General features: G+C 41.8%; 6 protein-coding genes and 1 non-coding gene across 9 annotated transcripts; 3 read left to right on the top strand and 4 right to left on the bottom strand.

Annotated features, from left to right (window-relative positions):
- Window positions 1–10,410: 10,410 nt before the first annotated feature.
- On the bottom strand, window positions 10,411–19,601 carry WDR77 (WD repeat domain 77). Of its 2 annotated transcripts, XM_077997786.1 has the most exons (11): window positions 19,400–19,601; window positions 18,963–19,148; window positions 17,895–18,036; window positions 17,555–17,604; window positions 14,497–14,567; window positions 14,314–14,368; window positions 13,769–13,840; window positions 13,099–13,207; window positions 12,165–12,233; window positions 11,458–11,533; window positions 10,411–11,402 (listed from the first exon to the last, which is right to left on the bottom strand). In XM_077997786.1, the coding sequence occupies exons 1-11, from the start codon at window positions 19,512–19,514 to the stop codon at window positions 11,340–11,342; spliced, it is 1,008 nt and encodes a 335-aa protein (XP_077853912.1). In that variant the 5' UTR covers window positions 19,515–19,601; the 3' UTR covers window positions 10,411–11,339. The 2 variants fall into 2 exon arrangements, with proteins under 2 accessions (XP_077853912.1, NP_001182372.1); NM_001195443.1 differs by having other exon boundaries at window positions 11,164–11,533; window positions 19,400–19,534.
- Window positions 19,602–19,737: 136 nt separating this feature from the next.
- ATP5PB (ATP synthase peripheral stalk-membrane subunit b) lies at window positions 19,738–31,877 on the top strand. The gene is made up of 7 exons (NM_001260679.2): window positions 19,738–19,929; window positions 20,185–20,221; window positions 24,469–24,614; window positions 26,340–26,503; window positions 26,878–27,003; window positions 29,621–29,800; window positions 31,413–31,877. The coding sequence occupies exons 1-7, from the start codon at window positions 19,890–19,892 to the stop codon at window positions 31,488–31,490; spliced, it is 771 nt and encodes a 256-aa protein (NP_001247608.1). The 5' UTR covers window positions 19,738–19,889; the 3' UTR covers window positions 31,491–31,877.
- Window positions 31,878–45,404: 13,527 nt separating this feature from the next.
- On the top strand, window positions 45,405–49,959 carry C1H1orf162 (chromosome 1 C1orf162 homolog). Its single transcript, XM_015148206.3, has 6 exons — window positions 45,405–45,448; window positions 47,447–47,494; window positions 48,246–48,315; window positions 48,781–48,875; window positions 49,172–49,221; window positions 49,430–49,959. Exons 2-6 carry the CDS (start codon window positions 47,458–47,460, stop codon window positions 49,568–49,570), a joined length of 393 nt encoding a protein of 130 aa, XP_015003692.1. The 5' UTR covers window positions 45,405–45,448; window positions 47,447–47,457; the 3' UTR covers window positions 49,571–49,959.
- Window positions 49,960–55,068: 5,109 nt separating this feature from the next.
- On the bottom strand, window positions 55,069–142,882 carry TMIGD3 (transmembrane and immunoglobulin domain containing 3). Of its 2 annotated transcripts, none has more exon segments than NM_001302781.1 (6): window positions 55,069–55,482; window positions 57,491–57,591; window positions 58,321–58,387; window positions 60,436–60,783; window positions 62,433–62,539; window positions 142,776–142,882. In NM_001302781.1, coding segments are annotated over 6 exon segments (801 nt in total). In that variant the 3' UTR covers window positions 55,069–55,411.
- Window positions 62,089–62,195, bottom strand: LOC114674872 (U6 spliceosomal RNA). Its single transcript, XR_003725956.1, has one exon. It is a non-coding gene; the product is annotated as a U6 spliceosomal RNA (small nuclear RNA).
- On the top strand, window positions 64,332–65,725 carry LOC704623 (interferon-induced transmembrane protein 3). The gene has a single exon (XM_001106166.5). It carries the CDS (start codon window positions 64,416–64,418, stop codon window positions 64,815–64,817), a length of 402 nt encoding a protein of 133 aa, XP_001106166.1. The 5' UTR covers window positions 64,332–64,415; the 3' UTR covers window positions 64,818–65,725.
- Window positions 78,367–82,229, bottom strand: ADORA3 (adenosine A3 receptor). The gene is given in 2 exon segments (NM_001302782.1): window positions 78,367–79,496; window positions 81,516–82,229. Coding segments are annotated over 2 exon segments (957 nt in total). The 5' UTR covers window positions 81,866–82,229; the 3' UTR covers window positions 78,367–78,889.
- Window positions 142,883–144,179: the final 1,297 nt, after the last annotated feature.

Here is a 144,179-nt window from a genome sequence, read left to right as displayed (position 1 = left end):
GCCTAGGTGTGCTGACTCTGTCTTGCTAGGTTTCTCATACCCCATAGCCTCAGGGCCTCCTGTCTTTGAAGACCTTTTTGATGTGGAATGCCTACCTTTCTCTACTTCTGAGCCTCCTCCCACAGCATCCCCTGCCCCTCAAGATTTCACATCACTGAGATTTCCCACTGGGCTGTGGCCTTCCACTGAAACTCCTAATAGGGGCACTAGCTGCTAATGCTGTACCTAACACAGAAGCCAAATTTGCCTGCCAATTTGAACTTCACTCATCTGCACCTGAGTCATCCTCTGGATTCCTATTCTGCTGCATTAAGCATGGCTAGATCTCAGACCTGACCCCTCTGTACCTTGCAAAAATGACTAATGATGCTGAGAATGCCAAGATATAACAATGGATGCCCAGGAATGACCTCTGCATAATGCAGGGATGACCGTGCCAAAGAGCTGGCAACTATGCCTCTATATGTTCAGCAGATGATGAATAGTAAAATGCTGAATGGGGGTTATGTTGAAAATCAGTGTGCCGTGTCGCTCTGTGTGTTCTCAATCCTTTTCCTTCAGTTCTTGCTGTCAAAAAAAAATACAACCATTTCTTTTTATTTTTACACACCCACCCGGATACTTAGAAAATATCCCTCCCTAGTGCTTAGCCTGTTCTCATGAAGTTAGAAAAGACATTTGCAAATGTCTTTTTTACTGAATAAATCCCTGCAGCAGTGTGACACCTCTCACATTTTACAACAATTATCAAGATGAAGGCAAGATCAAAGACGTGAAGTGCTTTGGTTTGAACAGAGCATTTGGCCAAATATTTCATGATACCCATGTGAATGAATTAGAGAAGTATGACTTAAACAAAATCAGTTGGCTGAATAACAAAAAGAAATCCAAAGAGTATTGACTACAGATCACTGTAAACTTGAAGGGAAGACTCTTCTCTAGTCAGTTACCACGTCTTTAAAGTGAAGGGAGTGTTCCAATATTTGGTGTAAAAGATTATTTTTGGTTGTGCATGAGGGATTTTTAAAAAATATTTAATGTGTTTATTTTAATGTATAGTGGGAAAATGAATATTATCGTATAAACCCATGCTTTCATGGATCTTATTAAAGTTTAAAAATTGAGGAAATTCAAAAAAGAATATTTGTAATAAAATAGTAAAGGTAGTGCTATTTGTTTAATGTCTTTACAGGTCACATAGGCAATATCGCAATCCTAAATATAAAATCTTATAACCTAGCAATTTCACTTTTAGAAATGTATCATGCCCAAGTACACAAAGAAACAATGTTCATTGCAGCTTTATTTGTAACAGCAAAATACTAAAAACAAAACAAAAATCCTAACTGATTAAATGACGTCATTAGGAAATGGCTAAAGGTGTTATTGCACATCCATGCAATGGCCGTTTTCCTTTTAAGCCAGTGATTCTCAACTGCGCGCAATTTTGCCCAATCTAGCAATGTCTGGAGATACTTTGGTTGTCACAACGGTGGAAGAAGGAAGGTATGCCACAGTACCTAAGGGGTAGAAGCCAGGGATGCTGCTAACCCTCCTTTGATGCATAAGACAGCCCTCCACAATGAAGAATATTCAGTTCAGAGGCTCCTTGACTTATAATGGGATTCCATCTCGATAAACCCATTGAAGTGGAAAATATTAATGTTTATGAGAACACATGGACACAGGGAGGGGAACATCACAAACCGGGGCTATCAGCAAGTCAGGGGCAAGGGAAGGGAGAGCATTAGGACAAATACCTAATGCATGCGGGGCTTAAAACCTAGATGACAGGTTGAAAGGTGCAGCAAACCACCATGGCACATGTATATCTATGCATCATACCTGCAGGTTCTGTACATGTATCCCAGAACTTAAAGTAAAATAAAAAATATTAATGTTTTCAACTAACCACTATTTTATCAGGATGTAACTCCATCATAAGTCGATGAACAAACTGACAACACATTTTGTTTGTTTGTTTGTTTTTTGCACCGTTGTAGAGCCGAAAAATCATAGGTTGAACCATCAGAAGTCAGGGACCACCTGTACTGATAATTTAATAGTGCCAAAGGGGAGAGACCCTGGTTTAAGCAGAACTGCTTTTTTGTGGTCATCAGTTCTTACTCTTTTCATTCCAAAAGAAGTTTGACCGTGTGCTACTAGTTAAACCCTTATTACACTAGATTTAAAAAGTAAACTGTTTCATCTATTACAAAGCAAGCTCTTTTGGTGAAGGATTCATGACTGATTCACCTTTGTTACCCCAGATCCAATGGTTAAATGGTCTGTCTTTGGAATGAATGAGCTGAGAAAAAGCATAGCCAAAGAAGTGGGCACACCCTGGCTTAGAAACAGGCAGATTTGGGTCACTAATAGAGAAACTCTGGACAATATATTTGAAAAATAGCAATAATGACACTTTTCTTGAAAGGTTTAAAAAAACAGAGATTATAAATGTAAACTGTCTGACTCATGGTAGGCACTCATAGAGGCAACGGTTTTTATTGCTGCTAATGGTTATTATTATTGGCAGTGAGATCAGCACCTAACAACATTGAACTAACTGCTCAACAGGTTTAACTAATAGATCCTTAAAGTCCTTTCCTACTCATTCTGTGGCACAGTCCTGAAAGCAATTCATTCATTCATTCATTTTTCTAACTTATTCAACAAATACTTATTTTCTACTCTAATGGAGTAAGCAAAAACTAAAATCACAAAAATTTAAAATACAAGCATGCAACTTAGATGTTAGAGACTCCCTGCCCCTCAGTGGTCTGATTACACTCTGCCTAAATCCCAGCCCCACAACCTGTGTCAGCCCAGTGTCCCCGATAATCCAGCAAAGTCTCAAGAATTCCTCCTTATGTTTTTCTCTACTCCTGTGCTCCTTCATCCTTGGGTGTAGACTGTTTTTCTGCATAGCTGCCTGGTGCATGACTTAACCCTTTTACTGGCCTCCATAAGAAATCCTTACACATCTAGTTCTTGGTAGTTTTTACTAAAAACAGGGGTGAGGGGTGCCTGTGAAGGGTCACATCCCCTAATGCAAAGACTTCACCAACTCCTGGCCCCTCTCCGCGATCCCGGTGTTCTCTCTCTCCCATTCCAGAGTCCCTGAAAAACTCCTCCCTTGCTTGCTACAGTTTAGTTCTAACCAGATCCATAATGCTTGGGCTTTCACTGTCTATATCCAAGGCAGATAGTAGGGTACTTTCTCAGATAAATCCAAAGAGGAATTCCAATAGCAACCGTTACTATAGTCACCTTTCCCTATTTACTTATATTTTGTATAAGTATGATTAAGAAAACATGCAGGATGTACTGTTTGGGAAGAAGATGGTTTAGAAACTTCTTTACCATGGAAGGTATCTGAGCAGGAAAGGGAAACAATCAAAAGGATATTCTAGGAAGACGCTTAGAGACAAGTAAAAGAAGGAATGGGGCAGAGACCCACTGGATGGCAGGAAAGGGGCAGGGTGCTAAACCATCTTGAGTTGATCTTTTCCCACCTTCCCAGTGCTGTGCCTTTGCTCATGGTGACTGATTCCCAATTCAGAAAGGTGCAGCTCTATGGTGGCTGTCCTCTGTATGCTGGAGATAACGGTGAGAATAGATACAAGGGAATCAGTTCCCTGATCAATCAGATACAAGCTAGGCAGTGACCACAATAAACCATAAGAAAGAAATGATAGTCATGGGCCAGACACAGGGCTCACACCTGTAATTTCAGCAATTTGGGAGGACGAGGTGGAAGGACCACTTGAGTCCAGGAGTTTAAGACCAGCCTGAACAACATAGAGAGACCCCCGTCTCTACAAAGAGTTTTTAAAAAAATTAGCTGGGCATGTTGGCACATGTCTGTGGTCCCAACTACTTGGGAGGCTGAGGTGGGAGGATCGCTTGAGCCCAGGAGTTCAAGGCTGCAGTGAGCTGTGACCGTGCCACTGCATTCCAGCCTGGGTGACAGAGCAAGATTCTGTCTCAAATAAATAAATTAAACTAAAGATATGATAATCATGGTGTTTTGACCTATAAGAATTTGTAGTGATGACTAATTGATGGTGAGGTCCCAAGAAATGAAATAAATGAGCAGCCTACTAAGGTGCAGCTAGATATACATAGATGAAAAATTTCTAGGTCTACAAGACAGAAACCTAACCCAGATTCACAGCTTTTTACCCAGTTCCCAGGTCTAAGCTAGTTCACAGTCCTGGAGCCACTTAACTATGAGGAAGCTGGGTCCTTCTGAGAAAGGATCCTGCAATGTAGCCACACGTATGCGTTCTGAATTTTCACCCAAGCTTTCCCCAGAGATAGTGTGGGCTGCATGACTTCACATTGGGGAAAAGAAATGCCTAGACTATGCAGAGACATTAGATACTGTCTCTAAATTTACACTGATTCTCAGAGACTGGAAACACCAATGCACCTAACGTGTCACTGGGGGCTTATAAAGTTCAAAAGGTAAATGAAGTCTTGGCCTGAGTCCATCTAAGCAGCGTAACCATGGACTTATTATGTGATTCTTCCCAAGTCCCAGAATGTATACTGAGAATAGATATCAGAAACAAGCAGAGTCCTTACATTATTTCCCTGGCCTCTGGTAGGAGAACTGTTATGGTAGGATCAGGCAGAAACCTCTGGAGTTGCATATATGTATGCGTGGTGTGTGTGTGTGTGTGTGTGTGTGTGTGTGAACTTTATAGTTTAAAAAAATAGTAAAACCAAACCAAACAAAACAAAAAAACCACTACGACATCCCTAGAGAAATGGCAGAAATAATGCTACCATCAAAAACTTGAGAAATGCAGAGTGATAATTCTTACAATATCATCCCTTTATTCACCTAATTGGAAACCAGACAAATTCTGAAGAATGACAGTTGATAATCAGGTTGTGCTGCCAATCACAACTGCAATTCCAGATGTGCTGTTCTTTAATGGAGCAAAACGACATAGCCCCTTGCACTTGACGTACAGCTACTGACCTGCTTTATTTTCCATTCCAATCATTATGGAATTTGGGGAAACTGCACTTGTACGGTAGGGACAAGAGTATACTTTTATTAATACCATCTTGCCCCAGGACTGTCAACTCTTCCACTTTTTGTTACAATGTAGTCCAAAGTGAACTTAATTTTCTTAGTAGCCCACAAAACATTATATTGGTCCACTGTATTAATGCCATTATGCCTTAAATCAGGGAGAATATATAGTGTCCTCTCTCCCAAGGCCAAAATGCATAGCTGCAATTAAGAACCAAGGGGTAGAAATAGGAGTTGCCTTTTTTACTATTGCATCCAATAATTCACTTGAAGAGTTTCTGCTTCTTATTCAGTAGTCCCGGCTAAGCAGGCTTGAAGATTCTAGCATTAAATGAGCAATGTTTCACCCAGTAGTTATGGTCTCAATGAATTAGAAGCTAAGGCTACCTCTTGGCCATCTGGGGCTCCTTAGGCCACTGGAAAAAAAAAAAGTGAAGAAAGAAGCCATTGTACCGGTTGGGGTAACTGATCCCAGTTGCCAGGGGGGAATTGAGTTGCTGCTGCACAACTAGAGAAAGGACTGTGTTTACAACTCTGGGGACTCAGGGACATCTTCAGTACTCCCTTGCCCAGTAATGCCCACGACAGAAAGCAGCAGAAACCCTATAAAGAGCAAATCACTAAGAACTCAGACCCCGCACACAGGTTCGGTCATCTCACCAAGGTTCTCAGAGGGTGAGGGGAACCTCAACGAGGAGTTCTCAGAGGGTGAGGGGAACCCAACGTGGAATGGATGGTGGGAAAAGATGGCCATGATACTTAGGCTGTATGACCATTTATGAGTAGGAACTCTAACAGCTATATTCCATTACTTGTTTTTCTCTTTTCACTTTTCTACTGCTGCTTTATATGAGGATACTAATGATACCTAATCCTTTAGGTTTAAGACGGAAGTATGAACAAATGGTTATCACCCCATAATGATAAAATAGTTGTTGGGACTCTGGGCATCTCTTGTGTTGAGGACATGAAATTTCACCTATATTAAGGACAAGAGAGGATAAGGGGCAAAAAGTAGACTAAACATATTTTCCAACTGCCCTTCTATTAATATTTCCCATCTTTCTCCACCTTGCTTGCTGCCCCTGAAAGTCTGTCTGTTTGGACTACATCAAATGGGCTTTGTCAGGTTCAGCCTGACAGAAGAGTAGAGGAAGGGAGAGAAATTGGGGTATTCACCCCATGACATGGCATCAAGGGAACTCTTATCTCTTGATAAAGGTCACCGCTGCTCTCAAAGCAGATGCTCTCCAAAACTATCTTTTCTTCCAGTTTCAGGTAACTTCTCCCTTCCCTTGCCCTTGGGCACTAGCTCTTTGATTCTCCTACACCATTTCCAAACCTTTGTAATTAGTCCCCTTATAAATAAACCTTCCAAAACCATCTTGAGTGTACCATTTGCTTGTTGTGATAATTCATTGCACGTCTATCAAATCATCACATTGTATACCTTGAATATACACAATATTTGTCAATTAACTTTTTCTTTTCAGACTATGCTTCACTCCCATCGCCCAGGCTGGAGTGCAGTGACCCAATCTCGGCTCACTGCAACCTGCGCCTCCCAGGCTCAAGTGATTTTCCTGCCTCAGCCTCCCGAGTAGCTGGAACTACAGGCGCACACCACCGTGCCCGGCTTTTGTATTTTTTATAGAGACAGGGTTTCACCATATTGCCCAGGGTGGTCATGAATTCCTGAGCTTAAGTGATCTGCCCACCTCGGCCTCCAAAAGTGCTGGGATTACAGGCATCAGCCGCCACACCTGGCCTAATTATTTTAATTTAAATGTTAAGCAGGGAAAATGTATCACTTTGATGACTGGGATATGAACCCTTGTTTTCCAGTAATCTTTACTTTTGGCTAGCACCTAAACACTTAATTCCATCCTGTCTCTCTCTAGACTAAGTTGCTGAATGCAGGACAACCATGTCTGCCTTGCTCACTATCAAACCACAAAATGCCCAACAACTTCTGATACACCATAGCTGCTCACTGCCGAGTATTTCTGCCTGGTTTCTGACCCATTTGGAATTCTCAAAAGGCAATCTAAGGCAGTGCTTCCCAAACTTTAATACGCATGAGTCACATAGGAAGCTTTTGAAAATGTCAATTCTGACTCAGTAGATCTGGACATTCTGTATTTCTAGCAAGTTCCAGGTTATACAGATGCTCCCAGTTTATGGAACACATTTTGAGGAACAAGTTAATGCCTTATAAAATTAAGCCAGAACCCCCGTCCAAAAAAAAAACCAATATTGTATGCTCCCACTTACACAAATGTCTAGAATAGTCAAATTTGTAGAAACGAAGACGGTGATTGCCAGGGTCTTGAGGAAGGGGAGTTACTGTTTAATGAGTACAGTTTCAGTTTGGGGTGATGAAAAAGTTTTGGAGATGGAAGTGGTGAAAGCTGCACAAAAATGCAAATGAACTTAATGCCACTGGACTGTACACTTACAAAGTTAAAATGACAAATTTTACATTAAAAAAAAAAAACTTTAAAAACTCAAACAAGGCCCAAGTTGATCTTGCTTCAAGGAGTCTGCCACAACAGGTCCAGGGCCGGTGGTGCACGCAGAGCCTGTCTTACCTGCCTCCAGATGCCTAGATCAAAGGTTGCATTAATGCTAACTCTGCCAAGCAAACTGCAGTTGGATAATGGTCTTAAAGGGTCTCATACATCAATTCTACTCAGAGGATTTCTGAGACAAGTTGCAGAAACTGCAGAACATGAAGCTAATTTAGGCTGTACATAAAAAGTGCAGTTTCTAATCTAAACAATTTTCATGACTTAGAGCTCAGACTCCAGATAAAAGTTACTGCCAGAACGGAAAATTAGTTTGCAACTGAAATTCCTAATGCTTACAACATGGTGCCTCTCAAAGTGAAACGCTTGACTGGAATCTGGTATCTCATGATCACAGGGACATGTGAAATATAGCTATATCCACTGAAGGCACTTTGAACCAGTGACACTGGTTGGGCTTTCACCAGAATGTTAAAGGTGAAATTGTTGTTTGGGAATCAAATTCTTTATTATATTTTGAACTTTGATGGCCTATCCATTACATATTGAAGCTGCAGAACATCATTTATGAGACAAGGAGTTTCCACAGTAAGTAGAATGCTACTGTATTAAATGTTGTACCAGATGATAAAAGATTATGGGATCACTAATTGTGTCACAACTTAAAACGAGAGTTAACCTTTCTCTCAGATGCTCACAGCTCCCTCAGTTCCCTGGATTGCAGTAGTCCTGTGATCACTCAGTGAGACCAAAACTCCAGAAATGCCTATTTTTGATGGAGAACTAAAAAAGAAAATGTGTCTGGGGTCCAAGAGTTGTCTGCTTACCTTGTTTACTCTTCCAAAACTGTATCCTGTGAGCTGTTGATGAAGTTCTTGAGAAACTTTAACTCAAAATTGAGACTACAGCTTGCCTATCCTTTTTTGAAACAAAATCAATTACACAACTGATTCTAATGTGTTCAGTGTGACCATTACTCGCGCTGTCCAAATGCAACAAGAATCTGCCTCTTAATAATCAGAGCCCTTTACTTTCAGGTCTAGATGTGGCAAGAAGTTTTGGAGCCCTCTGAAGTCCAGTCTGATTTTAAAAATCTCCTAACATGCTATCTGGAGGAAACATGGCTGGAGGCCCAGAGCAGTTATCGAGCTTGGGTGTTTTTGCTGCTGTAATGTGATTGTGAACCAGTAAGTAATGTCCATATAGCTATTTATTAAAGAAACAGACTCCAACTGTCCTGTTGGGCAGGAGAGATACCCTGGAAATTAGCCCAATGTCTGATGCCACCTGAAATCGTAGGCAAGCCTTCTTCAGTATTCCTTGTGGTTCTGAGCACCATGCAAGGGGTGAGTCTCACAGCCCTTGGTGGACCAGAGAACAGCCGTGGAAGAGTAGGTTTGATTAGTGGACTTCAGAGTAAGGATGTAGATAGAGAAATGGGTTTACTCTAGTGTTTAGACATTTTAACCAATGAAATTAAATGCAAAATATTTGTATATTTTTAAACAATAGATTGATCTCATTTCTACCTGTCATCAGCTCTGTACTCATTCTACTAGAACTATTCTCAAGTGAAGGACCTAGCAAATCACCCCACATGTGATAGCACCATTTCTAATTATTCTGTGGTCATCTTTTATTTTAAACTATCTTCTTTGCTCACTGCAACATATACATTCACCCAAAATTGTGCTAGTTGTTCTTCCTACTGTATTTGATAAGGTTTATAAATATCTTGGTGGTGGTCACTGATAGATGTGAATTACTCTCATCAGTACAGATCTATCTGAACTAAAACATTTTTTTACAATAAAACATGGTCCTTCAAAAACCATGCTTTCTGGTCAGGCACAGTGGCTCATGCCTGTAATCTCAGCACTTTGGAGGCAAAGGTAGGCAGATCACCTGAGGTCAGGAGTTTGAGACGAGCCTGGCTAACATGGTGAAACCCGTCTCTACTAAAAATACAAAAGTTAGCTGGGCATGGTGGTGGGCGTCTGTAATCCCAGCTACTCATGAGGCTGAGACAGGAGAATCGCTTGAACCCAGAAAGTGAAGGTTGCAGTGAGCCAAGATCATGCCACTGTACTCTAGCCTGGGCAGCAAGAGTGAAACTCCATCTCAAAAAAAGAAAAAAAAAAAAAAACCTATGTTTTCCTTCCTTATTGTAACCACCTTAACACATACACACATTTCCTTTCTTATCTCTCTCACTGAGTTTTTTCTCCATCATTCTTAAGTCCATGAAGAAAAGGGCTATGCAAATTCCTACTCACCTCAAGCTCCCCCACCCCTTACTTTCTCTAAGTGTCCACAAAATTAAAGTTTTCTCTTTGAGAGGCAGAACTTAAATGATTGTACCTACCCATTCTATTTCCTCCCACATTATAAAAACGATGGAAGACTTTATTCCTACTCCTCATCAACCCCAGATCATCACATGACTACAAATTCCCATGTTTTACTCAAGGGTAATCAGTCATGTCAAGGGTGAAGCAAGGAAGCTTTACTGAGAAGTATTTGCCCATATTCCTTCAGACTTCCCCAGTTTCATAATGTGATTTTTACCTAAATTGAACCTGCAAAGCTCAAAAGCACATAATTGATTATATTTAGTTTCAATATAATCAGTAACTGATCCATGACTTCTAACTGGCAATACCCACTCCACCAACCCAAGAATTAATGTTTACCTGAAGTTCTAACTAGCTTCTTTGGGAAGCTGCGGAAGCACAGGAAAAATAATGGGCTACAAGACTGACACCATGATGACTCACATAAGTGAAATATATCTAACTACACATGACACACACGCTTCAAAAAAGACAGGCCAACAATGCCTAAACTCTTTATTTCACCAACCAGTATTTCTGATATTCCTCCTGATACTGGATGTTAAAACCTTAGAAATCTATAAATACTGCATTCAGACTTTCCACATCAAGAGAAGGGGGCCCAGGGCAGAAGATGTCAGGACCCAGGCTGTTTGGGGTGGGAAAAGTAGCAAAGATTTCTCAACAGTCTGTGTCAGTTTTCTAACTTAACTGAAATGCCTTTAAGCTCTCCTTCATCCCCAAACTTTCCCCTATGGCATCTATGATAGAAAAACACTCCTCTCTCATATATGCCCCATCACTGGGGAGCCGGGGAGAAGGGAGTGGGCATTATAAAGGCAAGCCAAACTTTTTATTCAGCCAGAAAATGGATTTCTGATTCAGTTTAAAGGCAAAGAGTTATGTAAATCCGTACCAAGTCCTGCTTCTTCCTCAAAGTGAGCTGGGCTGCATTTTTGTGACTGGAAGCATTTCTCGTAATGGTGAATTAAGCACTTTAAAAAAATAAAATCAATCCCATCTCTATAAGTAGCATAAGAGCTGCTTCCAAGAACCCAGGGATGCCCACATCCCATAACCCACCCAGACACAGCCAATTCCTCATAGACAGCTACATGGGAAGAATAAAACCCTCTCATCAACTTGTTTTGGGGGGTGAGGGAGAGGCAGTGCTTAGGGAATATGTAGGATGGATTGTTTTATTCCTGCCACTACCAAAAACTATAAATCTACACACACAGTCACACGCACATACATGTCCATTTTTAAGAAAGCTTTTCCTCCCTGTGACTACAGGAACCCAGAATTCAGCCTCCCTCAGGCTGAGGGATGATGCCTTTTAATGGCACAGATCTAGCATATCAACATACTACAGAAGGCTCCTGTGTTGTCTCACAAGCTGAGAGGGTAGGGCAAAGAAGTGGACGCTCATGGGGGACTTGCTTTGTGTCTTAAATCCAATCTACTCAGTAACACTCGCAGGTCCAGGGGCTGGGAGAGGTTCTGTGGGCACGATGTGGTGGACGACCTGATGGTCCCAGCCCACTGTGGTAAGCAGGGAGTGATTGAGCGGGGACCAAGTTGCATCTCTCACAAAGTCTCTGTGGGCTCGGCTTCTAAACCTAGAAGAAAAAAAGTCAGGGCATAGTAGAGACAAGAAAAGCAGACCTGGAGAAAAAAGAGAACCCAACACATCTGGGGCATATTTTTTGGGTGTGTTACACACATTTCACCAACTGTATGGCCTCGTCGCCAGGATAGCAGTGTAGCTATCCACAGTGGATGTCATCAATCATCCAATCCAGTCCTCTATTTTCATAGATGAAGAAATGCTGGATAGAACAAGACAGTGATGTGGGGCAGTAACAGGCAGCAAATCATGGCAAGGAGGGAAGTACAATTCAGGTCTTCCAAGTGCTGCCTTTTACCCTGTAGCAGACTGCATTTCATATGCAGTTCTCTATGTGAAAGGATATACTGCCGCCCCCTTGTGGGAGAGGGCTGGAGTGCTAGACTTAAAAATTCCACCTACCACCCCGCTCTACCAAGGACACAGCTTTGTCCTTGGGGTTGTGAATGTGCCCCATGAACGGAGAGGGTCAACAGCCAGCCTGCTTCCATTACCAAGTCCCTTCAGATACAGACGGAGAATCTGTTCTCCAAAAGCACAATACACTTTTCTGAAGAGGAAAACGACTCACCCACCCACTGCTCCCCTTCCCTGATTCCCAAAGGATTCCACTTCACACTTACACCTCAGAAAGGCTTGAGTCCAGCACAGCAAGTGAGCAGTCTTCACTGAGAGAGGCCAGGAAGGGAACACTATCAGAGGGAGGAGAGGGTTGTGAAAGGCAAAGCCTGGATCCCAAGACAAAACCTTTTTTTTTTTTTTTTTTTTTTGAGACGGAGTCTCGCTCTGTCGCCCAGGCTGGAGTGCAGTGGCGCGATCTCGGCTCACTGCAAGCTCCGCCTCCCGGGTTCACGCCATTCTCCTGCCTCAGCCTCCCGAGTAGCTGGGACTACAGGCGCCCACAACTGCGCCCGGCTAATTTTTTGTATTTTTAGTAGAGACGGGGTTTCACCGTGGTCTCGATCTCCTGACCTTGTGATCCGCCCGCCTCGGCCTCCCAAAGTGCTGGGATTACAGGCGTGAGCCACCGCGCCCGGCCCCAAGACAAAACCTTAACTGAGCTGGCGCCACCGCTACTGTAAAGTGACCCAGAAAAGGCAGCCTGATTCCCACTTTTGGCTAAGGTCTGGCTACTCTAAGTTGACACTAAAAGTTTCAAGTAAAGATGAAGGAAATGAAGCAAAGTTAGGGTTGACAACCATCCTGGTAACTAACCGCCCCATCTGGTCCCTCTCTATAGCTTCAGCAATAACCCAGAAACACAGGCTTTTCCAACCTCACAGTCCCAGAAACCCACAATATGAACCATGTTGGGTGTTGAGCAGGAATGAGACCACATTTTAGCCATTTCAGACAGAAACCGTATAATCTGAAAAATCCTTTGATTCCCAAAGGATTCCACTTCCCACTTAAGAGATCTCTGATGTTCCAAAACCTCAGTTAGAACACTGTCTGCTTTAAGGAACTACTTAATGAGCTAATGCTTTGAAAACATACACACACCCCCCCACTGTTCCCATTTATACCCATCAGGCCCCTGATGACAAAGAACAGTACCTGTGTGGGGAGAACACCAGCCCAGTGACACACTGGGAATGTACAGCTGAGCTCAGGACACAGCTTGTACTCTTGGTATCCACAAGGGAGACTGTCCCATTCTCATCACCTGTAGAAGAGAAGGGACATGTCATGGTAATTAAGAGCATGGACTTTGGTGCCAAAGATTTGAATCCTAGTTCCTTAAGCTTGGAAAAGTTAACCATTCTGAGCATCAGTTATCTCTTTTGCAAAGCAGGGATAAGTCGTCACTGGATGATTGTGAAAATTAAGTTAATGAATGAAGCAGTTATTATTTTAACCACAAACTACGTCACCATACACACAGCCTCATGACCACGATAGCTCTACACCTACCCACAGTAGAAAAGAATTCGCTGTATAGCAATCCACTTGCTTTGTGGCTCACTGACTTATAGCCATGCCCAGAATATAGGAGCTAGATCCATCAATCAAAAATCAAATCCACTGGGAAAATAATCATGTTCTCCAAAGCTACACTAAAACTACCTTGGCATCACCCCACCTCCCCACCCTCAATTCATAATTCATCTAGTGTCCATGAGGGCTAAGACTGAGCAGCAAGGGCCTTGTGCATTGTGGAGTCAGCTCTTTCTCTTTCCTCCTCCCCTTTCCCAGAGTCAATATGAAGTCTGACATGCTGCCTTACCAAAGACAAAGACTTCACTTTGCTGAGGATGCCAAGCCAGTGAGGTAGGAAGGTAGCCAGGCGCACTGCAGCCTGCAAAGAAGAGAAAAGGGTCTGGACAAAAACTCAAAAGAGTCCAGAAGAAGCGGTTTCTCAAATGACATCACTCTAAATCCTGGGAGCACCTTTATTTGATTTCCCAAACCCTGCTAAGGCAGCAGTGTCCTCATCCTTGAGCCTCATAACCATTTATCCACCAGCTTCCTGCCCTTTCTGGACATGAGTCACAGGCAAGTTTCAGGCACAAATCATGAAGATAACAATTCTGGCCCCTTTGTCCTCCCGTCTAATAAAGTAAATCAGCCACCCAGGAACTGGCCCTTCCTCTTGGTATGCATTGCAAGAATGGGGTTAGCAGAGTCTCAGTGGAAAAGAAGGAGATTATGTCACTCATGTCACAGTAACTACACTGGGCATCTGGCAACTATGCTTTGACACTGGCCAAAGAAATTCTCTTCTATCAGGGTTCCAAGTACTACTCTCCCACCAATGAATCTCAGACTCACCAATCTGTGATGCTGGCTTGGGACAGCGGGTATCCCAGAGTAAAATTCTGTTGTCCTAGAGGAAGGCGGAACAGAAAAAGGATCTCACAGTCCAAAGCGCTGCAGGCCAGAAAGTCTCCACACTAGAGACTTTGGCCTATGGAGGGCTGGAGTGTGTTTAGGGAAGAAGGAGCTATCTCTTACCTCGCTGCATGAAAGAAACACAGAGTCCTTGTGAGGAGAGGCAGCAACACAAGTGACCTGTGCAGCATGAGCTATAAAGGAGAGAGAAAGAGAAACATGATAGAAAACAAGCTGAAGCATTACAAGAGGGCCAGCCCAGGAGTAATCAAGGTGCAGGAGGGAGGGAGGGCTGGTCTCATGATGCAATTTAACAAATTTTGTGGGAGATTATGGATCAGACAAAAGCTAAGAGGAGAAGTTTATACACTTATAAAACCTAAAAAGCCTTGTAAAAAAAAATGTATTAGTGAAAACAATGAATGAGAAATTAGGAGCTTACTAAGAATAACAAAGGAATTTCCAGTTAAGGCATCTTAGACGTGAGATCTAAATAATTCTAGAATAGCAGTCTTCATACTGGAGCACACATACCTCCAAGTAGTATACAAAAACTTTCGAGGGAGTTCTGGGCGCTAATAGTATTAAGAGAGCCAATTTCTCTAATGTTCTCTTTCTTAAAATTGAACTGCCTCTATTTTCACAATCACCCTTCTTCCACTTTAAAGAAAGAACACATACCTGTCATTCATCCCAGATCTTTCCATGGTACAATGCTCAGGGGTATAAAAACATAAGGGTTCTAAACTAAGGCACAAAAGCGGCTTTTCCCTAAGAACCGAAGAGCAAAAAGAAAGAGCATCTAGGTAAAATTCAATGAAGGGGGCGCTGATCTTGTTTCAGTCACACCACAAACACAAGTATGGTTCTGTAACTTCACTCTGTTTCTGTCTAATAACGAGAACTAAAACATATGACAGATCGTTGTGATACGGACATATTCAACAACTTTATCTGAATTTAAAAACAAAGTCAGACTTTTTCTGACAGAAAATTTAGTCTAACTTGGTCCACTGGCTTTACAATGCAGATTGGCTTTTGCCAGTTAGGCTATTTGGTAGACATCTGTACAAACTAAATAGGATTAACCTGCAAACCTAAAATTTGGACAAATATACGCTTGAAATAAGTATATAATAAATTATATGCCAGAAATTACCTTCTCTGCAACTACTTAAAAAATTTCTTTAGGTATCAATTTTAAAATGTATGAGGGGGCACAGATTTTCAAAATTGTTTTAGGAGGTCTACATGTAAAAAACTTTAAAGTCACTGCTACATGTTAATTGGAAACTGTGGAAACCTTTTCTACAGTCATTTTACCAGACTTTCCCAGGTAGTCTGAATGTGGCCCTTCCCTGAGGCAGAAGGATGGAACTAAACCAGCTTCCATAGTTCTTTCCTAGCCCTAGAATTCACAGAAAGTCAACAGAATAAGAAGTAAGAAAAGGAATTTATTGCTCACTTGAAAAAAGCAAAGCTCTGGGACAAGCATCATGGTGGTAAGGAAAGATGAAGAATACATGGTTCCTCTACCCTCAAAGGTTTTGGGGCAGGATGCAATGGCTCATGCCTGTAATCTCTCAGCACTCTGGGAGGCCAAAGCGGGAGATCCCTTGAGCCCAGGAATTTGAGACCAGCCTGGGCAACATAGCAAGACTCTGTCTCTACAAAAAATTAAAAAATAATAAAGGATTTGGAATTCAGCAGGGGGAATAAGACACAAACACAAAGAATAACAGAAAGGCTGCATGGCAGAAATGCTGAAAAAGAGTTAGCATTAACCAGGAAAGCACATATGTCTACGCAATAAAAGGCAAATATAATAGACATAGGGCATTGACTTTTTTTTTTCTCTCCTGAAACAGCTTCACTCTGTTGCCCAGGCTGGAGTGCAGTGACGTGATCTCGATTCACTGCAACCTCCGCCTCCTGGGTTCAAGCGATTCTCGGGCTTCAGCCTCCCAAGTAGTTGGGATTACAGATGTGCACCACTATGCCTGGCTAATTTTTGTACTTTTTAGTAAAGACGGGGTTTCGGCATGTTGGCCAGACTAGTCTCTAACTCCTAGGCTTCATATGATCTGCCTACCTCAGCCTCCCAAAGTGCTGGGATTTCAGGTGTGAGCCACTGTGCACAGCTGGGCATTCAACATTATTGTAAAACTATTTGCAAGTGACCCTGAAGGTCCAGGATACTGGACCTTGGATATGAGTCTGTGATTTCTCTGGTCTATAACTTAATCATGTACTTTGAAGTTAGAAATGGCAGGGAAAGGCACTTAGCCATTGAGAGAACCACAGTGATCAATCACCCAGCATCTAAATCTTGGAACATGCACACATTAAGGCTCTAGACATTATCTTCACAAAGAATGGCTCCCAAGATAAAGTCAACCACTAGTGCTGTTAATGAAAGTGAGCAGAAAGAGGGGCATTAAAAAAGCAATGGTTCTCAAAAGAAAACAGACATTTTATGAAGGTAAATACTCAAAAGTTCAAGATTTGAAAGTCTCAAGATTTATCCCTTGAGAATGTCAAGGATCTAATAAGCTTGAAGAGAGGAAATGCAGTAAAAGGGTTTCAATGCCATTACAAGAAAATGGGATTTTAATCCACTGGCCACAAGAAACTAATAAAAGACCAAAAGAGCTAGATTGCTAGTGGAGACATGAGTGCTACTACCTGTGTAAGGTAAAGCCTGAAAGCGAATAGGGGCATAGAAATGGATAGGAAGGTGACTGACCAGTGGAAAAGACTAAAAAGAACTTAGTGGTCAACTGATGGTGGGGAAACAGAAGGGGTGGAAAAGGACCGAGAGTTTGAGCCCTGTGTTGCCAAGGTGGTGAGGCCATCAATAGAAACAGGGAAACTGGCTGGTCTGAAGGTAGCGAGTTATCTCAATTGATTGTTCACAGTCAGTTACAGACTAAACTCCTTGTCTATTCTTCCCCTCTTTTCACTACTGTACTTGACTAGTCGAATTAAAAAAAAATAAAAAAGAAAGAAAAAAGAAACAAGGAAATTGAGAAAAGGACAAGGGGTAGATACTGGAGCCTGACTACTGTTTTATAAGAAAACTATCAGAACATGGAATTGCTGTTCCTAACATCAAAGCAAACTTCAGAAAGTCCAAAAACACAATAGCTAAGACCAGGGCTAAAAATGAAAGAATACTCACCTCGGTATGAATTCAGTACCACCTGCTGAGCAAGGTCCCAAACCTTGATGCTAAGAGGCAAAAGAAAACAGACATTTAATCTTGACCTACACTAGCAACATAAAAACGTGTTCAAACATGAACTTCCTGTAATCAACATTCCCCAAGTCTTTGCCTCCTGGACTGCTGCTATGGTCTACTTACAATGGACTGCAAAATCCCTAAGGAAACCTTATAGACATGCTAAAGTTAGTCACTGAATTCTTAGAATAAGCCCAAAATGTTACCTAATGAGGTTAACAGGATAGGAAAGGCGCCCAAAGGAGGCTCAGAGACAGAAGCAATGAGAACAGGGACCCACCAGAAGTCTTTGCTACCACTGACAGCTTGTGTGCCAGAGCTCAGGACACAGACTGTAGACACAATGTCATCATGCTCATACTTGCAGAACTTGCTGACAATAAGTGTTTCATTCTCATCTAGTTCCCACAATTCAACAGCACCTGTTGGGGGTAGGGTAAGGAAAACATGAGCTTGAATTATACCACGGTAGTAATTCACTTCTAGGATTCAAAGAGCCACTGTCACTAAATTAACAAAGTAAGTTAGTTATTCCTATAAAAGCAAAGTCCACATCACTGAAGAGTTTAGCTAATTTCTGAGCCTTTGACTTTATTCTGTGTTACTGTTTTCCTAATGACAGCCCAGACAAGGAGGTGGAGAAAGCCAGTGATGTTAACACTTCCCAATTATTTGGACACTAATAAGTATTTGCTGAACTAGTTGAATAAATGTCTTGCAGAGTCTTTAAAAATATGTTGAATAATTGAACGTTTTGCACAGTGACTGGCTCAGTATAGAGAATCCGCCAAAAGTTTTCTTGATTATGTACTGTTCAAGCTCAATTGTCAGAGAGGTTAAATCTATAAGTGGGTCTTTTAAACTTCCATGCAATGCCAGCCAACTTCCAAATTCTGATTAAAAAAAAAAAAAAAATCCAAAGCCTGCATCGCTGAGCCTACAGTCAACACAAAGAAAGCAGAATGAAGACAAGAAAGCAGTAAGAAATGGAAAGAGACATGTAGCATAGATTGGCTTCAGTGTCATCTTAAAATCAAGATTATGCTTGGTCTGGGCTGCGGGGGTTAAGCAGCAGGTTACACAGAAGAAAAATGGTTCCAATCCGTTGCTTAATTTTGTTACGGATTTTTCTAGGAAATCTCAACAGACAATTTAGAATTTTAGAAAATATATTTCCCACCTACACAAGAGTTTGCATTCAGGGCCAACACTCTCAGGCTCCTCCAAGCACTGAACATAGGACATTAGATATTGAGCTCAGCCCTACCCGTACCCCAAGCCTCCATTCTACCACTCCACCCGGGGCTGGGGGTGGGGGTGAGGGGTGGATGAGGGGAAAGTGACTCACCTGAATCAGAGGCCACCAGAATACCTCTCTCTCCAACCCAAGTGAGGTCAGCCACTCCAGCCTCCGTTTGGACTCCAGCGGAGCAGAAGCCTTCGTTGGGGGCGGCACAAGGGTCCTTAAAAAGCCAGAGGGAGCCGGCCCAGCAGCGGCCACTCAGGCTGGAGGCCCCGAGGAGAAGCGCCCCATCTACGGGGGGTACAAGCTGTCAGCACGTGAAGGGTGGAAGGGCTCGCCTCCATGAAGACCGCACAGAACAGCTTTCGGGCCGGGTCTGGATCTGAGCTCAGGAACGCGGGGCAGGGCTGGGGACAGCTCGGCGGCGCGACCCACGGGTCAGGATAACATGCAGGGCGGGGATGGGCTGGGAGGGTCAGTCTCTGGGGAGGGGCGCCCTGGGCCGGGGTAAGGGAGCTCCCAGGCCCGGGATCTCGGCTCACCGGACCGGTACCGCGCAGCCTCCAACTGTCGTTCCATGCAGGCGGGCGCATTAGGGGGAAGATTCCACTCCCGGGCCGCCGGGGGCACTAGGGGGGGCGGGGTTTCCTTCCGCATCTCCACGGTTCCAACTCCAACCTAGACTCAAATTGGACGCCGGCCGGAGACTCAGCTCCGATAGCAAACCCCACGTGGTGTGCCTCTGAGCCTCCGCCCCTCTCCCGAGGCTACGGCAAGTCTACTTCTCGCGAGAATTGCTTCTGCGGCTCCATCCTGCTTTCCGGCTGTCGCCCTCCTGCGATAGGTTCTCAGCATTACTTGCCTCGTCTCGCGATAATTTAAAAAAAAAAAAATCTCCCGAGGAAAGTTGAAGGAAGACTACAAAATTTTCATCTCGCGAGACTTGTGAGCGGCCATCTTGCTCCTGCCCTGACAGATTCTCCTGTCGGGGTCACAGGGACTCTAAGATTGCTACCTGCACCTTCGCTGACCATGCTGTCCCGGGTGGTACTTTCCGCCGCCGCCACAGCGGGTGAGGGGTGTAGACGCTGCTCTGGGCTATCAGAGTGATTGGAAAGAAGCGAATCTAGGGGTCACAAGGAGGGGAGAAGGGCGCAGCGACACGGGCCTGAGCGGCGAGTGATCAGCGCCGCTCAGAGAGGAGCGTGGGGACTTAAGGGACAGGAAAGAGGGGTACATAGCCTCAGTGATCTAGCCTGGCAGGGATGAGGAAGGGACAAACTAGAGTTCATTTGACTTTGCTGACCTTCGTCTTGTCTGTCTGCAGCCCCGTCTCTGAAGAATGCAGCCTTCCTGGGTCCAGGGTAAGTGTGAGGATAATGGTCCCTTTCGTCTTTGTTTTTACTATCTTTTATTTCTCGATTCCTGCCCCCACCCCCTTAGCTTTAGGCCAGAAATCTCTTTCCGATAATTTTGGGACACTTAAACCCTCTTTCAAACACTTGTTCCTGTAACTGCCAGGAACGCTGTCATATGAACTGATGACCAAGACTTTAACAGGATATGTAACGTATTCTAACTAAACTAGAAATTGGTTTTGCTGTCTTCTATGCCCGCCCCTCTCCTTTGTGACCTTCCCTTGGGACCTTATGACATGTAGCCTCCACAGCCTGAATCAGAGTAGATTACATACCCAAGAACAAATTTTGTTCAATAAAACAGTGAAGCATGTTGTTTATAGTCTGTTTCCCAGATACCTAGTTTTTGCTGCCATATAATAACAATCAGAGAAATCATTCATTGATTCAGTAAATATTTATGTTGCCTAAACACATAACCAAGGATACAAGAATGAGTATGGCAAATTACCTGCCCTCATGGAGCTCACAGTCTAGGAATGGGAGGCACCTTTAGAGTATTGGTTTAGAGTGAGGGCTCCAAAGCCAGTACAGGGTCCCTGGCCCCTCCACTTACTAGCTGTGTGACCTCAATTTCCTCATCTACAAAATGGCGCATGATAGTGCATTGTGGCTTTTGAGAATTAAGAGGCAATTTCTGTGAAATTCAAAAACAGTTCTTGGTACATGGTGTGTGTTTAGTAAATTTAGCAGCTGTTTGCGTTAAAATTGTTTCATAAGACATGTTCATTTTCCTAGAGATTTCTTTTTACTTCCAAATTTAGTTCTAAAGCTTGCAAATTATGTTAACTATCAAATTGAAAAAACTGGACTTGAAAAAGTGGTCTTGTCTGTAATTGAGTCTCATGTGTGCAATGAAGTGAGGCTATAATTGACTGCTTCCAACTTAGAAGAAAAAGGACCCCATACAGACTTGTAAACAAATAATTGTAATACCAGGTAATAAATAACTTATATTTACAAGATACAAGGAATATCCTTGGTTTTTTTTCACACTTCATGTCCAGTACCTCAGCAAGGCTCTTCCTCTAGAAATTTGGACTCTGACTGCTGCTTCCACTACCACTAAAGTATGAACCACCGCAAACTTTCACCTAGGTATTTTAGTAGTCTCTTCATTAGTCTTGCATCTCTATTCTTGTGCTATTACAGCCCATTCTCATAATAGCCAGGAGGATTATGTCAATCTCCCACCAAAGCCTTCCAGAGCTCCCCATCCCACTTGAATAAAATCCAAACTTAGCATAACCCAGAAGGTCCAACATGAATTGATCCCATCCTATCTCTTGACACCATCCCCTTCTGTTCTTTTTTTAGCTCATTCTTCAACCATACTGCCCTTGGTGTTCCTCTGAAAACTACCAAGCGCATTCGTGCCTCAATATCTTTCTACTTGCTCTTCTCTCTTTTCCTCAGATCATTGGGTCAAATGTCATCTGGCTCCCTACCAAAAAAACTTCCCCATTCTGTTGCTCCCTATCCCCTTACCTTGCTCAGTTTTTCTTCACAGCACTTAGAGCCGCCTGAAATTTTGTATGGAGATACACACTCACCCTTCCCATACCCCCACTAGAATGTTGAAGGCTGGAGCTTTGTTCATTGCCATGTTACTGGTACCTAGCATTAGTAGAAAGTCAGTAAATGTTTTATTGATTAAAAGAATGAATGTTAGCCCAAAATGGGGGAGGGCTTTACACATCTGGAGGCTGATTGGTCTTGGTAGTCATTGCTATGAAGTCATGGTATGAAGGGCATACAAGACAGAAGGAGCAGCATTGGGCAATTTTTTTGTGGTGGTTCTTCGTTTGTTTTTGAGAGCTGTTAAGTAATTCCAGGAGAGTAAGAGAATGAAGGAAGATGAGGTTATAAAATTTGACAGGACCAGGCACAGTGGTGGCTCATGCCTATAATCCTGAGGCCAAGGCAGGAGGATCACTGGAGCCCAGGAGTTCGAGACTAGCCTGGGCAACATAGACAAAAACAAAACAACAAAATTTTTTTAAAATTCTAAAAATTAGCTGGGCATTGTGGTGTACGCCTGTACTCCCAGCTATTGGGAAGGTTGAGGTGGGAGGATGGCTTCAGCCCAGGAGATGGAGGCTGCGAGTGAGCAGTGATGGCACCACTGCACTCCAGCCTGGGTGACAGAGTGAGACCTTGTCTCAAAAAAAAAAAAAAAATGATAGGTACTAGATTATATATGTTATATTAAGTAGTTTTCAGTAGGCAGGAGAGAGCCTGTTGAGTTTTCAAGTCAAATTTTCATTTTAGAAACATTGGCAGTAATGTGAGAGGGCTAGGTTTAAGTTGGGGTATTTAATAAGAAGCAGAGGCCAGGTATAGTGTCTCACACCTGTAATTTCAGCACTTTGGGAGGCCGAGACGGCAGATCACTTGAGGCCAGTAGTTTGAGACCAGCTTAGCCAACATGGCAAAACCCCATCTGTCCCAAAAATAAAAAAATTAGCTGGGCGTGGTGGCACACGCCTGTAATCTCAGCTACTCGGAAGACTGAGGCACAAGAATCGCTTGAGCCTGGGAGGTGGAGGTTGCAGTGAGCAGAGATCACGCCACTGTGCTCCAGCCTGGGTGATAGAGCGAGATTCTGTCTCAAAAAAAAAATAAAATAAGCAGAGAGATCAGGTTTTGGATTGTTAAACTAAGCAAGAGGTGATAAGGGCTTGAACTAAGATAGCTAGTTAGGGAGACTTATCAGCTTAAGCATACCCTTTAGTACTATGATTTAAATCAGGGGTTCTTAGCCTGGGGTGCTTTGCCTGCAGGTGACATTTAGCAATGTCTGGAGATATTTTTCAGTGTTACCATTGGGTGGGTCGGGGAGGAAGGAGGCTACTGGTATCTGTTGTGTAAAGGCCACAAAGATACTGCCAGACGTTCTACAATGCACAGAACAACCTCTTACAACAAAGAAGTATCCAGTCCAAACATCAGTAGTTTAGTTGAGAAACCTTGATGTAAATGAAGGAATCTCGAGCGTGATTCTCAGATTTCAAAACCTGGTGGGGTAGCTAATATATTTGGAGGCAGAAATAATATTCAAAAGATAAGCATTGTACCAAAATAAATGAAATAATGTAAATTCTTACATTACAAGGAGATAGAGGTTGACAGAGTAGAGGAATGGGAGGTGGGAAGTGGGACAAAAATATACTGAAAACTTGAAGGAGACTAAACTTGACAGCAGACATAAAGGGACTAAATTTTATTTCATCAGAAGCCTAAGGAGACATCAGTATGCTGTAACTGTTAAACGTGTAGTCTTAAGCTGCTTTAATACAAGAATAGTTTCCAAACTGGCAATAGCAAGTTCTCAATAAGTATTTGTAGAATGAATGAATTGGCCAGACTATAGAGTATTGTATACAGTTCTGTTATACCTCATTAAAAAAAAAGACAAAACCAGAGAAGTCTTTATGGGCAATCAGGATTGTGAGGGAACAGATGTTTCACCCAGGTACATGTGTGTTATCTTACATAGCAAAATTAGAACTAAGAATGGATTGAGGTTCCAAGAATGTATGCAGCATCTCAATTCAAAGATGAATATAATTAGAGCTGCCCAGTACTGAAAAAGTCTGTTACATGTAGTGATACTCCCATCAAAGAGAGTATTCAGAAAGGTTGAGGAGCCAACATACCAGGCATATAATAGCTAACCACTTACATAGCACTTTTCCATGTGCCAGGCATCATTCTATGCACTTTACACATATTAACTCAGTTAATCCTGTCAACAACCATAGAAGGTATTATCTTTTATTTCCATTTTACTGAGAGAAATCTGAGATTACAAAAGCTTTAAATTCTTTACTCAAAGTCAAGGGGCAGGTCTAGGATTTGAACTCAAGGAGTCTATCTGGCTGCCACATCCACATTCTTACATATTTCAGTGCTAATAATAGATATACACAGTGCTAGACAGATGATCTGCAAGGCTTATAGAAAGGATTCCAGTATTGGGTAGAAGGTTAAGTGTCTGTAATTAATTCTTTGCTCTTGTCACAGCTGATTACTGGACCCTAACCTTCCTATTCCCAGTCCATTCTCTTTCCATTATGAGAGTTAGAAAACTGCCTCAATCCTCAACCCCATTTATTGTTTCTGCTAATTATTCATACATTGTATTCTCCTTAAAGAAATAGGCTTTACATTTGTACAATAATTACCTGTAGAGTATTGCAGGCAACAAGGACCTTCCATACAGGGCAGCCACACCTTGCCCCTATACCGCCTCTTCCTGAATATGGAGGAAAAGTTCGTTATGGACTGATCCCTGAGGAATTCTTCCAGTTTCTTTATCCTAAAACTGGTGTAACAGGTGAGCATTTTTGCCTGGTCTTTGATAATATGGTTTGATGGCATCACTAAAATCAAATTAGGTGGGTTTTCTTGTTTGGTTGTTTTTTTGTTTGTTTGTTTGTTTGTTTTTTTGAGACAAGGTATTACTCTATCATCCAGGATGGAGTGCAGTGGCACAATCACAGCTCACTGCAGCCTCTACCTCCCCAGGCTCAGGTCATCCTCCCACCTCAGCCTCCCGAGTAGGTGGGACTATAGGCATACATCCGGCTCATTTTTAATTTTTTTGTAGAGATAGGGTTTCACCATGTAGCCCAAGCTGGTCTCCAACTCCTGGGCTCGTGGGATCAACCCACCTTGGCCTCCCAAAGTGCTGGGATTACAGGCTTGAGCCACCCGCCTGCAGCCGCAAGTCAGCTGTTTTCAAAAGGAAATTGTAACAGTTGATTTGATTGCTCCAACTTGTTTTTGGTATAAATGTATTTGGGATTTTAAACTTAATTTTACAGAATTATCTCTGTTAGTAGATCAAATTTTTTGATGCCTGCTCTATGCCAGGCACTGTTGAAGGCGTATGGTGTTAAACAGTGTTAAGTGCCTGCTGTCATGGAACATACATTCTGTTGTAGGATGACAATAAAGAAATGAGTAACTGTGTAATATACTGTTAGATAATGAAAAGGGTATGAATAAAAATGAAGCCAGGTAAAGCAGGAGTCCCCTGATTAAGTTTATGATTCTCTCTACTACATGTACTGCCTTTCTTGGCCCATACCCAAGTATTGCTATGACTGTGGAATATTGGAAGCCAAAGACACTTTTTTTAGCCCTAGAGTCACCTAAAGTAGCATTTTCCTAACTGAAATTGCTAGAAACATTAGTCTCCTCAGACTTCAATGGGTGATAAAAATGTTACATATGATAGATGTTTCTTGCAAATTCATATTTTAAATTTGTATATTAAAGACAATTAAAAAAAATGTTGGAACTTTGTATGGGAAACCGGGTAAAATGTATTTGAGTTTGTAACCCTGTTATTGTCATGATACATCCTGCCATCCTATGACTCTCAGAAATACTGTAAAATGCTTTCCTAAAAGCCTGCTGTGGGCCTCTCTTACATCCTGCGAAGCATGGGGGAAAGACTAAAGAAATGTAAATCATGGTTTGCATCCTTTCAGAATACATGGCCTGGTTAAAGAAAAAACCATATTTGAAGCGTTGTAATTAGGTGCTACAGGAGTTGGGAATCCTAATATTTATTCATTATTTTATATACATACCACTTTGTAGTTGTTTTTGCTTGTTTCGTGTGTAAATTTTAACCTGTCTAGTGTTCCCATTCAATAAATAGTATATTTTGCTGGACAAGTTACTTCAGAAAGTTATCTGGTATCTTTGTAGAATAGTATAATTTACTGTGCTGTGTATTGTGCTTAACATTATTTCTCAAATTTATCAGACTGAAGAAGGTATTGTCCCCATTTTACAAATAAGGAACTAAATTCAGAGATTATTTAGATTGCTCAGTTTCTTTAAAATTGCAGAGTCAGTATACAGATTTCCCTGAGTCCATATCTTTGTTCTTTCAGCTCTACCATACTGCTTCCCAATCCAGTGTTTTGTCTTTGAATCTAATTAAGTCATTACTTTGCTTTCTGCTAATCAAATATAGAAGTGCCTTTCTATCTTCCCTCTTTTAGGCATAGCATATCCATTCATAAAATAACTCTTCTTCTTGTAGGACCCTATGTGCTCGGAACTGGGCTTATCTTGTATGCTTTATCCAAAGAAATATATGTGATTACCGCAGAGACCTTCACTGCCATGTCATTAATAGGGATAATGGTCTATGGAATTAAAAAATATGGTCCGACTGTTGCAGCATATGCTGATAAAATCAATGAGGTAAGAACCATAAACCTTATTTCCTATTTTAGACTAGCAGAAACATGAAGGTCATTTAGTGATATTTTTGATATGATTGTTAGGGGAGCAACACATAGAAATGAATCTAATGCTTCAAATAAGTGTTAATGTTAGTTACTAATTTGAGATAATTTTTTTATATCTACTAAACCCTTCAGCTTTTCTACAATCATTCAAAAGGTATTGTATAGTTATTATGGGAAATTATTTTTAAGGATTTGTGCATTTCTTTCTATTTTCTTTGTGGGTGTTTTTACAAATGAGAGATGCAACTTTGAAGAAGCATGAAATGAATCTCCTTTTTTTACCCTTTGTGCTTTCACTGATCTTTGTTGTTGCTATCGCAATTGTAGCAAAAACTTGCCCAACTAGAAGAGGCGAAGCAGTCTTCCATCCAGCAAATGCAGAATGCAATTGATACGGAGAAGTCACAGCAGGCACTGACTCAGAAGCGCCATTACCTTTTTGATGTGCAAAGGGTAGGTTTCAGAAGTTTCTAGAAAGAATAAAGTTACTTGTGTGCATTTTTTTAAATTCAGAATTTTTTATGAAGAATGATTAAATAGATTGAACATATTTTATTTAGAAAAGAGAACATTTATGTAGCAGTTGGCATTCACGGCTATTCAAACATTTAAGAACTGTCGGCCGGGCGCGGTGGCTCAAGCCTGTAATCCCAGCACTTTGGGAGGCCGAGACGGGTGGATCACGAGGTCAGGAGATCGAGACCAACCTGGTGAACATGGTGAAACCCCGTCTCTACTAAAAAATACAAAAAACTAGCCGGGCGAGGTGGCGGCGCCTGTAGTCCCAGCTACTCGGGAGGCTGAGGCAGGAGAATGGCATGAACACGGGAGGCGGAGCTTGCAGTGAGCTGAGATCCGGCCACTGCACTCCAGCCTGGGCGACAGAGCGAGACTCCGTCTCAAAAAAAAAAAAAGAACTGTCAAGTGGAAAAATAGTTCAAATTATTATAAAATTAGAAACCGTAGAAGCTATTAAAAAAACATTTCGGATCCACACAAAAAGAAATAGTCATTAAGTTAAAGCTGATTTAAAAATGACATGCACTGTATAAGGAAGACTATAGGTAAAATACATCCTGTGTATTTCATACACACTTGCTACAAGAACATCTTAACATCTTTGCTGTAAGGAAATCTGATATTCTAAATCCACAAAGCAGGCTGGGCACAGTGGCTCACATCTGTAATCCTAGGACTTGAGGAGGGTGAGGCAGGAGGACTGCTTGCACCCAGGAAGTCAAGACTGGAGTTAGAGTAAGCATCTGAAATGTTTAGGATCTTGGCCAATGTGGTCTTGGTACCACATGCATTAGAGTTATCTTTGGTGTTAATTTTTTTTGCCTCTTTCCAAGACTTGTGGAATCAGAACCTTTCTTAAGGGCTACCCAAGAATCTGTATTCTTTTAAACAAGATCCCTAAGGACTCGTAAGCACATGGATATTTGAAAAATCCCAGAAAAATGTTAATTCCGTGTATATTTAGGTTACAAAGGGAGAATGCTTCCTGCTTCTTGCGTAGTATATACACATATGTGAATGCATGCATACATATATTTTGGCTTTTTTAAAAAACCATACTGGAAAATGTAGCTTTTTCCTAAGAGTGAAATGATAGTAATTTAGGTTTTTATTTATTTATATTTACTTGATGGCTATTTATTGAGTTCTTCCTATGTAGATATTCTGACCAAGGCAGAGTGCTGAAAATATAGTGGAGAACAAACAGCTTCTGCCTTCATGGAGTCTTATTTTCTAGCCAGTCTTTGGGAGAAGCACAGAAAATAAATAATTGAACAGATGCAAATGTCAACAGGTAGTAAATGCTAGATAGAAAAATAAACTAGTATTAAAAAGATTGCAGGCCAGGTGCATTGGCTCATGCCTATAATCCCCGCACTTTGGGAGGTCAAGGCGGGAGGATCACTTGAGCCCAGGAGTTTGAGACCAGCCTGGGCATAGACCCTTTCTACAAAATTGCAGGAAGAAGGAGTTACTGTTTTCATAAGGGCATTCAGGAAATGTCTCTAATATGATATTTGAGCAGAGACGTGAAAGAACTAATAGTGCAAAGTATGTGGGTTTTTGGGGAAATAAGTGCCAGGCTGAGGGAAGAACAGTTGCAAATGCCCTAAACCTGGAAGTTTGCTTGATATAGTCAAGGAAAAGTAAGAAGGTTCATACAGCTGAAGTAGAATTGGTGGGGGGAGAATAAAAGGAGATAGAGGGTGGCCTGGGACTATGATACATAAAGACCTTAGGCTCCTATACGAACTTTGACTTGGACTCTGAATGAGAGAAAGTCATTGAAGGATCACTCTGATTGCCTTGTTGCCAATAACCTTCAGTTTGGTGTGCATTGGTTTGTGATGCCTATGGGTTAGCTAAGTAGAAATATATAAGAGCTTGACCTTGTAGCCTTATTGCCTGTATGCTGATCTTGGCTTCATAGTTTATTAGCTCTGTAACCTTGGTCAAGTTTCCTAACTTCTGCCTCAGTTTCCTCACTGCAAAATGGATATAATTATAATAACTATGCCATGGTTTCATTATAAGGTTTAATTGAATCCAAACACAAAAGTGTAGTCAGTACTCTACAAATGTTAACTATTATTTGATCCAGCAAGTTTATGACATAAACACAAAGACAAATATACAATGTATGCACCATTATTTGTAGAACCAAAAAATTAATTATGGAGTACCAGTATAGTGGAATCCAATGTAGCTTAAAATTGAGGTAGGTTTTTCTGTCATAATTAATAAACGTGATGTGTATATGCCTATATTTTGATGTGTATACCTATATTTTTATTAAATATTTCTGAGAGGGAATACAAGAAATACAGGAAGTTAGTGGCCATGGGGGGACTGAAGGAGACTTATTTCTTACAGCATACACTTTTAAGTATGTTTTTGCCATATGCTGTTATAATTTCTAGGTATATATTTATTAAATAAAAGAATTCCACATAAAATACAAAAGAAGTGGGGCATTCTCACTGGCAGAATCTTCAGAGTAGAAGTATTCCTTCAAGTATACAATGTTTATCATTTCTTCATTTTGCCCCAGAATAACATTGCTATGGCTTTGGAGGTTACTTACCGGGAACGACTATATAGAGTATATAAGGAAGTAAAGAGTCGCCTGGACTATCATATAGCTGTGCAGAACATGACGCGTCGAAAGGAACAAGAGCACATGATAAATTGGGTGGAAAAGCACGTGGTGCAAAGCATCTCCGCAGAGCAGGTACACAACATTTTTACAGGTTCTGACATTGTACTGGTATCTCTTAACAAGTATCTGCTGATGTTTCATTAAGGTGGGAATAGCTGGCAAGGAGTCTTTAGCCTAGAAGTAGCAGTGTAACCCCGGTTTGTTTTTCTGGATAGTGATAAGCAGGAAGATGCTACCTATCTGTCAGGCTGGCTTTTCTCTTTCCTCAAATTTGGGTAGCATTAACTGATATATTTAATTTCTCTATAAAACAGACTGGGCTGGGCATGGTGGCTCATGCCTGTAATCCCAACATTTTGGAAGGGCGAGGCAGGAAGATCACTTGAGACCAGGAGTTCGAGACCAACCTGGGCAACATAGCGAGATCCTGTCTCTGCAAAATATTTAAAAAGTAGCTTGGGTGCGATGACAAACGCCTGTACTTAGGGCTACTGAGGAGGCTGAGGTGAGAGGATCTCTTGAGCCCAGGAAGCATAGGCTGTAGTGAGCTCTGATCGCACTATTGCACTCCAGCCTGGGTGACAGAGCAAGACCTTGCCTCAAAAAATAAAATAAATAAAAGACTGAACAAGGCTATTTCTAAGCCCCTTCCATTTTCTAATTCCATGACATTCCATTTCTTCTTTTCACCTGCATAATTTGTCTGTTTTGAACGGAAATGTTTTCTGTTTGCTTAAACTGAATCGATTTTTTTTTCATTTATATTTTTGCTTTAATATGACTTGATTTTTTTTCTTTCTCGGGTTTATAACATTTAAGTATTTCTGGTCATTTTCAGCATAATGTATGTAGGATTAGAAAAACAGGGTCTAGGCTGGGCACGGTGGCTCAAGCCTGTAATCCCAGCACTTTGGGAGGCCGAGATGGGCGGATCACAAGGTCAGGAGATTGAGACCATCCTGGTTAACACGGTGAAACCCTGTCTCTACTAAAACAAACAAACAAAAAAAAAAAACAAAAAAAAAACTAGCCGGGGAGATGGTGGGTCCCTGTAGTCCCAGCTACTTGGGAGGCTGAGGCAGGAGAATGGCGTAAACCCGGGAGGCGGAGCTTGCAGTGAGCTGAGATCCGGCCACTGCACTCCAGCCTGGGCGACAGAGTGAGACTCCGTTTCAGAAAAAAAAAGAAAAACAGGGTCCTATCAAAAGTTTTTTTGTTTTTCTAGTAAACTGTCTTTTACATAAATGTAATATACATGCTTAAGAAACTTAGAAAATACAAAAGAAGTCTAGAAAAGAGACTAAAAATTATTTTCATTCTTAACATTTGTATATTACTAATATTTGTTGAGTTGGTCTTTTTCAAGCAGCTGTTAGTTGTACAAGCCAACATCAGTGGCAGATGGTTACAGGAATATCTGGTCTCAGATTCTATACAGGTTTCACTCATAAAAGCTGTGAGCCAGGGATTTTTAACTAACCCCCTGGATTTGCTTAAAATAAATTGTATCTCCTCTGTGTTAATTAGTTTTACTTCTAAACCTGTCTAGTAGCTGTATAATGTTAAGCCAGTAATCTTGAGGTTCTGGTCTGGTAGGAGGTGTCTTTTAGAATAATGGTGTTTATACTCTATACTTTTCTATGTTTTGGAAAGGTCTAACCAGATTTCTCTTTCCTTATCACAGGAAAAGGAGACAGTTGCCAAGTGCATTGCGGACCTAAAGCTGCTGGCAAAGAAGGCTCAAGCACCCCTGGTTATGTAAATGAATCTATCCCAATTGAGACAGCTAGAAACAGTTGACAGACTAAATGGAAACTAGTCTATTTGACGAAATCTTTCTGTATTGATGTCTACTGAAGTTATAATTTACCCTTCCTAAAAATGAAAAGTTTGTTTCATATAGTAAGAGAACAAAATCTCTATCGGCCAGTCAAATGTTTCTCATCCTTCTTACTCTGCCTTTGAGTTGTTCCATGATCACTTCTGAATAAGCAGTTTGTCTTTATAAAAACTTGGAGCCTGACTAAAGATTACCAGATTATAGTTTAAATTTGCAATTAATTCTACCATCTTGCAATAAAGTGACAATTGAATGAAACAAGGTTTTTCAAGTTGTATAATTCTCTGAAATACTCAGCTTTTGTCATCGGGTAAAAATTAAAGATGTTGTTGAACTACTGTCTTGTTTATGAGACCATTCAGTGATGAACTATTTCTGACTGATAGGTTATGAGATGTGTAAAGCTATTCTAGTACTCTTAAAATAACTAAATGGAATATTATATATATTAATTCATATAGTTGACATTACTATTTTAGTAGTATGCCTGTAGAAAATATTATGGACTCAGTGTGTCATAAAGTCACTCTTCAGAACCCAGTAGGCCAGGTGCAGTGGCTCACACCTGTAATCCCTGCACTTTGGGAGGTCGAGACAGGTGGATCACTTGAGGTCAGGAGTTTGAAACCAGCCTGGCCAACACAGTGAAACCCTATCTCTACTAAAAATACAAAAGATTAGCCAGGCATGGTGGCAGGCGCCTGTAATCCCAGCTACTCAGGAGGCTGAGGCAGAAGAATTGTTTGAACCCAGGAGGCAAAGGTTGTAGTCAGCCGAGATCACACCACTGCACTCCAGCCTGGACAACAGAGCGAGACTCCATCTAGAAAAAAAAAAAAAAAAAAAATCCAGCAGACACCTAACAGGAACATAGAAAATAACAAGTGTTGGCAAGGATATGGAGAAGTTGGAACGCTTGTGCACTGTTTGTAGAAATATGAAATGGTACGTGTAGCCACTATGGAAAAGTGTGGTGATTCCTCATAAAATTAAAATGGAAATACCATGACCCAGCAATCCCACATCTACATATATACTCAAAAAAATTAAAAGCAGGGTCTTGAAGAGATACTTGTACACCATGGTGATAGCAGCGTTATTCACAATAGCTAAAACATGGAAGCCGCCCAAGTGTCCATCAGTAGATGAATGGATAAGCAAGATGTGGTATATCCATGCAATGGAGTATTACTCCACTTCAAGGAAGAAAATTCTGACACTGGCTGCAGCATGAATGAACCTTGAGGACATCACGCAGTTTTACAAGATGAGTTATGGTGCTGGATAGTGGTGATGGTGGCACATTAAGGATGTATTTAGCCGGGCGCGGTGGCTCAAGCCTGTAATCCCAGCACTTTGGGAGGCCGAGGCGGGTGGATCACGAGGTCAGGAGATCGAGACTATCCTGGCTAACATGGTGAAACCCCGTCTCTACTAAAAATACAAAAAACTATCCGGGCGTGGTGGCGGGCGCCTGTAGTCCCAGCTACTTGGGAGGCTGAGGCGGGAGAATGGCGTGAACCCGGGAGGCGGAGCTTGCAGTGAGCCGAGATCACGCCACTGCACTCCAGCCTGGGAGACACAGCGAGACTCCGTCTCAAAAAAAAAAAAAAAAAAAAGGATGTATTTAATACTGTTCTTAAACGGTACACTTAAAAATGATTAAGATGGTAAATTTTAAGTGTATTTTACAATTTCTTTTTTAATTGAAGAAAAATCCAGTAGATAAATTAGAAAATTCTTCCCTTCATAGGTTTATCTGCATTCGATTCTCCCATACTTGTACAAGATTTATTTGTATTCAAATGGACAAATTACATAATAGGAAATATTTGAAAATATTTATCACGGGTAATTGGTATTTTCATTGACTTCCTAAGATTTTATGTAATAATCATTTGAGCCAATATTGATAGCTAATGTACTAATCTAATATTGAAATCAGATTGATATCTTTGTTACTTAAAGATAATTTGATTGGATCAACAGGTATTTCAAACTGATTAAACAAAAAATTATAAAACACCTAGTTTGTGCTAAGCAACATAATGCAGTGATCATACAGAGATAAAAGTCCTCACCTCGGAGTTAAATATCTACTAGGAAGATAGTAAGAATATGTGATGATACAAACTTGAGCACAGAGCGCTCTGAGAGTGTGGCAAGCATCATTTTAGGTAGTCTCACCAGCCTCATGTTTCCCTCATATACATCATCCAGGTCAAGGTTCAGTCAGAGAAGCAGAATATATATTTATATATAAGGAATTTGACTACCCTGTTGTGGGAGCTAAACAATCTGTAAAGCTGTTAGTGTTCTTTCTGATGCTGGAGCTTGAAGTCCACACGACAGTCGGTTAAGGGAAGATGGATGTAAAATGGGAGGCAGTGAGAACAAGTGGAAATAACAAGCACAGACAAACCCACGTCAGTTTGTATCATCTCTGGCCTTGATAATGTGGTTGTTCTGTATAACCCCATATCCAACACAAACACGTGGTGTAGAGAAACCTGGTTAGAGAAACGAGTGATCCAGGGAAAGGATGGGAAGTTGTTCAGCTAGCTATAAAACAGCTGCTGCTTCACATTTCACCCTCCAAATTTTGCTCAAGACTTGTGGCTTACAGAACATTGAAGGAAGATAATTCTGGAAAATGTAGTTCTGCCTGACCAAGCTGACATTACAAACCACCACACTAACTATCCTATCAATAATTGTTAACCTGAATGAATAACGCTTAAAAATTTCAGCCTCAGGAGATCAAGTAAAACATGGAGAGAGAGGAAAGGTGACAGGTCGGAAAACAAATGGTGTCTGAGCTGTCATTTGGAAGTTAGCCGAGAGGGTGTCTCAAGGATTAGATAGAGTCCAGGAAGATGGAACAGCATTTGTGATTGTAAAGATGTAGCAGAGTGTGACATTTTAAAAACTCTCAAGTTTGAGTGAAATACAATCACAAATGCTGTTCCATCTTCCTGGACTCTATCTAATCCTTGAGACACCCTCTCGGCTAACTTCCAAATGACAGCTCAGACACCATTTGTTTTCCGACCTGTCACCTTTCCTCTCTCTCCATGTTTTACTTGATCTCCTGAGGCTGAAATTTTTGGCCGGGCGCGGTGGCTCAAGCCTGTAATCCCAGCACTTTGGGAGGCCGAGGCGGGCGGATCACAAGGTCAGGAGATCGAGACCACAGTGAAACCCCGTCTCTACTAAAAATACAAAAAAAAAATTAGCCGGGCGCGGTGGCGGGCGCCTGTAGTCCCAGCTACTCAGGAGGCTGAGGCAGGAGAATGGCGGGAACCCGGGAGGCGGAGCTTGCAGTGAGCCGAGATTGCGCCACTGCACTCCAGCCTGGGCGACAGAGCGAGACTCCGTCTCAAAAAAAAAAAAAAAAAAATATTTAATTTATATTAATGGGTTTTGGGGGTTTTTATGTTTTCATTTTTGTTTTTGTTTTGAGACAGTCTGGCCCTGTCACCCAGGCCAGAGTGTGCAGTGGTGCAATCTCAGCTCACTGCAGTCTCCGCCTCCTGGGCTCAAGTGATCCTCCCACCTTAGCCTCCTGAGTAGCTGGGACTACAGGCATGCACTACCACGCCCATCTAATTTTTGTCGCATTTTTGGTAGAGACAGGGTCTCACCATGTTGCGCAGGCTTGTCTCAAACTCCTAGGCCCAAGCAGTCTGCCGGCTTCGGCCTCCCAAAGTGCGGGAATTACAGGCATGAGCCACAGCACCTGACCTATATTAGTGTTCTTAAATGCTGTGCTTAGAAGTTGGATTTTATTATGACAGAGGGCAGCCCCCCAAAAGTTTCAGGCAATAGGAATGATAACTAGATTTTTGTTTCAGAAAAATCACTAGCAACAGAGGATGGTTTGGAGAGGCAAGACTAGTTAGGCTGTTGAATCATTCTGGCTAACTGATATTGAAGGCCTTAACCAAAGGCCTTGGCAGTACAGATGGAAAGAATTGATGAGAAATATTAAAGGTAACATTTGTAGGACCTGACTGTAGAGACTACGGAAGAAAGAAAGAATCAGGTTGACTCAGGATTCTTGCTTGAGACAGTAGAAAAGGGAGGCACTATTCACTGATTTGTATTACAGGGGAAACTGTGCTTCAGGAAAGGAAAGAATAGGGCTAAGTATACAGCCATGAAAGCACATCAATGTTTGAGGCATGGCAGATAAAAAAGAATTCTGCAAAAGTGGAAATGGCAGTCATTGGACGAAAACCAGGGGGGAGTAATGTCATAAAATTGAGAGAGTGGAAGTTTTCATCTATAGAAGAGTCAATAGTAACCAACTTTTTAGGGAGAAAGATTAAGAGAAGGACTGAAAGTGCCAATTAGAGCTAAGAGCTTAGAGGTCTTTGATGCCCTTACAGTAGTTTGGCTGAATGGTAGGGACAGAAAAAGATTACATGGGGTTAAAAGGATTGAATGGCAATGAAGAAATTGACGTAAATGGAATAATTTCCAGAACATGTCTCACCCCAGTAACTAGAGGGAACCAAAGATTGGCTCAGGGGAATGTTGTTTTAAGACAAGAGGCTTGAATGAAGAAAAAGTCAATGGAAGAAGAGGATGAAAAGAAAATGGTGAAGGAAGATAAACATAGTAAAATCCCTAAGTGGAAGAATAATATTCAGATGACAGGAATTAACAGAAGGTAAACATCTTCCATTGAAACTAGAAAGGTAGGCTGGGCGCGGTGGCTCACGCCTGTAATCCCAGCACTTTGGGAGGCCGAGGCGGGCGGATCACAAGGTCAGGAGATCGAGACCACAGTGAAACCCCGTCTCTACTAAAAATACAAAAAATTAGCCGGGCACGGTTGTGGGCGCCTGTAGTCCCAGCTACTCGGGAGGCTGAGGCAGGAGAATGGCGTGAACCCGGGAGGCGGAGCTTGCAGTGAGCCGAGATCGCGCCACTGCACTCCAGCCTGGGCGACAGAGCGAGACTCCGTCTCAAAAAAAAAAAAAAAGAAACTAGAAAGGTAAAGATGGGCCTTGAAAGAATGACGTTTTTCAGTGGAGGAACAGGAAGCTCATTCAACAACCATTTATTTAAAAAAATACCATGTATCATGCTTACTGCTAGAAATCAAGGTAAGACAATATGTCATCTCCACAGACCTTACAGTCTAGCAATCTAGACATTGAATAGTATAAGGGTTACAATTGTTAAAACTGTAGGGTGATGGGGCATATGTGAGTAAACTTAATCTAGCGTAGGAGATTATGAAAGGCCTTCTGGAGCAAGTAATATTTAAATTGGCATCTGTAGAAAAGAGAGATCATCAAACAGAGGGAATATTAATACCTTGTGCAAAGCCCCTGAAATAGAAAAGAACATGGCACCTTGAAAAACAACCCTAGAAATGAATGACTGGAGCACAGAGAGGGAAAGGGAGGGTGCAGGAGATAATGCTGGAGAAGTAGATCATCCAGATTATGCACGTTTATGGCCTTTTTGACCATATTAGAGAATTCTATGTTTTTTTAAAAGAATGGAAAGGCAGTTCTTTTTTTAAGAGACTTTATGCAAGGTCAGTATAGATAATGTATTAAAAGAGTTACCAGCAAACTTTTCTTCTTTAGGGCCAGATTGTAATAGTTCAGACTCTGAGGGCCACATACAGTCTGTGCTACATAATCATCTTTATGTTTTGTTGTGTTTTCTTTTTACAATGGTTTGACCCCTGTAAGACTGTAGAAAACAGTAAGAGTAGGTGGTGGGAGCATCTAGGAAGCTATCAAAGTAGTCTAAGGAGTCTAGAACATAGCTACTCTCATTCATTTACATATTGTCTGTGGCTTCTTCGCTACCATGTTGGCAGAGCTGAGTACTAGCAACAGAGACCACATGCTCCACAAAGCCCAAAATATTTACTATTTGCCCTTCACAGAGAAAGTTTACCTACCCCTGGCTTCCAATGTGTTCAATTTTTAATGTGTAGGTGTTCTTGAAAAAAGTCTGTACTCTCCAGATAACATATGCAGGGTTTTATATATGTTTATTAGATTAATCTTACTGACTGTATTACACAAATTTATATATTTACAACATTTTGTCTGCTTAATCTACCAAATACCGAGAAATGTAAACTAAATTTTCTAATTTGGCAGTGGATCTGTTAAGTTCGTTTTTTTTGTTTGTTTTGGGGCTTTTTTAATAGTTCTGTCGATTTTACTTTATAAATTTGTAGTTTAGGTAACTAGATGCAAATAAGCTTAGAATTGTTATCTCTTCTCACTGAGTTAAGCTTTTATCAGTATGTAATGATGATCTCTTTTTTTAACTAATAGTGTCTACATTAAGCCATATTTTGCCTGATATGAATATACCAGCTATCTTGTTAACATTTTTCCTGGTGTAACTTTTCATCCTTCTTCTTTCAACTTTTATGGCTCTTTAAGTCCTAGATACATCTTTTCAAATAGCATATAGCAGATTTTTTATTCAATCTGGTAGTCTTTGACTTTTAACTAAAAAGTATAGTTCATTTTCATTTATTGTAATTAGCAATTACTGTTCTATTCTGATTCATTCCCACTAATATATTTTATATTTTCTGTTTTGTGGCCTATTCTGGTTTTTGCTATTCATTGTTTTGGATTGACTAATTCCAATTGTTTTTTCTCTAACAGTTTGAGTTACTCTATTTCTATTATAATGATCACTCTAGAAATTTTAATATTTTAATCTCTCTTTTATGTTTTATCTTGTTGTCTCTCTGTGTTATATTTCTAGTCCACTATTTTTTTCTTCAAATGTTTTAAACTTGTTATTTGTCCCCAGTATTGAATTTCTGTCTTAGTCCATTTGTGCTTCTATGACAGAATACCTGAGACTGGATAATTTATAAAGAAAATACAATTAATTTTTCACAATTCTGGGGGCTGGAAAGTCCAAGATCAAGGTGGCAGCCAGATTGGTGTCTGGTGAGGACTGCTCTCTGCTTCTGAGATGCTACCTTGCTTCTATACCTTCTGGTGGGAAGGCATACTGTGTCCTCACATTGCAGTAGGGACAGAAGGGCAAGAGAGGGCTCTTTTCAACCTTGAGCCCTTTTGTAAGGATGCTAAATCCATGCAGAGGGCATGGTCCTCATGACTTAATCATCTACCAAAAGGCTTCCCCCCTCAATACCATCATAATGCTGATTAAGTTTCAACATGAATTTTGAAGGGGACACATCCAAACACAGCAATTTCTAATTTCAATGATAGGTTTAACATCTTCACATTCTACTTATTTGTTTTCAAATTTGCCTGATTATTTTAGTACTTTTTTGTTCCTTCATTACACTTTCAATATCCACTTTATTTACTTAAAAATATTGAGCATACTTGTATTTTAGATCTGATCATTCTTATACCTACAGCCTTTGCAGGTCTCTGTCTCTAACCTTTGTGGTTTGTTATTTCTTTTGTCTCTTTCATGATGGCTTGATTACTTTTCGTGTTTTTGTGATTTGTCTTGTTGTTAGCTCATATTTATTGGAAATGTGTCTGTGGAAGTCTTTGACACCTGGTCGAAGAGGCATTCTTCTACAGATAACTTGCATTTTCTTCTCCCAGGGTCCAACTTAAACAACCAATTTAAACTTGGAATTTTGAGGTCCACAGAGAGTACAAAGTCTGGCCTAAAACCTCCTAAAGTTAGGTTTGTGGTTAGGAATGTCCAAGAAAAAGGTATTTTGTTTTGTTTTTCTTTTTGTCCCCTTCTATCCAGAGCGAAGCTTGTGATAAACATGTGTGACAGGCAGAATTCTACAATGCCCCATGATCTCTGCTCCCTTGTGTTACCCCAAGTATAATCCTCCCTCCCCTGAATGTGGGTTGAATCTGTGACTTGCATCCAATCAATAGAACATGGCGAAGGTGACAGGCTGTCACTCCCATTATGACATTATGTTATATACAACTTTGTCTTAACAGGCTGGAGAGACTCTTCCGTGGCATTCAAACTGCCATCTTGTGAACTGCCTGTGGAGAGAACCACAAAGCAGGGAACTGTAAACAGCCTCTAGGACCTGCAAACAGACTCCAGCTGACAACCAGTAAGAAGCCAGGGCCCTCCGTCATATAAGTCACAAGGAAATGAGTTCAACCAACAACCAGACGGAATTTGGAAGTATATCTTCTCCTAGTGAAGCCTCTGATAAGAACACAACCCCAGCCAATACCTGGATTACAGCCTGGTGAGACCCTGAAGCAGAGAACCTTGATAAAACATGTCCAGGCTTTTAACCCATAGAAACTATAAGATAGCTGGGCGCGGTGGCTCACGCCTGTAATCCTAGCACTTTGGGAGGCTGAGGCGGATGGATCACGAGGTCAGGAGATTGAGACCATCCTGGCTAACATGGTGAAACCCCGTCTGTACTCAAACTACAAAAAATTAGCCGGGCGTGGTGGCAGGCGCCTGTAGTCCCAGCTACTTGGGAGGCTGAGGCAGGAGAATGGCGTGAACCCGGGAGGCGGGGTTGCAGTGAGCCGAGATCGCGCCGCTGCACTCCAGCCTGGGCGACAGAGCAAGACTCCATCTCAAAAAAAAAAAAAAAAAAAAAAAAGATAAAGATAAAGAAAGAAACTAAAAGATAAATGTGTATTGTTTTAAGCCTCTAAATGTGTGATAATATGTTAGGCAGCAATAGAAAACTAATGCAGCAAAGAGCTCTACCATCTCCATCTTTGGCGTGGATTTTTTTTTTTCCTGGTCACCCACCAGGGGTCCCTTTTCAGAGAGTATAATCCAAATCGCCACCTTTGTGCAGGTTCTAGACTTGGTTTCCTAACCTTGCATAGATGGCCTTTAAACCCAACCTTCAGATCACCAAAAACTGGTAGCCAAACCCAGAGCAAACACCCATTTCAGGTCTCAATCAACTTTCTTATTTCTTTGAGGATTTCCCACATCTACTTTAGCCATGCGCTTTTAAATTATGGTGTTTAAAATATTTTATCCAACAAGTGTTATGTTTTTTAACAAGAGGATTTCTTTACATACCTAATCTGCTATATGCCTGGGAATTTCCATTCCTGATCAGCCCCATTGAAGGTAAATTTCCTACTACTACCACACCCCAAGCTACTTAAGCAAAAGAGATTATGATCTCTTAATTGCCAAATCCAGTCAACTCTTTCCAGTCCTCATGTTACTTCGCCTCTCTTTCAGCTGCATTTGGCACAGTTGGCCACAGCTTTTCCTTCCTTTCTTTCCTCCTCTGGCTCCTAATCACATACGTTTATGCCATTTCTGCTGTCACTGTTTCTTCTCAATTTCCTTAACTGACTCTACTTTTTCTGCCTCCCTTTTAAATCTTGGTGCTCCTCAGAGTTCTATCCTAGGAATTTTATTCTCATTCTATAATACATATTGTATGTGGATTACCTTATCCATTCCCATGGCTTCTACTATCATATACATGCTGGTGACTTCCTAGTCTATATCTCAAATTATATTTGGAAAAATAGATTAGGTTAAGTGAGATGAGATAATAGCTGGGATCATAGGTGTGTGACATTGCACGTGTCAGATGCAATGATCCCAGCTATTAGGGAGGCTGAAGTGAGAGGATAGCTTGAGCTTGGGAGTTCAAGACCAGCTTGGGCAACATAGTAAGACCTGCCTTAAAAAAAAAAAAGAAAGAAAGAAAGAAAAGGTCGACCCAAAATCTCAGTAGATTAATATGGAAAAGTTTACTTTTTGCTCATATAGAATCTATTGAAGGTCCAAGTGACTCCCCAAAGAAACTGTCCTCCATATGCTGACTCAAGGATCCAGGGTTAGAACTCTCACCTTCACCTTCCCATCATAAAATCTCCATTGTTGTGGGAGAGGGTCAGAGGAGGTCTTGCATCAGCAATTAAATGTTTTGACTAAATGGGACGTGCATCACTTCATTCACTGCCCATTGGCCAGAACTTGTCGCATGACAAGGGAGGTTCCACACAAGAAAGAGAGGAGAACTGGTTGTTGGTGAGAACTAGTACTGTCTACCACACAATTCTAGATCTCTTTTGTGAGCCCCAGATCTGTGCATCCAACTGCTCTCTCAACATCTTTACCTGAATGTTCCACTGGCACCCCAAATCCAATGTGTCCAAAATTAAACTCATTATTTTTTCTCAATCCTATAACCCCTTCTTTTATATTCTCAAAGTTAGTTGATGGATACAACGCAGGAAACGTAGTTATTACCACCTCCCCTCTCTCTCTTACTTTCCTCTCACACCTAATAAATGACTAGACTCATCACCTATCTACTCTACCTCTTCCCCATGGCCATTGCCTCTATTCAGATCATCCTAATTTCTCACTTGGAACTCTACAACACCAAAGGATTCTTCACCCACTGTTTGGCACCTCACTGGTCCCCTCTACACTCTGTTGCCTTAACCCAAATGTGCTTGTGTTACTCCTCTTCAGCAGTCGTTCCATTGCCTATAAGGGTAAAGTATGTTTAGGGCCTGCCATTACCTGGTTTTATCTATCCTCTCCAGCCTTTCCCCTTCCATCCCCCACCCTTATCCTATCCTCATTCCCCATAGCACCACCTATGCTGAGATACTTGCATTTCCCCAAACTCAAGCATTGTGCCAAAGCATGCTCTTGTTTACCCTGTCCCTCTACCTGGAATACACTTCCTTCCTCAGTCTGCCTAGAAAATTATTCATCTTTCAAGGTGCAACTCAAACATTATCTCCTCTATGAGGCTTTTCTTGACACCTATCCTCCCTCCTTATCGTGTAGCCTGACCCCTTTGTTCATTGCATCTCACTCTATCCTGTACAGATGTCTCACATCTACAATATTTCATTATGCTTATTTTTGTGACTGGCCAGTCTGGAGCATGCTTTTGTAGATGAATGAACATATCTCTCTCTCTACAAGAGACAGATCCCGCAAGTCAAGAACTATGTCTTACTCATTATTGAACCTCCAGAGCTCGGCAGGGTGTTTGGGTAGGTGCTAAGTAAATGTCTGATTAATTAGTTAATCCTCCCTCTAAGTCTTGAACTACAGCTGTTTCCTTCTCTGGCTCCTCTTCCTCCTTCTTGCCCTTTGGTGGTATCTTTGATCATTATCTGATCTTTTATCCCCCATTGTTTTTGCTGCCACTTTCCTAAATATCTCTCAAATCCATATATATCTCTTCATCTCTCTACTGCTACCATCCTAGTCCACGTTACTATTACCCTCCTCAACTGGATCACTGCAGTAATCTCTCAACCGGTCTATTTGTATCTATTCTGGCTAACTTCCAATCTGTTTGTTCCAGTTTTAGTGATTGTTCCATAATGCAAGCCTGATCGTGTCACCCTTGTTTAAATATGTTTAGTACAGATAAACCCACTTCTCTTAAAGACAAAAGTTGTGAGGGACTGGCCCCTTCCTGCCTATTTAACCTCATCCTCATCATGCTCCACCCCCTGCCCACACCCCAGTGCCACTTCACATACTTCCTCTTTCAGTTTTTGTCAAACTAGTCTTTTTTTTTTTTTTTTTTTCCCCCTTCAACTTCCTACCCTCCTTCTGGCACAGGGTTTTTAAATGTTCTATTCCCTCCAAACTTTCCCTTCCTCTTGGTCTAGTGGAACTCCAACTCACATTTCTGATTTCAGTTTAAATGTTGGGTCGTTTTATTTTTTGGCTCTAGGAAGGCTTCCCTGGTCCTCTTCCCCTCTGTTGTAGGCATCCATGGCACAGGGTCCTGATCCTTCACAGCACACTTAACAATCACAATTTGCCATTTCTTTGTGTGGTAAGGGCCTCCTTTACTAGTGTGAAAGTTCCATGAAGGCAGGCCCTCATGCTCGTCATAATATCCTCAAAGCTTAGAATGGGACATAGCACATAGTAAATGTTCAATAAATGTTTTGGAGTAAGTGAAAGAAGAAATGAATTATCTCAGCAACTGGGGTTCGAAAACTTGAAGTAATCATTGACTCATCCTACTGTTTTATTCCCCATATCCAGGTCCCAAGTTATATGTCCTCCAATTTTATGATCCCTGTGGTTCAGCCCACACCCTCACTACACAATACCCAGAATATCCCCATACCCTCTAGTTTCTTTGTCTCTACCCAAAATTTATCTTATATGATATGGTACAATCTGTCATAAAGGTTATGTTTACCATGTTATATCTCAATCAAAAAGATTTAGTGTTTATTTTAAAAAATATTTTAAATATATCTTGCTTGGATTTAAAGCTCCCCACCATCTGGCTAAAATCCATCTATGTCAACTATTTTTCATCTCCCACCCTCTCCAAATGCCCCTCCCTATTTATTTATTTATTTATTTAAGCACCCTGTTACCCAGGCTGAAGTGCAACGGCATGATCGTGACTCACTGCAGCCTCAAACTCCTGGGCGCAAAGGATCCCCCTGCCTCAGCCTCCCAAAGTGCTGGATTACAGGCGTCAACCACCACACCCAGTCAAAATGTTCCACTCTTGAACTGTGCTAATATCCTAGAAATACATCACTTGAATTTCAGCAACCAACCCTGGGCCTAGGACACCTCTCCCACAGCCCTTTCTTCCTCCATCCATCCAAAGCCTATCTGTGCTCCAGGTTTACCTGCACACATCCTTGCCTGATTTTTCCAGCTCTGCCAGCTGTGAGTTACTCTTCTCTCCACCTGAAAACCTCTTCCTCAGACTCTGTGCCTGGCTAGCTCCTGCTCATCCTCAAGTTCTCTAAGTGGAAATGTCCACTCCTTAGAGAAGCCTTCCCCAGTCCTCCATCTTCTCTAAAGATGTTCTCCCAGTGTATTCTCTCTAGCTAGCACTCTGTTTCTTTCCCTCATGGCCCTAATACAATGTGTCATTGACTTATCATTTCCTTGTTTTTCATTTCTCTTCTCAATTAGGTGGTAGAGTCCATGAGGCAAGGAACTTTTCTGCCTTGCTCTCCAAAAAACCTATAATAACCTGGTCAGTTATTAAACCCATATAACCTGCTCAGGCACGGTGGCTCACATCTGTTATCCCAGCACTTTGGGAGACTGAGGCAGGCAGATCACCTGAGGTCAGGAGTTCAAGACCAGCCTGACCAACATGGTGAAACCCATCTCTACTAAAAATGCAAAATTAGCCGGGCATGGTGGCGCATGCCTGTAATCTTGGGAGGCTGAGGCAGGAGAATTGCTTGAGCCCAGGAGGTGGAGGTTGCAGTGAGCTGAGGTTGCACCACTGCACTCCAGCCTGGGCAACACGCATGAAATTCCATCTCAAAAAGAAAAAAAGAAAAAAAAAAAAAACCTATAACACCAGCTCACTGTATGGCCTACAGCATTTACTTAATTAGTATATTTATTAATATTATTTTACAGAAAAATTTATAAAGAAATGATTCGCCTTCCCTTTGAAGGGATCTCATACTCTTAACACATTTGAAGTCTGCACAGCTAGTACTTAACTCTTAACACTGTTTGCTCTTCGTTTTTCGTTATCAGCCTCATCTCCCTGGTTAGAATAGATGAGATTATAAGGTTTTTGATGGCAATAATAATGTCATAGTGATGCGATCTCCACAGTAAATCTGACACAGTGGTTAAAGTAAATACTTAGTAAATATTTAATTAGCAAGAAACCTGTCTTACCTCCTTACATTCTGGCATTCATGTGTCAGACACAAAGTTACAAAAGAAAGATGAAAAAATCATAATGTTGACCTCAAAGAGGAAGCCTACCCTTGAGTTTAGACAGGATCTTTGCGACATACAATGTGATGCTGGAAGTGGCAGGGGCAGTAATCTTTATTTCGTCATTTCTGAAACATAGGAGAGGTAACGGAAGCAAGTGAAATGCTCAATCTTAGACGATTGCGTCGTATGACCGGACTTTTTCTTGAAAGGTAAATGCATTTACCACATGCTCTTAATCTAGATTAAATAATCACTTACCAAAAGAAAGTGTCGTCTAATTGTTAGTGGCTTCTGTCACTTGTTTTATTTGGTGCGGGAAGGGTTGTATTTGAATGGTTCTATTTAGTTGATGGATTTTACAGCAGTCAGTAAGATTCTCCAATGCTGGATGAAACGTGAAAAAGTATATATAGCACCGCTTCTCTTTTAATTTATGCTTCTGCCAAATGTTTAGGTTGTGCTTAAAGGGAAATGTATTTCCTGCTTTTCTTGGCCTGGATTTGTGAGTAACTATTTCCCTGTGTGTGATGATTTTGTCCATTTATGTGAAAGTTCGGGTGGAGTGGCCTAACGTTTTCACAATGGCTATGGTAACATTTTTGTAAATTCAGAACTGCTGCAGTGAATTTCAGGATTTTACAGAAACCTATGATCCTATCTTCTTCCACCTCTCCAGTGGCGAAGCCTAGTGTAAGCTCATATTCTGTTTAGCACCAACGTATATTTCAATATTTTAAAAATATTATGTCAATATTTAAAGAATATTATGTCAATATATTATGATGGTCTGCGAAGAGCACCATTGATGTACAAGTTAGAAAAGGAGCAAAATGTGTCAGAATAATTACCACTGCCGATTCTGCTGAAGACTGTGAGCTTCCTGTTCTCATGGCTCAGACTCCTCACCATATTTTCCCGTTGGCCCCTTTCTTATCTGACATTGCATGATCTAAAAATGTTTGGTGAATTGTAAGGTACTTGGTAATGTTGCTGTTGCTGCTATTGTAACAGGTACAGGGAGATGAGGTGTCCTCCCAACCCTCCCACAGGTCCAAGGACTTGGAAGTTAACTTATGAGAACTGAACAATACAACAATAAATAATTGATGACATTTGTTTAAAGAAATGACCTTAAATATAGAAGAAATAACAAAGCCAAAACATTTTCCCATGAGTTTGCCTAAATATGAAGTAACATTTTGGCCCCCTAAAAAAAAAAAAATCAGGGAGGCATACAATGTTTTATGCATAAAAATATCTGTTTCATTGTAATTGATTCAAATAAAAATGGAAACAATTCTATCAAGTGGAGAATTTGTTAAGCAAGTTATAGTACATAGCTAGAGCAGAAAGACCCATCACCACTAAAAATGTTATAAAAAGTTTTTAGTAACATAGAAGAATGTGTATGGCAAAATGCTAAATATAAAAGGAAGATATAACCTCTTATAAAAAGAAATATCTCAACTAGCTTTTTAAAAAATGCATGGAAGTCTGACTAAAAGGAAAGACACTAAAAATATTAATGAGTAGTAGGAGTTTGGGTGATTTCACTTTTCTGCCTTTAGATGCTTTATACATTTTGATATAAAGCCTGAACAAGACTATTGGCAGACTTGAGAAGATAATATGTGAGCAGATTAGAAGTGTCTAATGAGGTCTAGAGTAAGGGTCTCCAAGAGCAAGTTTGTCAAAGTTTATGTAGCAATGCCAGGGAGGAGTAAGACTGATACATCAGACCCAGTTGGCAGTCAGTATAAAAATCATCCATTCATCTTCTCTCATACTTACTTCAGTTCAGTGCTTATCAAGCGAAATTATGATTTTCGTTGGCATTCTTATATATTCCCCTGATAGGCAAAATTCGCTGATTGCACCAACATGTACCTTATGTTATTTCAGTTTATACATCAGTCTCCTGTGAGTTGGTTGGTGGGAATCAGTTCTGGAGAAATCAGTCAATTCTTGGTGCCCTGATAAGATCAAATTTCTGAACCTGCAAACCTGAAGGCTGGCTGCTGAGCTGCAGAAACAACACCAGAGTTGTTGACCTCTGATGAGTGGTCTGTGACCACTGATGGCAGTAGAACACCCACAGATTGCCTCTCATTGTTACTACTCTTATATGACAATCACAGTCTCAGAGCTGGCCCTTCAGCTCGCTCTCCTCTCCAAGCTTTCTAAGAGATACCTTGTTTTATTTTCAGGGGATGACAGCATGGGAGGAATTAGCTCCACATCTAAACCCTACACTGGTGAGTTTATGACAGGAATAATTACCTGCCTCACTTCTGAGTTAAAATAACTAGAAATTGTGCTGAAGGGCTGTAATGGAAAGGCACTAGCTAGTGCATTTCTGAAGTTAGAAGAATCCAATTTTACCAGGATACAGAATCTAATGCCAGGAGGGGTAAAAGGGGAAATCACAGAGACCTGCCTGGCCCTTCAAATCTGAGTAGAGTGTCTCTGCTTAATATCAAACTAGGTGGGTCATTCTCCCCTATTTGTGGTGTAGGCATTGAGAAAACCACTGTGGCTGTTTTTGGCTATGCACTGTTAATAGCTGCTCTGCAAAAAGAGCAAACAAAAAAGGGCAACGGTTTCAAGGTCAAATTCCCCAAGGACTTTGGCAAGCATTTGTTGTTTCTCCCTAGCTGGGAGATGCTTTCCTTAGGTCAGAAGGAGCACATCTCTTCAGGAGTTCCTATTAAACTCTTTGAGGAGGGCAACACATGAGATTTTTTTTTTTTTTTTTTAATCAAAGGGACACTAGGCTTGTATTTCATTTATGTAGCTGATTTTTAAGTTCCAGTTCTAATTTTCATTTAAAAGTACTTGGAATCTAAAAAACAACATTCTCACATTTTTGCAAGAGTTGCAGGCCCATCCTTAATTTCCACTGGCTGATTGGGTAGAATGGGGCACGTGGGGACATTTAAGCTGGAAGAATATCATGAAAAGTGACAGATACACTAATATACTAATTCCTTTTATGTTTTCTTGTAGAAAAACACGGCCCTTTCTCCACAGCAGCCCCAACAACTAGCCCTGCACCGTGTCTCTCTAACCACCACAAGTAAATGAGCATTCTCCCGTCTGTTTCATCTTGTACCACATAGGATTTGATGTTATGTTGACATCCTTGGCTTAGGGACTTGGGCAGGGAGACTGGGGAGAAAGGACTAGAAACAGTAAAAGAAAAAATCAGTTTGTGATCTCAGGAGTATGGCTCTTAATTTGGCATCCCCTAAGCTTCAAGAGATCGATGGATCCCCTAAGCTTATAGGTAAAATTTGCTGGGTGGGGAATTATGAACATTGTGTGGGTTGAGGGAGGGGGAGAAGAAGAGGCCACAGCTTTCTCTGAGGCCTCAAATGGATGTGAAACTCAAAAGCAAAAGCTGAAAACCACTGGGTGAAAATTCATTAGTCAGTGTGAAAACAATTTCAGGAGTCCATCCATAGGCAGGAAAGGTTTCACTCTTTAGGAAAGACCTTCAAAATCCCAACAGTTCATCCTCTGCCTTTCTCTGCCAAAACAGCAAAAACCATTTAATCCTTGCCTTTTTTGCTGGGGTTCTACTGACACTGCTGCTGATAGCCTTTATCTTCCTCATCATAAAGAGCTACAGAAAATGTAAGTGGTCTCCAAGGGATAGGACAGCCCTTCTCTGTCTGCCATTGATACTAGAATTAGCTATGAGTGAGTAACGGGAGGAGGTAGGGGAGGGTGCAGTGTGATAAAACCTGCTTAGCCCACCCTGTCTGCAGACTGAAGACTCAAATCCCTTCATTTTTCTTCTGCCCTGCCCCCACCCACCTGCCAACATCCCCTCCCCACCCCACCCTTCACCCAAGATCGGAGGGAGAGGTTTCCCATTTCCCCAGGCCCATTGCTGAGATGGGTCCCTCTTCTTTCTGGCACCATGGCAGGTCACTCCAAGCCCCGGGTCCCGGATCCTCACTCAGATCCTCCGGCCAAGGTAAGATGACCACACTGTTTTGGCGACACTGAAGGGCTACCATCATTGGAATTCCCCTCTATACTCTGAATTATCTACTAGAATGGTGAGATTGATTTCCAGACACTGGGCAAGTGATTCTTTGACCAAAGTGCTCAGGTTGCTTCTAAAGAGCAACCTTTTTGCTCTAAACTGAACTCACTCCTTCCTCCTTTTTCTCCCTCTGCAGCTTTCATCCATCCCAGGAGAATCACTTACCCATGCCAGCATGACTTTCAAACTCTCAGAAGATAAGAGCAATCACTTGGCCGAGAACCGTTCTGCAGACTTTGACCCCATTGTCTATGCTCAAATTAAAGTGACAAACTAACCTGGCTTTTCCAACGAGGCTTGAATCCATTTCCTCTCATCTCGGCCCCATCTTCACATATCACTTTCCCTTTTTTACAAATTTTGGATCACCACCTGTGTGAAACTGCAGTCAGAGTTGTTTAGGTGTGATCTGGCAATGCTATCCAGCAGCTTTGGAGACCAATGGTCAGTCTTTTCCTGGCCAGAGCAAAGATTGAAGGCCCTCCCACTTGAACTGACAGCCTGTGAGCCCCTTGGGGGCATAGACTGCCTTCCTTGGACCCTTCCAAAGTGTGTGGTACGGAGGTCAGTGCACAGAATATTCACCCAGCATCATGAATCAACTTGGGAGGAGTCAACCAAATGAACAGTCTACCAAGAATTTCAAATAAAGTCAAAACCCCCACAGTGCTGCCTCTGTCTTTATTATTTATTTGTCTGTTCCTGCCACCTTCTCCAGAGGTCAAGACTAAAAGTGCAGAGCTCATTCACAGCCAAAAACACCACCAAAAGTGATGGCACTTGGAAACAAGCTCAGATTTGACTGGGGTGCAGGTACCAAACTATGCCACCAACTAGTGGCATTCATTTAGGCAAACTTGTTAAACTTTTCAAGGCTCAAGTCTTTCATCTTGAAAACAGAGATAACACTTACCACTAATGTTTAGTATGAGGATTAAATGAAATATCTTATACATAAGCATTCTACACATGCCAGAGCTCTACACAAACACAAGGTCCCTACTGTATAAAGCACTATGCAAATGGAGATTTCTACCTCCATCCTATAGCATAAGAGATATGCATAACAATATTATATGAGAACCAAAGATAAAGATTAATCTGAACATTAATTCCCCCAAAAACCCAATGAATAATCACATATAAAAATCCCATTAAAAATATCATCAGGTGAATCCCAAAGGTGAACAACAACAAAACATCAATAAGATTATTTTTCAATGGGCAGGCTTACTCTGAATTTCCTACGTAAACCATAAACAAGACAGCAAATCCAGAAAAATGTATAAAAATAAATAATAAAAGTTATATGGGAAGGCTAGCCCTTGCAGCTAACTAAAAGTACCTGTTTTATTAAGCATCACTAATTAAAGCAATATGTTAATGGTACATGAATAAATAAATCAGTTGAATAGAATGTAAAGACCAGAAATACATCAAAATACATAAGGAAATTTAGAGTATGATGAAGATGGCATATAAAATCATTTGGGAGAAATTGGTTTATTCTATAAGTGGTATTAAGATAACTAGACAACCAAGTAAATGAAAATAAAGTAGGATCCATAGTTCACTTCTCATATGAAAATAAATCCCAGACATGTCAAAAAATTTAACTGTAAAAAAATCATAAAAGCACTAGAAGAAAATATGGGAGAATTTTTAAAAATATTTTTGTAGAGCATGCCCTTTGAATGTATGTCACAAAGCTCAGAAACCAGAAAAGATTAACTTGACTTCTAAAGTACAATTAAAAAGTCCAAAGTACCATTAAAATGTGAAAAGGCAAATGACAAGCTTAGAAAACACTTTCAAAGCATCTTATAGACATAGAAAGATCATTTGTAAATCAACAGGGGAAAAAAATGTACAACTCAATAGAAAGGACAAGGGATAGGGGTGGGCAATTTGTAGGAGAGAATATATAAATGGCTCAAATATATGAAAAGATACTTGACTTCCCTCATAATAGGGTAAATAATGATTACAACTACAATTAGATAATTTTTTTTCCATCAGTAAGACTGGCAAAATTCAAAAAGTTTGCTAATAGACTGGGCAAGACTAGGGGGAACCAAGACACACATACACTACTGGTGGGAGAGCACATTGGCACAGCTACCACAGAAGATCATTTGGCAAAAGCCAACAACATTCTAAATTATTTTCTAAGAATTTATAAATAATCCTATTTCTAAGGATTTATCCTACCCAAATACATGGAAAATTGCCTACATAACTTGAATTGCAACAGTAATCAAATTGGCTAGAACTCACTGAGGCTTATTACACTTTTAGTACAAATCTAAGTGAGTGGCATGTATTCATGGAATCCTCACAGAACACTGTGAGGTTACAATTATTACAAATTGTAGATAAAGAAATGGAGGCACAGAGAGGTTCAGTAACTTGCCCAAGTTCACATTGCTGCTAAGTAGTGGCTCTGGAACTCAACCCTGGGTAGGCTGGCTCCAGAGTTTGCACGTTTATCCATCATGCTCGATTCTCTGAAACAGCAAAAGATTGAGAAAATCTTCACTGTACACGGAGAGGGGACTGGTTCATTCAGTGCAATGTAGCCATTAAAAAGAATGAGGCAGCTCTGTATGTTCTAATAAAAACAGATACCTACAGTATACTGCAAACTGTTGAACAGAATTATGAATATGCTCTACTCACGTGTAGTACAGTATATGTGTATCTATATATTTAGTATATCTCTGGAAGAAAACACAATGGACCGTCTTGGTGACGGCCTCTGGGGAGAGGAAATTGCTACCTGTGGGACTGAGGGTCTCTAAATATATAGATATAAATAAGAGGACTCAGCAGACAGAAACCAAAGTATCGTCTTTATTATGAACATGGTCAACATTGGAGAATAGAGCTTATACTACAGCTGCAAAGGAGTTCAGAACACTGAACCCCACAACTGAGTTATAAGCTGCACCAGAGCAAGCCCACCCCTCCCAACAAGCAATGCAGTTGTTCAGCCTGCCCCTAAGGAGCTGCAGAAGAGATCACATGCTCTTTCAAAGCTGTACCCAAAAGAGTAAAAGAGGAAGAGGAAGAGAGAAAGTATGTATGCCCAGTTCCTATTCCCAGTCTCACATGTCAGACAGCCCCCTCTACCTCCCATAGGTGGTCACCGAGGAGTGTTTCCTTAATGGAACTCAGTCTACACCAAAGGAAGCAGGAGTGGGAGAGAAGCACCCACCACAGAACTTTCAAAAATACATTAAATAATATTTTGTGGTCCAGGTGTGGTGGCTCTTGCCTGTAATTCTAGCCTTTTGGGAGGCCAAGGCAGAAAGATTGCTTGAGCCCCAAAATTTGAGACTAGTCTGGGCAATATAGGGAGACCCCATCTTTACAAAAAATAAAATAATCAGCCAGGCATGGTGGTGCACGCCTGTGGTGGGAGGATTACTTGAGCCCAGGAGGTTGAGGCTACAGTGAGCCAAGATTACACCACTGTACTCCAGCCTGGGTGGCAGAATGAGACTCTGTCTTAATAATAATAATAATAATAATAATAATAATAATAATAATAATAACTTGCAAAATCAAGTTAAGAAAATTGAAGTCCAAGGAGATGAAATAATTTATTCAATGACACCTGGCTAAAAATAAATGGCAGGACAAAAATTTAAATCAAGTCCTCTGGCTTCAAATTCTTTGCATCTGGCCTCCACACCAAGCTGCCCCACAGCACTTGCGGTGGCAAAGGAGACGAGAAAGGCAAAGAGTCAAGTGATGTGATCCAGAGAGCATGTTCTTTCTGAGAGAGAGCGGCTGCTGCTGGAAGCTGGATTTTGAGGGAGAAGCCAGTGGAAGAGAGTTTAATTTAAAAAAGAAGTAGTCTGTCTGTGGGAATGAACAGGTCTAGAAGACAGACGGGTTTAAGGGCGATAGTTCAGTGAGGCGGCCACAGCACCACTAGGGCAGCCAGCCCCACGAGGGCAGCAGAGACCCAGGAACGGTCTTCTCCCGTTCGCTGATCTTAGGAAGTGCACACAGGGAGGCCTCTTGAGCTTTCAACTGTTTCCAAACTCGGGGCTGACATGAAACAATCCTGCCATCCCTGAAGCTAGAGGCCATATTAGCTTTCCAGTTCAGGGCCAGCACCTTTTAAACATAATGGCAAGAGTAGAGTAAGCACTATCACATGGCATCTACTTGTATAAGAAATATCAAATTAATTGCCCTTTCCTGTTTTCTTGAAGCTGCCCATTTTTTTTAAACGGTATAGCCCTAAACAGAGTCTTGTTTTTTTGTCTTCACACTATGCAGCCAGCCTTGATGGAGGATAAAATGAGTAATTAAATGATTGACCCCAGATTCAAAGATCTTTGCTAGGTAAGAGCAGGCTCTTGAATCCTGGATCATGGAATCAGAACAAATCTGTAGGAAAATAGTTTTCCAGACATCGTGAGTGTAAATCTTCCAAGACATCTATAGATGTCTTCATCTGCTGTGGAAGACCTATGTCTGCTATCTTGCCTTGTAGAATGGAATGTCCTAACCAAACCCAAACTGGATTGCTATTTGCAGAACTGATGGGTTAATGACCCCGTTTGTTTAAAATCAATACAGGGCCATAGGGGAAGAATTGGGGCTGTTTTGTGGCTAAGGGAAAAGAGAGCACTCTTTTTTGTTGTTGTTGTTGAGACAGAGTCTTGCTTTGTCGCCCAGACTGGAGTGCAGTGGCCGGATCTCAGCTCACTGCAAGCTCCGCCTCCCGGGTTCACGCCATTCTCCTGCCTCAGCCTCCCGAGTAGCTGGCACTACAGACGCCCGCCACCTCGCCCGGCTAGGTTTTTGTATTTTTTAGTAGAGACAGGGTTTCACCGTGTTAGCCAGGATGGTCTCGATCTCCTGACCTTGTGATCCGCCCGTCTCGGCCTCCCAAAGTGCTGGGATTACAGGCTTGAGCCACCGCGCCCGGCCAAGAGAGCACTTTTGATGTTGTTTGATCTGAGCCTCTGGCAGGAACGTGGGTTGTTCAGAAACACAGAGGTGGGGTATCCACACCCTCATCTCTTCCCATCAGGATGTTGAGTAGCTGTGAATTCCCTACCTTTGGGGAGAGGAGTTAGGGTGGAAGCTGAAGGAAGTGTGTTCATGAAAGATTTTGTGGGAGTCTGGATCTAAACACGCAGGGCATGTGCAGAATCATATCAACAAACAACCTCTCTGTTCCAACTCTGCTCAGACCAGAAGGCCACTTGAGTACCCTGAGGACTGAGGCTGGCCAGCATGCCCATTAGAAGAGATCACGGCACGGTGAAAAGCAGGCTTGTGATGACGGCAGCACAGACAGTGATGGGGAGGCCCTGGAAACTCCCAGAAATAGCAGGAGAGGCCCTATATGGGGAGAGAGGTTATGGATATGCGGGTGGGAGCTAAGAGTGTTGGTGATTCTGGCATGAATGGCAATATAACCTCATTCGCACCCATGGCTGCTGATGTCTCGTTCTTGATTTGTTTTTCCCGATTTGAATGACTATTTCACTTAAGCTATCACACCTTGGTTTCTCATTGATCAAAAGCAGCATCCCTTTAGTCAGGTGGCAGTTTCCCATAAAGGATGAGAAGAATGGCCTTTTCACCAAGAGAAGCTGAGAACCACTGATTTAGTCTATCTCCCTTTCTTTGGGTTGGGCAGCATTTGATACCAATTCAGAAATGAGTTAGAATATTATTCTTTGAAAGAAACGTTTCCAGAAATACTTTTACAGTGATACCCTAGAAGAAGTAACTCATACCTTGCAGTTCATTCAACACTGGCTAGGAATTTATTGGCTAAAAAAATACAAGTGATTTCCTGGCCCCCGATCCAGATTCTCCACCTCTTCTTCACCTCTGACTGATGGAATGCATGAGAACTAAGATCTTGAGATGTTATTTGAGTGCAGCCTTGCTCGGGTTTGGTCCATCATAGCTCCTCTGACTACCGCCGTTGTTACCTGGCTGCAAATGATTGTTGGCAAGGATAGAGGGTCCTTCAGAATTCCTGGGAGATCGGAATCAGTCTCTGAGGTGTGGGCCATTTGTCATGGTGATTATTCTGTTGTAGCATCACTTTATTTATGAACTAAATAAAAGAAATCTTCAGTCACATCTGTTCAGTAGGAGCCATTTCCTTTGGAGTCAGGACACGTGAGAAGGGCTTCAAAGAGTTGCCTACTTTGTTGGGGAATAGAAAGGGAAAATGGAGTTGAGATCTATTGCCTACCCCTGAAGAGTGTTTCTGCAGCAAAAGTTCCAGACTCTATCATGGGGCTTTTATGGGGACTAGACACAAGTTTATTTTCAGGGCCGAGATCAGATATCATTACTGCAAAGCTCATCACTAGGAAAGTCAATAGGAAGGCTTGGTACACAGAGATTGCAATCACCTCTCACCAAGTTTTGGTGATGTGAACACAACTGAACTTCTTCAGAACCCAAGAATGTCAAAGCTAGGAGCCTTGGTTCAGGCTGCCACATTTCAACTGCCTGAGTTTGAGGAAGCAGGCCATGGCTACAACAGGCTGTACAACTTCTTGCTAAAAAGGAATAGCGTTGAGTTCTACGGCCTCATCTTTCATAGTATCATGTGCCTTTCCTTTAGAGCACTGACTCCAGGTGGCAATGTTACATTTGGGTGTTGATGTGTGATAGTTTGTCTTCCTCCCCCTCTACAAGTTCCATGGACACAAATAGTATTTGTTCTGCCCATCTTTGTATCCCCAGCATCTAGCTAGCATGGTCATTTTTTGTTGAACTAATAAATAAAAATATTGGGGGGTATGAGAATGAGACCCTCAATTTCTAGAAAAGAAAACAGACCCAGAAAAGTATAAAGTTGCCCAAGGTCACACCTTAAAAAAGTGATAATGGTTTTAGCAAAAACCTAGACTACAACTGTGTCCCAAAGGGAATGGTCTTGGGCAGACCTGAGAAAGGCATTGTCTTGTCCACATGCCCCACCTTCGCAGTTCCCAAGGCTGCTAGAGGACAAAAGGTCAAGAATGCTATGGGAGCCGCTACTTTCCTTTCTTTAGGGCTCCCATTCTGACCACAGGAACAAAATATCACAGGGGAAGTATGAGGCCTTGCAGCATTTGCTTTGCATTTCAGATTCTTCTGGCTATGGATCCTGGTGTGTCACTAGCAAGGGTTACTAGGAGTGTTTTTCTCTTTTTTTCTGAAATGTTTTTCTTCTACATTTCCATACCCACGGGTGGTTGCAGTCTGTTTTATAATTATGCCTACAGACTCTTCATTGCCTAAGGTGTTCCTGTGGTTTCTGAGAATAAAAAGAAAAATGTAAAACTACTATTAGCCAAACAGTGGCAACTGTGCAATGTTCTTTCTGCTCTGTGTACACTTCAGAGGTTGGCATATTTGCCACATGTTGGTCTGGAGGATTCTCTAAACGGTAAGACCAGCCTTGTCTTACTGACCAGTCATGTCTCTGGTGCTGCCCCACAGGGAAAGGTGGGCACACAGTCCCTTCTCTATTTGGGAATGGGGCAAGCTAAAGATCAGGCTTGAGGCAGGAGAATCACTTGAACCTGGGAGGTGAAGGTCGTAGTGAGCTGAGATCAAGCTGAGATCAGGCTGTACTCCAGCCTGGGCAACAGAGCTTGACAATGTCTCAAAAAAAAAAAAAAAAAGTTAAAATTGGCCAGACATGGTGGCAGGCACCTGTGGGCCCAGCTATTTGAGAGGCTGAGGTGAAAGGATGACTTGAGGCCAGGAGCATGAGGCTGCAGTGAGCTATGATCACACTTCTGCACTCCAGCCTGGGCAACAGGGCAACACCCTGTGTATATGAAAAAGGAGACTCTTCTATACCTGCTTACCCATGGGTCCCAGAAGCTCATTCCTGTGCCAGGAGCCCAAAGTGTGTGTGCTGGGGAGGTAGGTGGCTCTGCAGATGGGAACCTGTGAGGTAGTTGTCTCAGGATCTCCTTCCTTCCTGATCTACACGTGTATCCACTTAAGAAAGCTGCAATGCTCCCTCTGTCACTTCTCATGATGCCTCGTCACCATCCAGCAGATATCTACCCCAGCCCATGGCTGGCTACATTGGTCTCTAGGTGACCAGACAATATCAAGAGCTCTCATTCACTCATTTGAAAGCTGCTCCTTGACCTCTTTCATTTTCTCTAATTCTTGCACACCCCCTCCCCCAACAACTACTTACCCCTTCTATTCCTTTGACTTCTCCTCCTTTTGGTCAAATGACTGATTATAGAGATGATTCCCAAACCCGTGATCAGTATGCAAATGATGAGAATGGACGTCCTAGAAGGAACCACAGCAGATTTCATGTTCCCTGGAAGAAACTGCCTATTGGTTCTTAGCTCTAGATCCCTTTTTCTGGGATTTGCACCCCTGCCCCCACCCAACCCAGTTACAGTAGCTTCTGGCAACTGTATTCCTTTAGAGTGACCCTGTCCTTTGGACCACACTCAATGGGACCTGCTGAGCATCTGACTAAGCTGGGCCAATGAACCCCTTCCTCAGAAATTAACTGTGGATTGGGAATAGGAGAATCCAGTCTCAGACTTGCCAGTTTCTTGAATGGGGGAGAAATAAACTCAGGAACCACAAATGGATGACTGTTAGGGGAAAAAAGAGAAATATACAAGGGCAATACAGAGACAGAAGGAAGGAAACACACAGATTCGAGGCAGATTAGAGACTGAGGTAAATTCGTGATGATGCATCTGACAATTTCCAAGCGTGACCACAACCCTGCTCCTGCACCTCTCTCTCCTTATGATAAATGTCCCCTTTTAATTAAACCAGCTAGAGGACATTTTTGCTGCTTGCAACCAAGAGTCCTAAACTATATTTTTTTTGGAAAGAAACCAAATACTAACATTAAGGATACACAGTTAAGGTGGAGAAATAACGTGCAGCAGAAAAGTTACTGGTACAAATCAACTGTCATATCATACTGTTGTCACGCCAGCCCCTACCTCCACCCCACCGCCCCAAGCCCATTCATCTGCCAAGACTATGACTCACCTGGAGTGGTCAGTCTCACCAACAACTTTGGGAGCCTTGCAGCTTCTGGTTTTGTTGCCTGATAGGTCTAAATCAGAAAGGATTTGCTAAGTCAGGTGAGGCCCATAGCCAGGTCCTGCCTCTGCCTCCCAGCTGTAGCTCTGCCTGTCATTCTCTCAGTCTCCAAAGAGTGAGTTCCCTGGTTGACTTCAGAGTAAAGCAGAGGCACCAAGTACAGTTGTATAAATGTGCCCGGCACAGGGAACAAAGCTGAGGGGACAATCAGGGACCAACATTTAGCCCACACTCTGCTTGCTAGGCCATGCACCCTGCCACTGGGCTCCATGCACCTGAAGGAAGGGGCCCCTTTTCCAGATTTGAACAAAGGCCCCAAATGGACTAGAAGTGGCCCATGGTTAGAGTCCCACAGAGGTCTCTTCCCCATAGAAGGGGATGCCAGAGGCACCAGAGGGCCAATCCTATCCTTAAAGAATTGCTCATTTGGTGATGTAATTGCCATGTTTTTCTTATGACAGCCACCAAAACCCAACGGGAGCAGTGGCACCACGACCACCTACGATGCCCCCTCTGATAAGATGTGGGAGAAGTCTGTGTTTCATTTAAACTAAGGAGTACGTTCAGGTGGGAACATTCTCTTGTCTGAGCCTAAGATTCAGGTCAAGATGCACAGTTAAGTAAAAGGAGAACCACACAAAGTAGAAACACTGTGGGTGTGAACGATATTACATTCCATAAGATGCTTGCTGAATCAATCACTAGTTGGTCAAGTGTTAGCAAAACTCTCTTTCTAGCATGGGGCTAGGTTTCCCAGGGTACCCCTTAAGCCCTTCTGGTTTGTTTTCCTACCAGCATTGTGCTCTGGACTGTAATAGAAAAGGACATCCTTTCTAGAAATGGAAACAAGGAGAAGGCACAGGGGAAAGGAAAAAAAAAAGAAAAGAAGAAGAAAGAAAGGCTAGTGCCTTCCGTAAGTCCTCTGTCTGGGAGACAGAGGTTTTCTAGTGCAAAAGGAGGTTTTCATCATTCAACAGAAGGAACCTGAGTGAATGTCTGGAAATCCTAAGTCTTAGCTCCAGCCAAGAGTCACAGTTGGTTAACTCAGACTTTTCTGCTGTGGGTTCCAGTTCCACCCATACCTTCTCAGCGGTCTCCAAATATAAACTGCACATTCCTTAAAAGCAAAAGAGGGTGCTTACTAGCTGGACCACTAGTTGGATATTTATATCTGTAAATTATTATTATTTTTTGAGACAGGGTCTCATTCTGTCGTCCTGGCTGAAGTGCAGTGGTGCAATCATGGCTCACTGCAGCCTCAACCTCCCTGGACTCAGATGACCCTCCCATCTCAGCCTCCCGAGTAGCTGGGACTACAGGCAGGCACCACCACATCCAGCTAATTTTTGTATTTTTTGTAGAGACCGGCTTTCTCCATGTTGCCCAGGGTGGTCTTAAACTCCTGGGCTCTAGCAATCCACCAGCCTCAGCCTCCCAAAGCGCTGGGATTACAGGAGTGAGCCATGGCACCTGGCTACCTCCATATATTATTAAATTATTTAAGCTGACAGTTAGCAGGCATCTGGGTCATTTTTTGCAGCCTCAGACACCTCTCAAGAAACTAATCTTCAAGATTCTAGACCCACAAGGCACACAGACATCTTCTTTTTTTTTTTTTTTTTTTGGAGACTGACTCTCACTCTATCGCCCAGGCTGGAGTGCAGTGGCACAATCTCGTCTCACTGCAACCTCTGCCACCTGGTTCAAGCGATTCTCACACAGACATTTAATAACAACTTCAAAGCCTTTCAACACAAAGATCTCACATCTATTAGACCCTGTCAGCCCTCTTCTAAGGTCCTTAAACCAGATTGCTGCAAGGGAAGAGAAGTTCTAAAAGTGCCCCAGGGCACAGACACCCTCCTCGTCCCCAACTTCCACTATTCCCCAGCACTGTTAATGACCACCCTATGTTTGCTGGTGGAAGAGAGAGGCCAGGCAGGCCCAAAGTACCCAGTGGGAGTCTGAGTTGGGGCTCACTGGCTTCAGGGGGTGCTCTCTTAGCAGCAAACACCCATGGCCGTGGGTCACATCCAGCCAGACCCCAGGCAGGCTCCTTACCTTTTCCAGACCAAAAGTCATTGGCCAGGGTTCCTTTGTTGTCAGTTACAATCAGCTCTGTAAAATCCATGTCATCCCTGGCAAAGTCCCGCTGGATGCCACACCAGTACCAGCCCGTGTCCTCTTTGGTCAGGCAGGACATAGTAACAATGAGCTGGTTCCCTGTGTCCCTCAGGGCCACATGATTGGTGCTGTTGGGGGAGAAGGCGATGATGTTGCAGTAGTCACGGAAATAGCCTCGGCACCAGTATTTGGGGTGATCCTTGTAGCGAGCATTGTAGTTGCAGATGGCAGAAGCCGTGTCCAGCACAAAGCTTTCCTTGACCTTTTCATCCATGACCATGGCATCTGTGAAAACACACACACACGCACACTTGCACACACACAAGCACCACTGTTCTCTCAAAACATTGCAGCTCCTGACCTCCTGAAGGATAATTAATTAAAGAATTGGAGGCTAATTTTTTGCCTCTTTTTGATTGGCAACTGTTATGGGCTGAACTATGTCCCCTTCAAAACTCATATGTTTCCATCCTAACTTCCAGTGACTCCAGAATGTGACTGTATTTGGATATAAGGCCTTCAAAGAGATAATTAAGTGAACATAGGGTCATTGGGGTAGTCCTTAATTCAATTCAGCTGATGTCCTTATAAAAAGGAGAGATGAAGACACTGACAATACAAACAGAGGAATGGCCCATGAGGACACAGCCAGAAGGCAGTCATCTGCAAACCCAGAGATGGCCTCAGAATGAAACCAAACTTGCCAGACGCCTTGATCTTGAACTTACCACCTTCATAACAGAAGGAAATAAATGTCCATTGTTTCAGCCGCCCAGGCTGTGGTTTTGTTGCTGTTGTTGTTATCACAGCCCTAGTAAACTGATAAAGCAACCCTGGAGAAGTCTTTTTCCCTGGCTTAAGAGTGGGTAAAATATGGAGGCCTCCTACCACTGCGTGACAGAGGTCCTTGAAGAGCCTGAGGCTTACCGTTAGAAGGCCCTCTGTCCCTAGCTCCCAACCCACCTTAGCACCCTCAGAAAGAAAGTGAGGTTTGGAGGCTTCTGCTGGCTGCACAGGGCTAAAAACAGAGGAAGTCATGTTCTGTCTTTAGGGGATAAGAACTTCATGTTCCCTCCATACAAGACCAACATAGGCACCCCTATCATCTCAGGATATTGCACAATGAGGAAGTCGTGCACACCACGTCCAGCTTGACCATGGGAGGGAAAGTGTCTGACCAAGAAGAGAAGATGGGACAGCAGAGCCCATCCTTCTCTCAGCCTTCCAGATGTATAGCAAAGACTATTAAAATGCAGGCTCAGCTTCTTTATAACATTTTGTTTTCATAACAACCCCACAAGGAAGATAGCATGATCTTCAGTTTATAAGTATGAATGCTGACCCAGAGAAAGGTTCAGCAACTCTAAATGCCACGCAACTGAAGGTCAGACAGAGCTAGGAAAAGGCCAGTGTTCCACGTCTCATCTTTGGGAACAAGCACGAGTGGAAAGGGGAAAGTCATGTCCTCATATATGTGCACATATATTTTTGAGGGGACAAGGGGGAAGGGGAACCTGGGTGAACTAAAAGAGAAAATGCAGAGCTCTTTATTTTATTTTATTTTATTTTATTTTAGTGGAGATGTTGGGGAAAAATATGGAATGCATAATGAATTTGCATGTCAGCCTTGCACAAGGGCCATGCTAATCTACTCTGTATCATTCTAATTTTAGTATATGTGCTGCCAAAGTGAGTGCAGAGTCATCATTTTAGTCAAGCTTTTCAATTTCCTCACAAACTCTCTTATCTGAGCTAAGAACAAGAACTAATATGGACAAGACCTATTTTCATCGCCTTTTATTTTCCCATCCCACTCCTTAGACGGTCCGGTTCGAGTTAATAAGCAGGGACTCCAAGTAGGAGAGGACTTCAGTGCAAAGTCTCTGGAAAGGGCACAGCTTAAAGGGCTGGAGCTGTTCCTTCCCGCATCCTACCTGAAAAGAGAGCCAAGGAGAGTAGAATGAAGAGCCACATGACTGGAAGGAAGCAAACTTTCAACTGGAATGACAGAATGCACCCAGGAAGCCCAGGAATTCTGAATCTGTTTAAGGGAAACACATATGCTTGAGTTTAATATGGCTTTATCCTGGTTTGAAGAGACCAATGAAAAAGGAAAACAACCAGTTAGTCCAAGCAGTGCTGCCATGTATAAGTACACCGCACAACGCACCACACCCCATGCTCTTCATAGACATAAACTTACTGACGGGGCAACCAAGAAAATTCTGGGCAATAGAGATCGCCCTCCTGCATAAATAGGCTCTGGCCCACACTCAGAAAAGCACACACAGACAACCATCACTGGTACCCATTTGTATGTGCTCTACTGTGCCCTGTCCTGCTGCCGATGGTCCTGGCATCATCAGAGGCCACTTTTGTCTGTCTACCACTCTTGGAAGCCCAATTTCTTACATAGCTGAAAGAAATCCTAGTAATCAGATTCCTAACTAACCCAGCTCCCAAGTGGACACTGCAGGCTCATCTGGGGAGTACAGCCAGAGGTGGAGCATGCCAGCTGTCAGTAGCCTGCATGCCTGGGACGGGGAACATGTGAGCAGGTGGAAGTGTGGGTGTTTGGATGGCCGCAGTTTGGGCTGCCGTCTTCAGACTTCCTGAAAGCTTTCCTGAGAAGAGCTGGGACAAAGCAAGAAGATTCGTATTTGCAGCAGCAGCAGCTTCTCCTGATTCTAATGGGACTCCTGTGCTCTGACCACTGGCTTTAAAAGTTTGAATTATTGAACCACCTCTCCGGTGAAGTTAAGCTGGGTGCTACTTATCACATCCCAGAGCCAGCACGTCCCATCAAGGGTCATATATAGATTGTTCAGGTTATGCAATAATGTCCTCTCTGAAGGAAGGGGAGCCTGTCTCTAATTAATGTGAAGTCAGCATGTGGGGCAGCAGCAAGCCTGCATCATGGTAGGTTTTTATCTACATCACCTCAGTTGCTCCTCATCAAAAACCTCCATGAGTTTCACAAATAAATTACATAAATATAAAAGGAAGGAAGGAAAGGAGAATCTATGGATCAAAAGGGACTTAAGAGACATATTGACAAATTATAATATGTGGAACTTAACTTGGATCCTGATTGAAGCAAACAATTTAGAATATATGGACATCGATACTATTAGGATATAATTCTTCAATTTATTTTTTGAGATGTGATAATGGCATTGCCATAGCCAACCTTCAGGATGGCTCCTGGAATTCATGCCCTTATGTAGTCCCTTCCCACACTGAATCAGGACTGGCCTGTGTGATCAATAAAATATAGCAGAAGTGATGGCACGTGATTTCAGAGGCTAGGTCATAAAAGGCATGCAACTTCCACCCTAGTCTCTCATGCTGCTCCCTCTTGGGAAAGTCAGTCACCATGCTGTGAGAACTCTTAAGCAGGCCATAGAGGGGCCCGTATGGAAAAACCAATTCACCAGACATGTGAGAGTTATCTCAGAAGTGGATCCTCCAGCCACTGTCAAACCTTCAGAAAACTGCAGACCTAGCACACTCATGAGACACCATGCATTAACCACCCAATCATGCCCCCTGAATTCCTGACCCATAGAAACCATAAGAGATGATAAAGGATTGCTGTTTGAAGCCTCTAAGTTTTGGGTATAATTTGTTGCACAGCAATGAATAATTAATACAAATATTGTGATTATATTTTTAAGAGGCAGTCCTTATCTCTGACAATACTTCATGCAAAACAAACACACTCAGCATTGCTCAGAGATGGCAACATGAAACCAAAGAAAGCAGCAAAAAGAGAAATGGATTGCGCACAGATATCGGCAAAATACCCAAGACATGAAAAAGTATCTTTAAAGGAGAAATCGAAACTACTAGGGAAAGGGAGGGCCCACTGAGAACCATCCCACTAACCTGACCACTGCTGGCCTTCGCAGGACACCATGAACCGCACGGTCCAAACCGTCTTCTCTCCTGTCAACAGCGGCCAGCCCCCCAGCTATGAGATGCTCAAGGAAGAGCACAAGGTGGCTGTGCTGGGGGCGCCCCACAACCCTGCTCCCCCGACGTCCACCGTGATCCACATCCGCAGCGAGACCTCCGTGCCTGACCATGTTGTCTGGTCCCTGTTCAACACCCTCTTCATGAACCCCTGCTGCCTGGGCTTCATAGCATTCACCTACTCCGTGAAGTCCAGGGACAGGAAGATGGTTGGCGACCTGACTGGGGCCCAGGCCTATGCCTCCACTGCTAAGTGCCTGAACATCTGGGCCCTGATTTTGGGCATTCTCATGACCATTCTGCTCACTGTCATCCCAGTATTGATCTACCAAGCCCATCGATAGATCAGGAGACATCATTCAGGCCAGGAGCTCTGCCTATAACTTGTATCCCACGTGCTCCACCTTCCATTCCTGGTCCTGCCCCGGGAGCCGAGTCCTGTATCAGCCCTTTATCCTCACACACTTTTCTACAATGGCATTCAATAAGGTATACATGTTTCTGGTTACAAAAAAAAAAAAAAAAGTATCTTTAAAGTAAATGAAAGTGCTAGAGTTACAGAGAATGAATGATGTATCTACTAGTATTCTGAATATTACTTGGTGCATTAATTCCATAGAATTAACTTTCATTCTATTTAGATGTGTAAATAGGAAGGTAAATAGGCAATAAGAATAAACCAAATACTTTTTAAGACATCTTTTAGAAATCCAAACTGAAAAGTTTATAGATGAAATAACTTAATATCTAAAATTTCAAGATAGTCAGGCAGGGTAAGCGGATACAGGCACAAATGAAACAAGATTGGCCATAATTTGATAATTGCTAAACAGAATAATAGATAAATAAGGGGTCCTTCTTCTAGTCTGCTATAGTTTGTATATTTGACCCTCCAAACCTCACACTGAAATTTGATCCCCTATGTTGGAGGTGGGGTCTAGTGGGAAGTATTTAGGTCATGGGGGCGGATCCCTCATGAATGTCTTGGTGCTGTCATTGTCATCATGGTAATGAGTGAATTCTCAATTAGTTCCCATGAGAGCTGATTGTTTCAAAGTGTCTGGCACCTCCCCACACCCTGCTTCCCTTGCTTTCACCATGTGATCTCTGCATGCTGGCTCCTCTTTGCCTTCCACCATGGGTGGAAGCAGCATGAGGCCCACACCAGAAGCCAAACAGGTCCCAGCACCATGCTTCTTATACAGCCTGTAGAACTGTGAGCCAAATAAACCTCTTTCCTTCATAAATAACCTGTTCTCTTATAGCAACACAAACAGACTAAGACATAGTCACTCCACTTTTGTATGTTTGAAGTTTTCCATAAGAAAAAGTAAAAATCAAAAAACAAAAACAACTTCAACACAGGTATTATTAATCTGATCTTACGAATGAAGAAAATTGAGGCTCAGAAGTTTAAGTAGCTTGCCCCCATGCACACAGCTAGTAGAGCCACTGTGATTTGGTGGTAAATCTGGGAGGAAAACAAACATTGTGCTGCTTTCCCAATAGTGATAATACTGTAAAATTGTAGAGCATATTAGAATTTACAAAGGATCTTTACAGACATCTGTCATCTGAGTAGCTGGAGCAAGATGCAGCCCAAGTTTTCTTATGCCCATCATACTCGGCTATAGTAGCTAAGAGCAGTTTCTCTAGAAAATGTGCATTTTGTTAAAAGAAACTGAATATACAAGTGGACTATGGCCAGAGCATATATGAAAATAGAATCCTGACCTGCAACCTGCAGCAACCTGCTCAGGAAACCAACTGGTAATCAATAAATAGTAAGCCAGCCTGCTGTAAGTCAGACTAACAGGAAGTCAGATTGCTATCTTAAGCCAGAAAGCCAAACAATAGCCCCTTTAGCAATCAACCCAAAATGGCCAGGACTCAAAGCAGTCAGGCAAGAGACATAAATAAAGGGCATCTAAATAGGAAGAGAAGTCAAACTACCCATGTTTGTGGATGACATGATTCTATAACAAGAAAATCCCACAGTCTCAGCCCAAAAGCTCCTTCAGCTGATAAACAACTTCAGCAAAGTTTCAGAATACAAAATCAGTGTATACCAATCACTAGCATTCCTATAAACCAAGAACAGCCAGGCCGAGAGCCAAATCAAGAATGCAATCCCATTCACAATTGCCACAAAAGGATAAAATACCTAGGAATACAGCTTACCAGGGAGGTGAAAGATCTCTACAATGAAAATTACAAGACACAGAAAAACATACCATGCTCATAGATAGGAAGAATCAATATCATTAAAATGGCCATATTGTCCAAAGCAATTCACAGATTCAATGTGATTCCTATCAAACTACAAATGACGTTCTTCACAGAACTAGAAAAGATTACTTAAAAATTGATATGGAATCAAAAAAGAGCCCAAATAGCTAAGGCAATCCTAAGCAAAAAGAACCAAGCTGGAGGATATGACATTACTCAACTTCAAACTATACTACAGGACTACAGTAACCAAAACAGCATGGTACTGGTACAAAAACAGACACATAGATGAATGGAATAGAACAGAGAACCCAGAAATAAAGCTACACATCTACAACCATCCAATCCCTGACAAAACCGACAAAACAAGCAGTGGGGAAAAGACTTCCTATTCAATAAATGGTGCTGGGATAACTGGCTAGCCATATGCAGAAGATTGAAACTGGATCCCTTCCTTACACCATATTCAAAAATCAACTCAGGCAGATTAAAGATTTAAATGTAAAACCCAAAACTATAAAAACCCTGGAAGGCAAACTAGCCAATACCATTCTGGACATAGGAATGGGCAAAGATTCCATGACGAAATGGCCAAAAGCAACCACAACAAAAGCAAAAATTGACAAATGGGATCCAATTAAACTGAAGAGCTTCTCTGCACAGCAAAATAAATTATGGGAAAAGTATAATTTCCCATAAACTACAAACTATTCATCTGACAAAGGTCTAATATCCAGCATCTATAAGGAACTTAAACAAATTTACAAGAAAAAAACAGCCCATTAAAAAGTAGACAAAGGACATGAACACTTTTCAAAAGAAGACATACATGTGGCCAAGAAGCATGTGAAAAAAAGTTCAATATCACTGATCATTAGAGAAATGCAAATCAAAACCAAAATGAGATACCATCTCACACCAGTCAGAATGGCTATTATGAAAACGTCAAAAAATAACAGATGCTGGTGAGGTTGCAGAGAAAAGAGAACACTTAGATATGCTGTTGGTGGGAGGGTAAATTAGTTCAACTAGTATACTAATTGAACCAATTACTAAATAAAATTAGTTCAATTCATGTATAACTAATTTGTGAAAAGCTGTATGGCAATTCCGCAAAGAGCTAAAAACAGAACTATCATTCAACCCAACAATCCCAATACTGGGTATATACCCAAAGAAATATAAATTGTTCTATCATAATGACACATACATGTGTATGTTCACAATAGCAAAGACATGGAATCAACATAAGTACCCATCAATGGCAGACCGGATTTTAAAAAAAGTGGTACATATACACCATGGACTACTATGCGACCATGAAAAAGAACAAGATCATGTCCTTTGCAGGAACATAGATGGAGCTGGAGGCCATTATCCTTAGTAAACTAATGCAGTAACAAAAAAACAAATATTGCATGTCCTCCCTTATAAGTGGGAGCTAGATAATGATAAAACATGGAGACAAAGAGGGAAACAATAGACACAGGGGCTTACTTGAGGGTGGAGGGTGGGAGAAGGTAGAAGAGCAGAAAAAATAATTGTTGGGTACTAGGCTTAGAACCAGGGTGATGAAATAATCTCTACAACAAACCTATGAAGTTACCTATATAACAAACCTGCACAGGTATCCCTGAACCTAAAATAAAAGTTTAAAACATAAAAAAAATTAAAAATTTTTAAAAAGAGATATTAAAAAATACCCAGGACTTGATTAGTAACTGAAAAACTCCCCTAATTTTTGTCCCCAGTTTCAACTTAGGATCAACCAAGAAAGCCAAATATGTGCCCCCAGTTAATCAAATAGGCTGCCCCATTTCTAGTTACCCTGCCTACAGCTTCCCCATGCCAACAGCCTCCAATCAAGGTACACCTAAAGCCTCTCCCTTTTTTCACTGATGAAAAAAATTAATTGAACAGCCATTAGTCGAAGATGGCTCTGGCGCCTTGGATTCCTACATAACAAACAGAAACCCAACTCAGTGCAAACAGTAAAACAAAACTTAAGCTTAACGAATCAGAAAACACCAACCTAACCTTGAACTAGGGACTTTCCACTTTAACCAATAAAATATATTTTCTTTGTCTTACTTTCACAAATATCTCATAAAAGTTTCCTCTCTTGCCCCCTTTGGTGGAGCACTGAACCACTTGCAGTCTGGTGCTGCCCAATTCATGAATCATTGAATGCTCAAATAAACTCATTAAAATTTGAATGTGCCTAAGTTTGTGTTTGTATGCTACTATAAATGTTTCCCACTCTTCTGCCTACCTTTGAGTCTCTGCCAAAATGCAGGTGACTACAGCTGACCCCCTTGCTATAGCAAGCTCAGAATAAATAGCCTTTGCTTCTTCTCATTAGGTGGGTCTCTACTTTTTTCCCCAGTTGACTTGATTTTAAAAATAAGGCAAATAAACCCACTTACTCAACATCCACCCTAGTTCCAGCTTATTCATATGGAGGAAAGGGAGGAAGCAAACCTCAGTTTTGTCTGGGTGGCCTTTTTAATCTTATTCCTTTAGAATAAAAGTCTGCAGTTATCCTTTACCATTTAGCTGAAAGAGGGCAAGCCAGAAGAGGGGCTCCTGGGAGATTCCTGTGACACTAATCTCTAAACCTGAAACCAGAGTGGATCTTGTCACTTCTAACCAAGCTCCTCACCGTGATTCTTCATTCATCTTTTTTGAGTTTACTTTGAAATACATTTATTTTCACTGTAAGGACTCCTGGGCTTACGGAACACCTTAAGTCAGAAGATTCCCTTTAGACAAAAATAAAAAAACAACTCCCAGCAAGCTATCAGTGGACTTGCTAAGCAGCGGCAATCAGAAAAAGAAAAAAAGAGAGAGAGAGAGCAACAGAGAGGAGGAAGAGGAAGAGGGAAGAAAAGAAAAAAGTAAAAGCAGTTCTGAAACTCAGGAGCTAAGGATACCAAATGACTCAGGACAGAATGCTGTTTTGTCTTGAGGGAAGTGGTCCATTTAAATCAAGTTTTAAAAAACAGGGCAGTGTTAAGTGTTTCTATGGCAACGTAGTGTACAACGTAGTGTATCTACATTAGAAGCTGTTTGTAAATTAAGAAGCATGGTGTGGGGATTACCAGGAGACTGAGGGCTGCAGGACCCTTCCTCTCATTTCTCCAATGGGGCAAAAGTTGTTCCAAGGTGAACAGTGTGCCTGAGACTCCTGAAGCCCTAGAATAAACCTAGGGCCTCATCCTGGAAGTGCCTTTTAAATACTACAAATTAGAAGGGAAACACCTAGAATTATTGATTCCTGGGCTGGCAGGAGGAGAAGCAAGGCTCCTTTGCTGAAATGAAACGTTAAGATAAATTTGGTTATCAGGCTCTGGCCTAAAATTAGGTTCAGGACAAACCTTCAGGACTGGCTAAGTGTGGGGAAAAGGAAGAGAGATCAGCCTGTTACTGTGTCTATATAGAAAGAAGTAGACATAAGAGACTCCATTTTGTTCTGTATTTGTGATGCTGTTAATCTGTGACCCTACCCCCAACCTTGTCCTTTGCAAGAGACATGTGTTGTGGTGACTCAAGGTTTAATGGATTTTGGGCTGTGCAGGATGTGTCTTTGTTAAACAAATGCCTGAAGGTAGCTTGCTGGTTAAAAGTTATCACCATTCGCTTAATTTCAACTACCCAGAGACACGTACACGGCCAAAGGTCGCAGGGACCTCTGCCTAGGAAAGCTAGATATTGTCTAAGATTTCTCCCCATGTGATAGACTGAAAGTATGCAGCTAAAAGGTTTATGGAGATGTTTGCATATGCATCTCAAGGCACAGCATTGTCCTTTGAACTTATTCATGTCACAGAGGTGTTTGTTCATATGTCTTACTGCCGATTTCCTCTTTTTTCTTTGATCCTATTGTCCTGCCACTCCCCTGTCTTTAAGATGGTAAAGATAATTATCAATAAATACTAAGGGAACTCAGAGACCGGGGCTGGCGTGGGTCCTCTGTAAGCTGAGCGCCTTTCCCCTGGGCCCCCGCTTTTCTTTCTCTATACTTTGTCTCTGTGTCTTATTTCTTTTCTCAAGTCTCTCGTTCCACCTTACGAGAAACACCCACAGGTGTGGAGGGGCAGGCCACCCCTTCATCTGGTGCCCAATGTGGAAGCTTTTCTCTAAGGTGAAGGTACGCTGGAGCGTGGTCACTGAGGACAAGTCGACGAGAGACTCCCGAGTACGTCTACAGTCAGCCTTGCGGTAAGCTTGTGCGCTCGGAAGAACCTAGGGTAACAATGGGGCAAACTAAGAGTAAATATGCCTCTTATCGCAGCTTTATTAAAATTCTCTTAAAAAGAGGGGGAGTTAAAGTCTCTACCAAAAATCTAATTACGCTATTTCAAACAATAGAGCAGTTTTGTCCATGGTTTCCGGAACAGGGAACTTTAGATCTAAAAGACTGGGAAAAAATTGGCAAAGAATTAAAACAAGCAAGTAGGGAAGGTAAAATCATTCCGCTCACAGTATGGAATGATTGGGTCATTATTAAAGTAGCTTTAGAACCATTTCAAACAGAAGAAGATAGCGTTCCAATTTCTGATGTCCCTAAAAGCTGTGCAGTAGATTGTGAAAAAGAGGCAGGGATAGAATCCCGGAAAGGAAAGGAAAGTTCACACTGTGAATGTGTATCAGAGCCGGCTATGGCTCGGTCAACGCAAAATGTTGACAATAATCAATTACAGGAGGTAGTGTATCCTGAAACGTTAAAATTAGAAGAAAAAAATCCAGAATTAGCAGAGCCATCAGAGTCTAGACCACGATGGCCAACTGCTCTTCCAGCAGTTCAGATGCCTGTAAATTTACAACCTCAAATGCAGGTTAAACAAGTACAAACTCCAAAAGAAGATCAAACAGAAAAAGATAGAGTCTCTATCATGGCAATGCCATTCCAAATGCAGTGTCCACAATATCAGCCGGTAGAAGATAAGACCCAGCCGCCAGTAGCCTATCAATACTGGCTGCCAGCTGAACTGCGGTATCGGCTGCCCCCAGAAAATCCATGTGGACAGCCAGGAACATTTCCAGCGCCACAGGGCAGGTCGCCATATCCTCAGCCGCCCACCATGAGACTTAATCCTACAGCACCGCCTAGTACACAGGGTAGTGCGTTACATAAAATTATTGATGAGGCAAGAAAACAAGGAGATATTGAGGCGTGGCAATTCCCAGTAATATTAGAAGCAAGACCACCTGGAGAAGGGGCCCAAGAGGGAGAGCTTCCCGTAGCTGAAGCCAGATATAAGTCTTTTTCTATAAAAATGCTAAAAGAAATGAAAGAGGGAGTAAAACAGTATGGATCCAACTCTCCTTACATGAGAACATTATTAGATTCCATTGCTCATGGACATAGACTCATTCCTTATGACTGGGAGATTCTGGCAAAATCCTCACTCTCACCCTCTCAATTTTTACAATTTAAGACTTGGTGGATTGATGGGGCACAAGTACAGGTCCGAAAACATAGGACTGCCAATCCTCCAATTGACATAGATGCAGATCAACTATTAGGAATAGGTCAAAATTGGAGCACTGTTGACCAACAAGTAATAATGCCAAATGAGGCCATTGAGCAAATTAGGGCTATCTGCCTTAGGGCCTGGGAGAAAATCCAAGACCCAGGAACTGCCTGCCCCTCCTTTAATACAATAAGACAAGGCTCTAAAGAGCCCTACCCTGATTTTGTAGCAAGACTTCAAGATGCTGCTCAAAAGTCAATTACCGATGAGAATGCCCGTAAGGTCATAGTGGAGTTGATGGCATATGAAAACGCCAATCCTGAATGTCAATCAGCCATTAAGCCATTAAAAGGAAGGGTTCCCGCAGGATCAGATGTAATCTCAGAGTACGTTAAGGCCTGCGATGGAATTGGAGGAGCTATGCATAAAGCTATGCTTATGGCTCAAGCAATCACAGGAGTTGCTTTAGGAGGACAGGTTAGAACATTTGGGAGAAGATGTTATAATTGTGGTCAAATTGGTCATCTAAAAAAGAATTGCCTAGTCTCAAATAAACAAAATGTAACTACTCAAGCTACTACAAGAACAGATAAAGAGCCACCTGGCCTATGTCCAAGATGTAAAAAGGGAAAACATTGGGGTGATCAATGTCGTTCTAAATTTGATAAAAATGGGCAACCACTGTCGGGAAACGAGAGGAGGGGCCAGCCTCAGGCCCCGCAACAAACTGGGGCATTCCAAATTCAGCCCTTTGTTCCTCAGGGTTTTCAGGAACAACAACCCCCACTGTCACAAGTGTCTCAGGGAATAAGCCAGTTATCACAATACAGCAATTATCCCCCGCCACAAGCGGCAGTGCAGCAGTAGATTTATGCACCATACAAGCAGTCTCTCTGCTTCCAGGGGAGCCTCCTCGAAAAATCCCCACAGGGGTATATGGCCCATTGCCTGAGGGGACTGTAGGACTAATCTTAGGAAGATCAAGTTTAAATCTAAAAGGAGTTCAAATTCATACTGGTGTGGTTGATTCAGACTGTAAAGGCGAAATTCAATTGGTTATTAGTTCCTCAATTCCTTGGAGTGCCAGTCCAGGAGACAGGATTGCTCAATTATTACTCCTACCTTATATTAAAGTTGGAAACAGTGAGATAAAAAGAACAGGAGGGTTCGGAAGCACTGATCCGACAGGAAAGGCTGCATATTGGGCAAATCTGGTCTCTGAGAGCAGACCTGTGTGTAAGGCCATTATTCAAGGAAAACAGTTTGAAGGGTTGGTAGACACTGGAGCAGATGTCTCTGTCATTGCTTTAAATCAATGGCCAAAAAATTGGCCTAAACAAAAGGCTGTTACAAGACTTGTCGGCGTAGGCACAGCTTCAGAAGTGTACGAAAGTACAATGATTTTACATTGTTTAGGACCAGATAATCAAGAAAGTAATGTTCAGCCAATGATTACTTCAATTCCTGTTAATCTATGGGGTCGAGATTTATTACAGCAATGGGGTGCGGAAATCATTATGCCCGCTCCATTATACAGCCCCACGAGTCAAAAAATCATGACTAAGATGGGATATATACCAGGAAAGGGGTTAGGAAAAAATGAAAATGGCATTAAAGTCCCAATTGAGACTAAGAAAAATCAAGAAAGAAAAGGAATAGGGTATCCTTTTTAGGGGCGGCCACTGTAGCGCCTCCTAAACCCATTCCATTAACTTGGAAAACAGAAAAACCGGTATGGGTAAATCAGTGGCCGCTACCGAAGCAAAAACTGGAGGCTTTACATTCATTAGCAAAGGAACAATTAAAAAAAGGACACATTGAGCCTTCATTCTCACCCTGGAATTCTCCTGTATTTGTAATTCAGAAAAAATCAGGCAAATGGCGTATGTTAATGGACTTAAGAGCCGTAAATGCTGTAATTCAACCCATGGGGCCTCTTCAACCCGGGTTGCCCTCTCCGGCCATGATCCCAAAAGACTGGCCTTTAATTATAATTGATCTTTTTTTTTTTTTTTTTTTTTTTTTTTTTGAGACGGAGTCTCGCTGTGTCGCCCAGGCTGGAGTGCAGTGGCCGGATCTCAGCTCACTGCAAGCTCTGCCTCCCGGGTTTTTACGCCATTCTCCTGCCTCAGCCTCCCGAGTAGCCGGGACTACAGGCGCCCGCCACCTCGCCCGGCTAGTTTTTTGTATTTTTTAGTAGAGACGGGGTTTCACCGTGTTAGCCAGCATGGTCTCGAACTCCTGACCTCGTGATCCGCCCGTCTCGGCCTCCCAAAGTGCTGGGATTACAGGCTTGAGCCACCGCGCCCGGCCTATAATTGATCTTAAGGATTGCTTTTTTACCATTCCTCTGGCAGAGCAAGATTGTGAAAAATTTGCCTTTACTATACCAGCCATAAATAATAAAGAACCGGCCGGGCGCGGTGGCTCAAGCCTGTAATCCCAGCACTTTGGGAGGCCGAGACGGGCGGATCACTAGGTCAGGAGATCGAGACCATCCTGGCTAACACGGTGAAACCCCGTCTCTACTAAAAAAAAATACAAAAAACTAGCCGGGCGAGGTGGCGGGCGCCTGTAGTCCCAGCTACTCAGGAGGCTGAGACAGGAGAATGGCCCGAACCCGGGAGGCGGAGCTTGCAGTGAGCTGAGATCCGGCCACTGCACTCCAGCCTGGGCGACAGAGCGAGACTCCGTCTCAAAAAATAAAAATAAAAATAAAAATAAATAAATAAATAAATAAATAATAAAGAACCAGCCACCAGGTTTCAGGAGAAAGTACTTCCCATGTTAAAAAACATTTATTATCTTGTTTTGCTGTAATGGGAGTTCCAGAAAAAATTAAAACTGACAATGGACCAGGTTATTGTAGTAAAGCTTTCCAAAAATTCTTAAATCAGTGGAATATTACACATACAACAGGAATTCCTTATAATTCCCAAGGACAGGCCATAGTTGAAAGAACTAATAGAACACTCAAAACTCAGTTAGTTAAACAAAAAAAAAGGGGAGACAGTAAGGAGTGTACCACTCCTCAGATGCAGCTTAATCTAGCACTCTATACTTTAAATTTTTTAAACATTTATAGAAATCAGACTACTACTTCTGCAGAACAACATCTTACTGGTAAAAAGAACAGTCCACATGAAAGAAAACTGATTTGGTGGAAAGACAACAAAAATAAGACATGGGAAATAGGGAAGGTGATAACCTGGGGAAGAGGTTTTGCTTGTGTTTCACCAGAAGAAAATCAGCTTCCTGTTTGGATACCCACTAAACATTTGAAGTTCTACAATGAACCCATCGGAGATGCAAAGAAAAGCGCCTCCACGGAGACGGAAACACCGCAATCGAGCACCATTGACTAACGAACAAGCCTTCATCGCCATGGCACATTTATATAGAGGAAAAGGGAGGGAGAACATTGCGGGAAGTCAGGGACCTTGAACGCAGGGACTGGCTGAAGCCACGGCAGAAAAACATAAAATGTGAAGATTTCATGGACATTTATTAGTTCTCCAAAATTAATACTTTTGTAATTTCTTATGTCTGTCTTTACTTTAATCTCTTAATTCTATCATCTTCTTTGTAAACTGAGGAGGATATATGTCACCTCAGGACCCTGTGATGATTGCCTTAACTGCACAAATTGTTTGTGGAGCATGTGTGTTTGAACAATATGAAATCTGGGCTTCTTGAAGAAAGAACAGGATAACAGCAATGTTCAGGGAACAAGGGAGGCAACCTTGAACTGGCCGCTGGTGAGCCGGATGGAACAGAGCCATATTTCTTCTCTTTTCATTATGCAAATAGGAGAAATATCGCTGAATTCTTTTTCTCAGCAAGGAACACCCCTGAGAAAGAGAATGCGCTCTGAGGGTAGGCCTATAAACGACCCCCTTGGAGGCGTGCCGCCTTTTACGGTTGAAGCCGAAGGGATGAAATAAGCCCCGGCCTCCTGTAGCGCTCCCAGGCTTATTAGGATGAGGAAATTCCCACCTAATAAATTTTGGTCAGACAGGTTGTCTGCTCTCAAACCCTGTTTTCTGATAAGATGTTATCCATGACTATGCATGCCCAAAAATTTTAATTTTAACACCATCCTGTGATCTCATCCTGCCTCCACTTGCTTTGTGATATTCTATTACTTTGTGAAATATGTAATCTCGGTGTCATGATGACAATGGTGGTTTTGTTGAAAAGAAAAGGGGGAAATGTGGGGAAAAGGAAGAGAGATCAGCCTGTTACTGTGTCTATATAGAAAGAAGTAGACATAAGAGACTCCATTTTGTTCTGTATTTGTGATGCTGTTAATCTGTGACCCTACCCCCAACCTTGTCCTTTGCAAGAGACATGTGTTGCGGTGACTCAAGGTTTAATGGATTTTGGGCTGTGCAGGATGTGTCTTTGTTAAACAAATGCCTGAAGGTAGCTTGCTGGTTAAAAGTTATCACCATTCTCTTAATTTCAACTACCCAGAGACACGTACACGGCCAAAGGTCGCAGGGACCTCTGCCTAGGAAAGCTAGATATTGTCTAAGATTTCTCCCCATGTGATAGACTGAAAGTATGCTGCTAAAAGGTTTATGGAGATGTTTGCATATGCATCTCAAGGCACAGCATTGTCCTTTGAACTTATTCATGTCACAGAGGTGTTTGTTCATATGTCTTACTGCCGATTTCCTCTTTTTTCTTTGATCCTATTGTCCTGCCACTCCCCTGTCTTTAAGATGGTAAAGATAATTATCAATAAATACTAAGGGAACTCAGAGACCGGGGCCGGCGTGGGTCCTCTGTAAGCTGAGCGCCGGTCCCCTGGGCCCCCGCTTTTCTTTCTCTATACTTTGTCTCTGTGTCTTATTTCTTTTCTCAAGTCTCTCGTTCCACCTTACGAGAAACACCCACAGGTGTGGAGGGGCAGGCCACCCCTTCAGCTAAGAATTAATTTCATTTTCAGATACGCTTACCCACTTTGATGCTGTTTAATTGAAATCTCCATCTTATTGCTCTTGTCTAGCTAAAATATTGTCTTGAAAGTGAGAGTTCACAGCAGCAAATTTGGATAGATCAAATCAGAGATGACACCTTGAATCTCTAGAGCCACATTCAATGCTCAGAAGATGTGACTGGCACTCTATCCTGTCTCATATCCTGATTAATTAGAGATCAGCAATAGTAGCTAAGGCAAAACTCTGGAAGTCCTCAAGTGTACAAAGCTGTAGTCTGTACCTATCTGTTAATCGTATGTAAGATGAGCTTGAAAGTTTGGGCTTTAATGTTACAAGTTCCTCTTTATGTCTGAGAATGGGTGGCAAGAAGCTTGGGTTCTGCAAGGCAAGGTTAAGCTTAAATCCTGGCTCTATTATTTGTTAATCATGAAACTATGGACAAGTTACTTAACTTCTCTGTGCCGCAGTTTTTTCTTCTGCAAAATGGAGATGATCACTATAGTGGTACCTACCTCACAGATTGTCAGGATCAAAGGAGGTAATGCATGCAAAGTACTTACTGCATAGAGAGTGCTCAACAGGCCAGGTGCAGTGGTTCACACCTGTAATCCCAACACTTTGGGAGGCCAAGGCAGGAGGATCACTTAAGGCTAGGAGTTCAAGACCAGCCTGAGCAACATAAAGAGACCCTGTCTTTACAAAAAAAAATAATAATTAAAAAATTAGCTGGGCTTGATGGTATGCACCTGGTCCCAGACACTTGGGAGGCTAAGGTGGGAGGATCCCTTGAGCCAGAGATGTTGAGGCTGCAATGATCTGTAATCGAGTCACTACGCTCCAGCCTGGGTCACAGAGCAAGACCTTGTCTCAAAAAAAGAAAAGAAAGAAGAAAGAAAGAAAGAAAGAAAAGAAAGGAAGGAAGGAAGGAAGGAAGAAAGAAAGAAAAGGGCTCAACAAATCATGGCTATCCATTGTCTCTTTTTGCCCTACCCCCACTACTCCTATGAGAATGAAACACCAGGAAAAATGAATAGGATTCTTTCTCTCACAGTAGAGGAATGGTTCATAAAGTTGACAAATGCTCTGATGAACCCAGGAATAAGGATCAGGGTGTTCTGGGGCTAAGAGTAAGAAGGTGTGTATGCCACCACATGGCTCCAGGTAGCAAGCAGGTTGAGTGCCAAAGACAGCCAGCTGGGTATTTAAGCTCCAAGTTACTCCAGCAAAGAGCTACATGACAGTTAGCTATTATCTTTTATTTACTCAAAAACATCCACAGGTGAATTCAGCAGTTTAAGTCCCCCTTAAACTCAGTTCATTCCTTCTGTTCCCAACATCTCCTAGGCATCCTTCGAGAGCAGGTTCTCTGCTCAATTCCACAATGACATGGAACTGAGTCACCACCACACACATGTTCAGCCCAACTAGAGCCTTTGGTCAGTAAATCAACTAGGCACCCTTCAGGCTCCATGACTTATTCTTCTATTTGGGAAGGAGGAAAACAGACAATAGTATCAATAATATGTTGTCCTCAAGTCAGGCCTCCAAAACATTGAATACAGAAGAAGGCCAAGAGAAAAATGAAGTGGAGGAAGAGAGTAGTGGAGTGGGGGAGATAAAATTGGGGAACACGAGCGATGCTCCCACCTTGGTGGAAGTAATCAAGGATGTAAAAATCCCTTAGCCCAGGTATACAGGCCCTCAAGTGTTTGTTGATGGTGAATCTGAAGGTCAGTGAGACAGAGAGTCATCTCTGATGGATAACTACTCCGAATTCTTCTCAATGCTTGTGTCCAAAGAATCAGAGGGATGGCAGACCACACAGGCTTTGAGGATCAAAAGGTAGGTTTCCTTGAACTTCTTTATTTTATAGGCGTAGACGATAGGGTTCATCATGGAATTGGCATGGGACAGCAGGATGCCCATGTACAGCACAAGCTGTGGTACCTCACCATTAAAGTGGATGATGCAGTTGATGATGGATAAAGGCAGCCATGACAGAGCAAACAAGAAAAGAACCAGAAACAAGGACTTAGCTGTCTTGAACTCCCGTCCATAAAATGCACCTGTCTCTTTGGAGTTAGAGAAGTTCTGACTGAGTTTGTTCCGGATGATGTAAAAGATGTCAAGATAGATGGCACACATGACTACCAGGGGGATGAAAATCCAGGTGAAGAAGCTGAAGTATACCATGTAGTCCATTCTCATGACAGAAAGGAATTGGCATGAAAGGAAGGTGACATTTCTGTGGTACTCTGAGGTCAGTTTCATGTTCCAGCCAAACATGGGGGTCAGTCCTACCAGGAATGACACCAGCCAGCAAAGGCCCAGGGCCAGCCATATTCTTCTGTGAGTTGTGACCCTCTTGTATCTGTGTGAATGAAGAGAGCCAGTGAGTTCATAGCAGGAATTGCTAAAGGGTAAGGGAGATGGAGCTGGTAAAGGAGAGAGAGAGAGGTGAGATAAGGCATATAATCTCTTAATTCTCCAATCTTCTGCTAAGGGAGGGCGGCATTGGTATTCTATGGTGATTTCAGCTAAACTCCACTGGATATGAAGACAAGATGAGCAGACAACGATTGGAGAAAAATCAAGGAAACATCTATGGGGACTTTTCTAAAGAAGAACACTCTTGAATGGATAAGGAAGATGTTGCCTAGAGTCAAGTGCTTACGTGCCCCACTCAGGGCTCCACTTCCTGAGAGCTATACAACAGTTATCTATCTTTTTCTTTCTTTTTTTCTTTTTTTTCAACTCAAAAACATCCACAGGTGAATTCAGCAGTTTAAGTCCCCCTTAAACTCAGTTTACTCCTTCTGTTCCCAATAAGGCGTAAGCCCAAGAATTATTCGATTCCTGGGAGCTAAGATTCATCTAAGTCTCCGAGGATTGTCTGCCTGGTGAGAAATGATATTCTCAAAGCAAGCTTGCCTGCTGCTTTTGGCACTATTCTGTTTTGGCTGTTGTGCAGATTCTCATAAATTATACTATGCCTCCCCAACACTTCCCCTCTACCTGTGCCTGCTCCTGCTTCTCTATCTGCATGGGCATCCATACTTGGTATTTGAGTTAAATGAATCAATGAAGTTACAAAATTGTGTTGAAGTGTTTCAGAGACCTGAAAAGACTCATCCAGTAAGAGTCCTCATTTCTCCTTAAACTGTCCTTCCGGACAACAGCCTGTACAGACCACAAAAAGGAAACAAATATAGTTAAGTATCGGTAGATTTTTATCTCAACTACATCTCACAACAAACAGGAGATATTTTATTATAACCTCCATTTTATTGATGGCAATTGTGAAAATAATAGTAATGACAGCCACTATTTATTGAGCACAGACTGTGTGACTGGTATGTTTCTAAGAGCTTTACATATGTTAACGCATTCCATCTTATGAGGATACTGCAATTATCCCCATGTTATAGATTAAAAGTGAAACACAAACAAGTAACTTTTACAAGTTGGAAGTGGTGGGGCTAAAACTAAAAAAAGGTAAGTCTGAGTTCCGAGCATCGTCACCACCGTGATACAGAGTGGAAACCAAAGGAGACAAAGTTAAACAACTTGTTCAAGATCAGATCTCACATCTGGGATTTGAACCCAGACTGTCTACATCTAAAGCTTGTTTGTAGCTCCCTCACTCTGCTCTTTCCTCCAGAGAAGTGAAGAGAAACATGAGACCAATGCAATTTAGGTCGCCCGGGGAAATAGATTTCTCCATTTGGCAGTCCGTTCTCTTCATATAGTCACATGTAATGAAAAATATTTTTAGGAAAAAAGCTCTCACATCTCAGGAGGAGAAGGAGGAAAAAATATATATATATACACACACACACACAGGATACATATATTTAATATAATAAATATATATAGGAATATATATATATATATTCCAAGAATCCCTTTCTCAACATTGAAGTGGGCACAGAATAGGAAGCAAAGATAAAATAATAACCTACATTTGCAAAACAATAGAGCCATCGGTTTATCTCCTCTTATTCTTACCTGCCTGCTTCTCCTAAAATAATACATCTTATCTTAGTAGGCTTTTATCATTTCTAAAACTGAAGAGAATTTTTTACTAATTAAAGATGCATCAAGATTTCATCATTTCTAGCCAAGGATTAGTAATTATAGCTGGAGGGATTGAGCACCCACCCCTATCAGTGGGGAGAGGACTGGAGCATTCCTCTGATTCTAGCTCCTGAATCCCAGCTCATTGTTGCTAACCCCCTCACAGACCATATCACAAAAAGACACTTACTGCCCTCTTTCAACATCAAGGGCCAATTTGGATTCATTTTTTACTCAAAAAGTCTGGGCTCTGGGCTTTGTAGTCTCATTTCCCAGGTGTCTCAATTGCTGCCCACCCCACCCTGCAGGCTACCTGACGGTAAGCTTGACCCGCAAGTATCGGTCCACAGCGATGGCCAGCAAGGACATGATGGAGGCGTGGGTAAAGATCAGCAGTAGGCAGGCCATAAAAAGGCAGCTGTAGAAGTGGATTGTGATGCCCAGACTGACGACAACAGCCAAAGGCATGACCAGCACCCCAACAGCAATGTCAGCCAGGGCTAGAGAGACAATGAAATAGAAGGTGGTGGTCTGCAGGCTGGGGTTCAGCTTGACCACCCAGATGACCAGCACGTTGCCCACTATGGCGCAGAGTCCAATGAAAATCTCCATGGTGATGTAGGTAACATCGGTCAATGACGGAGCAGTGCTGTTGTTGGGCATCTTGCCTTCCCAGGGGAACCTCCACAGGGACAGGTGAGCCAGCAAGATCCGTCTGTAGGGCCAGTGGGCCTAGCTCTTGCCAGACGTCTTCCCAGAGGTCCATGTGCAGTGACAGTCTAAAATTCCCAACTCGCTCATTCCTACTCTTTTCTGGTGGGGTGATCTCTTAGAAAGGGCTCATCACAGGTGGATCACTTCCAGCCCCTTTAGGCGCCGCACATCCTCAGGTTCCCAGAACCCTGGAGGACAGTTCTATATGGACTGAATCTGAAAGTGCTGCTGCTCTTAGTTCCCCAAACCGATGCCCTCAAGGCCTCTGCCTGCAGCTTTTTGGCTTTCTGAGTTCCATCGAGATAAGCAACCCTCTTCAGGCTTGTTTCAGGAAGTGAGATGGGCCAAGAGGAAGTACAGAGCCAGGAACTCTCAGCAGAAAGATGGAAAGAGCAGAGGAGGAGTCACGAGTGGCACAGAGAAGGCTCAAAGCAAGATTGGGTGTCAGAATTCATTCATCCAGGGACCAGATGACAGTGCAGAATCAGGTGGGAGAGGAGCTGGAAGCACTGACTATGCAATCTTTCTGCCAGCTTAGCAAAAAGATCTCATGACAAGCAGGCAAAGGGGAGAAGAGGAACAAAAGAGACTTTGGTGGCAGCCTCCTAACCTTAGCCAGAACTATTCCTGCTAAGTTCTTGCTTCACTGAGCACAGCCGATACCCAGCCTTTGCAGCAAGGATCCTTGATCAAAGGGATAAGCAAAGATTCCCTGGTCAGAAGGGCAAAATCTCAGCACCTCTGCAAAGCATCACACCTGCTTAGCCTCCACCTCTGTTTCTCAGCTCACACCGCAGCAAAATCACACTGGCCCTGACACTGGCAGCCGGCCAATGTCCAACCTATGTGAGGAACGACAGAAGAGCAGAATGACCAGACATACAGAAGGAAGGGAAAAGAACGTATGCAACAGAATCAAATGGCATGTGCTCCTGCCCACACTCCCCACGCCTCAGCCCCATCCCCGCAGAAACAGGCAACTGCCTGGGAATCAGCCCCCTCTCCCTGAAGCTGCTTACCTAGTCACCAACTTCTGGGAACGAGACACTTGCACACCATTGTTATTTGGGGAGTCCATCTGGTTCAGGTGCTTCTCAGCACCACCCAAAAGGATTATTTTAACCAGGCATGTTAGAGAGGCAACAAGAAGGAACACTTGGACCGAAGCCCACACAGTAGCTTGAGAGCTTTATTATTTTTACCTTAAGCATCTAAATATGTACAGCCCAAAACAAAATTCAGCAGTAACAACAATAGTGTTCTGGTGTTTACTAACAAACACTTCGGAGTGGGGCATAAGGGAGAGGCCTCTGCCTGGGGCCCATCAGGGTCCTCTTGTTAGTTCCTCTGCTTTGGCATCATTCATTGATTCCAATCCCTACCACCACCGCTGTATCCCAGTTTGATCCAAGTCTTACCAAATCCCATATTCGTCCCTGCCAGACTTGTCATTTCTCCCGGAGCAAACTCCCCAGACATTAAAAAGGGGCAGTCCTCTCCAACTGAATTTCCATCATTCTAGTATATTCCAACATCAGTTCTGCCCACATCCCTGCACTGCTGGAACTTGAAAAGCTTCATCAGCCTCCAATGCGTCCTCTCACAAATGCTTCTACTGTAATTGCTTTCTTTATCTGTGCTTCAGAGAAGGAAGTTACTGAGAGAAATTTCTAAGAGGCTGCATGCTACCAAAAAAAACAAAAACAAAAAAAACCCAAAAACCTTTCTCACTATATAGCACTCTTTGAACCTTGGTTAAACACTGCAAAAACCCTCCCTCCCCTACTCCAGTATATAGGTGAGTTCTTTTGTAATCAGTCCATCTCAGCTGGGTCAGAGAAACCAAGGAAAGGGGTCTGTGTCCAAACCCAGCATGCTGTACGCAAGATAACACATGAAAGAATAACCCACTAGAGAGAAGAAAGGCAGGAGACACACTTAGGGTCACCAACCTAGCCACCTCTGCCCACCTGGGAATTCTATCCTCAGGATTCTCTGCACATACCATGGGGGGTTTCTTTTCTGTGAACAAGGGAAGCCCTTCCTTCATGTTCTCTGAATAGACAAGGTCCATCACTGCTGGGGTTGGGGTTGCGGGTGATTTGAGAACAGAGAGGAAGGACTTTCACAGTCACTTAACATTTTGACCTGGAACCCGGCCCTAGATTGAAAACCAAAAGGCAATCTGGGAAAGGGGACAGAGAGGCTGGGGCAGAAAACCACCTCATTTGCCCATTCCTACCGCTGCACCCACAGCCCATGGCACACAGCCACTCTTGGTCATGCACCTCATCACATCTCAAGTAGGAGATGCTGCAGCCTCCTACTCCGCGCCTCAGGCAACCAGAGGAACCATGCCAGAGCTCAACACCCAGGATGACCCCTGCCGCTTCCAAACCATTTAGTCTGTGCATTGCCTCAGGATCAAGTCCAGACTCTTTAGAGTGGCTTACACCCTTCTGATGGGTCTCCTGGTCTCTGCAGTCTCCTGACACCTGGGTCCGCTTTGCTGAGCAATTCGTGGCTCAGAGTCATTCTCTTTCACTTCCTCTCCGCTGTGCACACACTCTTTGCCCGGTTTGCAGGGCCCTTCTGCCCCAAGTCCGCCTAGAAAACAAATACTTTTCCTCCAAGACTGTTCCCCAACAGGACCTTGAAGAAAACTTCCCAGTCTTCACTTCTCCTCCGGGACGGCATTGTGCTGGGTGTATATGACTTCCCCACTTAGCCTGTGAGTTCCTGGAGGGCAGGGACCACCACTTTCCATTGCTGCATTTCTCGCCCCTACTATGATGCCTGGCAGATCATAGGTGCTCAGTACATTTTTCATGAATGAATAGGAAAGCACTTCAGTGAATCAGGTGGCATAAACTAGGCATTGGGTATATAAGGAAACAATAAATCAGCGAGGACTCTTAAGTGCTCTCCATCATACCAACTACTCAGTGTTAAGCAGCTTACATTCACAGACTCATTCAATGCTCTCGAATGAAATAGATACTACCATTATGCTGAGCAACTTGAGGCTCAGCGGGGTTAAATAACTTGCCCAAAGTTGTAAGCTAGGCAGTGGCAAAGCCAGCATTCAGACCTAGGCTTCTGCTTCGGAGCCCAGGTTCTGAATGGCAGCCCTCAGTAAGTAAATGAGCAAATAAACTACACAAACCTTTCAAAAGTACAAGGAGTCCCTGGGTTTGATGTTGCCATGCTATCAAAATTAGTAGAGATCAGTATTCTCAGATCTAAAAAAGAAAGCAGCCACCAAGACTATGGGCACAAAGCTCAAGTATCACGTAGATCTGGCAACTGCTCTGAGCTAGGAAGAGATGGCAGGACCAGATGACTGCATGAGCAGACCGCTGGTAAGGCTGGGGCCCCAAGGTGAGCTCTGGGCCAGAAAGGAAAACATTTTTATTGGCTCAAGGTGCAATTTTTTCTTAAAAAAAAAAAAATATATATATATATATATATATATATATATATATATATATATATATATATGTTAACTGTGGTTAACTGTGGTTCAGGAGAATTTCCCACCTAAAAGAAAGGCCATGGCTGTTTTCAATTCTGCTAGAAGAGGCTGGGTGTGGTGGCTCAGCCTGTAACCTTAGCACTGTGGGAGGCTGAGATGAGAGGATTGCTTGAGGCCAGGAGTTCAAGACCAACCTGGCCAACATAGTGAGACCCCATCTCTATTTTTTTAAATTAAAAATAAATTTTAAAATTCTACTAAAAGAACCTGAACTCCATCAGGGAAGCAAAGATCTAGGAGAAACCATTGGCTTAAATCACAGGAAGAGTGACTGGAGGGGAAAGGCCTCACCTGTCCCAAGCCCTGGCCTGGGGCCCACTTGGGTCTGATGCAACTGGGCACAGCTCAACCACAAGGCTGCAACCTTGCCCTTGGGGTTCCGCGTAACAATCTGAGAGGCTGGCAGGAGAGATGATTCATCTGATCCTTTGCAGCTTCTCAGAAAAGCCTAGAAAACCCCAGCTGCCAGCCTACGAAAACAGCAAGATGCAGTGCTAGCAGGAGCCCAGGGAAAAGGCCTCTGGAGCCCTAGAGCTGGTCCCCGGGCAGCTGAGACCGGATGTCAGGCAGGCGAAAGGTGGGGCTTCTGCCCAAGGCTCTCTCCTACCCCACGGCGGCCTGCAGAGTTGCGCAAAATTAGGTTGCTCACTTCCTCTTGGCCCCATCACCACTTCCCCAAAGCCTTGTATTTTTATAGAGCTTCATGTTTGCTAGCCGACAGCACAGGCTTAGAAAAGACAAGTGTTCAGGGTCAGCCCTGAAGGTGCGGCTCCCTAGGCCCCTCCCCCACCACTCTTCCGGGTCTGCCACTCCATCAAGCCCCAGGGGTCTGGCCGGGCTTTCCCGCGCCCAGGGGCTGGTCTGGAGCCGCTCTCCACAGGGGCCTTCTAACCAGGGCCCAGCCACTGAGGCCAATCCAAGGAGCCCAAGACTCACAGGCTGTAGTCTGAGTACCTGGAATTTCACTCCGTGCCAGTGTTGGTGGGAGGGAGGGTGAGGCCTGGAAAGGGAGGTCAAGGTTCCTTCACTCTGAGCAACAGGAAATCCTGCCCAACGACGGGGAAATGCTCTGGGCGCTCAGCCTCACCCACCAGACCCCCCACCCACACCGAGTGTGTCAGGAGGTCTCCAGGCCCTGGGGGAAAGATAAGGATTCAGCTAACTGAATTCAAGGCACTCAGAAAGTGAGGAAGCGTTTCAACTGCCGGAGTCTTAGCACGGTAGCATCAGCTTCAAGCGTCTGAAAGAATGACTCCTGCGTCCCAGCTGAGGCGCTATGCTCAACGGTGGCCACCAGAGGGCAGCACGTTCCTGCTGTCATTCGGGACCCAGGCTGCTGCTGAGAAAGAGAACGGGAAGAACTTGAAATGCTCCTTTGAAACTGCTTAACCAGCAACCTCAGATGGTGCAGAAAATGAAAGAAGTGAGAATTAAGGGAAGGCAAAGGGGACAACAATAGGTAGCCAACTGCCTAAAGTCAATCCAATCCCACAGAATATTCCTGGGCAGTACCAAATTCAGTCCTGCTGACTCCAGAAGGTTGAGAAGCAGCTTTGCCTTTCAAACCTGTGACTGTTCCAATAAACACAGTATTTGTGTTTTGCTTTGTCATGTGCAAAGCTCCTCACGCAGTAAACTTTACTGAATTAACTCAACAACCCCACAAGACAGGTATCACCAATCTCATCTCACAGAGGAGGAAACTGAGGCGGGGAATGAGTGATCTGCTCAGGATCATACACCGCCGGGCATGGTGGCTCATGCCTGTAATCTCAGCACTTTGGGAGGTCGAGACGGGCGGATCACGAGGTCAGGCGTTCTAGACCAGCGTGGCCAACATGGTGAAACCCCGTCTCTATTAAAAATACAAAAATTAGGTGGTGTGCGCCTGTAATCCCAGCTACTCAGGAGGCTGAGGCAGGAGAATCGCTTGAACCCGGGAGGCAGAGGTTGCAGTGAGCTGAGATCACACCACTGCGCTTCAGCCTGGGCAAGAGAGCAAGGCTCCCTCTCAAACAAACAAACAAGAAAACAAAAGCAGCACCAGGATGGGAGCCCAGCTCCTGGTCTCCTTGCCTAAGATGAGAATGGAGAAGACCAGGAGGGATTTGCCAGTAAGGGGTTGCAGTGGGATTTTTAGCCACATACGTCATTGATCCTTCCCTTGGCACCTGTCAACCTCTGACCTATCCTTCCCCTCCTGTGAGTGCAGGTCGCACTGGTCAATTTTCCCAGCTTTTGCTGGAGAGCGTCCAAGAATTTTACAAATGTCCTCATGTCTCTTGGCCACCCAACCTCCTCTTTGTCACAGCCCTCGGCTTCTGGGTGCTCAGGCCCAGTGTCCCCACCCCTGTCAGGGGTTATTCACCGTGGTAGGGCCTCATCCCTTGATTTCACCCAGGAAGACTTTAGATCCTGATGTTGATTCTCATGCCCTTTATCTAAACACCGGGAGGTGTAGCAATGAGTTCTGGATATATCAACTACTGATCCCGAATGTTTACAGCAGGGCAATGTCCTGGTCTCCTTCTTTTAACATGCTACCTATCAAATGGGACAAAACTTCTCAGAGAATTGCATGGAAACCCTACCGCCACAGTGGGAGATAAGCAACCTCCTGATTTTGATGGCATGTGTCTTCCCCTCCTACTGCACAAGGTCCTTTCATAATTATTACTGTAAGAGCTGCCATTGATAAAATGCCAATTCACATGTGCCAGGCACTTCACCAGGTGTTTTGCACACATCACTCACAATTCTATATCAATCCTGCTGGCAAGTATTATTAGATCCGTTTCACAGATAGAAAACTAAGGATAGGAGACAATTGACTCACTCTGGGCAGCACAGCAGCAAATGGCAGAGCTAGGGCCTGAACCCAAGTCTATCTTGGCTGCAAAGCTCTGACTCTTTCAATGAGCCACACAAAAACAGTCCAATATCAATTATGCCAAAATCCAAATTGCCATTTTGGGCAGACATTCTTCAGTATCCTAATGGGTAAGACTTGCTTCCTAGGCTGGGCCAGCTATTGAAGGCTGTGCATTCTATGTCAATTGTCTACTCTCCAGCTCTTGTCAAAGCTCAGCCAAGAGTTTTATTCCAGGCCCATGGAGAGCAGCCAGCAGGCCCTTCCTCTACACTCCCTACCCGCAACTCCTGCGTCTACTCCCTGATCAGACAACAACATTGCAAAACCGTTTTACTTTAGTTCCCTGCTGAAATGCCTTCCCAGATGACCTTAGTTCCTCTGCTTTTTATGAAAGGTTAATATAAAAAAACTGTCCTATGAAGTAAGTCTCGGCATTTCATCATGATTGAAGATACTATCTGTTGCTGTGTCTCTTACATAAAGTTTCATAGGATAAATTTCTCTGAGGAGTTTTAGTCCTAGAAAAGAGGTCGTTTTTCTTAATAAATTAGACTGCCTTGTTCATCTGGTTAGTGGCAAAGCTTTGTCTCATTCATTTGTGTGTGAGCAGCCGGGAGTGTCAGAGCCGATGTTCAGTCTCAGTAATCACACTTGGCTTAGGTTTTCTAGGATGTCTGCGTGCCCCAAATCATTCCTCGGCTACCGGTGTTTTAGTAATTCTGTCAGGCCCTGTTTTCATGAGGAGCTGCACGTCGTTTCTGGCAGTATGCAAGGTATAAGAAATAACTCCATAGATCTCACGTTAGAAGGAGTACGCATTTGTTTCCAGGCATATTGCAGGTTGTTCGGTCCAGTCTGTCATGCAGGGATAATTGTCAGTACCCCCATGATTTGGGGGTGAGGATTTTTTTCTCCCACAAGTGGCCCAAATAACATTTTAGATTATCAATTTTGGCAAAAGAGAAAAAAACTGATGAGACTAAAAATGTCCCCTCATTTGAAGTGAGTCTTTTAATACAGCACTCATAGGCACCCACATCCGGCAATATTTAGGAAATGCTTCCTTAGGAATGGCGCTGGGTAAAACATAATGCTATGATTCCCCCAGGAAGAATGTATTTTTATTGATGTGAGCCCCACCTATTTCCACAAAGGACTAAAGTTACTGTCAAGCTGAGTCGATGGCTTCTTCCTCTGCACTCCCACATCAGCTTACACATTCCTCTCTTGGAGCACTTACTACACAATTCTGTAGTTATTTATTTACATGACTGCTTCTCCCACTAGCTGGCAAACTCCTTAAATGAAGAAATGATGCCTTATTCATTTTCGTATCTTCCTCCCACTCCCCTTCTCCCCAAAGCATGAAGATCCTAAAATACACCTGACACATAAGAAACCTGCAATAAATTCCAGTTGAATGTATTATGTATTATTCTCAGGTCTGTCTTCTCCTTACCTGTAAGAATGCTGGCTATACCTCTCTATGTCCAATGAGGAATCAGAAGGGATATTTAGAAGACCTCTCCCTAAACAAAAAGTAGATTTTTGCATCTTCTAACTTCAATCACAAATCAGTACAAATAGAAAACACCACGTGACCTATTTGGGTCTAGTTAAAGGAACCCTCAGAGAGAATGTCTAACATTTACATTACAGTTGCTATTTCAGCATATTTACCTATAACAGTCCATTTCATTCCTTCATCTCTGTGATCTATCTCAAATGGTGCCCTTTACACACACACACACACACACCCCCACCCCACATGCTCTCTCCATCCTCTCTGTGTATTTCCTATGCCGCACCTTCCACAGTCAGAGCTCGTTTGTTCATTTACTTGTCTTTGGTTTGTCCCCTTGCTTGTCTTGTTCACACTTCTATCTGCCAGACCTGGAACCACCTCTGGCCCTAGTTATCAGCTTAGTCTGACACATTACTCCTGATCACTGACCACTGATTTTGCCCCAAATCACTGTGTTCATGATGGTGTTTTTAGGGCGCAACACATTTGGAGTGAGATGGAACACCAGAGGGGATGGAGGCCCAGAGTGGCCAGTTCAAGGTCAAAACTGGAAAAGCAGCCCGCTTTCTTTGCTAGCAAGCCCCCTTCACTGGCTCCTTTGTCACTCATGTCCCCATTTTCTGAAACCTGGGCCAAAGAGCTTAGGGCCCTCCAATCAAGCACACAGCTGACCCTTCCCTCTTCATCACTGCACTTGCCTTTTGCCAGTTGGCCTGTCAACCCATGCTAATGGGTAGAACAGTGGGTGCTAATCAGTTACATTACCCACGTCAGCAGTGCCGTTCAGGCCCTCTCAAGCTGTGCCTAATAGATGTTCAGCTGCAGTGAGACACAGCCACCTGTGTGCCCAGCATAGCACGTACTCTAGTGCCTCCTCACTGGGCATCAGGCCCGCCCCACTCCACTCAACCCAACGTGCTCCAGAGGAGAAATCACTGTCAGGCTCCAGCCATGTGTTTCTGAATATGTTGCGTCTCTCTTATTTTGAACTCTGTTTCTAAATGGATGACCTTGGCCAAACTGCTGAATCTCTGTGTCTTCATTTCCCCCTTTGATAAATAAGATACTTCTCTGTGGACTGGATGAAGTAACTCAGGCACGGCAGTTGGCACAGCACTCGGTCCCCGGCACCACCATCTCGGGCAGCTACCAGAAATGTGAGTACTACAGCTGGGTAGGGTCGGGGGCTGATGTTTCACTATCAGAGCCACTCCAGTGCCCAACCCGTGCTCTACTTCCACTTACAAGGTGCTTGGTGGAGGTTGAATTAAAGGAAAGTCATTCCACATCCACCACCCTGTGGGCTACTGAACTGTGAGATACAGACTTGTTGGGAAGCTACAAGGATGTGTTCCATAGACCCTGTCTTTCTGCAGGGCTGATTGTCTCAGTCTTTCTCTGGAGGTGCTCTATCCCTGTCCCAACTGCCCCAATGCTACCTCCAGCTTTAGAAATAGGAAGTATCCAAAAGAGATTGTGAGAGGCGGTACCATTTTCCTCTCCTTTCTCCATCCTTGCCAGGAAGCAGTGATTTGTCAGCATAAGCAGGCCTGCTGGGTGGACTTTGTGAACCCCGGGGAAAGGCTGCCCCAGGTCTGACAGTTCACAGCTTCCAGACACATAGTTTTCCAGGTCACCAGTCCCCAAGAGCCACCCAGGCCCCCTCAGTTGCTGCAGGTGAAGCCCTCTAAGGGCCAGATATCAAGAACTAGAGTATTCAGAGCAATAGTCACAGTTTCTGTTTCTTGAGTGTCACTCATTTTAGAAGGCCTGGCGGATCACTCAGCACTACTCACTACAATAAAGGGGCCACCTCCTGCGCAGGGTGTGAGGGTTGCTGAATAACAGCAACAAGGGGGGATATTACAGCCAACTCCAGCCACAACAACTGTACACGGGCAAACACGGAGGCACATGAGGCCAGTAATTTAATTTGCATTACATTTATCTGTATTTTCTCTTGACCTGAAATACAAAACATCCTCTAATCTTTCATTAACCCTGGAATCATTTCTGCTTTCAAAGAAGTAAAGAAATAGAATTTATTCTAGTTGAGAGTTTAGCCTCAGGGCTGGGCAGGGGAGCCAGGCTCTCCAGTCTCTCCTAGGCCTCCAAGATAAAATCTCATTCTGTTCTTGTCCCTCTAAGATAAGTCAACAGGCCTGCTCATTCCCAGAGGAAAGTTCGACACTGCTTCAGTGACCATGACTTCAGCAGTGCCAACAGAACTCTAGGTCACTGCAGATGGTCCAGCCTATGCCCCCTCCCTCCCTCTACTCCACCCACGCCTAGTGCCCATGACTAGGGCTTTTTGTGTTATCTCAGAGTTGGCACCCTCTCCATTTCCTCCCAATAATGCTAGCTGTTGTTTCTGAGCAAATGGAACAAATGACCAACGTGAACTCCATGCTGTCTGCAAACTGGAAACATCTGCAGGGAGGCAGGGCAGCCCCTAGTTGGGATGGGGTTGCACGGGAGCTGGTGGGAGGGGCTGTGGGAAGAAGGTCCAAGAATCTCAGGGAGGAGGGCAAAGGGTGAAGCCTCAACAGAAAACCACACATAGGCCGGGCACGGCGGCTCACGCCTGTAATCCCAGCACTTTGGGAGGCCGAGGCGGGTGGATCACGAGGTCAGGAGATCTAGACCATCCTGGCTAACATGGTGAAACCCCGTCTCTACTAAAAATACAAAAAATTAGCCAAGCGTGGTGGTGGGCACCTGTAGTCCCAGCTACTCGGGAGGCTAAGGCAGGAGAATGGTGTGAACCTGGGGGACAGAGGTTGCACTGAGCCAAGATCGTGTCACTGCACTCCAGACTGGGCGACAGAGCAAGACTCCATCTCAAAAAAAAAAAAAAAGAAAGAAAAGAAAACCGCACATAGGCACACAGGTCTCACAACCCCGTCCCTTCTTCTTTTACTCTCCAAACATTCACTCTTTGCAGTGTCTTGACCAAGTGAAGGGAGGATGCACATATCCTTTTATAAATATCATTTAAAATGTTAAACTCTTGTGTGGTAAAGCCAAAATGGCTCTTAGAAAACAGTAAGTACAACTCGCCATTTCAGAGATGACGACAAAGGCCCAAAAAGGGAGTAGATGTAGTAGCTACAAGTAAAGTCTAGGATGTGCGGCAGCTCACACCTGTGATCCCAGTGCTCTGGAAGGCCGAGACAGGTGGATTGCTTGAGCCCAGGAGTTCAAGACCAGCATGAGCAACATAGCAAGGCCCCGTCTCTACAAAAAAATTCAGAAAAAAATTAGTTGGGCATGGTGTAAAAAAATTATAGACCTGAACCTCTAGTCCCAGCAACTTGGGACTTGGGAGGTCAGGGAGGTCAAGCCTGGGAGGTTGAGGCTGCAGTGAGCCAGGATCACACCATCACTGCGCTCCAGCCTGGGTGACAGGGTGAGACTTTGTCTTTAAAAAAAAAAGCAGCAGCAAAGTCTGAACCATACCCAGAGCCACCATCACCCCACTGCTAGTATATCAGTGTGCGTGCAGTGTGGGAACACACACACACACGCACAGACACATCATACCATGCTGCCTCCCTTAAAGTCATAGTGAAAAGAGTCATGCCTCCCTTAAAGCCAAGAGCCATGCTCAGACTTCCCCATGCAGTAACACAATAATGGTAACACTCCAGGGCTGTCTCTGGGCCTGGACCACACTAGCACATCCTCTAATCTTTCTTTTTTTTTTTTTTTTTTTTTTTTTTTGAGACAGAGCCTCGCTCTGTCACCCGGGCTGGAGTGCAGTGGCCGGATCTCAGCTCACTGCAAGCTCCGCCTCCCGGGTTCACGCCATTCTCCTGCCTCAGCCTCCCGAGTAGCTGGGACTACAGGCGCCCACCACCGCGCCCGGCTAATTTTTTGTATTTTTTAGTAGAGACGGGGTTTCACCGTGTTAGCCGGGATCGTCTCTCGATCTCCTGACCTCGTGATCCGCCCTTCTCGGCCTCCCAAAGTGCTGGGATTACAGGCTTGAGCCACCGCGCCCGGCCTCTAATCTTTCATTAACCTTGGAATACTCTTGTCAGAGGCTCTCCCTTGATCCTTGGCATAGCCCTGTAATAGAGCCTGTCATTTTCATCACCTTTTCTTTTCACAGGTAAAGATATTGACATTGAGCAAGGTCAAGCAACTTGCCCAAGTTTCCACTGCTAGCAAAGGGCAGAGCCCACCTTGACCTCAGGCAGTCCCACGCCCAGTCGCCTGTGTTACACTGCCTGGAGTCCCTCATTGAATCCAATTGCAACCTTGAGAAGTGGGATTGGCTCATTTCTGCAGATAGAAAACAGAGGCTGAGAGTTCAGAATCCTGAATTCAACAGAAGGACAGTCCTTGGTCAGCTCTTCCAATGCGGAGGGAATCTCTAGAGTGAGACCTAGTTCTTGACCCAGACTAACCTGGAAGTGATTTTCTGAGCATCACAGTGGCCGGCAGAGTGGGGAGGATCGACTGGCTCTTCCTGCCTGATTTCACTGGGGTCGCTGAACCAGAACTCCCACCTACTAAAAACTGAGCCTGGCTTCTCCTGTGCCTTGGGGAAATGCCAGTTCTCTACCCTGTGGCCTGCGGTCCTTAGCCCTGCTTGTGCGAGGAGGGAGTCGCCGCTGAGAGGCTGTTCATGCCCTGGTTGTAGAGATAGGTAGAGGACAGGGGCGTCGTGTTCCCCAATGGGAGCTAGGGACGCTGCCAGTCCCCTTTCAGCAGATGACAAGGAAGAAGGTTCCTGCAGCAGCCAGCTGCGCCAGAGGCGATGCGCGCCGAGCCTCCTGGCAGCGTCTGGGTTCCGCGGCTGCACGGCCGCTCCCCTGAGCCTGGGAAGGAGGACACAGAGGCAGCCCAGGAGCAGCGCTGAGGGGGCCCTGGCGCCAGGGACTGTGGCCCCGACAACCCCCTAGAAGTCGCAGTGGCGTGGGCTCTTCTACCTTACTCTACTGCTGCTGGCAGAGGGGGCGGGACTCTCGACCTGATTCATCCGAGACACAATTTGAGGATGCTGGTGCTGCGCGGGCCGGACGCACTCCTCCGGAACTCCGGGAGCCGGGGAGGCCGGAGGGAGGGGTGTTCCCCCGCAGCTCTCAGAGGTCAGCACAGCCCCGGCCCAGCCTGGAGGAACTAACCGCGGCGTTCCTACCATTTATGTCAGGGAGCGGCAGGGACCTGCAGGTGGGACTGCATGACTCCTGCTGGAGGACTGATCGGAGGCCAGTCCCTGGGAGGCTGGGAGTCCTCTGCACAGCCCTATCATGAGAGCAATTGGATTTGCCCCCTGCCTGCCAGGACAGCGCCCTCAGCACCCCTGTCTGCAAGGCCGCTGTCCAGGGCCGACAGCCCTCACCTCCCAGGGCCTTGCAGGCAGCACCTTGTGCTAAAGTTGGCCTAAGCAGGAAACTGCTCTCAGGGCATTTGAGAGAGGGGAGTGGAAATGTGAGCCAAAAGGAAGTCACAAAGATCAACTTAAAAATAACCCCCTCCAGGTCAGTCAGGAGGAGGAACTTGCAGAAAAGCCAAGTTCTGATGGTGATGGCTCAGGGCGACGTCAGGAAGGCCCAAAAGCAAATCAGCAGAGGCCGGGCTTGGAGCACATCTCATGCTCTTATCAGCCTCAGCAAACCACTGCCAAGACCTCTTCTTCTCCTTAGACTTCCGCCCCAGCCAGCATCTGTTTCCTCGCCTAAATTTAAACAACCAGGTTAGTGAACTCGAGAGAGCATTTCTGCCCAGGGAAGAACAGACCCTCCTACGCCCTCAACAGAACACACAGGACACACAATGACACCAACCGAGGCCTGTGGCCTGTTCTTGGCTCCTCCTCAGCTTCTGCTGGGTGAGTGGGGCCCAGGGTTTCTGAGAAGGCCTCAGCTCCCATTATTCCAGGCAGAAAGCCGCAAAGCTGAAGTCTGAAGAAGACCTCAGCTTGGAAGAGAGTGGGCAGGCCAGATGGCTAGGTTGTGCCAGTATGAGCAGTGTGCGATGCCTTCCAACACAGGATAAGGTGAAGGGGACCCTGGGGAAAGCCAGAAATCCACAAAACAACACTTGTTCCACAGCCCCAGCCCTGAGTGTTGATGTATAAACCTCTTAACACAGCTAGTCTTGGGATAAATCAGACCTTTCGGCTTTTTCCAAGCACGATTCTCACTCTTATCTAAATAGAGCTGTTTGCTTAGGGGAAGGTGACAGCAACTACCTAGAACCTTTCCCTGGTTCTGCTGGCTTCTCAGTCCCAGGCTATTATGGCCCCATCCCACACTCTCTCACTCCTCTCCCTTCCTCCCTCCCTCCCAAGTGCAGAAGTGCAAGCTCATGCTTGCGCATGTGTACAAACACACACACACGCATGCACACACTAGCCTCATGAAAACATTTAGTGCAATGAGGGATGTCTGAGGAACCCTCAATCTCTCCTGGAGAGACTGAGTCCATAGCCTTTCTCTTAGGCTATCACACCTCAGACATTTCCAAGAAATGTTCTTTCTAAGTAGCTTTATGCTGCTATAGCAGTACAGGATGACTTCCTTGGATTTACCAGTTGTCAATAGAAAAAAAAAAAAAAAGCAAGCAAGGACTGCTCCTGTTAATTGCATCCTGCCGTCCAGATTGCCTGTCACTCTCTTCTCTACATACCCCAGGCCATTTGTTGCAGCCAGGCTACTAGGGCCAGAGGCTTGGTTTTAAATTTCTCTTCCTTTCCTTACATATAGAAACCTGGTTAAATGTTTCATATTCTGAGAATTTGCTGTGAGTAGAGCATTTCTGAATTTCAGCCCACAAAAACACACACACCAGAATCACATTAGGATTCAAAACCCCAGCCCTGCCACTTAGTGGCTGTGTGAGTTTTGGCAAATTACTTTAATTGTTCTGAGCTTATTTTCACATCTGTGAAGTGAGACTGAAATAGGTTAATAAAAGCCACTTCAAAGAGCTGTGAAGGGGATTCAATGAGATGTTAGTTATAGATACCTGGCCCCTTGCCCAACAACTAACAGTGGGTCCTCAGTGGGTTGATGCACTTTCCTACTGCTGCATGGATGATTTATTTCTGTTTGGTGCGTTCCCCTTCACACTCCACATCAAAAACTTCAGAGCTTCTTATTCAAACCAGTGCCCCTCTCAGCATTAGCCTCATAACAACTCCCCCAGTAATAACAGCAAATACTAGTTGAGTACTTTCTATGCAGACTAGGTTCTTTTGTATGTTAACACATCCCTGTGAGGCGGATATCATGGTGTACCCATTTTATAGATAAGCAGGCTGAGGTTCAGTGACTTACTCAAGAACACATATGTAGTTCATGGTAGAGCCAGGATCTGGACCCAAGCAGGCTGGCTCCAGAGGAACCACTTTTAACCTTTTTGCTATACCTGTGCTGTTTGACAGATTGCGGCTACCACTGTTAGGGAGTTTTTCTGAATATAAGACAGACGTGGATGGTCTTCACTTTCCCAGAATCTGGGTTTTAATCAGCCACACTGAATTGATCATTTGACAATGGTAGCTACCATTCATTCAGCATCTACCTATTTTAAGCCAGACACTTTGCATACATTATCTCTAAACCAGGATTTCTCAACCTCAGTCCTATTGACATTTTGGACTGGATAATTCTTTGTTGTGAGGAGCTGAATGTGCACTATAGGATGTTTAGCAGTAACCATGGCTTCTGCCCACTAAATGCCAGTAACATCCCCCACATCCAAGTCATGACAATCGAAAGTGTCTCCAGACATTACCAAACATTCCCTGGGAGAATTTGGAGGATGAGAATCACTCCCAGTTGAGAAACAGTGACCTAAATGAGAAGCCTAAAGTTCAGAGAGGCTAAGCAATTTTCCCAAGGTCATAAGGCTGGCAGGCAGCTGAGATAGAATCTGAAACAAGCTTTGCCTAACACCAAGGTCCAAGTATGATCATTACATCATGCTCTCTCCTAGTTCCTAAATAAGGAAGGTGTGAACTAGCTACTGAAATCTATTTGCCCAGAAGCAATAACATTAATGCATTCTGATTCTCCTCTCCTAAAATGGTTCAAATTCTGAACTTACAATCTCTGGCTACTTATCAGAGAATAATCTAGATGTAAGATTTTTCGAGTTAAATCAACTGACCTAGGCCATCCTTCCCCAACTGGAATATTTTTGTCTTTTGTTTGTTTGTTTGTTTGTTTTTTGTTTTGTGAGATGGAGTCTCACTCTGTCGCCCAGGCTGGAGTGCAGTGTCACGATCTCGACTCACCGCAACCTCTGTCTCCCAAGTTCAAGCGATTCTCCTGCCTCAGGCTCCCAAGTAGCTGGGATTACAGGTTCCTGTCACCACGCCCAGCTAATTTTTGTATTTTTAGTAGAGACGAGGTTTCACCATGTTGGCCAGGATGGTCTCGAACTCGCGACCTCAGGTGATCCTCAGCCTCCCAGAGCGGTGAGATTACAGGTGTGAGCCACCGTCCCCAGCCTCAACTAGGAATTTAAGCTCTTGTTTACAGTCCTGTGTCCCCTGCGTGTGCTACGAGGCTTGGTTTGAGCATCTAGTCCACTAGTTCTACTGGAACCACTGAGAAGATCATGGTCTTGGAAAATAATGGCAGCACTTTGTGTTTCTTATCTTCAGTCATTGTTTAAAAAGAGCTGAGGGCAGAATCACAACTCAAATTTCTGCCTGAGTTTCATTTCCTTTTGGTTCCAGATTAATTTATTAAAATCTTTTTGAACACAAAATGGACTGAATTTGCAAATGACCCCACAGCCCGTGACATGGAGAGATGTGTAATTAAAGAGAGACCACCAGGCACATAATTATTAAGTTGCATACAGGAAGACTCATTCATAGCAGAGTTGAAACTAACCCAAGCCCAGGTTTCATTTTTTTTGTTCTCTCTTTCCCTCTTCTAGCTTAATGTCTTTCTCTCTCTCTCTCTCTGTTTTTTTTTTTTTTTTTTTTTTTGAGATGGAGTCTTGCTCTGTCACCCAGGCTGGAATGCAGTGGCACGATCTCGGCTCACTGCAAGCTCCACCTCCCAGGTTGGAGTGATTGTCCTCCCTCAGCTTCCTGAGTAGCTGGGATTATAGGCACCTGCCTCCACACCCAGCTAACTTTTGTATTTTTAATAGAGTTTGGGTTTCACCATATCGTCCAGGCTGGTCTCGAACTCCTGACCTCAGGTGACCCACCCGCCTCGCCCTTGCAAAGTGCTGGGATTACAGGCATGAGCCACCACACCTGGCCGCCTTTTTCTCTTCTTTGCTGAGCCATGTTGTACACAGACCCAGTTAACCACTGTTAATGTACTGTACGTTAGCAAACAGGACAAACAGGAACCTCTTTCCATATCGTCTTCAATGCACAGGCAAAAACAACAACTAATGGTAAATTCTTCGGGAAACTAAATAGGTTGTCATAAAGAGTGGGTTCACTGCCAGAGCCAGCTTGCTTTATTTTATGGAGGAAACGATAGTTAATAGCAGCTGCTACCCATGTTAGTAAAGTCCAAAGGCCTTGGCAACCTTAGTACATGTGCAGTCAGGTAGCTGCCATCTCAGTGTTCCCCAAAAGCTCCACATGTGTTCCTCCTGACTACAGTCATCACAGAAAAGTTTTTATTACAAGATCACAGAATCAACAATCTCCCCAACAAGATAATAAGATGATGATGGCAAAAGGGTGAGAGTAAATCTCAGTCTCCGATGCAGGAAACTGGAAGATTAGTACTTTTACTTTAAGGCTGTATAATTTCTTAACCAGGTGAATAGAAGGGGAGATGAAATTTAGTAGTAAAGACAGAAACTGTCTCAGAGGGGCTTGTCAATGTAACTAAGAGACTGTTTTGGGTGGAAGCCATTCATTTTTCAAATATATCTGAAAACAGTGTTTTTCAAACTACAGGTATCACCTCATTCAGGAATCCTGAAATCAACTTAATGGATCATGACCACGTTGAATTTTCAGTTAAATGGAGTGGAATGGATATGTCAGATTACACTGTACATAGTAATGGTATTTTTATTTCAGTTATATGTTTGTGTGCTGGTAGGTAGTAATCTGAAATGAATTCTTTTTGTTTTATACCTTTATTGAAGTCTAATTAGCATGCAATAAATTGCATATATTTAAAGTGCACACTTTGACTTATACAAGTTTTGGCACATGTATACACCTGTGAAACCATCACCACAGTCAAGATAATAAGTATGGCCATCGCTCCCAAGCCTCCTCGTGCCTCTTTGTAATTCCTCCCTCCCACCCCTCCCCACCCTGTCCCCTAACTATTGATCTGCTCTCTGTTATTACAGATTAGTTTGCATTTTCTGTATAATTTTGGCATTCATCCATTTGTTGTGTGCATCAATGGTTCATTCAGTGTTAATGTTGAGTAGGATTCCATTGTGTGGATCTATCATAATGTGCTTGTGCATTCACCTGTTGATGGACATCTGGATTGTTTCCAGTTTGGGACTATTACAAATAAAGTTGTAATAAATATTTGTGAAGAAGTCTTGTGAGGACACGTTTTTTGGGTAAATACCTCGTTGTGGGATGACTGGATCATACAGTGGATGTATTTCACTAAAGAAATTGCCAAAGTGTCTTGTAAAATGATTATTTCATTTTACATTCCCACCAGTAATGAATGAGAGTTCCAGTATCTCCACATAAATCCTCACCAGTGCTTGGAATGGTCAGTTGCTTTCGTTTTAGGCATTCTAGTGGTTACATAATGGTATCTCATTTTAATTTGCATATGCCTACTAACCATTGAGACTGGGCATCTTCTTATGTGCTTTTTTGACATTTGCATATCATCCTTGGTGAAGTAACTATTAAATTTTGTGCCCATTTTTCTAGTGGGTTATTCATATTCTTAATGAAGTTGTCAGAATTCTTTGCATATTTTAGTTATAAGTCTTTTGTCAGATATAAGATTTGCAAATCTTTTCTCCTGGTTTGTGGCCAACCTTTTTATATTCTTAAGAGTGCCTTATGAAGGACAAAAGAATTCATCTTTATTATTTGTTTTCACTTGTATATTTTGTGCTTTTGTGTTATATTTAAGAAATCTTTGCCAAACCCAAGGCCACTTGGACCTTCTCCTGTGTTTTGTCTTAGAAATTTTATAGTTTTAGTCTTATATTCAAGTCAATGTTACATTTCAAGTTAATTTTTGTATATGGTATGAGGTAAGGGTTGAGGTTCATTTGATTGCCTATTGCTATTTAATTGCTTCAGCACCATTTGTTGAAAAGATTGTCCTTTACCCATTCAGTTGTTTTGGCACCTTTCTTGAAGATCAATTGACCATATAGGTATGGATTTATTTCCATTTTTGCTCTGCATTGTGTTACGTCAATCTATTTGTCTATCTTTATACCAATACCACATCATCTTGATGGTTGTCGTTTTACGGAAAGTCTTGAAATCAGGTATTATTGGTACTCCAGCTCGGTTCTTTTCCAGAGTTGTTTTGGATATTCTAGGTCTTTTGAATGTTCACATAGATTTTGAAGTCAGCTTTTCAATTTCTTCAAAAATGTCTTCCAGGAATTTGATTGGATTGTGTTAAATTGACAAATCAGTTTAGGAGAGAATTGCCCACTCAATCTATGAACACACACATCATATCTCTCCACTTTATTTGTCCTTCTTTAATTTCTCTCAGCAATGCTTTGTAGTTTTCAGTGTTCAGATTTTACAAACCTTTTATTAAATGTATTATTAAGTGTTGTTTGTTGCTATTATTTGTCTATTTTTGTTGCTATTGCAAATGATATTGTTCCTTTTTTTTTTTTTTTTTGAGACAGAGTCTCACTCTGTCACCCAGGCTGGAGTGCAGTGGCATGATCTCAGCTCACTGCAACCTCCGCCTCCAGGGTTCAAGCAATTCTCCTGCCTCAGCCTCCTGAGAGTTACTGGGATTACAGGTGCGTGCCACCACGCCCAGCTAATTTTTGTATTTTTAGTAGAGATGGAGTTTCACTGTGTTGGTCAGGCTGATCTCGAACTCCTGACCTCATGATCTGCCCGCCTTGGCCTCCCAAAGTGCTGGGATTACAGGCATGAGCCACCATGCCTGGCCGGTATTGTTCTTAAATTTCAATTTCTCATGTTCACTACTAGAATTGAACTTATGTAGGATTTTCTACATAGGCAATCATTTCATCTGCAAAAAAAGAAGTTTTACTCATCCCTTTCCAATCAGAATGTCTATTACTTCTTTTTCTTGCCTTATTCCACTGGCTAACTTTAGTACAATGTTAAATAGCAACAGTGAGAGTTGCCATGCTTACTTGTTCCTGATCTTACGGGGAAAGCATTCAGTCTTTTATCATTAACTATGATGTTTGTTGTAGGTTTTTCACAGATGCCTTATATCCCATTGAGAATGTTTTTTCTATCTCTACTTTACTAAGACTTTTATCAGTGATACTGGATTTTGTCAAAATTTTTTTCCTGCATCTATTGACATAATGATACGGTTTTTATTATTTTAGATGTTAATATATGGATTTTAAATTGGATTTTGCAAAGTGAATCCACCTCTCATTTCTGGGGTAAACCCCACTTGGACCCTATATACTGTATTATCCTTTTTATATATTGTTAGACTCAACTTCGCTAAAGATTTTATGGGATTTTTTTCCCCATTTATCTGATGCAGGCTATTGGTCTATGATTTTTTTTTTTTTTCTTGTGATGTCTGTCTGATTTCAGTAACAAAGCAATGTTGGAAACTAAATAGGTTGTCACAAAGAGTGGATTTCATTGAATGAGCTGGGAGGTATTTTCTTTAATTTCTGAAAGAGTTTATGTGGAAATGATAATCTTTCATCCTTAAATGTTTGATGAAATTTACCAGTAAAACTATCTGGGCTTGGAGTTTTCTTTATGTGAAAACTTATAATTATAAATTTATTTAGCTTTGACAGTTTGTCTTTAAAATTTTTTTTTCCATTTTATCTAAATTGTTGAATTTCTTGGCATAAAATTGTAAATAATATTTACTCATTATCCTTTCAGTGTGGGTGGGAGCTGTAGTGATGTGCCCTTTTTAATTCTTGATATTATTAATTTAGTCTTTTTTCTTGATCAATCAGACTAAAGTTTATCAATTTTATTAATATTTTCAAAGAACCTGCTTTTGTTTCAACTATTTTCTCTACTTTTCTCTGCCATAATTGTAAGTTTCCTGAGGCCTCCCCAGCCCTGCAGAACTGTGAGTCAATTAAACCTCTTTCCCTTATAAATTACTCAGTCTCGGGTACGTCTTTATTAGCAGCATGAAAACAGACTAATACACTCTCCCATGAGAGTGGCACATTTATTACAATGAAAGAACATCCCCCACCAGAGTGGTACATGTATTATAATGAAAGAACCTGCATTGACATATCATTATCACCCAAAGTTCATACTTTATATTAGGGTTCACTGTTGATGTTGCTCATTCACTGGGTTTTGACAAATGCACTATACATGTATCTACCATTGTAGAATCATACTGAATAGTTTCACTGCCCTAAAAGTCATCTGTGTTCCATCTTTTCATCCCTCCCCACCCACCAACCCCTGGAAGCCACTGATGTTTTTACTTAGTTTTACTGCTGTTTGCCCATAGCTTTGCCTTTTTCAGAATGTCATATATTTGGAATCATATAGTATGTAACTTTTTTAGATAGGCTTTTTTCAGTTTGTAATATACATTTAAGTTTCCTCAATTTTTTTTTTTTTTTTGTCTTTTTTTTTGTCTTTTTTTTTGAGACCGAGTCTTGCTCTGTCACCCAGGCTGGAGTGCAGTGGTGTGATCTCGGCCATTGCAACCTCTGCCTCCCAGGTTCAAGTGATTCTCCTGCCTCAGTCTTCCGAGTAGCTGGGACTACAGGTGCACGCTGCCACACCCAGCTAATATTTTGTATTTTTAGTGGAGACAGGGTTTCATCATGTTGGGCAGGCTGGTCTCAAACTCCTGACCTCAAGTGATCTGCCTGCTTTGGCCTCCCAAAGTGCTGGAGTAACAGGCGTGAGCCACCGTGCCCGGCCCTCCATGTCTTTTCATAGCTTGATAGCTGATTTCTTTTTAGCACTGAATAAAATTCTACTGTCTGCATGTATCACAGTTTATTTATCTATTCACCTACTGTAAAATATCTTGTTTACTTCCAAGTTTTGGCAATTATAAATAAATCTGTTACAAACACTCATGTGTAGGTGTTTCTGTGGACATAAGTTTTCATCTCATTTAGGTAAATACCCCAAGGGACATGATTGCTTGATAGTATGATAAGAATATACTTAGTTTTGTCAGAAACTGACAAACTGTCTTCCAAAGTGGCTTCACCATTTTGCATTTCCCCCAGCAATGAATGCATCCTGTTGTTCTATATCCTTACCAGCAGTTAGTGCTATATTAATATTTTGAATTTTGACCATTCTAATAGTTGTGTAGTGTTATCTTATTGTTGTTTTAATTTGCAATTCCTAGTGACATATGAGATGGATCATCTTTTCATATGCTTATTTGCCATCCTTATTATCATCTTTGGTGAGCTGTCTGTTCAGGTCTTTTGCCCATCTTTGAATTGGGTTGTTCATTTTTTTATTGTTGAGGTTTAAGAGTTCTTTGTATATTTTGGATAATAGTCCTTTATCAAGTATGTCTTTTGCAAAAATTATCTTTCAGTCTGTGGCTTATCGTCTCACTCTCTCTTAACATTTTTTTTTGAAAAGTAGATTTTTTTGTAATGAAGTCTAGCTTGTCAATTTTTTTTTCATGGATCATGCTTTTGGAGTTGTATATGAAAAGGCATCATCATATCCAAAAGTCATCTAGATCTTCTCCTATGTTACCTTCTAGGAGTCTTACAGTTTTGCATTTTACATTTAATTTTATAATCCATTTCGAGTTAATTATTGTGAGAGATGTAAGGTCTGTGTCCAGATTTTATTTTATTGCATATGGATGTCTTTTGCTCATCACCATTGGTTGAAAAGACTATCTTTCTTACAATGGAGACATTGTATTGTCTTTGCTCCTTTGTCAAAAATCAATTGACTATATTTATATATGTCTATTTCTGGCCTTTCTATTCTGTTCCACTGATCTACTTGTCTGTTCATTTGCCAGTACCACACTGTCTTGATTATTACAGCTTTATAGTGAGTCTTGAAGTCAGGTAGTGTCAGTCCTTTGACTTTGTTCTCCTTTAATATCATGTTGGCTATTCTGAGTTTTTTGTCTCTCCATATACATTTTGGAATTAGTTTGTTAATATCCACAAAATAACTTGGGGGAATTTTCAGAACTATAGATATAGTTGGGAAGAACTGACATCTTGATAATATTGAGTCTTACTATCCTTGATAATGGAATATCTCTTTATTTGATTTTTTTATTTTTTGATCTGAGTTTTATAGTTTTTCTCATATAGATGTTGTACTTATATTATTAGATTTATACCTAAGTATTTTATTTTGGGGATGATAATGTAAATAGTATTGTGTTTTTAATTTCAAAATTCAATTGTTTATTCCTTGTATAGAGAAGCAATTGACTTTTGTAATATTCACCTTGCATCCTGAAACTTCTTCATAATTGGTTATTAATTCTAGGAGGTTTTTTTGTTGTTTGTTCTTTGGAATTTTCTATAATCGTGTCATTTGCAAAAACAGGCAGTTTTGTTTCTTTCTTCCCATCTGTATACCTTTTTTTTTTCTTTTTTCTTGTCTTATTGCATTAGCTAGGACTTCTAGTACAATAATGGAAAACAGTGGTGATAGGAGACATTCTTGCCTTGTCTTTATAATTGAGTATTTTAAATGATTCTGTTTTATCTTTTGTGTTGGCTCATTGGCTATAACTCTTTTTTATTATTTTTGTAACAAAAGATTTATAGTATACAGGTTACCCTCAAATAATATTACACCATTTCATACAAAGTATGTTAAAACAATATATATCCATTTTCCCCTTCCTGGTGTTAATGTTATACATTTTACTTCTTTATGTTATAAATCTTTCAATATAATGTTATTGTTTTCGTTTTACACAATTATTTTTAAAGAGATTTTTTAAATAATAAAAGATCTTTTATATTCACCTATATATTTACCATTTCCATTGCTCTTTATTCCTTTCTATAGATCCAGATTTCCTTCTGATATTGTTTTCCTTCTGCCAATAGAACTTCCTTTAACATGTATTGTTGTGCAGCTCTGATGGTTATGAATTCCCTTACTTTTTATATATCTGGAAAAGCCATTTGAAATGCCTGAAATTGTCATTGTTGATAGATATTTTTGCCAGGTTTTAACAAATTTTTTTCTTTCAGTACCTTGAAGATGTTGTTCCATAGTCTTCTGGTTTACATTATTTCTGACATGACATCTTCTGCCATTTTTCTCTTTGTTCCTCTGTATGTAATGTAGGGGGTTTTTTTCTGAATGTTTTTAAGATTTTATCTTTATCTCTGCTTTTGAGCAATTTGATAATGATGTTTCTTGATGTAATTATTCATGACACTTTTTGTTTATTTTGCCTGGTGTTCATTAAGTTTCTTGGATATTTGACTTTACAGTAATAATCAAATTTGGAAATTCCTCAACCATTACTTCTTCAAACATTTTTGCTGTTCATCCCTATTTCTCCTCTCCTTTAGGGAACTCTATTTACAAATATGTTTGACTGTATGAAGTTTTGCCATAGCTTACTCATGCTTTTTCACTTTTATACATTCTTTTAGCCAGGCACAGTGAAGGCAGATAGGTTGCTTGAGCTCAGGAGCTCGAGACCAGCCTAGGCAACATGGCAAAACCTTGTCTCTACAAAAAATTCAAATATTAGCTAGGTGTGGTGGCCTGCACCTGTAGTCCCAGCTACTCTGGAGGCTGAGGTGGGAGGATCACTTAAGCCTGGGAAGCAGAGGTTGCAGTGAGCCAAGATCATGCCACTGCATTCCAGCCTGGGTGATAGAGCAACACCTGTCTCCAAAAAAATAAAAAATAAATAAAATAAATAAAATTAAAATAAAAATTAGAAAAACCCAAAACATTATTTTTCCTCTTTATGTTTCATTTGGTGTCATTTGTATTGCTATGTCTTCACATTTACTGATCTTTTATTCACACTATTTAATCTGCGGGATGTTAAATCTCAGATATCATGATTTTCATCTCCAGAAATTCATTCAGGTCTTTTTTTATGTCTTCCATGTCTCTATCTAACATACTCTTATCTTTGCCTTCTTGAACACATAAAATACATAACTACTACTAAACATTGTCTACTAATTCTATCGAGTGTGTCATTTCTGGGTCTGCTTCTTTCTATTTTGCTCCTCACTGTGAATCACATTTCTGTTCCTTTACATACCAGATGATTTTTTGATTGGATGGCAGGCCTTGTGAATTTTACCTTGTTAGTACTAGATATTTTTGTATCCTGGAAATATTCTTTTTAAAATTATTTATTTATTTATTTTTTAAGAGACAGATTCTATGTTGTTCAGGCTGGACTCAAACTCCTGAACTTAACTGATCCTCCTGCCTCTGCCTCCCATGTAGCTGGGACTACAGGAATGTGCCATCATGCCTGGCTTCCTATAAATATTTATAAGCTTTGTTTTGGAATATAATTATGTTACTTTTAAACTTCATTAGGTGGAAAAAAAAGTTTTAACAAAAAATAAAGAAAAACGAAGGAAAAAACTTTGTTAGATGCGACCAGAGTTGCCATTGGTCTAGGGCTCATTTGTCCTACCACTGAGACAGTATCTAAGTATTCTACCCCAAACTATTAATTATGAAGTTTTCACTCTGGCTGAGGGGAAAGATTTTAGCCCTGTACTCTGCTTCTTTGGCATGGTTCCTTTCCTAGCTTAAGGTAGTTTTCTCACGTGCATGTACTGACCAGCACTCCCTCAGCTGAAGGCTTCAGGGAGCCCCTCTTCAAATCTCCAAAGTTTTCTCTCTCTGGGTACAACTCTCTCCTGACCAGTACTCTGTTCTGCAAACTAGCCACCTTGGTTTCTCTGGACTCCCATGTCCATCTCCTCAACCACAGGAAGGAGATATGAAGATGGCACCTCTTTATATTTATCACAATGAAAACATGCCATGCCCTAAAATGAAGTCCATCCAGGCCAAGGAAAAACTAAGAAAATCTCACTTGTACTTGCCAGAAGTATTCCAAGTGAATGGCTGTTCTTGGACTTGGCTGATAGTCCTTTAGAGGCTGCCTTTTCCAGAGACTCAGTCCCCGGGCTGGGTGCAGTGGCTCACACCTGTAATCCAAGCACTGTGGGAGGCTGAGACAGGAGAATCTCTTGAGGCCAGGAGTTCAAGACCAGCCTGGGCAACACAGCGAGATCCTGTCTCTACTTTTAAGATTTTTAAAAAGAAAGAACAAAAGGAAAAAAGAAACTCAGTCCCTCTTATAAAAGTGCCCCCATGAGCCCCTGAAAGGGGTGATGGTCTCTGTGGCACACCACTCAGGGCTGAGTGCTACCTAACCATGGCTTGTACCAGGAAGGCCCCAGCATGAAAGGCAATGGCACACTCCTTCTTCCAGAAACCTCAGCTCTAGTCCAAGGGTGAAGGTGGATGAGCTGATAGCGGACTGGGTAAAAGAGCTTCTGCAATCTATTGGAGTGAGACTACCTCACAAAAGCCTGAGGTGTCCCACTAGTGTGGTTGTGGGTGGCCCTGTTTATCCACACTGCTCTGTAGAGGGGAAGAACAACCTGTCTCTGTCATTTTCGAAGACAAGGAGACCACTCCTGCTTTAAAACAGTAACTACCCCTCCTAACCAGAATATTTGGTCTCAGGATGGAGCCAAGCATGTTACGATCGGATCCCCAGGGCCCTCTGACTATCCCCCAAAAGGATAATTATTGGTTAACTTTTTAAATATGCAAAATACTTCATTTCTGTACACGGAGGACACAAGTTTTTTCCCCTCCACCGAGACTTCATATTTAAGTGTGGGTTTTAAAGCTGACAGTGTTAAATATCCAAATTCCTCACCATACATTGATTCCTGGAAATAATCTGTTCAATCTTTTTAACTAGTTACCACAGATTCAATGATTACCTGCATTCCTTAATGGAATTTAAAAATTGTAAACAAGTAATAAAATAGTTTAAGAATGATACCAAAAAGTATAAAAGTATATAAAATTAAAATATCCCTTCCCGTCTTTCATCCCACCTGTCATTTCCACATCTCTTAGCTAACCATTATTAGCAGTTTCTTGTGTATTTGTCTAGAATATTTCCGTACTTACACATTACTTATGGTACAGCTTTATTTCTCTATTTATTTTTGAGACACGGTCTCACTTTGTCACCCAAGCTGGAGTGTAATGGCGTGATCTAGGCTCACTGTAGCCTCCCCTCCCTAGGCTCAAGTGATACTCTTGCCTCAGCCCCCTGAGTAGCTGGGATTACAGGCGTGTGCCACCACGCTTGCCTAATTTTTTGTGTTTGTCATAGAGGTGGAGTTTCTCCATGTTGCCCAGGCTGGTCTCGAACTCCTGAGCTCAAGTGATCCACCCACCTCAGTCCCCAAAGTGCTGGGATTATAAGCATAAGCTACCACGCCCGGCCAGTACAGCATATTGGTTAATAATAAATACTTTGGAGCCAGTATGCTTGAGTTTGAACTCTAAGTTGCCCATTTACTAGTTGGGTCACTTTGGGCCAGTTACTTAACCTCTGTATACTTTGGTTTCTTCATATAAAATTGAGATAATATTAGTATCCACTTCATAGATTTGTTCTGAGGATAAGTTAATAAATGTAAAACATTTACAATAATGCCTCTATATAAGGACGATATAGATATTATTATGTATTTTTATTATTGCTATTATGCTTGCATTTTTATCTTCACTATACAAATGGAATTGTGCCATGCATGTTGTTCTACAAACTTATATCACCTAATGAACATATCATGGGTATCTTTCAATATTAATACAACCTCATTCATTGTAATGACAACACAGCATTCAATTGTATGATTGCAGGAGTTGGAGTTGTTTTTCAATCCAGGGTATAAGAAACTGTAGTGTACTGGCCGGGCGCGGTGGCTCAAGCCTGTAATCCCAGTACTTTGGGAGGCCGAGACGGGTGGATCACGAGGTCAGGAGATCGAGACCATCCTGGCTAACACGGTGAAACCCCGTCTCTACTAAGAAATACAAAAAACTAGCCGGGGAGGTGGCGGGCGCCTATAGTCCCAGCTACTCGGGAGGCTGAGGCCGGAGAATGGCGTGAACTCGGGAGGCGGAGCTTGCAGTGAGCTGAGATCCGGCCACTGCACTCCAGCCTGGGCTACAGAGCGAGACTCCGTCTCAAAAAAAAAAAAAAAAAAGGAAACTGTAGTGTACTTGACATCATATCACAAAACATGTCCCAAAATGACAGTCTTGGCATTCTGGATTGTAGGAATGTCAGGGAGAGGAGAGGTCAGAACTGGTGTTTGCTTTTGCCTGTGCTGAGCTCCTAAAGGACAGGACTGGTTTGCTGCCATGATCTGAGAGTTGACGATTGCATTGTCTCACTCTTAGATGTTAGGCGTTTACAGTTGCTGTTTAATTGATCCATGTTTTTAAGTGTTCTCTCCAAACATTGTTTTCTAGCAGGCCCTTTGAAAGGAAGTCATCTTTTTCCTGCCCCTTCTCATGACCTGAAGTGGGAAGAACTGATCCCTCAGGGAAGGTCTATGTATAACCTGGCAGGAAAGGAGCCTCTGGGAGCACATGAATGATGTAAATGTAAAATCAAGGGGCCAGATTTGTGCGTGAGTGTGTGTGTGTGTGCGTGCCAGCGCATGTGTTTTGTGTGCATGCATGTATGAGAATGTGCATGTGCGTATGTGTGAGTGTGGGCTCAATGCTGACTTCCTCTCTTACTCTCCACCCCCTATTTACACTCCCATCACTTTCTATTCATCTTATTTATAGGAATCAGCGCATAAAGTCAATGAACAGTTAAGAGGTGTATTCCGAAGTAAAACACAACATTGATGTCAGGAAACCAAGAGACACAAAAGTTAGGGGAACACCCAGTTCACAGGAAATTAGTATAGTATCTACCTATAAGTACCAGATTTAGAAACCTGGCTCAACTGCTTATCAGCTTCCTGACAACCTATTTGGGCCTCAGTTTTCCCATTTTTAAGGTGATCAAGAGAATAACACCTACCTTATAGAGTAATATTGAGGATTCAATGAATTAAATTCATAAAGTACCTCAACAGTGGCTGACACTGAGTAAGCACTGAATAAATGTCAACTATTGTATTGAAATGTATCAACCCACCCCACTTCTAAACCCTAGCTTCCTTTTGTGCCAACTTCCTTACACTTCATTCTGTTGAAAGAGAAATCACAGAAAAAATATCACACAGAAGCTTAGTGCAATATACAAATACGTATCACTCTAGAAATTGTTCCAAGGAGAGGGTCAGAGCCATTTCAGGCACCATCTGATTAGATGCTGTAAGCAGTGGGCATGGAATCCCTCTGGACTTTTGAAATCAGATGGGCATTTGTTCAATACATTCCTGTAGGGGTAGTTTACAAAATTAAACTAACACGGCAAAAGGACCCAGCAATCCAAGAACTTGCCCACCTAAAATGGTCATTGTAGGCAGAGCAAATGTTTAAAGTGAGGATGCAGCGTTCAATTGCCCCTTGTCTTACTGAAAGGCATTATTCACATATTGCTCAACAATCACTGAGAACATGTGCCGAGGAGGGCTGATAACTTCTGTTCGGGATGTGCTACTTGTTTGTGAGACTTTACAACAATGACTGGCTAGAATTTTACTCTCCAGACTCACGTAGAAATGAGTGTGTCCTGTGGGATGTCTCCAACAGAAAAGAATCAAAAGGAATCAAAAAGATTCTAGCCATTGAGCTCTAGAAATCCAGCTGCCTTCTCCCGGCCTCTGGACACACAACAGCTTCATTGTATGAGGAGAGAGCGTTGAACTGAAGCTTTCCTGCAAGCATATTTGAACTTGGACCGTCAGTGCACAGACCAGCAGCCAGCTTCCAGCCCAGGCACCCCCTCCTCTCCTCCTTTCTCTTCTCCATCTCTGCAAGAGAATTTAGCTCCATTTAAGTCCAGGAGATACGGCAAAAACAACACTCCAGATGCCACTTCCATTTATGGCAACGGGATCCTCTAAACCAGTGAGAAAGAGCCCTTCAGCTCATAAGTCCTTTAACTTCTCCTGTGCCTCATACATTTCGTTTGCTCTGCTCACATCGGAGGGAAGAAACAGGCCTAAAGAGTTGGGGTTTATTTTTTAAGCTGTTTTTTTTTAAGGAGAAAAAAACACTGATATCAACAAAAAGAAGGATCACTCATTATTAATATTAGAAGGACATCAGCTAGCCACAGATCAACTTCCACATTTTTCAGATGAGGAAACTGAGGCCAAAAAAACTAAAAGCCCAAGCAGCACTTTGGGAAAATTCCTAGGATGAGCCATCTTAAGACACAAGATTGAAAGCCATGCCCTCACTTCCCTTACTTACTTGCACTATTAACTTCTTATTAATGATTATAATGAATTGCTGTATACTAAGTCCTATACTCAAGAGAAGGAAGCAAAACTGTACCCAGCAGGAGTTTACTGGGACTGAGTTAATTTCTTTTTCTTTGAATCCATTTCATTGCTCATACCCCCAATCCCTGTCAATGCAATGATAAACCATTTTTTTTGTCACTTAGGTTCAAATCCCTAGAGTCACAGTCATGCTTCATGTTCACTCCTTTTTTTGATACTGCAAGTCCTGTTAATTATCCACTTAAATATTCATTCTCTCAACAGGCATTTATTCATGTCCTTCCCTGTGCCAAGCCCTGTTCCTCCTTGTGGTTGTCCCTTCCTTTCCTCTCCAATCCTTCACTCATCCCCCAGGCCCAAGCTTTTTCACCTTCCAGTGACTGGTACTGCAAGAACTACATGGTTGCCTCCAGGCCACCTGTCTCCAATACGTTATATCTGGCCAATTTTCCTTCAACATTGCACCAGTCATGCCATCACGAAGTCTGCAGTTGACTGCTTCCTAGTACTTAGCAATTCAGGTCCAAATTCTTCCTCCTGGTTTTCAAGTTTTCCTGCAACCACTTTAGCTACCCAAACTTAAGCTCCCACTATTTTCACCTAACTCTTTAACTGGTGAAATTGCACTCATCCTTCAAGGCCTGGAGTCATGTATCAGCTGCTCTCTGAAAAGTCCCTCTTCCTCACCATTAAAGCGATAGCTTCCTCTTACTCCTCCCAGGGCACTCATTTCTAGCACAAGGCTGTCCAGATTGCTGTATGCCTGTTTGTTCACCTGGATTCTGACCTTTTTGAACATAGGGACTATCCTTTTAAATGTTGTATTCCAATGTCCAACAGAGTGGAGGAGTTCAATAAATGTCTTGTGTTCGATTCATTTATAGCTTCTAGCACGTCACAGAGCCTTCCATGGTGCTCAGTGAAGACTTGGTGAGCATCTGACATCAGGGCATCATTCAGTGATGCTGGCAGGTATATAAACAGCAATTATGTTCATAAAGCACTGTTTTTTAAAGAAGAAATTTCCCTTTTTGAGAAAATGAGACCAAAGAGATCAAAAGTCCAAGCAGTACTTTAAAATTTATCTTAGAACATCAGAAAGGACACCAGAGATTTCGTCTCTAAAGGGGAGCTTTCCCTTTTATTATGTTAAAGGAGTGCCCCCATTATTTCAAAGAATTAGAAAGAAAGTAGTCTGAACTCCCTCCATAATTGCTAAGGACTAAAAATATTACATCTCTGAAAGAGTAGTCTTATTTTACCAAGCTTAAAGACATAGCTAATCTAGAATAATACATGTTAAGTAAAATTAAAACAATCTAACTAGCAATATGAAACATATGGGGCTATGATGACTGGGATGAAAACAGATGTAATCTTTTTTGTTGGACCACTTTACTATTCATTTATTTAAGGGCATTTTCCTCCCTGTACCCTCACTACTAAAATGGCCCTCTTACTATTTTTTAAAATGCTTTCCTTAAATACCTAAGCATTTAGGATATCAAGCCACTTATTTGCTATTTGTTAGCTCATATGGCATTTTCACAGTTTTTAAAAAGAGTTGGCTCAGAAAACTGAGCATATCAGGATGATGTTATGGATGATACCAACCATGAAAAATACGCTTCCTATGATGTGCAGAAAACCACATCAATTTCACCAAAAAACACAATTTGTGCCTCTGGAATTGGATCTCATACCAAACATTTATCAAGTACATATGATGAACAAGATCCTGCGCAGAAAACCAGGTTGTACCTGGGTGACTCCTTGCTCTCAAGTTGACCATACAGGGAAGCGGGATTTGAGCTGGGAAGTTTCTCACTCGCTCCCCTCCATGTGTCTACAGAAATGGCAAGGTCTGTCTAGTACCAGGCTCACCGTTTAGAAACACTACACATCTGTGTGTGACTAAAGGCTCTGAAAGCGCATGAGGAGGAGGTTCTGGTGAGGATGTCTCTCTTTTGTTGTGGCTGCTGAGTCAGCCTACTCCCCACATCTGGCCCTTCACTGGGGGCATTTACCACTCTTCATTTTGTCCTAAATGCATTTGTTTACCTTTGATGTGCCAGGAACCAAGCCCACTGAGTCTCCTTTGGGTTTAGAATTATATTGTCTACAAAACAATCGCAATATCTATAGTCATTGAAAGGCGTTTGGAGAAACATTCTCAAGAATTTGAGAATTGAAGTTACACAAAGCATGTTTCCATCTAAATGCACTGGGGAATAAAAAAGGGTTCACAGGGCCTCTGGCATTGCTCCAGGAAAGGACTATTACACCACAGAGGAATTGGGTTTTTGCCCAGTGGCCTTTGGAATGACCTGAACTTTATATACTTTTTAAAATAGATGCCCTGTGTAGTCATCACCTGGCAGAAGGGAAATTTCCCAAGTCTACTCTATGGAGTACATGTGATACATACATTCTTCTGCAAGCGTTCATATATTCTACACCCCCAATGAGCCTAATCCCCAGGAGCTACACTAAAGGATCTCTCCCACTTGCCAATGGTAGTGATATCCTACCCTTAGCAATAGGTCCTTGGCTTGGAGACACTGAATTCCTATTAGTTGTGTTAGGTTTATTTTTTAAATGTTTTAAAAAATAATTTCAACTTTTATTTTAGATTCATGGAGTACAAATGCAGGTTTGTTACTTGGATATGTTGTGTGATGCTGAGGTTTGGGATACAGAGGATCCCATCACCCAGGTAGTGAGCATAGTACTTGACACTATGTTCTTCCGCCCATGCCTGCCTCCTTCTCTCCCCGTCTAGTAGTCCCAGTGTCTATTGTTCCCATCTCTTTTTTGTTTCTATTTTTCTTTCTTTTGAGACCGAGTCTTGCTCTGTTGCCAGGTTGGAGTGCAGTGGTGCAATCATGGCTTACTGCAACCTCCATCTCCCGAGTTCTAGCAATTCTCTTGCCTCCGCCTCCTGAATAGCTGGGACTACAGGCATGCACCACCACGTCCAGCTAATTTTTGTATTTTTAGTAGAGACAGGGTTTCACCATGTTGGCCAGGATGGTCTCCAATTCTTGACCTCATAATCCGCCCGCCTCGGCCTCCCAAAGTGCTGGGATTACAGGCATGAACCACTGTGCCTGGCCTATGCTATTATATTTTACCACAATAAAGAAACACAAGGAGCTACTGAAAAAGCAAGGAAGCTACTCATAAGTTTGCACAATATCCCCCTACTCCCAGTCTCCACCGTCAATCATAACTTTCTGGAGAAGTAAATGGAGAAAGCATATTGCAGGTCAATTTGTGCTTGAGGCAGCTTATACCAGCCATAGAAAGGGGATGGATTTAAGTAGGACAAAAGGAGAGGCAGGGAGGCCGGTGATGTAGCGACAGCAATAAGGCAAAAGATAATGAAAGCCTTAACTAGCTCACTCCCTGCTAAAAGACAGACATTAGAAACACATTGAGAACCTAAATGTGTTTGGTGAGTGACTAATGATAAAGATGAAGAGGAAGAAATCCAGGTACCTAGCTTTAGAAACTTAGCGATGCACCATTACTTGAGACCAGATACACAGGGAAACTGAAATTTAACAATTAAATAAATTTTAAATATTTTCATTAAAATTTTAAATAATTTGATTACAATTGATAATTGGGAATGTGATTATGGTGGTTTGTAATTTGTTAACTTGGTTAAAATGGCTATTTCCCAGACTGCTCTTTCTTATATGTTTCTGGTTGGGGTAAACCGTAAGAGACATTTTGCGTGAGTTCTGCGAGGTGGAAGTGAAGCAGCACCCAGAATGTTTTGACATGCAAAGGGTTGGTGCAGGAGTACTAGGCACTGATGCAGCTCACATGTACGTGATATCATTTATGTGCTGCTCCATCTCCTTGGCATGGGGCAGCAGCCAGTCCTAAGTTAGCTTCTCCACCTCCTCCTGGATCTTCCTTCCCCTTTTCTGACTCTTGAGCCAGGGGAGTATTTAGCTCCAAGACAAAGGGTGCCAGCTTCTGCTGTAGACAGCCACATCATCAAAGTTAGAGGTGGGAGAGACTGACACAGGATCCATCCATCCTTCTGGGTTCCAGTTGGTGGTTCTAGGATTCAGCTTGTTCCTCCTCCTTTTCCCCATCTACATGCATCTTTCCACTTCCTGACTGCCAGTCATGCAAACTTCATGCTCCAGCATGAGACACAAAGACAACAGCCTCACAGAGACTGGCTAATCACATCTCACAATTGTGTAAGGTTCAACTTCTGGTGGTTTTGCTTCCCTGACAAACCCTGATAGAGAATTTGGTAGCAGACAAAATTCCAGGGGTATAGAACCTTAAGAATGAGTTGTCTAGACAGGTTTTGGGTTACTTGGAATTCATCCTCTGATTTTCCTAATGCCCTGTTTCCAGTGGTAAAGAGGACACTAGTATTATGCAATGGCAAACAGTTACACAAATTATCACATTGACACCTTTAATCAAATGCCTACAGAGCGAGGGTTGGCAAGCTTTTTCTGAAAAGGGACAGATGATAAATATTTTAAGCATTGGAAGCCACATAGTCTGTGCTGCGTACACTCTACCTAGATTCTGCATGGTCTCTGTCTCTACTCAACTCTGTGGTTGTAGCACAAAAACAGCCACAGACATATGTATATGAATGAATGTGGCTGTGTTCCAATAAAACTTTATTTACAAAAATAGGGGCAAGCCAGATTTGGCCCAGGAGGCATAGCTTGCTGACTTCTGCCATAGAAGGAAAGCTTTGGATGAACAAGTATTTGCTGCCATAGAATATTTCAGTGAAAATACAAACCATAATGGGATTGATTAATTGCTTCTAAGTGTGCTGGAGAACTTCAGAAAAGAAAATGATGAGCTCCGGGCTTTACATTCTTAGCTCAAGGTCTATATAAGGAAGCTAAACTCTTCTATTATTACCCTAAAAGAATTCTGACTGATACAGTGATGACTGAACTAAAATCAGTAGATGATTTGCAGGCTAACTTTAAAAAGAAGCAATAAATTTGTAGGGGAGGTAATTTGGGACATGCCAAGTTGGAGATGTCAATGAGTGTCCAAGTGGTGATGCTTGGCAGACGGTAGGATGCGTAGTCTGAAACTCTGGGAGAAACGTCCATTTGGAAATCACTCACACATACTCAATTGTTATAATCACAAGAATGAAAGAGATAACCAGGAAAAGGAGAGAGAGAGAGAGAGAGAGAGAGAGAGAGAGAGAGAGAGAGAGGTGCAGAGAGAGAGGTGCAGGAAGCTAAAGCAGACCCTAAGAAATCCAACATTCAGTGGAGGGACAGGGGACGAGGGGCCTATAAAAGAGCCTGAGAAGTTGAAGACCCCAGAAGAGAGTAGCATCACCAAGACCAAGGAACTGGAGGGTATCAAGAAACTGTCAGTGACTGCAATACAACTGCACATGGCAGAAGCTGAGAAAGTCCTAAGTCAAAATTGAAACAAAAGATCCACTGCCTTCAAAAGAAACAACTGGAGAGGAGAGGCAAGGCGATGAATTTTTATAAGGTATGTCACCAGGAGCATCATTCATTCCATAAGCATTCCCTTCTTTAAAGAGGAATACCTCTCTTAACAGCTTAACTTGGGGTGATGCAAAGAAGTTAAAAGAGAGTGTCTGTGGCTCCTTCCATGTAGGTGAAGGACTGTGCCAGCTGAGAGGTGGTAGAACAAGAAGCTGCCTGACGACCTCCATTTATTTGATAAAAGACTGGGCTCCATCCTTGAGAGAGCAAGTTGAGGGCTGTGTAGGAGTTGGAGGAGAGAAGTGAAATTTTGGAAGAGTCAACGGAAGGTGGGAAATTTTTATTTCATTTACAGCAGTACAGACTTCGTGCAGCAGAAAGTATGAATGCCCTTTCTTCTGTGACTTACACTGTAAAGGGAGCATTTCTCTTATGTGCAAACTAACCATAGTGGACATGTTTGTCTACGTCCAGACCAGTTCCTAGATTCAAAACTTGTCTCTTTTTTTCTTTTTTTGAGATGGAGTCTCACCCTGTCACCCAGGCTGGAGTGCAGTGATGCTGTCTTGGCTCACTGCAACCTCCTTCTCCAGGGTTCAAGTGATTCTCCTGCTTCAACCTCCGGAGTAGCTGGGACTGCAGGCGCGAACCACCATGGCTGGCTAGTTTTTGCATTTTTAATAGAGATGGGGTTTCACCATGTTGGCCGGGCTGGTCTCAAACTCCTGAACTCAGGTGATCCTCCCACCTTGGCCTCCCAAAGTGATGGGATTACAGGCGTGAGTGAGCCATGGTGCCCTGCCATATATTTGTTTTATAACCATGAGAAACTGAAATCAAAAGTCTATTTGTAGATTCTCCCAGTGGTTTATAAAATCTGGAATATTTCTGAAGAAATTATTTCTGCCACACACACACACACACACACACACACACATACACAGAGAGACAGAGAGACACACACACAGCGCAGGTGGCAGCTCTTTGGTAACTCAGCTGTGAAGTATAGTTTTTAGAGTATTTTCACTGATGAAAGATCAAACTACAGTGATTCTATGTGAACTCTGGTGTGCGTGCGTGTGTGTTGTATAAATATCTATATATTTAACCTTAAAAGCAGAGAAGAACCTGATTTTGAAAGACCAACTGACAAATTTGATTTCCAAGGAGATTCACTGCCAGAAGGGAAAAACCATACTGTGTGGTCTCACCAAATATCATCTCCCTTCTAGTCTATTCGCCACTCAGCAACCAGAGTGATTCTTAGATTCAAAGTGATTTCTTAGTCATATCACTCTTCTGCTTAAAACTCCCAATGGAGAGTGTTCACCAAAATGTTAACACAATCCTTTCTAGGGGTCTTAATGCTTTGGGAAAATAAAAAGTCGATTTTCCTCATTAAAATATTAGGCTCTCTGTCTTAAGGAGGAGGAGGAAGAGGAGGAAAAAGGAGAGGGAGAGGAGGAGGGGGAGGGGAGGGAGAGGGAGGAGAAAAAGAAGGAGGAAGAGGAGGGAAGAAGCCCTACTGCAGGTTGGACAGCTTCAAACAAAAACAGTATTACCCCTCCTCCCACATTTCATTCATTTTGTCATCCCAGGGTGGGCCATTCTTGAAGCTGGTAAAAGTTTATTTTAAAGCATTGGGACTCAGAGAGAGAGAGTAGATGGTGATGGGCAAAGATGGGGCTCTCTTCTTAGGAGGCATTTCATACTCCCAGTCCCTACTAGAGTCTATGTTGAAGGTTTCTAAATTTTATTTCTAACCCTGAAGTCTCACTAGGCATCTATGGGAAGTCATAGTTTCCAATCAAATGTAGAGCCTTCAGAATGAAGCATTTGAACAGGTTTAAAGTCAAATTTGCCATTTGTCCTAACATAGCAGGCTCCCTTTTCAAACTAACTCATCTCTGTCAGTGCGATATTATTCTCTAAATTTACGCAGGCATAAAATCTAAAGTGGAGTCATTCATCTTTGATTTATCCCTTTTTTAAAAAGTTGAGATCAAATCCACGTAACATAAAATTCAGCATTTTACCAATTTTAAGGTGTACAACTCAGTAATTTTTAGTATGTTCACAATGTTGTACAACCATCACCACTATCCAGTTCCAGAGTATTTCCCATACTTCCCAATTTCCTCCTCCCCTCATCCTGGCACTACCAGTTTATAATCTGTCTCTATGGATTTGAACTATTTTGGACATTTCTATAGATGAAATAATAGAATATGTAGTCTTTCGTGTCTAACTCATTTCTTTCAGCATAATGTTTTGAAGGTTCATCCATGTTGTAATGTGCATTGTATCAGTATATCAGTCATTTTTGTAGTTGAATAACATTCCATTTTATACCACATTTTGTTTATCCCCTCATCAGCTGATGAACATTTGATTTGTTCCATTTTCAGGCTATTATGAATAACACTGCTATGAACATTGGTGTACAAGTTTTTGTGTGAACATATGCTTTTGAATTACACATTCAAAAGGTACATGAACATCCATTTTTGAAATTACCCAATTTCTTGGGTATATACCAAGAAGCAGAATTGCTGGATCATACAGTAACTTTATGTTCAACTTTTTGAGGTGCTACCAAATTGTTTTCCATAGCAGCTGCAGCATTTCATTCCCACCCGCAATATATGGGGATTCCCATTTCTCCCTATCCTTGCCAACACTTACTTTTCCTTTTTTTTTTTTATAGCCATCCTGGTGGATGTGAAGTGGTATCTCATTGTAGTCTTAATTTACATTTGTGTAATGACTAATGATGTTAAGCATCTTTTCACATGCTTATTGGTCATTTGTATATTTTCTTTGCAGAAATATGTGTTTAAGTCCTTTGCTCATTTTTAAATTGGATTATTTGTCTTTTTATTATTGAATTTTAAGGGTTCTTTATGTATTCTGGCTACTAGACTATTATCATATATATGATTTACAAATATTTTTCCCCATTCTATGGTTTGTACTTTTACTTTCTTGGTAGTGCCCTTTGGTGCACTAAAGTTTTCAATTTTGATGAAGTCCAACTTCTCTATTTTTCTTTTGTTGCTTGTGCTTTTTGTGTCATATTTAAGAAACCATTACCTAATCTAAGGTCACAGTGATGTACACCTATGTTTCCTTTGAAAAGTTTTATTATTTTAGCTCTTACATTTAGTTATTTGATCCACTTTGACTTAATTTTTGTATGCAGTATAAGCTAGGAGTCCACCTACATTCTTTGATATGTGGATATTCAGTTGTCCCAGCACCACTTGTTGAAAAGACTGTCCTTTCTCCCCTGAAACAGTCTTGGAAACCTTGTTGAAAATCAATTGTCCACAGGTGGATGGATTTATTTCTGAACTTTCAGTTTAATTCAACTAGCCTATATGTCTAGCCTTATGCGAGTACCCTGCCCTCTAGAATACTGTAGCTTTGCAGTTAAGTTTTAAAATCCAGAATTGTGAGTCCTTCTATTTTTTCTTTTTCAATACTATTTTGGTTATTCAAGGTCTCTTGCATTTCTATACGGATTTTAGGATCAGCTTGTCCATTTCTGCAACAACAACAACAAAAAAGAGGCAGTTTGCATTTTTGTAGGTTTTACATTAAAACTGCAGAGCAATTTGGAAAGTACTGCCATCGTTTTTTTCTCTCTTCTTGTTTCAATTTGTTTGGTGTTTCAATTTGTTTGGTGTTTTGTTTTACCATTTTAAGTATTTTAAGTATTTTAACTCAGTGGCATTAAGTACATTTACATTGTTGTGCAACCATTACCACCATCCATTTCTAAAACTGTTTTCCTCTTCCCAAACTGAAACTCTGTATCCATTAAACAGTAACTCCCCATTCCTTCCTCTTCCAGCCTTTGGGAAGCACCATTCTTCTACTTTCTGTCTCTATGAATTGGACTACTCCAGGTACTTCATATAAGTGAAATCACATAATACTTGTCCTTTTGTGACTGGCTTATTTCACTTAGCATAATGTCCTTAAGGTTCATTCATACTGTAGCATGTGTCAGAATTTTCATCCTTTTCAAGGCTAAATATTATTCCATTGCATGTATATACCACATTTTGTTTATCAGTTCACCCATTGATAGACATTTGGTTGCTTCCACCTTTGGGCTATTGTGAATAAGGCTGGTATGAACATGGGTGCACAAATATCTGTTTAAGTGCCTACTTTTAATGATCTTAGATATAAACCCAGAAATAGAATTGCCAGATCATGTGGTAATTCTATTTGTATTTTTTTTGAGGAATTGTCATATTGGTTTTCACAGCGGCTGCACCATTTTACATTCCTACTAGCAGTTCCCAAGGAATTTAATTTCTGCATATCGTCACCAACATTGTTGTTTTCTGTTGTGTTTTGTTTTTAGTAATAGCCATCCTAAAGAGTGTAAAGTAGAATAATGCCCAAGTATTGTGTTCTTTTTGATGCTATTGTACATAAAGTTATTTTCTTTCATTGTTGGATTGTTCATTGCTAATATATAGAAATACAACTAATTTTTGTATATTGGTCTTGTATCCTTCAACTTTGAATAGAAGTAGTGAGAATAGTCATTTCCTTTCTTTTTTTTTTTTCTTCATTATATTAGGGGGAAATTTCCAACCTTTTACCATTAAGTATAATGTTAGCAGTGAGTTTTTCAAAGATGACCTTTATGAGATTGAAGAATTTCCTTTCTTTTTCTGGTCTGGTGTGTTTTTAAATCATGAAAGGGTACTGGATTTTGTCAAATGCTTTTTCTGTGTCTATTGAGATGATGGCTTTTTTCCCTTTATCCTATTAATATTATATTGATTAATTTTTATGTATCAAATCAATCTTTCATTTCTGGAATAAACTCCACTTGGTAGTGATGTACAAGGAGAATTCAAATGTTCGTGAAAAATGCAATTAAAAATATAAAATATAAACTAGTTTCTCAACATTAAGCTCCACCAATTCAAGACACTTTTGTAAGAGATGATACTAGCCACTTAGTTCATCCCTAGAGAACTGAGGGTCCTGGAAATCTGATGTCAATACCATTTTTTTTTTACATTATTAACTGAAGAAAAATTGGTGCCTTTAATAGATGTTTTTAAAGATTAAGATATAGAAAGAAGTCAGAAGGAGCCAAATCAGGACTGTAAGATGGATGCCTAATGATTTCCCATCAAAACTTTCACAAAATTGCCCTTATTTGATGAGAGGAATGAGCAGGAGCATTGTCATGGTGGAGAAAGACTCTCTGGTGAAGCTTTCCTGGGTGTTCTTCCGCTAAAGCTTTGGTTAACTCTCTTAAAACACTCTCATAATAAGCAGATGTTGTCATTCTTTGGCCCTCCAGAAAGTAAACAAGTAAATGCTTTGAGCATCCCAAAAAACTGTTGCTGTGACCTTTGCTCTTGACCAGTTCACTTTTGCTTTGACTGGACCACTTTTTTGTTTGTTAGTTTGTTTGTCTTTTGAGACAGAGCCTCACTCTGTTGCCCAGGCTGGAGTGCAATGGTGCAATTTCGGCTCACTGCAACCTCTGCCTCCTGGGTTCAAGAGATTCTCCTGCCTCAGCCTCCTGAGCAGTTGGGACTACAGGCATGTGCCACCACACCTGGCTAATTTTTGTGTTTTTAGTAGAGATGGGATTTCACCATGTTGCCCAGACTGGTCTTGAACTCCTGGCCTCAAGTGATCCACCCACCTTGGCCTCCCAAAGTGCTGGGATTACAGAGGTGAGCCACTGCACCTGGCATGGACCACTTTTTACCTCTTGGTAGCCATTGCTTTGATTGTGCCTTGTCTTTAGGATCATACTGGTAAAACTAGATGTCATCTCCTGTTATAATCCTTTGAAGAAATGCTTCAGGATCTTGATTCTGCTTGTTTAAAATTTCCTTTGAAAGCTCTGCTCTTTTGTGCAGCTTATCTGGGCACAATGGCTTTGGCACCCATCAAGTGGAAAGTTTGCACAACTTTAATTTTTCAGTCAGAACTGGGTAAGCTGAACCGATTGAGATGTCTATGGCATTGACTATTGTTTCTGCTGCTAATCATTGATCCTCTTCAATTAGGGCACAAACAAGATTAATTTTTTCCTCATAAATGGATGTGGATGATCTGCCACTGTAGGCTTCATATTCAATATCATCTCATCCTTTCTTAAAACGAGTTATCCATTGCTGATTTCTTTGGGGAGTTTTCCCCATAAACTTTTTGTAAAGCACCAATGATTTCACCATTCTCCAACTCAAGCTGCACTACAAATGTGATGTTTGTTCTTGCTTTAATTTTAACAAAATTCATGTTGCTCTGATAGGGGCTGTTTTCAAACTGATGCCTTATCCTTCTTAGTGCTTCAATCTAGATCCTGTTCAGACATAAGCTAGTACAAGTTTATTTCAGTGCAAAACATTGAAATCATGCATTCTTTTCTCATATATGTTTTCCACGAACTTTTGAAGACCCCTCAAATAATCATTTGTATATGCTACTGAAGTCAATTTGTTTGTATTTTATTGAAGATTTCTACATCCATATTTATAATGGATATTAGTCTGTCATTTTCTTTTCCCTGTTGTCTTTGTCTGGTTTTAGTATTAGGGTAATATTTGCCTCATAGAAGGTGTTAGGAAGTATCCCCTGCCCTTTATTAAAAAAAAAAAAAAAGTTTGTGAAAGCTTAAGGATAATTATTTGAAAATTTGGCAGAATTTATAAGTGAAGTCATCTAGTCATGGGGTTTTTTTGTTTTGTTTTGTTTTGTTTTGTTTTCTTGTCTTTTTCCTTTTTTTCCCCCTTTTAAGACACAGTTGGGCTGGGCACAGTGGCTCATGCCTGTAATCTCAGCACTTTGGGAGGCTGAGGCGGGTGGATCACCTGAGGTCAGGGGTTCAAGACCAGCCTGACCAATATGGTGAAACCCCGTCTCTACTAAAAAATACAAAAATTAATGTGGTGTGGTGGCATGCACCTGTAGTCCCAGCTACTAGGGAGGCTGAGACAGGAGAATCGCTTGAACCCGGGAGGCAGAGGTTGCAGTGACCTGATATCATGCCACTGCACTCCAGCCTGGGCAACAGAGTGAGACTCTGTTTCAAAAAAAAAAAAAAAGAGAGAGAGAGAGACAGGGTGTCTGTCTCTCTGTCACCCAGGCTGGAATGCGTTGGTCAAATCATAGCTCACTGAAGTCTCAAACTCCTGGACTCAGGAGATCCTTCCACCGCAGCCCCCCATGTATCTAGAGCTACAGGTGCACACCACTATGCTTAGCTAATTTTTTTTTTTTTATTTTTTTTATTTTTTTTATTTGAGGCGGAGTCTCGCTCTGTCGCCCAGGCTGGAGTGCAGTGGCGCGATCTCGGCTCACTGCAAGCTCCGCCTCCCGGGTTCCCGCCATTCTCCTGCCTCAGCCTCCCGAGTAGCTGGGACTACAGGCGCCGCCACCACGCCCGGCTAATTTTTTTGTATTTTTAGTGGAGACGGGGTTTCATTGTGTTAGCCAGGATGGTCTCGATCTCCTGACCTCGTGATCCGCCCGTCTCGGCCTCCCAAAGTGCTGGGATTACAGGCTTGAGCCACCGCGCCCGGCCAATTTTTTTTTAATTTTTATTTATTTTTTTTTTTTGTAGAGACAGGGTCTTGCTATGTTGCACACACTGGTCTTAAACTCCTAGCCTCAAGTAATCCTCCTGTCCCAGCCTACCAAAGTGCTGGAATTACAGGCATGAGCCACCACAGCCAGCCTTGTTTTGGGTTTTTCTTTGTTGGAAGTTTTTTGATTTCTGATTCAATTTGTTTACTTTTTATACATCTATCCAGATTTTCTACTCTTTCTTGAGTGAGTTTTAGTAGTTTGTGTGTTTTTAGAAACTTGTCCATTTTCTCTAGATTATAACATTTGTTGTTATGCAATTGCTCATAGTGTTGTCTTATAATTCTTTTTATTTCTTTAAGGTTGGTAGTAAGGTGCCTTCTCTCATTCCTGATTTTTGTAATTTCAGTTTTCTCCCTAATTTTCTGGTCAGCATAGATAAAGGATTGCCTACTTTGTTGACCTTTTAAAAGAACCAACTTCTGGTTTCATTGATTTTCTCTAATATTTTTCTAATCTCTTTTTCATTTATGTTCACTGTAATCTTTATTATTTTCTTCCCTTTTCTTGTTTTGGGTTCAGTTTGTCCTTCTTTTTCTAGTTTCTAAAAATGGAAGATTATGCTGTTAATCTGAGATCGTTCTTCTTTTTTAATGAAAGTGTTTACAACTAACTGTAAATTTCCCTCTAAGCATTCTTCCAACATTCCCTGTATACCATACATTTTTCTATGTTATGTTTTCATTTGTATTCACTCAAGTATTTTCTAATGTCTCTTGTAATTTTCTTCTTTGACCCATTGGTTGTTTAAGAGTGTATTGTTTAATTTCCATATATTTAGGAACTTTCCTGATTTACATCTGTTATTGACTTCCAACATTTTAAAAGATGGGGGTCCCATTATGTTGCCCAGCAGGCCTTGAACTCCTAGGCTCAAGCAATCTTCACACCTCAGCTTCCTGAGTAGCTGGGATTACAGGCACGTGCCACTGCACCCAGCCAAATTTCATCTTAATGTGGTCAGAGAACATATTTTATATAATTTCAACATTTTAAAATTTGTTCAGACTTGCTTTGTGGCCTATCTTACAGTTTAACCTGGAGAATGTCCCATGTGCATTTGAGGAGAATGCTATTTTGGTCTTGTTATGTGGATTGCTTTTTAGATGTCTGTTAGGTCTAGTGGGTTTATAGTGTTGTCAATAGGCCACTGTGCCTGGCCTATTCTTTATTTCTACTTGTGGATTTGAGTTACTCTAGTTACTCTTACTTTAGCATAAAGAACTCTCTTTAGCATTTCTTGTAGAGCAAGTTTGCTAGCAATAAACTCAGTTTTTATTTATCTGAGAAGACTTCCTTGATGATCTTCCATTTGTTCTATACATTATTGAAAGTGTAGTACTTAAGTCTTCAAATATTATTGTAGAATGTCTATTTCTTCCTTCAATTCTGCCAGTTTTTTGTTTCATGTATTTGGGTATCTATTGTTAGATGTATACATGTGTATCATTATTGTATCTTCATAGTGGATTGACTCTTTCATCATTATAAAATGTCTTTCTTTGTCTCTCATGACAATTTTTGTCTTAAAGTTGATACATTTGTCTGGTTTTAGGATAGCCACTTCAACTCTCTTTTTGCTACTGTTTGCAGGAAATACTTATCTTTTCTCATTCTTTTACTTTCAACCTGTTTGTACCTTTAAATCTAAAGGGAGACTTTTACAAACAGCGTATAGTTGGATCATGTTTTTTTTAAATTCATTCTTCTAACCTGTGCCTTTGAGAGTTAATTCATTAACATTTAATGTAATTACTGAAAAGAAAGGGCTTACTTGTGGCATTTTGCTACGTATTACGTATATGTCTTACATCTTTTTTGCACCTCAGTTCCTCCATTACTCCTTTCTTCTGTGTTGAATAGACACTTTTCTAGGGTGCCACTTTAATTCCTTTATCATTTCTTTTACTACACACTTTTGAGTTATTTTCTTGGCGATTTCCCTGGGAATTATAATTAACATCTTAATTTATAACAATGTAATTCGGATTAATACCAACTTACTTTTAATATTATACACAATTTTGCTCCTATATAGTTCAGTTTCTTGCTTTATGCTATTACTGTCACAAATTCTTTTTTTTTTTTTTTTTTTGAGACGGAGTCTGGCTCAGTCTCCCAGACTGGAGTGCAGTGGCGTGATCTCGGCTCACTGCAAGCTCCGCCTCCTGGGTTCACGCCATTCTCTTGCCTCAGCCTCCCAAATAGCTGGGACTACAGACGCCCACCGCCATGCCCGGATAATATTTTGCATTTTTAGTAGAGATGGGGTTTCACCGTGTTAGCCACGATAGTCTCGATCTCCTGACCTCGTGATCCACCCGCCTCGGCCTCCCAAAGTGCTGGGATTACAGGCGTGACAAATTACTTCTTAATACATTGTTTTTCCATCAACATAAATTTATAATTATTTCTTTATGTAGCTGTCTTTTAAATCAGATTTTAAAAAAGGGAGTTACAAACAAAAATACGTTAATAACATCTTTTATATTTATCTATGTAGTCATCATTACCAGTGGCAGTGGTTTTTCGGTTTTGTTTTGTTTTGTGGTTTTTGTTTTGTTTTTGTTTTGTTTTGTTGAGATGGAGTCTCACTCTGTTGCCCAGGCTGAAGTGCAGTCATGCGATCTCGGCTCACTGCCGTCTCCACCTCCTGGGTTCAAGTGATTCTCCTGCCTCAGCCTACCAAGTAGCTTGGATTACAGGTGCATGCCACCACGCCTGGTTAAGTTTTGTATTTTTAGTAGAGACAGCATTTCACCATGTTGGCCAGGCTAGTCTTGAACTCCTGACCTCAAGTGATCCACCCACCTCGGCCTCCCAAAGTACTGGGATTACAAGTGTGAGCCGCTGTGCCCAGCCTATTCTTTATTTCTACTTGTGGATTTGAGTTACTCTAGTTACTCTTTACTTTAGCATAAAGAACTCTCTTTAGCATTTCTTGTAGAGCAAGTTTGCTAGCAATAAACTCAGTTTTTATTTATCTGAGAATGTCTCAATTTCTGGATATTTTTGCAAAATATAGAATTTTAGTATGTTTTGCCACTGCCTTCTGGCCTCTATGGTTTCTGATGAGAAGTCAGCTATTAATTTTATTAAAAATCCCTGTACATGATGTATTGTTCCTTGTTGCTTTCCATGTTGAGCTTTTGAGAGTTTGATTATGATGTGCCTGGTTGTGGATCTGCTTGAATTTGTCCTACTTGGAGTTTGTTGTGCTCCTCGGAGTGGTAGACTAATATTTTTTATCAAATTTGGGGGATTTTTGGACATTATTTTTTTAAATATTCTTTCTGCCCCTTTCTCTCTGTCTCCTTTCTTCTGGAACTCTCATTATGCATATCTCACTTTGCTTAATGATGTCCCATGGATTTCTTAGGCCTTGTTCATTTTCCTCTTTTCTTTCCGTTCCTCAAATAGGATAATCTCAATGATTTATCTTCAAGTAGCTGATTCTTTCTTCTGCAACCTCAGTTCTGTTATTGAGCCCTCTCTAGTGAATTTTTAATTTAAATATTATACTTTTCAACTCTAGAATTTTTATGTGACTTCTTTTCTTAATTTCTACCTCGTTATTGATATTCCCTATTTGGTGAGGCATCATTTCCATGCTTTTATTTAGTTATTTAGATATGGTTTCCTTTAAGTCTTTGGACACATTTTAAATAGCTGATTTAAAATATTTGTTTGGTAGGTCAATGCCTGAGCTTCCTCAAAAACACTTTCTATTGATTAGTTTCTAGTGAATGGGCCACAGTTTCTTGTTTCTGTGCAATATGGTTAGGCTTTGTGTCCCCACCCAAATCTCATCTTGAATTGTAATCCCCAGGTGTTTAGGAAGGGATGTGACTGGATTATTGGGGTAGTTTACTCTATGCTGTTCTAGTGATAGTGAGTGAATTCTCACGAGATCTGATGGTTTTATAAATGGTAGTTTTTTCTGTGCTGACACATAGGCTCTCTCTCTCTTTTTCTTTCTCTCTCTCTCTCACCTGCTGCCATGTAAGATGAGCCTGCTTCCCCTTGTGCCACGATTATAAGTTTCCTGAGGCCTCCCCAGCCATGTGGAACTGTGGGTCTATTAAACCTCTTTCCTTTATAAATTACCCATTCTTGGGTAGTGTATTTATAGCACTGCGAAAATGGACTAATACACTGTGCATGTTTCCTAATTTTTAACGGACAACTGGACATTTTGAATAATTTGGCAAGTCTAGAAATCGAGGTCTAATCCATCCATAGGGTTTGTTGTTGCTGCTTACTGTAGCAAGTTTGTTTAGTGACTTTTCCAAACTAATTATATAAAGTCTGTATTCTTCGTCATGTGCAGCCACTGAAGTCTCTGTTCTGTTAATTTAGTGGTCAGTTAATGATTGGACAAAGATTTCCTTAAACACCTGGAGCAAAAAAAATCTCCCAGTCTTTACAGAGGGATTCTGCATCTTTATTGTGGCATGCCGTCAGCACTCAGCCAAGCAGTTTACAACTTGGCCTTGGCCTTCACTTACTGTTTGCTCAGGTAAACCAGAGGGGAGAAATTGGGACTTTCTCTGGTCTTTCTTGAGCATGTGAACAGTTCTCAGCATGCACATGGCCTTCTAAATTCCCAGAAATGTAAGAGCTTTTCAAAGTCCTTATTTGCCAAAGCATCTCATTTAGGCTTTTCTCCCAAGATATTTGGTTAATCTATTGTTTGCCCCAACTATTATCCATTGTCTCAGTAGCAAAGGCTAAAACATTTACCTGTGTTTTCAACAAATGACTCCAGATAGTGACTTAGGGCTGGGCAAGCTCTGAAACAAGATAAAACGTGACTTTTGAGCCCATCTCTTAGGGAGTCACCAGACAATCAACCAAGGACAAATATTTCCAAATGACGACATTCATTCTCCTTCTTCTGGTACTGGTGCTAGAATGCAAGCTGTTATCTTCAAGTGGCTATCTGCCACTGAGCTGGGGAGCTAGAGATAGAACGAGGGCAAGTTATAATGTCACAAATCTGTCTCTCCTATGAAGGACTCAGCTATTTTTCCTGAATACATGTTCCCTGAGTTGCCACAGTATTTGGTTAATTTCCAGGGTTCTGAAAAAGTATATTCTGATCATTTTGGGGAAATTTTTAGTTGCTTTTATGGTGGAGTTCATTTTTGGAGTACCTTACTCTACCATCTTCATAGAGACCACAACTCACCATTTTTTTATCCACTCTATCCAGAAAATCACCAAAGCCAGCCAGTTATTCCTTTAAAAGTCACCTTTATCTGTTTTTCTTAATCACTACCACCACCAGGCAGGCCTTGAGAGGCAATTTATTATACTATTTAAAACCACCAGTTCTGCAATCATACGTTGGTGTTTGAATACCACCTCTACCATTTCCTATATGTATGACCTGAAGCAAGTCAATTAAAACTTTTTATGCCTCAGTTTTACCATCTGTAAAATGAGATAATAAACGTATTGCTATGACGATTAAATGAATTAACACTTGTCAAGTGATTAGTACTAGGCCTGCATATAGTGATCACTCAAAAATTGTTAGGCACTAAATGCATCCAGCAAACATTTATTAAAGCTAAATTTATTTAGATTATACACTCATCTCTAGGACTATTACAATGAGCGAGACTAACAACAGGTAAGATCTCTACTTTTGTGGAGCTTACATGAAATATCCCGAACACTTCATGTTCAGATTGCTATTTCTCAGGTGACTTCTGTTGGGAAACAATTTCTCATGAATTTCTCATGTTTCTTCCCATCTTGTAAGCAGAGACACAGAGGGCCTTATTTTTGGACTGTCTTCCTCTAGAGCAGTGAACAGGTTTGTTTATTGTGTAGTATAATAAAAATGTCTTTCTCCAAGGTAAAGGCCAGGCAGGTATGCATACATTCCATTATAGAAGATTTGCGTTTCCAGGCTTAGGATCCCTCAGCTCTGGCAAAAACTCATGACATATACAGCATTCATTCTGCATCACCTCTGTGGAATTCGAGGAGCACAGGGAATGGATATGAAACTGGCATTCATGCTGCCACTATGCTATGAGTAATAGAGCCCTTTGTCTCTGACTCAGGAGTCTCAGGTCTTCCACCATCATCCATGCAACAGGATAACTTTTTAGCTTACATGCAGAGTAAAATCTCAGGTGTTTCCGTTTTTGACAACTTCTATCCAGTATGCTGTTACAAAGGCATCTTCCTTAAACCTAAATTCTACTGATTACATCTAAATTTCTTTATCTGGCTTTCAGGCTCCTTCCTACCTACTCAGCTGAATATCTATTTCTTCTTGAAGAAGACTTTCTGCTTCATAGACCAGTATTTTCACACATATACTGTGATATTCCTTTCTACCTCTGACATTAGGCTCAAATTCCACTCCACCCCCTTTTGTTGCAATTCCTTTCCTTTCCTCTTTTTTCCTATTTAGTCAACTCAAATCCATCTCTTAACACTTATATCAAGTCCAAAACTGTCAAGAAACTTCCTCATTGATCACTCTTTCTGCAAACATCTGTAGAACTTAAGAACCTATACAAAGAGTTTCAATATATATTGTGTTATTTTCTAGTGGTTCCATATGGGTATGCATTGCTTCCCCATTCTGATTGTAAGCAAGAAGGAGTGCAGGCACAAAGCAGAAATGGAATGTGACTGATTGGAATGGTTACGTGCATATGCACTAAAGCCAGAATTCCCAGATTTAGATCCCCACCACTTATTAGCTCTGTGGCCTTGGGCTTATTATTTAACTTCCCTATGCCTCAGTTTCTCCATCTTTAAAATGGAAATAATTATAATGATAATACCTATCTCATAGACTTCTTGTGAAAATTGAATTAACACACATAAGAACATAGATCAAGTTAGAAACATCCCAGAGTTTAGAACTGTAAGAACCTGTGGAGGTATATAGTATTACAGAGGAATCTGAAAAACCTTTCTTAAAAACCTCTCAAAACTACCAGATAAAAAAATTAAAAACATCTTTTTTTTGACAAGAAAATATAGGAAATATTCAAAGGTCAAAGGTGGCATGGCACAAATCTAAAGAGGAGGGTGAATGCTAAAGCTGGTAGCTGTTCTAGAACTTTTGCTGGTCCACAGTAATCCAGAGCATTTGTTTCGGTGGCCACTTGGCTACAGAACAATAAGTCTCAGGTCTACACAAATTCAAAAGTAAGATTAGAAACCCAAACATGTATCCAGGATTGCAAAGGATCATATGCTCAGTGAATAATTTAAAAAGACACACATATACCCCTCAAAGGAATATGGTGAAAAAATAATGGCACGTGGTACAAGGTCGAAAAGTCTTCTCTTGAGAATTTTTAACCACATGTGAGACTTCAAATAAGATTACAGCCTGAATTCACATTTCTTTCATGTTTCTTCAAAGTGATCCGGGTTAGTAGACCCCAAGCCTCTGGCAAAAGCAAATACAAATTCTCTCCACTCAGGAATCTAAGAATCTAAAAAAGTTGCAAAGAATGTTAGCTCACAATTTACAAAAATCACAAAATACACAAGGAAACAAAATTCCCTGAGTAAGAAACAGCACAAACACCATGTAAGGAAAAAATGAACTACTGAGACTTTTTTTTTTTTTTTTTTTTTTGAGACGGAGTCTCCCTCTGTCACCCACCCTGGAGTGCAGTGGCGCGATCTCCACTCACTGCAAGCTCCACCTCCCGGGTTCATGCCATTTTCCTGCCTCGGCCTGCTGAGTCGCTGGGACTACAGGCGCCCGCCACCACGCCCGCCTAATTTTTTGTGTATTTTTTAGTAGAGACGGCGTTTCACTGTGTTAGTCAGGATGGTCTCAATCTCTTGACCTCGTGATCCGCCCGCCTCAGCTTCCCAAAGTGCTGGGATTACCGGCGTGAGCCACCGCACCCGGCCCCGAGAATTTAAATGTAGTTATTAATGCTACAGAATACTTTTTAAGTATGTATAACACATTTAAAAGTAAGATAATTAATTGGAAATAGGAGAAAAGAAAAAGAGGCTATCAAAAATGATCAGACAGGCAGGGCACAGTGACTCACACCTGTAATTCTAACACTTTGGGAGGCCGAGGCAGGAGGATCAGTTGAGGCCAGGAGTTTGAGACCAGCCTGGCCAACATGACCAGACCCTGTCTATACTAAAAATACAAAAACTAGCTGAGCAGGGTGGTGCATTCCTGTAGTCTCAGCTATTCAGGAGACAGAGGCACAAGAATTGCTTGAACCCAGGAGGCTGAGGTTGCAGTGAGCCAAGATTGTGCCACTGCACTCCAGCCTGGGTGACAGCGTGAGACTTTGTTAAAAAAAAAAAAAAAAAAAATTACCAGACATATTTGAAAAATAACTAAACAGATCCAGAATAAAAATTAATGTAATAATTAAATTAAAAACTCTGTAGATGGGCTAAATAGTAGACTCACCCACAAGAATTAGTAAATTGAAGAATAGCTGAAGAAATTTTATAGAATTCAGCTTAGAGAAATAATGAAATGGAAACTACAAAAGATTAAGAAACACGGAGAATGAAGTGAGAGTTATGTATGTATCTATTCAGCTTCCCAAAAGAGTGATTAAAAAGGTAATATTCAAAGAGATTATTATCTTTTCAACAAATGGTGTTGGGAAAACTGGATAATAACAAAAAAATAAAGTCGGATGCTTACCTTATACCATATACAAAAAATAACTCAAAATGGGTCAAAGACCTAAACATAAGAATTAAAACTATAAACCTCTTCGAAGAAAACATAAGAGGAAAAGCTTCATGGCATTGGATTTGGCAAGGATTTCTTGGATATGACATCAGAAGCAAAGGCAACAAAAGAAAAAATTCAATAAATTGAACTACATCAAAATTTAAAACATTTGTGCATCAAAGGACACTATTGATGGATTGAAAAGGAAACCCACAGAATGGGAGAAAATATTTGTAAATCATGTATGTGATAAGGAATTAATACATAAAATGCACAAGAAACTCCTGCAACTCAACAATGACAACAACAAAATACCCTTGATTTTTAAAAGGGGCAAATTACTTCAGTAAACATTTCTCCAAAGAGATATACGAATGGTCAATAAGTACGTGAAAAGTTCGTCAACATCAGTAATTATTAGGGAAATGCAAATAAAACCCACAATGAGATACCACTTTACACTCGTAAGTATGGCTATTACCAAAAAAACACACACACAGATAAAAAGTATTGGTGAGGATATAGAGAAATTGAAATTATTGTGCACTGCTGATGTCAATGTAAAATGGTACAAGTGCTCTGTAAAATAGTATGGCAGTTTCTCAAAAAATTAAAAATAAAATTATGATATGACTCCCCAGAAGAACTGAAAGTGGGGACTTGAGCAGATAATTGTACACCCATGTTTATAGCAGCATTACTCACAGTTGCCATAGGGTGGAGGCAACCCAAGTGTGTATAGATGGATGAATGGATACACAAAATGTAGCGTTTACATACAATAAAATATCATCCAGCCTTAAAAAGAAAGGAAATTCCAACACAAGCTGCAACATGGATGAAACTTGAGGACATTATGCTAAGTGAAATAAGTCAGTCACAACAAGATGAATATTGTATGATTCCATTTATATGAGGTACCAGTTGAATTGGGACCGAAAGTATAATGAGTTGCCATGGGCTTGAGGGAGGGAGCTAGTGTTTAATAGGTATAAAGCTTCAGTTTGGGAAGCTTTTTGAAAAGTTCTGAGGATGAATGGTAGTAATGATTGCACAACAATGTGAATGTGCTTAATGTCACTGAACTGTACACTTAGAAATAGTTAAAATTATACATTTTACATTGTATGTACATTGTGTGTGTGTGTGTATATATAAAACCACAGTTTTTTCAAAACTTGGGGAAAAATAATAGTTGAGAATTTTCCAGAACTGATAAAAGATGCAAATATTCAACTTAAGGAATCACAATGAATCCCTCATAAAAGAAATACGTATCTAGACACTTTGTAAAATGTCTTTGTAAAACCACAGATCTATAAAGAGAAATGTTAAGACTAGTTAGAAAGGTACTACCTGCAGAGGGATGATATTTATACTGACAACTGATTTTTCAACACTGCAGTGGAAGGCAGATGGAAAAACATCATTTCTTCAAAAGACTGAAATTAAAAATAAGTTTACCTAAAAATGTATATATTTTAAAAATCTTACAGAAGGCCAGGGGCAGTGGCTCACGCCTGTAATCCCAGAACTTTGGGAGGCCAAGACGGGCGGATCACAAGGTCAGGAGATCAAGACCATCCTGGCTGACATGGTGAAACCCCGTCTCTACCAAAAATACAAAAACAATTAGCCGGGCATAGTGGCACGTGCCTGTAGTCCCAGTTACTCGGGAGGCTGAAGCAGAAGGATCGCTGGAACCCGGGAAGAGGAGGTTGTGGTGAGCCGAGATCGCACCACCGCACTCCAGCCTGGGCGACAGAGTGAGACTTCGTCTTAAAAAAAAAAAAAAAAACTTACAAAAATAAGGAGGAAAATAAAGAAAATTTTGGATAATTACAAATTGGAACTTTACTAATAGACCCAAATGAACTTCTAATGAATACATTCTGAGAAGTAGAATGATGTCAGAAAAAAGGTTTGAGATGCTAGAAAGGATACTAAGCAAATACCCTGACAAATATATAGGCATACACAGAAATCTAAAAACAATTGATTATATAAAACAAAAAGTAAAATAGCTAATTTATGGGATAAGAAGTAAAACAAAAAGAAATGTGAACAGTGACAGCATAAAAATTGGGGGAGATTAATCTGAGTAACAGCACTCTAAGCTTCCTTGAATTGTTAGAAGACGGGAGAAATGTATCAAATAGCTTTAGCCTGTATTAAGAAAATTATGCATGTTAAGATTTCTAGGGTAACTATTATAAGAATAGAACATCTATTACAGGGGGAAGTTGAATAAAGGCATAAAATCTGAATGCAAAAGAAAGAGAGAAAGGAGTGGGAATAAACAAACAGCAAAAGCAGAAGAAATAGAAAGTGCACATTTAGATAATAGAAGTTAATCTAAATATAACAGCAATTACAATAAACAGACCAAACTCTTTGGGTTAAAAAAGTCAATATGGAATTTTTTTTTCTTTTTATTTTGAGACAGGGTCTCACTCCGTTGCCCAGGCTGGAGTGCAGTGGCACAATCTTGGCTCACAGCAGCCTCCACGTCCCAGGCTCAAGTGATCCTCTCACCTCAGTTCCCTGAGTAGCTAGGACTACAGGCACATGCCACCACTCCCAGCTAATTTTTCTTTTCTCTTTTTTTTTTTTTTTTAAGACAGGGTTTGGCCGCATTGCCCAGGCTGATCTTGAACTCCTGGGCTCAAGCAATCCGCCTGCCTCAGCCTCCCAAAGTGCTGGGACTACAGGCATGAGCCAAAGCACCTGGTGGGAAATAATTTTTAAAAAGGACTTTTTAAAATCCACATTTGCTATTTACAAGGCAAACACTCAGAACAAAGAGACAAAGAAACGTTGAAACTTAAAGAATGGCAATGTAGTAACTGAAAGAAAGCTTTATAGTTATATTACATGACTATCAGACAGAAATATTGCTAAAATAAATAGGTTACTACATAACCATCAATGTTTTTATTTCTCAAGAAGATATAAACTTCTAAACTTTTATGTACCTAATGAAATTTAAACTATATAAAGTAAAAAATGACAGAATTATTAAAAAATTGACACATATACCACCATTGTGACAGATTCTAGCATACCTCTTTCAGTAACTGATATAATCGCTGCTTAAAACATCTACAGGGGATTATTTAAAGAACACCATAAGTTTGATGCAACTGATTATATATAAAACATAGTAACAAGTGAAAAGTATACTTTTACAAAAATCAAGCATATATGAGGTCATAAATTATATTCTAGCATATTAAAAATAATCAGTTTCACAGAGACCAAGTTCTCTGAACATAATGCAATTAAATTACAATATACATCCAGTTTTAAAAGATAATTTTTAAAAAACATATATTTAAACTTTAGAATTTGAAAATATTTAGAACTAAGTGATAAATAATAATAATGAAAATACATATCAAAACTCGTGGGATACAACTAAACTAGTATTTAGAAGGAAATGCACAGTCTTAATTGCCTATATTAGCAAGAAAAAAACGCAAAAATTAATGAGATAATCAACTAACATAAGAAATTAGGAATAAAGCAATTAAAACAGACTCAAAGAATTAGAAGGAAGGAAGCAATTTATTCACACATTAAACTAATGTTTACTGAACACCTACTATTAGGCATTTACGATTCAGCAGTGACTTAAACAAAATCATTTTCCTTATGAAACTTAGTGCCTCCAAAACCAAATATGGAAGTCCTGGTCATCAAGAGATTGGAGTTGCAGTCCAATTTTTCCAGTACCCAGCTGTGTGTCTTTTGGTAAATCATTTTTTCTCACTTTGCCTCCTTTTTCTTATCTGGAAAGGAGACCATAATTTCTATCCTATCTATCACGATATAATCAAATGGTATCCAGTGACACAAACTATATTTTGGAAAAGTATAAGCATTATACAAATATAAAATTATTATTACTAATATTTAAAACATCCACGTTCCTTTTGCTATTACTGCCTTCCTAGTCTTGGGGAAATAAAATGACAGCTTAATTTAAAACTTTCCTTCCTTTAATTGGCTAAAAGCCATAACATGAGTCTAGCTATGAGGTGGCTTCAAATCTTAATGCTGGGAGAGACTGAGTGTTGGGTCACCTGTTACTGTGAAATCAACGATGTAGCATGAATTACTAAGTCTACTCTCATGTATGCCTTGTATTTCTGCAACTCTGAACAGTGGAATTTTCACAGTAGAATTTAGCACTTATCAGTTTTCCTGTCCCACACTTCAAGATCAAAGGTTCTTTTTTTTTTTTTTTTTTTTTTTTGAGACGGAGTCTTGCTCTGTAGCCCGGGCTGGAGTGCAGTGGCCGGATCTCAGCTCACTGCAAGCTCCGCCTCCCGGGTTTGCGCCATTCTCCTGCCTCAGCCTCCTGAGTAGCTGGGACTACAGGCGCCCGCCACCTCGCCCGGCTAGTTTTTTGTATTTTTAGTAGAGACGGGGTTTCACCGTGTTAGCCAGGATGGTCTCAATCTCCTGACCTCGTGATCCGCCCGTCTCGGCCTCCCAAAGTGCTGGGATTACAGGCTTGAGCCACCGCGCCCGGCTAAGATCAAAGGTTCTTGACACATCAAACACTGAGTTAAAAATTGCTGCTCAAAGTAGGCAATTTTTTTCATTCAACATTCTTTTACAGAGCATTGCTTATGTGTTAGTTAATAGATTGAGCATTGGAAACTCAGAGATTACAATTCAGTTGGCGACGCTGACAAAATTGTCTAGCATTCTCTTAGCATACTTATCCAAACACATGAGATCACAAGGGAAGACTCCCCCACCCACACACAAGCCCAACCTCGTCTTACCATCTTCAGAGCTGAACTAACAGAGTGAGGTCAATTGTTCTCAGCCTTTTGACTAAAATCAAGAACGGAGAGTGAGGGCAGAGGTAGATGGTCCTGGTCTCATTTCTTGTTTCTGTATTCCTAAGGCCTAAGGCAGGGGCTGATGTTCACTAAGTTCTTAACAAATATTTGTTGGGTAAATGAAGAGACTGTGTGGAACAGATTGAAAGAAGACCTTGGTAGCAGGCACACAATATCCAATAAATACTTTTTAAATATTTTATTTATTAATTAGAGACAGGGTCTTCTGTCACCAAGGCTGGAGTGCCATGGCACGATCATAACTCACTGCAGCTTCAAACTCCTGAGCTCAAGCACTCTTCCCGCTTCAGCCTCCTGTGTAACTGGGACTATAAGCATGCCTCACCACTTCCGGCTAATTTCATTTCTATATTTTGGAGAGACAGGGACCCACTTTGTTGCCAGAGCTGGTTTTGAACGCCTGGTTTCACGTAATACTCCAGCGGCAGCCTCCAAAAGTGCTGAGATTACAGGCACGCACCACAGCACCTGGCTGGGTAAATACTTCTTTTTTTTTTTTAGACGGAGTCTCGCCCTGTCACCTAGGCTGGAGTGCAGTGGCGCGATCTCGGCTCACTGTAAGCTCCGCCTTCGGGGTTCACGCCATTCTCCTGCCTGGTAAATACCTCTTGATTGTCTTAGAGACCAAGAAAAATGTATTCCATCAACTTCCCTCCGTCCTCCCAAGCCCTTGCCAGGACTTTCCCTCCTGCCTCAGGACCTGTAGCCCAATTAGCTCTTCCTCCTGTAACAACCGCACCAGATCTCTGGCTGGTCCAGAAGTCAGGTGAAAGAGTGCTGTCATCCTCTGAAAGCCCATTCTGTACTAGGCTGAATTTTGCCTGGTGTCCAGTGAACAAGGCTGACTTGAAAGAGGACTATACGCTGAAGAAGAAAATAATAGGACTTTCCATCTTCAAAGCTCCTACCTACACAATTTTGTTTGTTTGTTTGTTTGTTTGTTTGTTTGTTTTTGAGACAGGGTCTCCCTCTGTCACCCAGGCTGGAGTGCAGTGGCATGATCATGGCTTACTGCTTCCTCAACCTCCCAGGCTTAAGTGATCCTCCCACCTCAGCCTTCCAAGTGGCTGGGAGTACAAGTACACACCACCACGCCTGGCTAATTTTTGTATTTTTTGTAGAGACGGGGTTTTGCCATGTTTCCCAGGCTGGTCTCAAACTCCTGGGCTCAAATGATTCGCTCGCCTCAGCCTCTCAGTGCTGGGATTACAGGCGTAAGCCACCTTGCCCAGCACCAATTGTTAATTTTAGATGGAGGATCTGGTGACCAGCTGGCAGCTATTATTAATATGTGACAGAGAAGCAGATTGTGTGTGTGCTGGGGGAAGGAGGGAGGAAGGGAGGAGGAAATACAAACTGAGATACAGAGGTCATAGACTCCACATCAAGGCCACATGGTCAGGTCAAACACAGAGCAGAAGGTCACAGAGTTTTATTCAATCATAGGCCATTACTCTTCTCTCCTACTGCTCACTACTATAGAATTTTTTGTAATTTTTCCTTCTCATTTGTGGAAGTGTCTCTTAATGGAGTCTTTCTCTCATATGTGTGTGTATTTGCGTGTATGTGTGTATACGTATAATTCAAAGAGGGTCCTGCGTTGGGTCCATTCTGTCAGAAGTCTGTCTGAATTTAATCCCCTTCCTCCATTCCCATGGCTATAGTCCTAATTCAGGGCCAATCATTTTTGGCCTGGACTTTTTCAACACTCCTCCCGTCCCCTTCTTGCCCCTGGCCTCTCCCTACTGCATTTACCCTCCCTACTGACACCACATCATCCCTAGTTTAAATTTCTGCTTAGGATAGAATTCAAACCCTCCACACTCTGAACCCAAATTAACTTTTCAATCTTTTTTCTCAACTGCCACAGTCACCCCACCCTGTGATTCAATAACATCATATGTGTCTCCAGGTCTTCGCTTGTGCCATATCTTTTCTATGAGATGGTCTTTTCTTGTGGGCAACATGGACAAATCTTAGCTATTCTTCAGATCTGCCATTTCCTCTGTGAAATTTGTTCTGACCCCACCACATCTTCCCCTATCTTCCGTATCCATATCATTTTGTACATAACCCTTAAAACAGCACTTCAGCATTTCAATACAGTTATGTGTCTGTTTCCTCAACTATAATAGGAGGTCAAGAATTATACCTTGTCTTTGACTCCTAGAACCTGTTGGTAGAGTTCAGTAAGAGTTTTTAAACTGTTGTCTGTGTGGTTAAATTAAACAAATAGCCATAGAAATAAAATGTTAATCATTATTGGTCATGTACACCTGCATTTGTGTCCATCAAATTTTCTGAACAAAAATCAAAATGTGTGGTCTGAAAATGTGACAGATGATTTGAAAGTGGAAAATGTCCTAGAAAATTTGTGTCATGCTGCCCCATACTTGTGTCCCATAAACATCCCATCAACATTTCAGGACTAAAATTGCCAATATTCCCTCCCTCTACCTAAACCCACTGCCATGCTTCAAATGAAATTTATCCATTGTCAATCCAAGAAAATAAATTGCCTCTATATTGCTGTTTACTTCTCTGCCTGGATCAGGAGGCCATACACCTTTCAGTTCCTCTTGATAGGCTGGAAGACTAAAACCAAGATTAGCTTTTAATTGCTCTGCTTTCTCTGGTTTACTTTTAGTTCTCAGTCAATCAAGTATTTTAGAAAAGCCCAATACTAGTAGATGCTTAGCCTTGTGCTGGTAGCTATTGCTAAGAAGACACATTGATTAGTCTTTTACTATGTACCAGGTACTGGATTAAGAACTTTAGATAGATTATCTTTTGTAATTTTCACAACAGCCCCTTATAAATTATTATTATAATGTCAATATTGTGGATGAGAAAACTAAGGCTTAAAGAGAGTAAGCAATGTACTCAAAGTCCTACACGGCTAGTAAGCAAGCAAAGTTAAACCTTAAACCCAATACTGAGGCTGGGCGCAGTGGCACGTGCCTCTAGTGCCAGGTGGCTGAGGCAGGAGGATTGACTTAGCGCAGGAGGGAGGCCACAGTGAGCCGTGATTAGCACCACTGTACTATAACCAGGGCAAAAGAGTGAGATCCTGTCTCAAAAATAAATAAATAATAAATAAACAAACAAGGCCAGTACTGAAGTCTGTGCTTTAACAACAGGCAGCTTACTGTCTGTCTGGGGAGACAACACATTCGCATATGAAATCATTGGAAAACAGTATTCCTTGAAATGTCAGGATGTGGCTCCTTAAGTTCTCCAAGGCCAGACTGAGATTTGTTTTTCTGAACCTTGAGGGACATTCAGGAGAAACGAGCCTGAGTTTTATAACAAAATAAAAGTTTACAAGAGCCCTGAGTTATATACAATAAATTCAATGATCGAAGATGTAGGGTGGGTAGACAAGAGAATTCATGGGAAAATGCCTCCAGACCTAATAACTTGTATTTGTCAAACACTTTCCAGTTCACAGAGCATTTTCACATATACTACGTCACATCATCTTCACAACCCTGTGAAATACAAATCATCTTTATTTTACAAGCTAGGACAATGTATTGATGAAGTAGCTTGCCCCATATCATGAATATATGTTCCAAAGTGGTCAGCATGCAGACTCAGGCCCCAATCTCTGCCTCCCAGCAACTCTATTTTCTGCCGTGACTCACTGTGACTCAGGAGTCGAGCAGCCCAGTGTCCAGTCTGGCTGCTCTTCCCAGGAGCTTTCCCACCTGGCCTCCTTCTGCTCAGTGGGTGCTACTAGAGTCCCTTCCATTGGTCCAACTGGTGGTCTCTACCAACTGCCACAGAAGCTTCCAACAGCCACATGCCACCCATCCAACCCTTCTGCCATTAGAGAACCAGGAATTCCCTGGTTTTGGGGGCAAAGAATGGGACATACTCATAAAGCCTCAAGCTCCTAAAACTCATGACTATCCTTTTACTCCTGCCTCAAGTTTTACACATAAATCAACGAAAAGCTGGTCATTGTGTGGCTTTCCAAGCCATTTGGATGCTGTGAAACTTGAAATGGGAGAAACATTGAAATTCCTGGAACTCTACTTCTGAGTATCTCATTGCCTTTTCCCATTCCCTAACCTTCCCTGTGATAGTCTTAACATTCCTGCAGTCAATAAATATTTATCAAGCACCTGTTAGGTGCCAGAACTATTCTAAGTTGGGATTGTAGGCCTAGCGTGGTGGCTCATGCCTATATACCTAACTACTTGGGAGGCTGAGGTAGGAGGATCACCTAAGCCCCAGAGATTGAAGATGCAGTCAGCCATGATCGCACCACCACTGCACTCCAGCCTGGGCAACAGAGTGAGACCCCAACTCTTTTTTTTTTTTTTTTTTTTGAGATGGAGTCTCACTCGGTCGCCCAGGCTAGAGTGCAGTGGCGTGATCTCAGCTCACTGCAACTTCCACCTCCCAGGTTCACGCCATTCTCCTGCCTCAGCCTCCTGAGTAGCTGGGACCACAGGCGCCCGCCACCACGCCTGGCTAATTTTTTGTATTTTTAGTAGAGACGGGGTTTCACCATGTCAGCCAGGATAGTCTCAGTCTCCTGACCTTGTGATCCACCCGCCTCGGCCTCCCAAAGTGCTGGGATTATAGGCATGAGCCACCACGCTCAGCCTGCGAGACCCCAACTGTTTAAAAAAAAAAAATTTACTTGGGTGAATGCATCACTGATCACCCCAGAAAAAGCACCCCATGCTTGGTATCATGAAACTTGCATTACAGTTGGGACAGACTAACTAAATAAATAGCATGCCAAATGGTGATGGACATTATAATAAAAAATAAACTTAGGAAATTAACTGGTGGAATGGGGTCTATGTTGGAAAGAAGTTGTTCAGGGAAGGCAGGTTTAATACGACACCTAAATGCAATACAGGAAGAAGCAAAGCCAATTGGCCTCAAGGGAAGGGTTTTCCAGGCACAAAGAACATAGTGCAAAAGGCCCTAAGCTTCCCTCATACTTAGGTTATTCACAGAATGGGAAGGAGGCCAGTGCGGCTGGAGCAGAATGAACAAAGGGGAGTGTGGTAGAAGATGAGGTCAGAGTG

Source organism: Macaca mulatta, chromosome 1 (assembly GCF_049350105.2).
Source record: "Macaca mulatta isolate MMU2019108-1 chromosome 1, T2T-MMU8v2.0, whole genome shotgun sequence".
In the NCBI taxonomy this organism is placed as follows: Eukaryota; Metazoa; Chordata; class Mammalia; order Primates; family Cercopithecidae; genus Macaca; species Macaca mulatta.
The sequence above is the reverse complement of the archived record's forward strand: the minus strand, read 5'-3'. Positions and strand labels throughout refer to the sequence as shown.

Excerpts from the sequence above, each read along its gene's own strand:
- ATP5PB (NM_001260679.2), top strand. The coding sequence starts at position 19,890 with ATGCTGTCCCGGGTGGTACTTTCCGCCGCCGCCACAGCGG. Across the intron at positions 24,615-26,339 it reads TCCTAAAACTGGTGTAACAG|GACCCTATGTGCTCGGAACT; the intron begins GTGAGCATTTTT and ends TTCTTCTTGTAG. Across the intron at positions 26,504-26,877 it reads ATGCTGATAAAATCAATGAG|CAAAAACTTGCCCAACTAGA; the intron begins GTAAGAACCATA and ends TCGCAATTGTAG.
- WDR77 (NM_001195443.1), bottom strand. The coding sequence starts at position 19,514 with ATGCGGAAGGAAACCCCGCCCCCCCTAGTGCCCCCGGCGGCCCGGGAG. Across the intron at positions 17,605-17,894 it reads AGTGGTAGCAAAGACTTCTG|CATCAAGGTTTGGGACCTTG; the intron begins GTGGGTCCCTGT and ends TTTGCCTCTTAG. Across the intron at positions 13,841-14,313 it reads CAAGCCAGCATCACAGATTG|GCTGCAGTGCGCCTGGCTAC; the intron begins GTGAGTCTGAGA and ends TCTTCTTTGCAG.
- LOC704623 (XM_001106166.5), top strand. The coding sequence starts at position 64,416 with ATGAACCGCACGGTCCAAACCGTCTTCTCTCCTGTCAACAGCGGCCAG.
- C1H1orf162 (XM_015148206.3), top strand. The coding sequence starts at position 47,458 with ATGGGAGGAATTAGCTCCACATCTAAACCCTACACTG. Across the intron at positions 48,316-48,780 it reads TGTCTCTCTAACCACCACAA|CAAAAACCATTTAATCCTTG; the intron begins GTAAATGAGCAT and ends CTGCCAAAACAG. Across the intron at positions 48,876-49,171 it reads CATAAAGAGCTACAGAAAAT|GTCACTCCAAGCCCCGGGTC; the intron begins GTAAGTGGTCTC and ends GCACCATGGCAG.